The 142,590-nt window shown below is 33.0% G+C and overlaps 13 protein-coding genes, 1 long non-coding RNA gene and 2 other non-coding genes across 23 annotated transcripts in view; 9 read left to right on the top strand and 7 right to left on the bottom strand.

Moving 5' to 3' along the window:
• LOC123892796 (LOB domain-containing protein 18-like) overlaps positions 1-2,766 on the top strand; it is a 3,713-nt gene extending 947 nt beyond the window's left edge. Inside the window, exon 2 of the mRNA XM_045942664.1 lies at positions 2,193-2,766. Coding sequence (XP_045798620.1) covers positions 2,193-2,552 — 360 coding nt within the window. The 3' untranslated portion in view covers positions 2,553-2,766. The remainder of the gene's footprint in view (positions 1-2,192) is intronic.
• Positions 2,767-4,078: 1,312 nt separating this feature from the next.
• On the bottom strand, positions 4,079-7,371 carry LOC123892795 (pentatricopeptide repeat-containing protein At1g01970-like). Its single transcript, XM_045942663.1, has 2 exons — positions 6,505-7,371; positions 4,079-5,308 (listed from the first exon to the last, which is right to left on the bottom strand). Exons 1-2 carry the CDS (start codon positions 7,015-7,017, stop codon positions 4,526-4,528), a joined length of 1,296 nt encoding a protein of 431 aa, XP_045798619.1. The 5' UTR covers positions 7,018-7,371; the 3' UTR covers positions 4,079-4,525.
• A 5,661-nt stretch (positions 7,372-13,032) lies between these two features.
• Positions 13,033-23,770, top strand: LOC123892794 (brefeldin A-inhibited guanine nucleotide-exchange protein 2-like). The gene is made up of 11 exons (XM_045942662.1): positions 13,033-14,575; positions 16,748-17,065; positions 17,267-17,612; positions 17,707-18,129; positions 18,217-18,509; positions 18,865-19,138; positions 19,497-20,002; positions 20,522-20,843; positions 20,973-21,351; positions 21,831-22,507; positions 22,873-23,770. Exons 1-11 carry the CDS (start codon positions 13,362-13,364, stop codon positions 23,482-23,484), a joined length of 5,364 nt encoding a protein of 1,787 aa, XP_045798618.1. The 5' UTR covers positions 13,033-13,361; the 3' UTR covers positions 23,485-23,770.
• Positions 23,771-24,229: 459 nt separating this feature from the next.
• LOC123892793 (neo-calmodulin-like) lies at positions 24,230-25,426 on the top strand. The gene has a single exon (XM_045942661.1). It carries the CDS (start codon positions 24,677-24,679, stop codon positions 25,265-25,267), a length of 591 nt encoding a protein of 196 aa, XP_045798617.1. The 5' UTR covers positions 24,230-24,676; the 3' UTR covers positions 25,268-25,426.
• A 1,530-nt stretch (positions 25,427-26,956) lies between these two features.
• LOC123892792 lies at positions 26,957-32,101 on the top strand. The gene is made up of 8 exons (XM_045942660.1): positions 26,957-27,199; positions 27,269-27,338; positions 27,480-27,570; positions 27,729-27,790; positions 28,746-29,002; positions 29,143-29,182; positions 29,280-29,411; positions 31,559-32,101. Exons 1-8 carry the CDS (start codon positions 27,146-27,148, stop codon positions 31,747-31,749), a joined length of 897 nt encoding a protein of 298 aa, XP_045798616.1. The 5' UTR covers positions 26,957-27,145; the 3' UTR covers positions 31,750-32,101.
• Positions 32,102-33,342: 1,241 nt separating this feature from the next.
• LOC123892791 (kinesin-like protein KIN-UB) lies at positions 33,343-49,643 on the bottom strand. The gene is made up of 19 exons (XM_045942659.1): positions 49,347-49,643; positions 46,916-47,016; positions 46,671-46,793; positions 46,321-46,506; positions 45,705-45,926; positions 45,410-45,566; positions 44,550-44,699; positions 43,907-43,995; positions 43,274-43,477; positions 41,957-42,064; positions 39,016-39,150; positions 38,779-38,910; positions 37,606-37,744; positions 36,507-36,599; positions 35,667-35,792; positions 35,377-35,502; positions 34,646-34,789; positions 33,975-34,103; positions 33,343-33,888 (listed from the first exon to the last, which is right to left on the bottom strand). Exons 1-19 carry the CDS (start codon positions 49,486-49,488, stop codon positions 33,728-33,730), a joined length of 2,667 nt encoding a protein of 888 aa, XP_045798615.1. The 5' UTR covers positions 49,489-49,643; the 3' UTR covers positions 33,343-33,727.
• A 1,044-nt stretch (positions 49,644-50,687) lies between these two features.
• LOC123892790 lies at positions 50,688-53,205 on the top strand. 3 transcript variants are annotated; one of them, XR_006803281.1, is made up of 3 exons: positions 50,688-51,160; positions 52,542-52,976; positions 53,179-53,205. It is a non-coding gene; the product is annotated as an uncharacterized LOC123892790 (long non-coding RNA). The 3 variants fall into 3 exon arrangements; XR_006803280.1 differs by lacking the exon at positions 53,179-53,205 and having other exon boundaries at positions 52,597-52,981; XR_006803279.1 differs by lacking the exon at positions 53,179-53,205 and having other exon boundaries at positions 52,542-52,981.
• A 2,445-nt stretch (positions 53,206-55,650) lies between these two features.
• LOC123892789 (4-hydroxy-tetrahydrodipicolinate synthase, chloroplastic-like) lies at positions 55,651-58,882 on the top strand. Of its 2 annotated transcripts, none has more exons than XM_045942656.1 (3): positions 55,651-55,876; positions 57,293-57,373; positions 57,800-58,882. In XM_045942656.1, the coding sequence occupies exons 1-3, from the start codon at positions 55,806-55,808 to the stop codon at positions 58,725-58,727; spliced, it is 1,080 nt and encodes a 359-aa protein (XP_045798612.1). In that variant the 5' UTR covers positions 55,651-55,805; the 3' UTR covers positions 58,728-58,882. The 2 variants fall into 2 exon arrangements, with proteins under 2 accessions (XP_045798612.1, XP_045798613.1); XM_045942657.1 differs by having other exon boundaries at positions 55,659-55,871; positions 57,291-57,373.
• Positions 58,883-72,044: 13,162 nt separating this feature from the next.
• Positions 72,045-83,277, bottom strand: LOC123892787 (myosin-11-like). 2 transcript variants are annotated; one of them, XM_045942654.1, is made up of 14 exons: positions 83,133-83,219; positions 82,850-83,102; positions 81,953-82,125; positions 81,724-81,827; positions 81,362-81,442; positions 80,765-80,868; positions 80,591-80,677; positions 80,097-80,299; positions 76,183-76,384; positions 76,045-76,095; positions 75,862-75,960; positions 75,714-75,773; positions 75,258-75,382; positions 72,045-73,433 (listed from the first exon to the last, which is right to left on the bottom strand). In XM_045942654.1, the coding sequence occupies exons 2-14, from the start codon at positions 83,078-83,080 to the stop codon at positions 72,236-72,238; spliced, it is 2,718 nt and encodes a 905-aa protein (XP_045798610.1). In that variant the 5' UTR covers positions 83,081-83,102; positions 83,133-83,219; the 3' UTR covers positions 72,045-72,235. The 2 variants fall into 2 exon arrangements, with proteins under 2 accessions (XP_045798610.1, XP_045798611.1); XM_045942655.1 differs by having other exon boundaries at positions 75,258-75,379; positions 82,850-83,277.
• Positions 83,278-86,906: 3,629 nt separating this feature from the next.
• On the bottom strand, positions 86,907-93,903 carry LOC123892786 (ankyrin repeat and zinc finger domain-containing protein 1-like). Of its 2 annotated transcripts, XR_006803278.1 has the most exons (8): positions 93,435-93,772; positions 92,346-92,779; positions 91,073-91,187; positions 89,574-90,245; positions 89,193-89,270; positions 88,601-88,808; positions 87,683-87,769; positions 87,333-87,369 (listed from the first exon to the last, which is right to left on the bottom strand). XR_006803278.1 is itself a non-coding variant. In XM_045942653.1 (7 exons), the coding sequence occupies exons 1-7, from the start codon at positions 93,699-93,701 to the stop codon at positions 87,115-87,117; spliced, it is 1,908 nt and encodes a 635-aa protein (XP_045798609.1). In that variant the 5' UTR covers positions 93,702-93,903; the 3' UTR covers positions 86,907-87,114. The 2 variants fall into 2 exon arrangements, 1 of the variants encoding a protein (XP_045798609.1); XM_045942653.1 differs by lacking the exon at positions 88,601-88,808 and having other exon boundaries at positions 86,907-87,369; positions 93,435-93,903.
• A 4,007-nt stretch (positions 93,904-97,910) lies between these two features.
• On the bottom strand, positions 97,911-99,528 carry LOC123892785 (fasciclin-like arabinogalactan protein 10). Its single transcript, XM_045942652.1, has one exon. It carries the CDS (start codon positions 99,398-99,400, stop codon positions 98,138-98,140), a length of 1,263 nt encoding a protein of 420 aa, XP_045798608.1. The 5' UTR covers positions 99,401-99,528; the 3' UTR covers positions 97,911-98,137.
• Positions 99,529-115,930: 16,402 nt separating this feature from the next.
• On the bottom strand, positions 115,931-116,004 carry TRNAV-AAC. Its single transcript has one exon. It is a non-coding gene; the product is annotated as a tRNA-Val (tRNA).
• Positions 116,005-117,731: 1,727 nt separating this feature from the next.
• On the top strand, positions 117,732-127,214 carry LOC123892769 (DExH-box ATP-dependent RNA helicase DExH17-like). 2 transcript variants are annotated; one of them, XM_045942632.1, is made up of 28 exons: positions 117,732-117,955; positions 118,780-118,858; positions 119,164-119,347; positions 119,654-119,815; positions 120,081-120,318; positions 120,413-120,449; positions 120,542-120,588; positions 120,851-120,888; positions 120,989-121,010; positions 121,128-121,340; positions 121,522-121,678; positions 121,770-121,821; positions 122,339-122,410; positions 122,531-122,580; positions 122,692-122,809; positions 122,914-122,977; positions 123,101-123,184; positions 123,273-123,398; positions 123,485-123,681; positions 123,759-123,947; positions 124,061-124,312; positions 124,393-124,442; positions 124,618-124,635; positions 125,065-125,144; positions 125,233-125,437; positions 125,547-125,584; positions 125,674-126,054; positions 126,140-127,214. In XM_045942632.1, the coding sequence occupies exons 2-28, from the start codon at positions 118,791-118,793 to the stop codon at positions 126,757-126,759; spliced, it is 3,762 nt and encodes a 1,253-aa protein (XP_045798588.1). In that variant the 5' UTR covers positions 117,732-117,955; positions 118,780-118,790; the 3' UTR covers positions 126,760-127,214. The 2 variants fall into 2 exon arrangements, with proteins under 2 accessions (XP_045798588.1, XP_045798587.1); XM_045942631.1 differs by lacking the exon at positions 117,732-117,955 and adding an exon at positions 117,976-118,055.
• A 956-nt stretch (positions 127,215-128,170) lies between these two features.
• Positions 128,171-128,254, top strand: TRNAL-CAA. The gene has a single exon. It is a non-coding gene; the product is annotated as a tRNA-Leu (tRNA).
• Positions 128,255-129,562: 1,308 nt separating this feature from the next.
• Positions 129,563-136,939, bottom strand: LOC123892773 (spastin-like). Of its 2 annotated transcripts, XM_045942639.1 has the most exons (13): positions 136,596-136,939; positions 135,424-135,515; positions 135,299-135,318; positions 133,213-133,432; positions 133,044-133,139; positions 132,823-132,938; positions 132,487-132,567; positions 131,728-131,851; positions 130,896-130,945; positions 130,566-130,656; positions 130,298-130,333; positions 130,077-130,174; positions 129,563-129,972 (listed from the first exon to the last, which is right to left on the bottom strand). In XM_045942639.1, the coding sequence occupies exons 1-13, from the start codon at positions 136,883-136,885 to the stop codon at positions 129,856-129,858; spliced, it is 1,431 nt and encodes a 476-aa protein (XP_045798595.1). In that variant the 5' UTR covers positions 136,886-136,939; the 3' UTR covers positions 129,563-129,855. The 2 variants fall into 2 exon arrangements, with proteins under 2 accessions (XP_045798595.1, XP_045798594.1); XM_045942638.1 differs by having other exon boundaries at positions 130,077-130,333; positions 136,596-136,926.
• A 3,296-nt stretch (positions 136,940-140,235) lies between these two features.
• Positions 140,236-141,693, top strand: LOC123891921. The gene is made up of 3 exons (XM_045941788.1): positions 140,236-140,746; positions 140,877-141,056; positions 141,202-141,693. The coding sequence occupies exons 1-3, from the start codon at positions 140,297-140,299 to the stop codon at positions 141,691-141,693; spliced, it is 1,122 nt and encodes a 373-aa protein (XP_045797744.1). The 5' UTR covers positions 140,236-140,296.
• The last annotated feature ends 897 nt before the right edge of the window (positions 141,694-142,590 follow it).

Below are 142,590 nucleotides of genomic sequence, written 5' to 3'. Positions count from 1 at the left end.
ATTTTAATTACAACCAAAATATTTATTCAAAAAAATCAAAATATATTATTGTTAGTAAATTTATTTTAACAAACACAGCTTATAAATGAAGCCACATAAATATTCACTCAAAAAAAATAAAATGAAGCCATATAGATGTATAAATTTAAGTTTTTTTTTTTTCAAAAAATGAATTCATTTTCTATAAGGAAATATATTATACATATATACACCCTCAAATTCCTTCAACAAGGTCTTTGTATATATATACATTGTATTTGCAGTGCTTTTGTGGCATCCAAAAAAGAAACAAAAAGGAAGGTTTGGGGAAAGATGAAAAGAAAAAGGTTAGGGCTTGGTAAGCCATGGAAGCAACTATAGTAAGAGGGAACAGTTTCTATACATTTTAGTGAAATCCAAAAATCTTTTAATATGTTATGTGGTCGGTTGTTACGTACTCAAATGGGTAGTCTACATAAAGTCATTGGTTCATGCTGGTTTTAGGGATATGGTCGGTAGTTTCCATGGTTTAGTTAAGCAATTTTGATAGGGAAATCAAAATTCACATTAATTAATTTGTCCCTATATATCTTTTTGTTAAATTATAAATAATGATGTTATCAAAAAAAAATTATAAATAATGTTACTAAAAATCTCATCCTTCTACTTTTAGACTTTGAGAATGTGTAATCGTGAGGTGAGTAGTTAATAATCTTTCATAATTATGGGGTAAAAGTCCCTCTATATTTTGTGGTTTTTTTCTTTAATAATATAGCTTCTATAGTTGAGCCTCTGGAGTTCTTTTCAATCTCTACGATTAGCTAATGGATTAATCTAACGACTACGAATATTATCTTAGTTGATAGAGTAATTTGATGACAATGTTATTTTTATTATATATTCATTTGACTGCTTAAAAATAAAATGAGGTGAGTGTAAGAAAAAGGGAGTTAAAACATGAAGAGAAATATTTTTTTTCTTTTACCATATTGACTTATATTGTCCAAATTATTTTATAAATTCTTATTTTAAAAGTCTAATTATAGTAATACTATGAACAATGATGGAAGAATATACTAATTATAACTCTTTTTTTTTTTTTTTTGACAAACTTTATAACTCATTTTTAACACTCTTTTTATGTTGTCATTTATTTCTTGGTACAATGTGTTCTCTTATTATTACTGAGTGAAATTCTACGGTCCATTAAGTAATAACTTGAGTACATGCAAATTTCTTCTATATTGTCATTCTTACGAATATTATAATTAATTGACTTTATGTGCTCTATAATATAAATATAGATTAGTTTATTTTTTTCAATGGAAAGTATAAAGATTACTATAATTTGCTAATCCCCATGGTTAAATAGGTCAATGTCAAATCAGAAATATTAATACTACTAAACAGTGATCTTTAAATTATTTGGTGAAGATTGCTGATCTTAGATATTTTTTCCCTTCAAGTTTAATCATGTTCATTTGTTTATTTTTCCCAAGTGACTTTGTTTGTACAAAACTTTTATTTATATTTTCAAGAAGTTTGTTTAAAGTCACGCGTTCATACTTGTCATTTGTCAATGTTATTTTTGCATCCTAGATCCTTTATTCTCAAATTAGCTTGGGGTTCTCACCTTATTTTATACTACTAATAATATCATTAACTGTTAAGTATTAGTAGAGTATATGATCTGTGTCCATTACAACGTTAAAAAAGTACTAAACATCCATTCAATCATATTTTATCAAGTTGATAATAATTATAGAGATTTTAAAATTAATGTGACAAAAAAGTAACAAAATGGTAAGCTATAATAATTATACGCATAATTTTTTCAAACTTATACAGTACATATGAATTAAATCCATTATATTGTTATTGTTATGATATTATTTCTATTTTCATTATTATCAAAAAAGATATTCAGTGTGTACTTTTATGTTGTAAATTTTTTTTTAAAAAAATTCATCTATTTTTTTTTAATTAGAATCAGAGTATTTTTTAGCTAAATGTCCCACATTACATATATGCATTATTAAAATAAAGAGCAATTTTTTTCAAATTAGTTTCATACATGTCAAAATTATTACAAGAAATTCTATTTAGAAAAACAACAGTGTTGAAATAAAAATACTCTTAAGAGACAACAGTATTTCATAAAAAATATAATTTTTCTTGATCATGATATTTCTTTCTTGCCCTTTGTTCCACAGGTGCTGAGTCTACAAGCTGAACTCTCCTACATGCAAAGCCACATTAATTCATCAGAGTTAACCCAACCACCTCTACCACCACCACAGGCGGCCGTAGCACCAGCCGTCTTCTCCTTTGCCGATCTTCCACCACCCACCGCCACAACTATGCCGGTGACCTATGACATGTCTACACTTTTTGATCCTATGGGCCAACCTTCATTGGCTATGCAACACCAGAGGCCCAATATCGACCCACGTCAATATTTACCTGCTCGTGGCCCAACATCAACCACTAGTTCTCACAGACAAATTGGGTCTTCATCTGCACCATCTCCCAATGCTTCATCTTCTCCTTCATTTTCCAAATTTTCTAAATGAACAGTCATGTCTTGAATTTAATTCATTAATCTCTATTTTTGCCTATCAAAAAATATTATCTTTTCTTCTTTGTTTTATCCTTTGGATGGACATGGGACATATATTAGCAAGGGATTTTAAATTTCCAAACATCTTTCAGTATGGACCAATTAATTGCTATGTATTAATATGCGGCAAAAAGCATTATTATGTATTAATCGTGGTTGAAGTAAAAAAAAATAATTATTAATCGTGGTTATCCTTATATCATTATTTTTCCTCCTTTTTGCTTCATTTTTTCTAAAGTACTAGATAAATTTTCTGTCCTCGTGGTGTAACTCAGATGGTAGGCCATTGCATTATATATGTAGGGGATTGGGGTTCGAACCCTGACACCCTACTTATTCACCTTAAATGATGGAATTTCAAGCCAAAAAATCAATTTTCTTTCGGAATTAATTCATGTTGATAGTATAATATGTGTCTGATATTAATGAGTCATGAATTCTGTAAAGAAAAAGATGCATGTATGTACTACATAATGGTTAATGTATGCTATCTTTGAAAGTGTTATTTCATGGTTGCAAACTTTGCTTTCGTATATTCCATGTTAGTGTGCATATTGAGTTGGCTTTGCATGCATTTCAAAGCTTGATTATGTGAGAAGTGACAATTTGTCGCTTTCGTTCAATAGCGGTTTTGTTCGCCAAATAATGGCAATATATCGGCAGCTAATTAGGTCTATGAGACAAAAATATAATGGAAGGAAGATATATAAGGTGTAACAATTACTTCAAGACAGTTATCTGTTAGTTATAATTGTCAAAGGAAAGCCACAGGTTACTTCCAAAAGTAAGTGATTACTTCTTAACCCCCCAAGTATCTTTTAATCTGTTAACCTTAGTATTTTCGATATAAAGAGGTATTTAAAGGAATTTTTTAATGTGAAATTACACTTTCAAATACTCTGCTTACCAAAATAATTCAGCAAGAGCCAATTGTGTTTTAAATCATCACTTGAAGATACTGTAATAGCTCTGCTGTAGTGATTTTTCGGAAAAATTTCCGTTTTAAACCTCGTTCCTATTCTTCTTTTTTGTGCTATGAAAAAGGGTGCACTCTAAAAACTATCTTCAGAATTTTTAACATCATCTATTAAGAGGGTGAGATATGTTTTTTGGTTTAAGATTTGGGTTGAGTTGAGTATCCCAAATCACATTTGCATACTATAAAATAGGTCACTTTGTATATCAAAAAAAAAAAAAAGGTCACTTTGTGAGGTTATAACACTTTGCCTGCTTACCATTACATGGGACTAAAAGATTTGGGCAATATATTGAAAGCCTAATGCTTTCTTCCATTAGGATCTCACCTTGTAAAGGTACTTAAGAATATTGATTGATAAGAGGATTCAAATATAGATTTATACCATCAAACATCTTTAAGGACACACTTCAATATATTCGGGGGGGTTGTTCACGTTATAATAGAACCAAAGATGATTGCGATTACTCTAAGTCTTGGGCAGTATGTTAGGCACCCAAGAATTGAATTCGAAAGAAATAACAATTTTATTAAGAAATAGGAGAGAAACTCTCCTCAAGGGCTTCCTCTTCACAATTACAATATTCCAAAGATACTCTCTAACCTTTGTGTTTGACTATTTATACACATAGAGACATACTCTTTAACTAATCCAAATACCAAACTAACTAACTTCTCTAACAACTCATAACTAGTTTAACTACTCTAATATCTATTTTTCTATATCCTAACAGAGTAAGAAAGTGAGACAATGTACATGTTACAACTCTCTTCAATAGAAATTTCAGCCACAAGACTAAGAGTGCAGTGAGAAATGAAAGGAAGGAGGTAGTTTTCAATTTTCATTGCATTGCACATTAAAATGGCTATAATACATTGAAAACAAGAGTGATTCCTTAGTGACACGGCTACACAAAGTTTTAAATAAATTATAATACAATACCTCTACATTAGCTTATTTGGTGACTGGTAGTGGTGGCAAAGTCTCTTAAAACAAGCTCCACCTCTTCTACCACCCCGAGTTTCCGGAACCAGCTAGCCAGTATTCTAGAAGTTTCTTCCCCAACCATAATGCCATCCTTCTCCAAATCTATTAGAAACTTCAATGCTGTATTTATCATGTTTTCCTTCTCATAAGCAACAAGTACTAAAGATATGCATTTATCAGTAGGTTTGATGCCTACTCTTTTCATATTTTCAAATGCAATTCGAGCTTTTTCACTCTGACCAGCCATACCATAAGCATAAATAAGAAGACTACACACCTTATCATCTGGGATGATACCGGCCATCTGAATTGCATCAAACACCCTTTGTGCGCCTTCTGCGTTACCAATCTTGGAGTAAGCTCTAAGTAATGCTTTGTAAACCTCACTGCCTGCATATATTTCTTGTGCGTCCATTTCTTCAAGTAAACTCTCTCCCTTTTCAGGCATTCCAGCTCTGATGTAGGTCATGATCATTGACCCATATGATCTTTTATCCAAAGGTTCACCAAGCAATTTGATCTCTTCAAAATATTCCTCGGCCCGGTCAAGATGGCCTGCCTTGCTGTACATGTGAACCATGGTAGTTAGTATTACTTGATCGCAGATGAAGCCCCTTTGCTTCATTGCCGTGAAAATATTTTCAGCAGCATCAAGTTGATTCTCCTTGCTGTAATAATGAATTAATTTTGTATAATCACGAAGATTGGGTTCAAAGGATTCTTCTAGAAGAGCATGCTCTGCCACCTATAAAAGTGAAGAAATCAAATTTTATTTCAGACTGTCGAGAATAAAGTAAATAAAATGTTTTCACTCATGCAGCCAAATCATGTTGAACATAATCAGGTAAGAAGCCGTGATGCTTAAATTTCTATTCTTTAATTATTTCACCAGGATGTTTAGATGGCCAGATTAATAAACTTCACTCCACCTCCCATTACCAATCACAAAGACGTATGATGGACATAATAATATTCATAATGCATATATATTAAACTTCTTTTATTTTTGTTTAGCAATCAGATCACTACATTTTGTGGTATATACCTAAACCTCAAGCTTGCATCTAGCAGATGTAGATAAGATGTTAAAACCATGAGGCAGAACACAGAGAATGATAGTTAATACTGTAACTGTATCCTTTTCAGTCAAAGAGACCCCGGAATGGCCAATTTCAGGAAACAGATCATTGTATGTGTGTATCAATTGGCTCAAAAGAACTTACTCCCTCCGGTCCTTTTTATAAGAAACAATTCACTTTTTAGATTCAATGAATAAATGATGTTTCTGGTCTATATTATAGACTAGATACCTTTTTTTTACGTTAAAAAAGACCGGATAGAGTATTAACTTCTCATCTGACAGCTGAAATCTAGGTAAATAAAGCCATTGAGTTAACTATGTAGTTTAAGACAAAAATATACAGATTTCTAAAGCAACAAGATGTCTACAACTTCTCCAGAATAACATCTAGAAACTACAACGTATCGTTAAACCTCGGTATCCGGCCCTAGGACCGACTAATCCAAGGGGACCAATCCCACCGCCCACTTGTGGGGGCCCAATTTAAAGCCAGAGTATTTTTGCTCTGTATGGACTAACCCACCGAAATTTGCACCAGAGGGAATCAAACCTAAGACCTTAAGAGCATACTACAAGGACCCAAGCGAATACCCCTAGGCCAACCCAAGTGGGTTAGAAACTACAACGTATTAACTCAAAATTAGGTCCTACTTTATGTTAAATAGAATAGTAAATATTTCAAATGCAAAACAGTAAGGTACTAATACTATATTTATAAACGAAATTAAAAGCTCAAAGGTACTACTACCATTGTCATTCGATTAGAGACTAGTATCAAGAGACTTTAGTAGTTTGTATAAGCTAAAAGGTAGGGGAAATTTACAAATCATTGTACAAAAAAGATAGAACATGCGAAATACCTCGATGTAGAGAGGATGATCCATATTTTTCAACTCTTTCAAAACCGAAAGCCAATCTGCTCTTGTAGGCTTCATAATCTTCACCCAAGCCCCCAAAACATCACATAATCTACCCTTTTCTTCAGAAAAACATATAATCTGTCTCATCACGGCCTTACATCGCTTAACCATCTTGAAGGGAAGTTTACCTATAGCCTGTTTTTGTTCTTCCGTTACATCATGTCGTATCTCATTCCACCTAAATCTTTTGTAATTTCCTTCTATCACTTCTTCCACAATTTCCTCAGTACCAACACCAACTATTACTGAATCAAAATAGTATTTATGTGAATCAAAATAAAAAGTTCTTTTCCATAACGAGTTTCGTTTGGTCTGAATTCGATACAATTTGGTAGTATTATTGGTAATTGAGTAATTAGGGTAGTAAAAATTGCATATCAAGAGGTTATTGCAATAGTTTCCCATTATGAAAATAGGATCAACACAAAAACTACTGTTTCCTAAGATATTCATACCTAACGGTAATAGGAATGAAGAAAACTGAAATTTGAAGTACCTAACCTATAAATTACAAGAGTATGAATAATGACAATAAGAAACTACTTTGTTTGAACAAAATGAGTATTTTTTTTTTTCGTTTCTTAGCTTATAGTGTAAAAATGTGAATGCGTTTTATACAGAAGAAGCAAATGTTCCTTGCGAACGCTACAGGGAGAAGATGAAGTTACTCACTCACTGTTTCCGGCGGCCAACGACAAACTCCGTTGCGTTTTCAGGCCAGTTGAGCTTAGTTCAGTTCCACTGGTGCAGTACAGTTACAAGGGTAAAAGGAAGTGGATTGGGTTTGGGATTAGTCCTTTTTCTTCTTTTTTTTTCCCTTCTTTTTTTTTTTAATCTCAAATAAATATTATAAAAATAACGCTTTAATGCATTTTTTATCCGCTATTTTAAAAGACAACTTTTTGATCCTCTATTTTGAAAAATCAGAACTTTTGGTCTCCTATTATTTTTTTGATACATTTTGGTCCCTTATTTTAAAGCAACCTTTTGATCCCATATTTCAAAAAATCTGCACTTTTGATCCCCTATTTTATATTTTTCTGAATTTTAGTCCTCGAACTCAATTTGATCAAATTTTTGTTGATGTGTCAAGCTCGTGAATGACGTGGCAGTGTTCTTGCTGACGAAACGTTTCTATGTCTTTAATATTTTTACATCTAATATTTTAAAAGTATTAAACAATAAAATTACATCAAATATTTTAAATGTATTAAACAATATAATAATTAATAATAATTAAAAAAATAGTAGAATTAACCTCTATACATATATATAATTAAAAAACCTTACCAAAAAAATATATAATTAAAAATCAGTAAATTACCCAAAAAAATTAACAATTGAGAACAAAATCAATGAACGATTGAGAGGAAGCGAACAAAGACGAAAGATGTTAACACGAGCGTTTATGTTTCTAATTTCTTAGGGTTTCATGATTTGGGAACCAGCGTTTGCTCTTCTAACTTCTTTTAGTAATTTACTGATTTTTAGTTGTTATTATTATATAATGTAAAGAGGTTTATTTTATTGTTTTTAATCATCATTAATTATTTTATTGTTTTAATACTTTTAAAATATTTGATTTTTAAAAAGATTAATGACATTGAAATGTTTTGTCAACATGAAAACTGTCACGTCATTAATGAGCTTGACACGTCAACAAAAATTTGACAAAATTGATTCGGGGGACTAAAACTCCGAAAAATCTAAAATATGGAATGAAAAAGTTGGCTTTTAAAATAGGGGAATCAAAAGTTCAGATTTATCAAAATAGGAGATCAAAAAGTTGGCTTTTAAAATAAGGGAATCAAAAGTTCAAGTTTTTCAAAATAAGGGGATCAAAAGTGCATTAAAGAGAAAATAACAATAACAACATGAACAAAAATGAGGGTGAACTAACTAAGTCATTGGGCTCAAGTGGTTAATGAGCTCACACCTTGACATAGTAACACCATACCATTATATGAATATGAACAAAAATAAATATAGAAAATAACAATAAGAACAAAAATAAGCACCATGCATCACTTGTCTCACTCTTTCATTTTAGCCAAAGTTACAAAGCTTGAGTTATGTTGAATACAAGGGAAATGAGCCCTTTATATAGGCCGAAGTTACATAAATTTGTACAGTAAAAAAATAATTACATAAATTTGTGTACACTAAGAGTAAAAACAGTTACAAAAGGTTTAACTGCCATAAAGAGGGCAAATGAAAAGCTATAAATTGAGTTTTGGTTCCCTTTGGTCGTTAGTTCGATCGTGGATTGTGTTTTCGTAGGTGGACTCTCAAAATTTAGCAGATCATTTTCTTCAGTTTACTTATTCATCAGACGGTCTTCGAGCACGGCGTTCTTTTTTACAAGTCATTTGACTTATGTTTTTGGTTGTGTGGAACGAACGAAATCAGAGAGATTTCAGAAGTTCCGAGTTGTCCTTATCTCAACTCTTGGAAAAAGTCAAACTCTATTCATATTGCTGGTTGAAGACAACGAACATTAATCTAGTTTCAAACTACCATAGTTGGTAGTCGAGCTCGTTTACAAGCATCGATTAATTATTTATGTTGTTATTTTGTTTTGACGTTTTGTAATTTTTTGTAGTCTTTTTGGCACATCTTGTACTGAGATTATTCGGTTAATATATATAATTCATTTTTGTAGGTTTAAAAAAAGAATTTTTCCTCTGAAAAATGAAGGAGATTGTATACATTGATGATATAAAATACTAAAACTAAATACTTACCGACATTGTGTAGGGAAAAAAAAATACTTACTAACATATATATGATCCATAAGATTCTTTTGTTAAAAAATTGTACATCAGACAAAAATTTAGACTTAGACTATACAAGATAATGCAAGACACTGTCACTTGCAGTTGCAAATGTGCTGGAACATTTTATTTTATTTTATTTTGGACTTAATGTGATGCAGTGGAACATGCCATGAGTTTGTACTATGTCTATAGACAGAAAATGTGATGTGATGATGTATTATTGTAGCCTAATCATATAGAGAGATAACTTACGACACTTGTAGATTCAAATCTCACCAAAATCAGACTCCTTTTGGTGGACTATGAAAAACTTATAATTTGAGCCTAATTTAAATTCCTAAAAAATATTGAATTCAACTGCTAAAATTTATTTATTTTTTAATGAAATTACTGTCATTTCATCAACCACAAAAAAATAAATTACTCTAAAAGATTCTTTGAGTGATTGTATTCCTCATCATTATCATTTTCGTCACATTGCATTTTCATAAAGCTACAATGCTTTGTTGGAAGTGTCGACTCTATACCTATATATCAAATGCAAGACTTTTGACAATATTCATGCTAGATGAAAAATCTTCGTTTCTATATTTTTCAAAGTACAACATTATACCCTCCATTTTTCCCATTATTATTGTAACTCCAACGCACGTTTAATTTAGATTGTAACTTCTTATAATATATCATTGTAAATATCTATATCTATATATATAATTCCTAAATAGTTCTCCTAACCCTAATCCATTTAGACCAATCAAATTGTTTCATTTAGACACATCATCTATTTAAATCCAATTAAATCACTCTACAATGCCACATCATTTCTACTTATATTATTATTATTATTATTATTATTATTATTATTATTATTATTATTATTATTATTATTATTATTATTATACTTTTCATATTCTACATTTATATACTTATGACTTTTTAATATACACTCACACAAGCCTTTACTTTTTTTTGGTGAATATAATAACTTTTGCTTACTATATTATAATAAGGAGAATACAAAAATACACACTAATTAACTTTGTAACTCCCGGTAATATTTTTTCATCTTTTAAGTCACAATTCAATTTTCATCCCTCGGACTCTTCTACCAATATTTTAATATATAGGTTACAATTGTTTTAATTTGTATCTTATTCATATTTTCCTAACTAACCATTACGAATGTTAGAAGCAAATGTTTTCATCCCCTGATGCTCAATCATGTGTTTAACAATATTACTATTTGTTTTTTCAGTTGAACGTGAGAATAGATTTTTTCATATCTTATATGTGCAATTTCTCTTTCCATTATCTTGCCTCTTCATCTTTTGTGCATAAGGTATAAATACTTAATTATGTTATTTTCTAAAACCATGATTTGTTGTAGTTATTTTATTTTTTGCAAAAATTAACTTTTTGCATAACAAATAAAATTAAGAGAATTTGACATTTTTTGTTTGTTGCAGATCATACATTCAACTTTTGTGTTGCACATCCATTTATAGGTTTAGTTAAGTGTTACTGTATATGTGTATTCATATTCTATTATGATACAGATTAAATAATATATACTTTATTTTTAATTGAATTATGTAATAGTTGTTTTACTTTCCTTTCCTTTACTTTTTTATTTATTCATTTTTTTTATTGATATACTTATTTTTATAATTTTTGATTTTAGGCTTTGGGTCATCATCTCTTGCTCAAAAGAACTGAACTGTGAGGTTGATGCTCTTCGCATATGTCCCTTTGGAATATTTTTAAAAGATATGTACCCTTTAATTTTATTTGTTTTATTTGAGTTTTTCTAATTCTGTCACTATTTATATGCCAATTGTGTGACTTAGATTTTGCCACATATCTTTTCATCCAATCCTTTGTGTGTTTTGAAATAGATTTATATGTTGTGCGGAGATATATCCTATTACTCCTGTATATATAAATTTTAGATAGTTATTTGTTACTCATGTAAAGTAAACCATAATCCTTAAACCAATAATATTTCTTCATTTAACCACTCACTTACAATGCCACATCACTTCTCCTTAGAAAATAAATCTTTTGAATATCAGATTCTCTATTTTATTATTATTATTATTTTGATAATATTTAATATTTCAGTTTTATGCAACTGTAAAATAAAAACAATCGCATCACACCCGTGCATCGCACGGGTAATAAAAATCTTTCATTTAGCCATATCATCCACTTACATCAATTTAATGTGGGGTACTAATTGTAATTATTATTATTATTATTATTATTATTATTATTATTATTATTATTATTATTATTATGGGTTATTGAAAACATGCAGAATGCAGAAATCGCTACAACACACTTTTCTATATATAGACAAACTTCAATATCTGATTAGAAAACAAATTTTTACCTCACTTCTTCTAGTAGTCCCTGCAAAAGCGCAGAAACCTTGATCAATCCACAACGTTTAGGGTTTAGGGTACGAATGAAGAAATAAGACAAAATTTCTAATATATTTATAGGGTTCAGTTAGAATGATTAAAAAAAATTGAATTTGGTTGATTTTGGGTTTGTTTGTTATAGATCTTTTTAAAATCTATATCTATATGTATAAATTCCAGATAGTTCTCAAACTACTTATCTCAACCCTAATCCACGTTAGCCACTCACATCCAATTATATCACTCAATCTTGTCACATCATTTCCTTATATTACTAGAACATCAATCCGTGCGGTGCACCGGTCTGATTAAATAATTATTCCTAAGGATGTATTATTGTAAATATAAATCTAAAATACATTTAAATTTAAAATCTTCAAAATTAGGCATATTATTTTTAACAATTAAAAATTTTGGCATTTAGGGCTGGTTTGAAATAGCTTATTTTTTAGATTATACAAAACAACTTATGCAAATAAATAAGTTTTTATTATGTTAATTTATAAGTTCCAACTAACATAAATTATATTTTTATAAGCTAATTTTTCATAAACTAACTTGACAAATTTATAATAATACATGAAAAATTTATTTATTTGTATAAGTTATTTTACGTAAACTCAAAAATAAATATTTCAAACGAGCTTTTATTTATTTTGGCATATATAATATTAATATACCCCTAAAAATTTATTTTGGGGCCCTAATTTATAGAGGCCTAGAGTCGTTGCCCTATTCGCCCTTCCTCAAATACGGTCCTAACCAAGATATGCAATAAAAAAGAATCTCACCAAAATATGGTTAAGGAAAAATTACAAGACACACAAATTTGACTTTCACTCCGTCGTGTTTGTGACTAGTGCCCAGATCTACGGACTTGGATTAGCTGTAGTTGTGAAACAACACAGTTTCACACTGTTTTGTGTTGTAACCCTTGAATCTATTATTAAATGGTATAGATTGTAAGTGTCAGTCATATGATATAAACTAATCTAATGGCTGATAATGAAAACAGTGTGCTTTTTACAGCACCAAATCCATTTCCAAGATCTACGGACATCTAAATGTGATATGAATTGTGTGCAACAGGAGATGTGTGAGTGTGAAGTCTATTGCATAATTTGCATTCGAATATTTTTCTTTATTAAAATTAAACGGTCCAAATTTTCAGCTTAAATTTTATATTTAAAATAATTAATTTGATTTTTATTAAATTAGTAAGGATAAATTAATTTTAATATATTAATAATAGAAATAATAGATAATGCATTCAAAATTCATAACTGCCACCATTTACGAACACTTATGTTTCACTTCACAACAAAGAAAGTAAAGGGTATTTCAGTCAATACGCTTTCAAACTTCAGTTGCGAAAACGCGATCATCACAAAAGCAATAATCCACTCTCAAACACGCTTCGATCAGATCCCGAAATTAACTCGTTCTCTAACCGAGTCAACTCGTCGCCATTAACGAACCACTATCGAACTCCACCAACTGGTTCCTGCAGCTCATGGTAGTGAGATCCTAGTTCGAGGAAGTACCATCATCATTCTCAAGTGTCCTTACTGACTCGAGACTCGTCTTCAACTCGGGAATGGCTTCTTCGGAAGCCGATTCCCGTCTCAGCCGTGTCATCGTCCCTGCGCTCGAGAAAATCCTTAAGAACGCTTCGTGGAGAAAGCATGCTAAGCTCGCTCATGAGTGTAAATCCGTCATTGAAACCCTCACTTCACCGCAGAAGCTTCAATCGCCGACTTCTGAAGCCGGTGCTTCCGACGCCGGTGAGCCTGAGGTTTCAGTACCTGGACCGCTTCATGACGGAGGCTCCGTTGAGTATTCTTTGGCAGAGTCCGAATCGATCTTATCTCCTCTCATCAACGCTGCTGGCTCTGGCGTATTGAAGATCGCTGATCCCGCCGTTGATGCTATCCAGAAACTCATTGCCCTTGGATATCTCCGTGGTGAGGCTGATGCATCTGGAGAATGTCCTGAATCGAAGTTTCTGGCGAGTTTGATTGACTCGGTGTGCAAGTGTCATGACCTAGGTGACGATGCCATGGAACTTTTGGTGCTGAAGACGCTCTTGTCTGCGGTAACTTCAATTTCGCTTAGAATTCACGGTGATTGTTTGCTTTTAATTGTGAGGACTTGTTACGATATCTATCTCGGTAGTAAGAATGTAGTGAATCAAACTACTGCTAAGGCGTCGTTGATTCAGATGTTGGTGATTGTGTTTAGAAGAATGGAGGCAGATTCGTCCACTGTTCCGATTCAGCCTATTGTCGTGGCTGAATTGATGGATCCAACTGAAAAATCTGATGTTGATAGCTCCATGACAGTGTTTGTGCAGGGTTTTATAACCAAAATAATGCAGGATATAGATGGGGTTTGGAACCCCTCAGGGACGCCGAGTAAGGTTGCGGCCATGGCTCATGATGGTGCGTTTCAGACCACTGCGACGGTGGAGACAACCAACCCGGCAGATTTGTTAGATTCAACTGACAAGGACATGTTGGATGCCAAGTATTGGGAGATCAGTATGTATAAGACAGCTTTGGAGGGGAGGAAAGGGGAGCTGGTCGATGGAGAGGTGGTGGAGGAGAGGGATGATGATTTGGAGATTCAGATTGGGAATAAGCTGAGGAGGGATGCTTTTTTGGTGTTCAGGGCACTTTGTAAATTGTCCATGAAGACACCCCCTAAGGAGGCATCTGCTGATCCACAGTTGATGAAGGGGAAGATTGTGGCTTTGGAGTTGTTGAAAATTTTGTTGGAGAATGCTGGAGCTGTCTTCAGAACTAGTGAAAGGTAGACTTTACTAATTTCTTTTTTTTCTCATTGTTCTCATTTTGCTGTATTTTTATTAGGATGGATTCGGTTCAAACTTTAAAAGAGTTAGCATCTTATATTAGTTAGGGTAGTTGAGATATGTCTTGGGTTAATTGTGAAAACTTCCGAGATGGCAAGACTAATGAAACAAAAGAAACAGTTAGATATATGAAAACTTCAGTCACACTTAAAATATAACTCAGTAGTAAATTTAAAAAGCTAACGAGGAAGCGGCATATAACATTATGTAAGACATTAACCTTGATTTACTTGTTGTGTGACTTAAAATTTAAAAGCAAGTTTAATATATGACTGCTCTTGTGTATATAAGGAAACAGAACATACTTATTAATAAATACATAATACATAATTGCCACTGATATGTGGCAGCCAAGGCTGACTGGCCTTTCCATGCAAAGAAAAGTGAAAATCTTAAAGAGCACTGGAGAGTAATTGTAGAAGAGTAGAGGCAGTTGTTAATAACAAGGCGGTTTTGTAAGGGTCGAGTTAGTCCCAACCCAAATTCTAAGAGCGCTGTATACTTATACTTAGAAGATTGTGTGTGCTTTTACAGATGCAACATGCGATGGAACTGGAATCTTGTTGCTTTGTGTCATGTTGATAATTGTGGCACTGACATCACTTGTGTAGTAGATGTATTAGAGTTGATTTTTTTTTTCTTTTCCAAATGAGTAGATGCAGTAGAGTTACGGACCAAATTATCCAAACATGTGCAAGAAATTTTAGTTGTAAGTTGTAACTTGTAATAGATGTTTTGGTGTTTCTTCAACTATTTAATGATTAGTACTGTACTAAATTTTGTTTTCCAATCCTATTTGATCATAAGTATAGATTGTAGGCATTAACTTGGCTATGAAAGTTAGGTAAACCTCTAGCAAGGTTTTTCTATTTCAAGACAAAAGAAAAAATTCAATCTTGCATTTTATCAACATTGTTATTAAGATCAGACATTGACTAGGTATATGGCCAAAACACTCCCTATAATGACTTTGTTAAACCTCTTCCTTTGAGCTAGGTTTGTGGTTGAGATAGGCCTAGTCAGTTCTTAATTCAAATGTGGATCTGAATTTATCCAACACCTGATGTTGACCCACCTCACCTGCCACTATCCAATCATATAAAACCTATCTGGTCCAAATTTCTAGTCTTAGGCATGAGGGGGATGTGTTAAAATCCCAAATTGGCTAGATAGATGGCCAAAGTACTGTAGCGATTCTGCCAATCCTCTTCCCTGTCCATTCTTAATTCTAATAAGAGTGAATTACTTTTTAGTTGTGACATATGCTAGTTCAAACCCACCCTTTGTAGTTATAACTTATAATAATTGGTGATTCATTAGGACTTAGCAGAGTAATGCTTAGCAGAGTAATGCTTTGTTTGGATGACAAAAGAACATGAAAAGAAAGGAAGAGGAAAGAATGAAAATGAATAGAAAGTGGGTGAAAAGTGGGATATATATATAATAAATGACATAAATATCCCTACATATAAAATGAGATATTAATGTAAAAAAATATTAATATTTATATTAGTATATGTATATATTTATATAATATTTTAAAATAGAGTATTACTACATTATATATATAACAAGTTTACAAAAAAACAATATTTCAAACAAATAAAAGTTGCTAAGTGCAAAAAGGGAAAGACCCAGCAAAATTTGCCAATGAGCTTTCTTGCCACCTTTACAAGGAAAGCATCTTTCTGGGTCCCACATGCTCATGTTTCCTTCCTCCCAGTTCTCTTCTACTTCCAAACAATGGAAGTTCCATGGAAATAGTGCTTTCCCTTCTCCAAGTTTCTTTCATCTTACTTTCACCTAAGATAAACAATATGTAACTGATCAAATCATGTAAACATGCTGTCTGTGAATTGCATTGATTATTACTGTTGTGCTTAAATACTTTTATGTTTGTAATGGATAGATTATATGTTATTATCATGTATTGATTATTATGTTGTGCTTAAATTCTTTTATTATTTTCCCTTTTAATGTCGTTATGGTATCTTTCTTATTTTTTACATTTTCTGCTTTTTAGGCACTACATGACACCTTTGCTTTTATTTTATTGTGTTACTTTTCTGGATGAACATGAACACTAATGTTTGTATTGACCGGTAAAACAGGTTTTTGGGTGCCATCAAGCAGTACTTATGCCTATCATTGTTGAAGAACAGTGCTTCAACTCTTATGATCGTATTTCAGCTATCATGCTCCATCTTCATCAGTCTTGTATCAAGATTTAGAGCTGGATTGAAAGCAGAAATTGGAGTATTTTTCCCCATGATTGTTCTCAGGGTTCTAGAAAATGTTGCTCAACCCAATTTTCAGCAAAAGATGATAGTGCTTCGTTTTCTAGAGAAACTTTGTCTTGATTCACAGATATTGGTGGACATTTTTATAAACTATGACTGTGATGTCAATTCATCAAACATATTTGAGAGGTGTGCTGAGGTTTATTTAATCTGTTCTGCTTTATGGATAATTTGTGCTATTCTACATTTATATATGGATTTCTAATTTATTAGCATTTTCTGTCTTTGAGTTGGTTTTACACTATTCATCTCAGTGTGGGTGTTGTCTTGACTGTCATTGGATTGTTTAATAAACTATACTTACATTTTAATATTTAATCATTATGTTAGGATGGTCAACGGACTTCTGAAAACTGCCCAAGGTGTCCCTCCTGGTGTAACAACCACGGTTTTGCCACCTCAAGAGGCAACTCTTAAACTGGAAGCCATGAAATGCTTGGTTGCTGTTTTAAAATCAATGGGAGACTGGATGAACAAACAAATGCGCATTCCCGATCCTCTTTCAGGCAAAAAAATTGAAGCGGTTGATAACGGCCATGAAGCTGGAGATTTTCCCCTGGCAAATGGGAATGGAGAAGACCCAGTTGAAGGATCAGATACTCATTCTGAACTCTCCAATGAGGCGTCTGATGTTTCTACTATTGAGCAACGCCGGGCTTATAAACTAGAACTTCAGGTAAGCAAATGCATAAGTTTTCGAGTAGCAAGCAGATCTCTTCTACTGCTTCAACCGTTCATCATCTATGAAGCTAATGCAAAGTTTATGGCAGGAAGGTATATCTCTTTTTAATAGAAAGCCAAAGAAGGGAATTGAGTTTCTCATTAGTGCAAACAAAGTGGGTAACTCACCGGAGGAGATATCTGCTTTTCTTAAAGATGCATCTGGGTTGAACAAGACTTTGATTGGTGATTATCTTGGAGAAAGGGAAGAATTATCCTTGAAAGTAATGCATGCCTATGTGGATTCTTTTGACTTTCAAGGGATGGAGTTTGACGAGGCAATCAGGATGTTTCTTCAAGGCTTTAGACTGCCTGGTGAGGCACAGAAGATAGATCGAATCATGGAAAAGTTTGCTGAACGTTATTGCAAATGTAATCAAAAAGTCTTTTCTAGTGCCGATACAGCATATGTCCTTGCTTATTCTGTGATATTGTTGAATACTGATGCTCACAATCCTATGGTGAAGAATAAGGTGTGCTCATTTAATTCTAGAAATTGATGCACACATGATTATGATAGATGTGATGATTTATTTTCTTTTGGTTACTGAACTTTGCAGATGTCTGCTGATGATTTCATAAAAAACAACCGTGGCATAGATGATGGAAAAGATCTACCAGAGGAATACTTGAGGTCATTGTATGAGAGAATATCTAGAAATGAGATCAAAATGAAAGATGTTGATCTGGAACACCAACAAATACAGGCAGTGAATCCTAACAAACTATTAGGCTTGGATAGCATATTGAATATTGTGATCCGTAAGCGTGGGGAAGACAGTCATATGGGGACCAGTGATGATCTAATCCGCCGTATGCAAGAAGAATTCAGAGAAAAAGCTCGCAAAACTGAGTATGTTCTCCGGTATTTTCTGATTATAATATTTTATTTTAATTTTATCCTCGGTTCATAAATTAACCTTATTCTATTTTTGACACAAAGAACCTTCTGTTGCTACCTTTCATTTACCTTCAGGCTGTTTATGGGTCCTACCACTTTACTAGTACTTTCTGTTTCTTTTCACGGTTAATGTCAGTTGGACATGCAGTCTATCAATCAAAAGCATCCACATTGGTTTTCTTTTTATGTTTTTTTTTTTTGTAACTTCAATGCAACAACTGAGGAATATATTCTATGAGAAAAATGTTCCTCTCTTTCATACAGTATACATATACATATAATATTTTTTTTTGCTTAAAATTTGTAGGTCTGTCTACTATGCAGCAACTGATGTAGTAATCCTTAGATTCATGATCGAGGTCTGTTGGGCACCGATGTTAGCTGCTTTTAGTGTTCCTCTTGATCAAAGTGATGATGAAATTGTAACAGCTCTGTGTCTTGAAGGCTTCCGCTATGCTATTCATGTTACATCTGTAATGTCAATGAAGACACATCGAGATGCTTATGTGACTTCATTAGCAAAGTTTACTTCCCTGCATTCTCCTGCTGATATTAAGCAGAAAAATGTAGACGCAATCAAGGTTGGTAAATTATAATTCTTCCTTGCAACTTGTGACATCAAAAACCTAAAGTTGCCATTTAAGTCCTTTTCTTCCAAGTGCTTTGCTCACTACATAGTCATAGATAACAATAAAAAGTGGCCATCCTTTCTGTTAAATTTCGATCAAAACATGGCATTGCCAAATCAGTGGACATGTTTTTGTGAAAGCTTTCTGCCTTCGCTGAAAGTCAATCTGGGAAGGAATTATTTAAAGACACATTATACTTAATTGTCATGCATACTTAGGAATATGATGCATTATACGTTATCTGAAAGCCAATGTTAAACTCTCGTGGTTGTGGATTTGACTTTGGATATTCCTTCTGAATTGTTGATAGGCGATAGTTACTATTGCTGATGAGGATGGGAATTACTTACAAGAAGCTTGGGAGCATATTTTGACCTGTGTTTCCCGATTTGAGCATTTACATCTTCTTGGAGAGGGTGCTCCACCAGATGCCACATTCTTTGCTTTTCCTCAGAATGATTCTGAAAAAGTAAAGCAAACTAAATCGGCTATTCTTCCGGTTTTGAAGAAGAAAGGGCCTGGGAGGATGCAGTATGCAGCTGCCACGTTGATGCGGGGTTCATATGATAGTGCTGGAATTGGCAGTAATGCTGCTGGAGCTATCACATCAGAACAAGTGAACAGTCTAGTTTCTAATTTGAATATGTTGGAACAAGTTGGAAGCTCGGAAATGAGTCGCATATTCACCCGGAGTCAAAAGTTGAATAGTGAGGCCATACTAGACTTCGTTAAGGCTTTATGCAAGGTCTCCATGGAGGAACTGAGATCTCCATCTGATCCACGGGTTTTCAGCCTTACCAAGATAGTGGAGATTGCGTATGTGCTATCTTTCTTACTACTTAATGCATGCTACTTCCTTGCTCTCTCTGAACTTTATTATCTCTTTCTGTAGCTTTAGGTGTTGATGGGTTGGGGAATATGATACATATATACAAAAAAATTGAATATAATTTATTGATACTTGATCTTTTGGGCAGTTACTTTGTCACTCTGTCTGCTTGTTATCATTTAACTCATTTTCAAATCCCCAACTCTAGCAAAATCCTTTGTAGCTTGGAAAAATTGGTCATTTTATTGTCCAATTCTTGTAAATAACATGGGGTTGCATGTGACAAGACCAATGTTTGGATAATAATTTGTAAGGTTTTTAAACTTACAGGTTCCTCCAAAGATGAATTTGAGTAGGTGTGTGCAATCCATCTGAGAGAAAAGTCAGGACAGAGCATTAGACTTTATCTGCTTATGATTTCGTGTTTCATGATTGGTGAATGACTTGATGTTTATTTACTGCTATCTATGTTATATCGTTCCGTTTTGACAATCATTCTGTAACAGGCACTATAATATGAACCGTATCCGGCTTGTGTGGTCAAGCATCTGGCATGTTCTTTCAGATTTCTTTGTAACCATTGGTTGCTCAGGAAATCTTTCAATTGCAATTTTTGCTATGGATTCCTTGCGTCAGTTGTCAATGAAATTTCTTGAGCGGGAAGAGTTGGCTAACTATAATTTCCAAAATGAATTTATGAAGCCTTTCGTGATTGTTATGAGAAAGAGTAGTGCTGTTGAAATTAGAGAACTTATTATCAGATGTGTCTCTCAAATGGTTTTATCTCGTGTCAACAATGTCAAATCAGGATGGAAGAGCATGTTTATGGTACGGCTTCTCAATTTCTGTTTTCTGTAGAGAGCTCCTGTTCTCATAGATGATGTTTTTGTTGAGTTTATCTTGTGAAGAAAATATTTATGTTTTTCTTTTGCCCATTACGCGTGGACTTGATTTCAGGTATTTACAACAGCAGCATATGATGACCACAAAAACATTGTACTCTTGGCTTTTGAAATTATCGAGAAGATTATACGAGATTACTTTCCATACATCACTGAGACTGAAACCACCACCTTTACAGATTGTGTCAATTGTCTAATTGCATTCACCAATAGTAGATTTAACAAAGAGATTAGCCTAAATGCTATCACTTTTCTTCGATTTTGTGCAACAAAACTAGCTGAAGGAGACCTTGGCTCTTCGAGGAATAAAGGCAAGGAAACTTTTGGAAAGATTTCCACACCTTCACCTCGAACTGGAAAAGAGGGGAGACAAGATAATGGAGAGGTGACAGACAAAGATGATCATCTCTATTTCTGGTTTCCTTTATTGGCTGGTAAGGACATTGTTTAAGTTTGTCTATCTATGAATTAGAGCAAAAATAGTTAACCTATGTTTCATAACTTGCTCAAAAGATTAGTACTTATTGGCAAAAAGTTGGACCGGAGATCAAACTGGCAAGACCGGATTATGGTTTAAGTGGTTCGACCGGTTCAACCACGATTGAACCAGATAACTAATAGATAAATAAAAAGTATTACAAAAGTAAAAAACAAAAAGTAAAACAACATAAAAACTGGTTGAACTACAGTTTTACCAATTTAGCCCCGGTTCAATTCGGTTTAATTAGACTGGTTTAAATGAGATTGAGCCAATAGGCAAATTGTCTAGTTCCTGGGTCAACTAGTTGAATGATCTGGTTCAGTCCTGTTTTTGAAACATTGCTTATTTCTATCCAGTATCTGCCACCCCTGTTTCTAGTTGTAAGAAGCTTGGCTGGTTTCGTCTATGCTTATTAATATCTCTTTCGTGCAGGTTTGTCTGAGCTTAGCTTTGACCCGAGGCCGGAGATAAGGCAGAGTGCTTTGCAAATCCTATTTGAAACCTTACGCAACCATGGCCACCTCTTTTCACTGCCTTTATGGGAAAGAGTATTTGAATCAGTCCTATTCCCAATTTTTGATTATGTTCGCCATGCTATTGATCCTTCAGGGAGTAGCTCCCAGGTCAGTGAAGTAGAAACTGATGGTGAGCTTGACCAAGATGCGTGGCTCTACGAAACATGCACATTAGCCCTCCAATTGGTGGTAGATCTTTTTATCAACTTCTATAACACTGTTAACCCACTTTTAAAAAAGGTGCTGATGCTCCTTGTAAGCTTTATAAAGCGCCCTCATCAAAGCCTGGCTGGAATTGGCATTGCGGCATTTGTTCGTTTGATGAGTAATGCTGGGGAGCTGTTTTCTGATGAGAAGTGGTTAGAAGTGGTTTTGTCACTAAAGGATGCAGCAAATGCAACACTCCCTAACTTTTCGTTCCTTGATGGTGGAGACTTTGTGACTGGAAATGAACATGCTTCAAAAGCTGAAGATGACACAGATCCTGCTGAGTCTAGCTCGCATGATAATTTAGAAAGCCCAAGGACGGACCGTCTTTATGCTTATTTATCTGATGCAAAATGTCGAGCAGCTGTTCAGCTTTTATTGATTCAGGTTGATTTTTTCGCTCTGTTCATCCATACATACATTATGAAGATGCCATATAAAAAGAATATACCAGAAAAAGTCTAATATAAATATAAAGGAAGTTATAACAAATGCTTTGCTTAAAATATCTTATTTGTATTCTCATGGAAATTTGATTGCAAATATAGTTTTTATATCACTATTTTAGTTATAGTCTTACTCTTAGGAATGTGCATTAACAGGGATCAAACATATATTTTCCATTCAGTATCTTTTTTTTCATATATAATGTGCGCTGACAACAACAGTTATGTGTGCCATAGAATTAGAAATAGAATCCAGATGTGTTTATTTTTCTAAAAAAATTAACATTAACTCACTGAAATTGACAGGCGGTAACGGAGGTCTATAACATATACCGCACTCAACTTTCTGCAAAAGCCATGCTAGTCCTCTTTGATGCTTTGCATAATGTGGCATCACATGCTCACAAGATTAACAGCAATACTATTTTACGCTCCAAGTTACAAGAGTTTGGGTCTATGACCCAAATGCAAGACCCTCCACTGTTACGCCTTGAGAATGAATCCTACCAAATATGCATCACATTTTTACAGAACCTTGTGGTTGACAAACCACCTAGCTATGAGGAGGCTGAGGTTGAGACAAATCTAGTTCGGCTATGTCAGGAGGTCTTGGGATTTTATATTGAAGTAGCAGGCTCTGGACAAGTATCTGAATCTTCTCATGGTAGGCCCCAACATTGGTTAATTCCTCTAGGCTCTGGGAAGCGAAGAGAGTTAGCTGCACGTGCACCACTTATTGTAACCACTCTTCAGACTATTAGCAGTTTGGGAGAAATTTCTTTTGAGAAGAATCTGGTGAATTTTTTCCCTCTTCTATCAAGCTTGATAAGTTGTGAACATGGATCAACTGAAGTCCAGGTAGCTCTCAGTGACATGCTTAGTTTATCTGTTGGTCCTCTTTTGCTGCGGTCATGTTGATCGCTTTGGTAAGATTCGCCCTGCTTTTTGAGATGCGGGATATTTTTGTCTAGATCATTTTGTTCATATTTTCTTCATCTCCCTCACCCTTGTTTTCTTGACAGAAATAGACTTTCATAGTGTACCCAAAATTAGTAGCGATTTTATGTTTAGATATACCTTCCAAGTTCTGCATTTTAGAAGCCTAGCTTTTCTAATCAGAATTGATATGTATTACCAAGAGGTTAAATGTTGTATGCTTAATTTTTTCCCCCCTCCATTTTAAAAAATAATGAGTTTCCTATCACCTGTAATTCGCGGTTTAGTTTGTTAAGTTTGATAATTTTCTTGTTATATGTTGTTTGTGATTAATTTTCTGGCTCTGGTGGAAAGCACAATTTCTATTGCTGAAGTTGTTATTTTCTTGAGAATTTTGAGATTGTTACTAATGATTATTAAGACAAATACTATACTTAGGGTGCACTTGAATGGTGCTTTTGTTTAATTAATTTCACCACGACAAACCTATTTATGTTACACTTCAATTTGATGGGCAAATATGATTGATTGGTGGACAATCTGGACTCTCGGCTTACTATTTAGTTAGATTGATAGTTTGAATACTCTTGGTGGTTTACAAATGCAACGGTGATTTTTATTGATGTTATCCAATTAAACTACTTTTGCTCAAATTTCAATTCAGTGGTGGTTCAAATATAAATCACTTCTGGAAGCAGTTCTCCAATAAGCCGTCTATTTTTATCAAAACATCCAAATACATTAATCCAGTTGCAGTCCTGGGGAACTGAATTAAATACTATCATGTAGAAAACAATTAAACAAATTAAATAGTTGTCTAAGGTGAAATTAGCCGGCATTTTAATTAGTGTGATTCTTATGACTTTTCAACAACACACCAAACAAGACCTAATCAAACTAAAAAGAGAACAAGTCTAAAACTTTTCCATTTTTCTAGTACATGTGTTTTTGTGAACAGAAATTTCAGGATCCTCTATAAAGCGTATAGAAATATTTCAGGCTGTATAAAAGAAAGGGTGAAATAGTTGGAGTTAGAGTTGCACCAGTTGAAGGCTTCATAAACCTACACATGTCACCCTCAAACTGATATATTTTCTCCATCATCAGGATTTAAACTCTGATTTTTAAATTTCTTCAACTCTTCTTAACCATTAGTTTAAACCAGCTAATAATTATGTTAGGACTTTTCAGAACTTCCTTCACCTTTCTTAACAAAAAGGCCAAATTATTCTTCAACAAGCCAAAAAGCATAGACATTATTAGAGAACCTAACACAAGTTCCTCTTCTTTTGTTGATATGGAAATGTCTAATCAGTTCAAACAAGTTTTCAAGCTAATTGACACTAATGGTGATGGCAAGATATCAACCAGTGAGCTCAGTGAGCTGCTTTCATGTTTGGGATACAAAGATAGTATAGCTGCTAAAGAAGCTGAAGGTATGGTAAATGTGTTGGACTCAAATGGAGATGGGTTTGTAGACTTGGAAGAATTCATGGTTGTTATGGATGACAAAGAAGGCAAGTTTGGTTGTGCTAGTGACATGGAGCAAGATGAGTATCTCAAGGATGCTTTTCTTGTCTTTGACACAGATAAGAATGGTCTAATTTCAGCTAAGGAACTTAAGAGAGTTTTGATAAATTTAGGATTTGATCATTGTAGTATGGGAGAGTGCAAGCTTATGATCAAAAGGGTTGATAAGAATGGAGATGGATTTGTGGATTATGAAGAATTTCAAGCCATGATGAAATCAGGATTAGCCAACTAATTAAAGCTTGTTTGAAAAAATCAAAATAGGATAGGAACTAGGATAGTGTAGTATTTTTGCATTTTTTTTTCCTTCCTTTTATTGCCTATCTTTTTTGTGCTCACTCATGATGGGCATTGTACATATTGAATCGTCTACAATTATAAGATACTAGTACTAAATTATCTTTATTTATACGAGCTTCTTTGAATTTTCAACTACATTAATTATTTTTTTTGCAAACAAACCTTAATTAACTTACAAAGATTAAGCATTCATGAAGCCAATATACTTCATTTATACTTATAATAGTGAAAATATAAGTATCTACAGAAGAGTCGGGTGCTGGACAATATGTTCATACTTCACAAACTGCTTAGTAGAATTTATTCAGAAGGAACCTAACAAAACAAAACAACAATTGATAGAAAGCATTCAGATGAAAATGAGACAAATGAGTTGTGATCAAACACCTCGTCTTTTCTGCACGGAAGATAATGCAAACTTAAATATGTTTGCTCTTGACTTACAAAACTAGTTTGAAATTTTAGTGATTAGGGGCGTTAGTGTTTTTGCTGTTGTTAGTGTGTATTTTTCTTGGCTTTTCCCTTGCTCTCTGCCTTGTTTTCCTTTGTGTTTGTGGTATCTTGTATATGCTACCCCTTTGCTCTTCTTGGGCACATGTGGACTTTATATTAAAATTTCTGCTGCCCCTTCATTGAGACTGTGATTTCATTAAATGTGTAATTTCACTAAAGGTTCTTCTTCATTAGAGAAAATGCAAGACTTAATTTATTAATGCAACAACCGAATCAAGAAAAGTCTAGATTAGAGATGTAAAAATGTCGATATTGCTAGTGTCGGACGCCATTACCGTGGTTCGAACCCCGACTTTTCACTTTGAGTGTGTGAGTTTCCGATGACTTGTCATTTCGTTTATTTAAAAAAAAAAAGCAAAATTACACTACAAGTCCTTTATCTTATTTTTTGGTAACATTTTGGTCCTTTATCTTTTTTGTTAACAATTTGGTCCTTTATCTTTTTTTTTTTGTAACACTTTGGTCCTTATCTTATTTATTTATAAAAAATAAAGGATCAAAGTGTTACAAATAAAAAAAGATAAAGGATCAAACTGTTACAAAAAAGGGGACTAAAGTGTTACAGATAAAAAAAATAAAGGACTAAAGTGTTACAAATAAAAGATAAAGGACCAAAATGTTACAGAAAAAAGATAAAGGACCAAAGTATTACAAAAAAAATAAGATAAAGGACATGTAGTGTAATTTTGCCAAAAAAAAAAAGATGTACCAGTAATTTTCCTTTGGAATTTACTTCCTTTTATTTTTGGTAAATTTTTGAATTTAGTTTTCTTATTTTGTCTTTTTGGTAAGATCTTGTTTGACAAAAATGTATTATTCATTTACATTGTTTTGACCGTATTTTTTAAATAATATATAAATGTAAATATTAACATATAAGATATTGTTCAATTTGTTTTGATGAGTATTTTCAAAATATTAAATTTTTATAATTTTTACTAATAGACAAAAAAAATATTAACAATCAAAATTGTGCATTAATGTACGTGCAGTGATTAAACATGGTTTATAATTAGGAACAGAGGTTGTATGAATTAATACTATATATAAATAAATAAAAAATAGAAGTAGGAATAATTATAGATTCAAATTCAAATACGCACTACAACATCAATATTCCTGCAATATTTAACAAACCATAAAAAAGAAAAAGAAATATATTTTCCATTGTACAAAACGTGATAAACACAAAAACCCCGCGAGCCACAAATCAAATCGAAATTCTTTCAAATTTTGAAATAAAGCTCCTTCCCTCTCTCCCTTCGTAATTGAGAAATTCTGGAAACCCTAATTCCCAAAAATGGAGTTGCCGGCTCTCTACCAAAAACTCTACTCTAAATACGCAACATTAAAGGTATTTCCCTTTCGTTCTTCTTCGATTTCAACTACTTGTTACTCACTTACCTATTTATTATTGTTTCAGACTAACAAACTCTCCCAATTCGAAGAGGTTAATAAGGAACAAGAACACAAATTCCTCGAATTCGTCTCCGGTAATCTACATTCTTCACAACTTTTCATGCTTCTGTTGTTTTTTGTTTTTTTTTTCTTCATTATTTTACCAAATTTAAGCACTAATGGTTACCCAGGAAGTGTGATTGTGCTTGTTTGTTTGAATTAATTTTGCGTTGCAGCTGCCGAAGAGTTGATAGATCACTTGAGGAGTGAAAATGACAAGCTTCTTGGAAAAATCAATGATTTGGGAAATGAATTGACTTCTGTTAGGTATGTAGTATTCTGCAGTCTACCCTTTATTTTTTTATTTTAGGTTTTTGCTGGAAATTTTTAATTTTTTTAGGTTTATTTGTGCTGTTAGATGCGCCGTGTGTGTGGGGGGGGGCGGGGGAATTTCGAAGACTTAAATTTGTTTTTTTGTCATCCAGGCTTGCCAAAGACAATCAGCTTGTTGAACATCAAAGGCTTTTAATGGAGAAAACCAAGAAAAGTGAGAGACACTATCATTTTTATGGTTCTTCAAAATACCTGCTAAATATTGTTTGTGTGACTTGGAAATTGTACTTCTTACAAGATCTTAGTTTATTGTCATGATGATCACCGGATGTCTTCCAACATGTTTCTTAATAATCCAAAGTTTATTATCATGATGATCGCAGTTTTGTTTATTTATTTAATTTTTATGTTTTAGTGATTAGGGATGTTAGGCCAAAATCCCAACTTTTGAGATGGTATTAGAGCTCATTCTATATGTTGTGGGATTACCTGTTATCGAGCAATCTGTAAATGACCAATCCTTCAAACTTTATGCTCTAAATGTCTAATCTTGAGTGTGAAGCGGTGCGGTAGAAATCCCACATTGACCTGTTATATGGCCAAAATAGTAATTATAAATTTGCGAGCAATCCCCATCCCAAAGTTAGCTTTTGATGTTGAGTTAATATACTGCCATGGGCAGTTATTTACCTTGGATGCTATAAGAATGGGCTGGCTACTCACTTGGTAGAGAAAACCTTATTTTTCTATTCAATGAGATATTCATGTTTCTTTGAAGTGACTAAGTGATTTACTTATTCATCCCAGAAAACAGAGATTTAATAGATTGTTATCTTTCAGGCGTTTCCTGACTTGGATGACAATCTAATGTAACTATGGTTTTTTAGTTTGTTGAGTCTGAAATTGTTTTATTTTTAGTTACTTCTCATATTTTTGTTTAACTCCTTATCAAAGTAGTAAGTCAAGGTTCTCCCCATTATGATTGGCATAGCTGCCTAGTTGATCCTTATCATCAGAACTTTTGTGGAAATCTTTATTCTATGTCAGAATTTGATCATGTTTAATTGTGTTATGATTTGTGAATGTAGGTTTGCAGTGTCCTTCCTTGTCCTTAAATTTAGTCCATTTATACATTTTTTATTGATGATTTGGATGTGAACTTTTGGCAGATGAAGCCCTTTTTGAAGAAGTTGAGAAGTTGCATAAGCTTCTTAAGGAAGGAACTTCTGGTGATTTAAATAACCACAGTAAGGTCATGAACAATACCTCCAATAACTCATCTGTAAGAATGACAAGAAAACGTATGAGGCAGGAACAGGATGCACTGGACAAAGAAGCGGAGCTTATACCATGTGAAAATTATGAAGGTAATTCTGTGGAGAGAGAGTCAACACAAAGCTTTCTCAAGGAGAATGCTTCAAATAAGGTGAGCAATTAGAACCTTTAAAACTGAATAAAAATGCATATGTTCATTTATATGAATTATAAGTATGTATGCACATTTCATTTAATTCTTTTGGTGAAAAAATTAAGCACCTTAATCTGCTGGTATTTTGTTGTGAAAAGCCATTGGAGTGCTCTACGTCTAAGGCTAATGATCAATCAGGTTGGTGTGAGTAAATGGTATTCATGCGTCTTTATACATGAATTGTTTCATTGGGGTTTTAGCAATATTTTTATATATCCTTCATTGTGTTTTACAGGTCTTGATTTACAAGAAAGTGGTCGTAATAACTGGCTTGTTCATGCTCTTTTTGAGTATACATTGGATATGAAATTATCGACTGACAATCAAACTGGACGATTATGTCTTTTTGCAATGCATCAATCAAGTGGTAATTCATACTTTTGGCTTGTAAATTTGTGACCAATATCTTTTTCTTAGTATTTCTTAACCTTATTACACATGTTTCTGAGTTAACAATTATTGAGAATATTGCTTTTCTATATTGTTTTAATTTGGTTATGTTGGGAGAATTCTTAAAGATTAGCTATATGTACTTGTTCTAGTTGACCCAGTATTACTTTGTTAATAAATGGAGTTTTTACAAAATGTTTCTATCAAGTTTTGCTTCAATTGAACATTATCCTGGTCAACGGTGCAATTGGATGTCAGTGCACCATATCTTTTTGTACTGTAATGCATATAAATGTAACTATATGAATTTAGACGCTCTAGCAAGGTTACATTAATGGGTAATGGGTTGTTTAAAATTTAAAAAATTCGGAAATGAGGGTATATACTGTGTTTAGAAGACTCAATACTTTAATGAGCTTGATTGCTGCTAGCTTAAGAGTGATTACTATCAAAAATCAAGCTGTGACATTTGTTGAATGATACCTGTTCCCTAACTTTTAATTGCAAAGTTTTGGTCAAATCAATTTTAAGTGCTTGAAATATGGTTCAATCTAGTCTCAAAGTTGTAAAATGTTTTCTTTAAGTAAGGGTTTGAGGGATATTGTGGGTGATATATTGATGCAAGAGAAGTTTCAAGGGTTGCAATGGCTAGCAATAACCAGGTTATATGATTGGACTTTATTTGAAAACATTTAAAATTGACAGGACCAAAACTCTGCAATTGAAAATGGAAAGACAGACACCATGATATGTCAACTGTAATAATTTGGTCATGCATGACTGGTGTGACGTGTGAGAACACATGGTGGTGCCACAAGTTTTCTTACAACTATAAGACTGTTCTAGAATCAACAGACTACATTTCTTTTTAAGGCAGTCTTCATATGCATTAGCCACTGTCATGTTGATGTATGCTCTTTGTAGATTATATGGATTCTTTCTACTAGAGATTAAAGAGGATAAATAAGTTATGAGCTAAAGATTTGGAGACAAGTTTGAGAGCATGTGATTTTTCATTTAATAAGAGTAGAAAGGACTGTATGTATTGTAAGTTTAGTAGGAAGTATACTAATTCTTGCATAGACCATTCCATATAGATCTTGTGGTTTATAAGTATATCAGATCCATCATACAAATTAATGTGGGATGGATGAAATCAGTGAGTGCTTTCACTGCTTTGGATGTTATAGAAAAGTAGCAGTCATATTTAAGGGAAATTTTATTGCGGGACTACAAGACCTGCAATGTTGTATTAGATTGAATGTTGAGTTGTAGAGGGTCAACAGAAAAGAAAGACCAATATTGAAAAGATGAGAAAGCTACAAGCATGAGTCAACGCACAGGACAATATATGATTAGGAATGAAATGCGTTAGAGCATGAGTTGGGTTAAAACCTATTTTGGTAAGTTGGAGTATCCTTTTAGGTGGTATGAGCATGTGCGGAGAAGACTTTTTGAAGCCGCAATGGGAAAATAAATCGGACGGAGGGTAAACTGGTATAGGTAAAAGGAGACAAGTACTACAGGCCAAACCATTAACAAAGGGCTTAGATTTAAATGTTTTCCCTTTAGATATGGTTTTCAATGGCGACCTTCTGGTGTTTGGATGGTTCGGTCTATGTAGCCAACTCCAGCCATTGAGAAATGGAATTTTGTTTTTTTTTTTTGATAAAAAATTGTTTTTTTTCATTATTGGTAGAAATGCAATTGCAAAATCATTATGCCTCTGCGCTAATGATTGCAGCCAGTAGTGTTGAACCTTCAAACAAACCTTATCAAGGATACATTTCTCCTCCTCTTTTTGTCTGCATATATCTTCATTCTTCCTGACACATCTATCAAATTTCTCTTATCCCATCTTCTTATTTTCCCATTTATTTATGTTCGTTTTAGATGTCAATTGTGTGTTTTAGATGCTTTGATTATGTAAAATGCATCAGCCTGTGAATCAGTTTTCTTTAAACTTTGAAAAGTTTGTTCTGTTTATTTTCAGTTCAGTGAGAAAGTCTTGTTTTACTTGGGAGGACCTTCACTGCTACCTTTTTTTATTAAAGTTTAAAATAAAGTTCTAGCTGTTCAGCATTTTATTTAATTGCTTGGTTAAAATGTTTCTCTTATTGACAGGCTACTCCTTCAGTATATCATGGATTAGTAAAGCCCCTGGAGAGGAAGCAGAACTGCTATACCATGTTCAATCTCTAGGCACACTTGAAAGGTTAGCACCAGAATGGATGAGGGAGGATATCATGTTCAGCCCAACCATGTGCCCCATATTCTTCGAAAGGGTATCGCGTGTTGTAAATCTGAAACACTGAAGATGCTTTACGTCCAAATTATTGGGGACAGATTGGGAGGCGCAAGTAAAAATACAAGAAGCATTCATGGACTGCACCTAATCAACAAGAAAACTATTCCATTTTATTATTAATTTCGTACTATTTTTAGGCTCAATTTTTTTATGCCACTGTGTTCTCCTAGCCTTACTTAACGTTGTCAATTAGTGCTTCAAGTCATGTTATAGTGGCTAGTGATATTTATTTCCTAGTTTGTGGTTGCTTTCTAGGTAGATGCACTTATCAATGCTATTGGTAAATACATGGTAGAAAGTTACTTCTACCTTTTAAGCTTAGCCTATAAATATTAATATTAGACTTCACTTTTAATCAATCAAAAAAAGAGTTGTATGCAAATTGCATTTTGCAGAGCTTGATACCTTTTGTATCTTGTTGAAGACCACTGCTCAGATCTTATCAAAGGTATTCAAACCTTGGTGGTGGTTCTACATTTCTCCTAGCTCATTGTGAAATACACGGGTTCTTGAAATCGCAGGATGCAAAGGGAACAATTCCTTCTTGAACCTTAATTTAGTTATCTCCCAATTCTCCCAAATTTGAAATATGATATATTCCTATCGACACTGATGAACCCTCAAATCACACTTTTCTCCCAGATCAACTAGTGAGACCTGTTGTTCTTCTGGAGGTGCAAAGAAATCGACTTAAATCTCCAATATCTTGTTTGATAATTGACTTTACCCATATCTCCCAAATCGACCTGTTGTGCTTCAGCATTGTTATTTCATTTCTCTCAAATCTCTCTTATTGATACAGTTAGAATTTAGAAAAATGGGGATCCAAACTTTCAATTTAAAAAACTAGAGCGACGCGATGCAAAGTAAAAAAAGAAAATGAAGGTTAAAAACCAAACTTTGAATTAGCAGCCCCTTCTTTAAAAAACCAAAATAAAATGTATAAATAAAAAAAAAAAAGAAAAGAAATATTTGTTATTAATATATAAAAAAAAAATGACAAAAAAAATCAGGGACTTGTGCAAATGCAAGAATCTTTTACTAATTTAAAAAAAATAATTTTTAGGAGTTTTAGAAGTTTGTAAAAAAAAAATCACAAGGTTTTCTCAATAACTAATTTTTGGATTACTTTTACTTTGATGCGAAAAATCTTACAAGAAGTCAACTAGCGCACATATTATTAACAATGGAGATTTGAGAGATATGAATTTAAAGCTATATTGGAATTTAAATTCATATCAATCTTCTAACTCCTTAATAACAAATTCATCAATGCCTTAGTAAAAAAAACATCCATGTACACCCAACAAATAATTAAGGAGGTGTACGTATAGAATAGAAAGAGGAGAATATAATTATAGTAAAACATTGAGCCTCAAAATAGTATATAAGTGATATATAGATACTAAGATCCCTTCAAGGCATAGTTCTTAAAATAAAAAAAAGAATTTTATCTCTAATCAAAGGCCAACTCTTTAAACAAATCTAAGTTATCTTGTGCGATAAGTCTCATTAGTTGTACACAGAGAATAACTCGGTCTACAAAATTAACACTCCAATAATTGGAAAAATCAAACGATTACTTTCTTGCACAGGAAGCTAAAAAATAAGATAATTTTCATTACTTACACAAATCAATATTAAAATACAGCAGTAGCCAGTTCCATGTAATTTGAGCTACTCAAAATTTGACTAACCCAATTTTACTTGACATATATTCTCTCACCTTCTTCGCCCCACCCATAAATACCACGTCTCACTTCATCTACTTCCCCCTCTCTGACATAAATACTTACATTCTAAGTTAGTAATGGCTAGATATCACAAACGTGCATGCTAAATCCCTGCTTCTCTTGAGTACAAAAAAAATAGCAAGATTTGCAACAACTGCCCCCAATGCCACTTAAAAGAATATGAAGAACCAGTAGATCGGTCTCACAAGTTGTAGGACGAGAACTAATATGTAGTACTAGGTAGAGTTGTGGTCAATAATCTATACGCAATCGTCGTAATTCAGATTTGAATGCTGTGATAGAACTGAGAGTCTTATGAGCAAGACTCCGTATATCTTCTCGTGAACAATCCGTTGAAATCCTGACAAGTTCCCAAAGAGCACCTCCACTAATCATGTCTTTTGCATTTGCTTCTGCAATGTTTATAACCTCAGTTGCTTTAAGTTTTATAATGATGTACTTGCAAATATTGAAAAAATGTGATAAGAAATCATATTACCATGTTGTGCCAAGTGACAAAGTGCAAGCTCAATGTGACGCCTGATCGGCGCAGCTTCATTATTAGCATTTTGCACTATCCACGGAAGTGCACCATCTTCTATCAGTATAGATCTGCCAGTTTTTATCCCTGAGAGTGCAAATTATATTAGTAAGAGCAACCCCATCGTTTAAAAGAACCATCTTAGTTTTTCTACTTCATAGGAGTAGTGTGACGTGGATGACACTGTAGATAACTGTTTCGAAGTAAGAACATGTTCTTATCTGAAAAGTGGGCCAATTACAAGTTCATATTTGAAATTACCATCGGAATAAATATGGTATGGTATATGTTCTTAATTATTACATGGCTTGGGTTGACACACTTATCTTAATATAAGAACCAAAAATCAGTTCTATGGTGGGAGATGGTCTAACGATCCAAACTAAACCTCCTCATTTCATCACTTTATTTTTAGCATAAATATTTTCAGTTTTTTTTTGGTAAGTGTAGTGGGCAAAAAAGATGGCAGTGGCTTGCCTAGAAACGTGAATTTTACCTTAGTTATCGGATGACTGATATTTTGATGACAGTTAACTAGTAACAATTTTATCCATTTTATATCCAATTTGACATGTACACTTAACATTTTCACCGTTGAAAATCATATAACAATGTGGAAGAAAGTAGACCTTGATTAGAAGCTCGAGACTCGCATTTTGCAAAATTGGCAATTCCTCGTGCAACTTGGGAAAGAACATCTGGATGTCCACATCTTACAATTCCTAGTAAGGCCTTGATACCTCCCTGAGATCTCAGAGTCATCAATATTTTATCTGGATGAAGAAAGACAACATTATGAATAAATTACAAAAGATGTCTTGTGATGGTAATATGAAGATAATGGTGATTTTAAATGTAAAATCTACAGGTAAAAACACCATTTTCAAATACAACTTAATGACAGAAAAACTAAATGAAGAACATTGACAATGAAGCTTGCACAGAAGTTTCATATAATATGGCGAGTTCACCCAACACATTTCATAGAGAAAGTAGAAAAGTAGAAAATTACTCTTGTAATCTCTAAAATAGAAAGTCCCAAAATATCTCAGCTTTAAACGACATTACTTTGTAAAATTAGCGAATTAAATCTCTCTGACAGACTGATTATATGAAGCAGCATCTGGATTAGTTTATTCCATCAGTGTCAATGCAAAGTAGCATGTATATTATTATCACCAAGGACAACCATTCAGGATAAATGTCGTCAATCATGGCATCAAAATCAGACGCGTACATCACCACCAACCTGGTATGCCTTTTAACTAATTTCCCAATTGTTTTTATTTGATAGTTAAAAAATATATTTTCAAAATTAAGATTTTAGCAACATGAATGACAAGGAAGCAAGGAAATATACCATTTCCACATAGGTTAGCAATTGCCCCAGCAACCATTCGAAGAGTTTGGGGATCTTCGGCATCAGATGCAGCCATTGACAGCAGAGTAATTCCTCCTTCAGCCATTATAAGTTCTTGATTCGCTTCTGAATTGCCACAAAAGAAAGCAAGACAATATCAATAATTCAATACTAAAATTAATTAAATGCAAGACCACAAATTAACTGTACTGGTAACAAAGTCTGATGCAAGATCCTTTTATCTAAAATATTTCAAAGAAATAAATAAAAAATACTACAATCAACATCACCATTCATGGCAAGATTGGCAATCGCCCCAGCAGCTACTCTGCGAACAGTTTCATCTTCATATCTTCGAAGAAGCGTCAGCAAGGAAGTAAGACCACCAGCTTCAACAATTCTCTTTTGATTAGCCTCTGCATATTAGATTGAGATAAATTACTAAACATACCGTACAAGTAACAAAAGGCACAAGATCATACACAACGAAAAGATTAAAGTCAAAATTAAGACTTCAGTATGAATGCAATGAAAATTTGGAAAGAAATACGAAAATAGTCAAGGGGGTGGGACCAAAGTGAAAACAAAGATGTGACTGCAAGTTGCTTTCAACAACATTTACCCATAAGAGAGAAGAAACTTTATGGAAAATTATGCAAATTAATTTTTCACGTATATAAAACTTTCCTGATTAACAACATCCTAAATAGTATTGAAGGGAAAGTCGACAGAGAGTATTTAGAATTTCTATTTCTAACAAAAAATTAGAAAAGGGAAAACATAGCTTGCTCTATTTGTAGGTCTATGATTGAAAGAAAAAAAAGACTATGCAGCAAGGTTATATACATGGCAAAAACAAAGCAATAAAAAAAACAAAGAACCACAGAAGCATAATTTTCAGGATCTACAAATTGAGCATCACAATTCACAAATGAAGATACGGGTGAATAATCAAAACATAGGCCAAATATCTGAAAGCTCTGATTTCTGAACAAAACAAATATACAAAAGACGACCATTTTTATTTCACCCGTCCAGAATTCATATAACTTGGAGAAAAGAAAGAGACAAAAAAATGCAACATCTGGTAACACTACAGAGTAGAGGCTTAGGAAAAGTTTAGCTTCTACCTTCGGCTGCTAGGTTGGCCACCACTTTCACAGCATGAATTCGTACATTGGCATCATCTGACTCCAGCAATGACAAGATCTTTTGTAATCCAACTGTTAAAATAATGTTTCATATTAGCATGAATGATCTGATGTTTATTCTAGTGTTGTAAAAAGGGCAGTAAATCGGTGGAGCAGCCCCTGCCACTATAAGATATGCAGTAGAAGAGCAGTTCAGTGTGGCCGCCATAGCGGTCAAAATAACCGATGATGCGGCCGCTAAAGCGCCACTCGCCAGAGTAAGTTAACCAAAAAAAGATCTTAAAATTTATAGGTTTTGGCTTTTTAGCTTGGGGTAATTTAGGAACTTTGAAATTAAAAGACACCAGAACAGTTTTTGGGCTTCTCTCTCAGTAGTGTCTCACTCCTACTGTCATCTTTCGCCCTCTCAGTGGTCAGTCATAGGCTCATAGCTAGCTGTTGAATTTTTATATGTATAGCATAAATTATAGAAACTATATATAAAATTTCAAAATAGCAGTCTTTGCACTATCCACTATCTTAGAAATGGGTGTTGGGCCTAACTCAACCCTACAAAACCGGCTTGTAAGGTGAGGATTGCCTCTAGTATATAAACACTTAGTCAGGTCATCTCTCAACCGATGTGGGACTCTTAACACACCCCCTCACGCCCAGCACTATTGGGCTTGGTGTGTGGATATAAACAGTAGGTGGCCCGATAGTGGAAACCTGATAACAGGTGGCCCAACGGATCGTGGAGAGGCTCTGATACCATCTTAGAATTGAGTATTGGGCTTAACTCATCCTTACAAAACCGGCTTGTAAGGTGAGGACTTGCTTATAAACACTACACAGGCCATATCTCTTAGCAATGTGGGACTAAATCCACCCCTTCACACCCAACACAATGAAGGTGTTGGAGGCTGCAATGAAGGCAACTCAAATGCCGCAATTAGGCAGATGGGGGCGGACCGCAATGAAGGCGGAATATCCAACACACTATCTCGCACTTTTGGGGTTGGCTGCTATTCAGGATTGATGACACAGGATTGATGACATTGGTGTAAGTAATCAATGCATAACTTAAGACAACATGTACCTTGCTCAAAGAGTGTAGCAACAGGTGACTTATGACCATTCGCAGCATCTTTGAATTGGGAATGCCTAACTTGAGTCACAGAGGAATCTGTTGCAGAAAATGTACTCCCTGAGCTTCCACCTTCCAAACATCTTCTCATCTATGATTGTAACATTAAATAAATGATGTTGAAGTTATGCTAAAAATAAAAACATAACATGCAGCTAGAGGCTATGCAGAAACAAAAGAACTTCATCTCATAACAAACCACTACCAATTTCAATGTGCTAGACGAGATTTCCATATTGACGGAACTTTAAAATGTAAATATGTTAAGAACACTGAGAAACTAGCTTCTGGTTCTCCTAAATTTGAATTCAAGTAGTTTCAAAATCCTAATACAACTAGACTATCATATAGTTCATTGTTGTATTTTTGTTTCAGAGGAAAAGCTCATAAGTTAATGAATGTTGTCCTCACATTTGTTTGGAGTAGCATTATGTTTGATACTCTGCTTATATTTATGTTGACGAGTTTCTATAACTAGTACACAATGATATTGAAGAGGGTTCATTTTATAACCACTTTTCAATTACACTGCAAAGCTAATGCATGAAATCCATGCTAAAATTTATTACTGAAGCATATGCTGAATCTTTAGTCAACCTAAAACAAATACCTGCTCAATTTCATAGTTCAATTGCAATAATTTTTTTTTGAACAAGGTTCGATTGCAATAATTGACTTCTTAACTTCATCTCATAACAAACCACTACCAATTTCAATGTGCTAGACGAGATTTCCATATTGACGGAACTTTTTGAAGAACTTTCAAATGTAAATATGTTTAGAACACTGAGAAACTAGCTTCTGGTTCTCCTAAATTGAATTCAAGTAGTTTCAAAATCCTAATACAACTAGACTATCATATAGTTCATTGTTGTATTTTTGTTTCAGAGGAAAAGCTCATAAGTTAATGAATGTTGTCCTCACATTTGTTTGGAGTAGCATTATGTTTGATACTTTGATCTCTATTGGTGATCTGCTTATATTTATGTTGACGAGTTTCTATAACTAGTACACAATCATTTTATAACCACTTTTCAATTACACTGCAAAGCTAATGCATGAAATCCATGCTAAAATTTATTACTGAAGCATATGCTGAATCTTTAGTCAACCTAAAACAAATACCTGCTCAATTTCATAGTTCGATTGCAATAATTGACTTCTTAATATTATTATTTCTTCTTCAAGTTTCTTCTTCTGATGAGCTTCATCCTCCAGGAGGTTGTGAAGCTTTGTAATCTCAAAACACCCTCCTTCCTAGTACACAATAAAAAGTTTCTAATTTACCAGAAATACATGATTGAAAAAAGAAAAGAAAAAAAAACAGAAGCCAGAGAAGTTTTCCATTTAAAAGAAACTCACCTCTGGTTGTGTATATTTCTCCAGTTGCCATTTTAGACGTGCCACCTCTTCTTCAGCTGCCTTTCTTCTATTGCTTTCAGTTTCGAGCAGCATTTTGAGCTCAGCAACTTCGTCTGCAGAAGATTGTGCAGGCCCCTGTGCCAAAAAGACATAAATAGCTAAACAAATAAGCACAAAAAAAAAATATATATTTACCCGAAAGCAGGGAAAAGATGTAAATAGAACTCCACAAGGCAGACCAAGTCACAAGCCAGTTGCAAAGATAAATTTTACTACATCCGTTCCAAAATATCTCTCTTTAGTAAGTTGCACACAAATTAACAAATGTAGTTAATTATGTAAAGGACAGGGAAACTGAGTTACTTTACAAAATTACCCTTCGTTAACGGTATGACAGAAATTTAAAAAATTGGAAAAAGTGAGTAACAAATAGCAAGGGAAATCGGAGGAAAAGTAACATTAATACTTCATTCATATTAAAAAAAACGACATATAGAATGAGAATCGTTTTTACTAGAATGACATATTGTAGGACGGGGGGACAAAAGAACCAGTGAAGATTGAAGTGTTAATCATACAATTGAATTAAGTACAAACAGGCTATAATAAGTTAATAACTTAGTCAAAAACAAGGAAAGGCTACTAAGAAAACCCATATGTAAGCCGAGAAAAACAATTCAAATCTCATTCTCAGCTCTTAGAGAAATTCTTAAATTTTCAAAAGCAAAATTCATGTTAATCTCAGATAGAGGCGCGTAGCGCTGACCCCTAAAAATGCTATAGTGGGTAGCGGCATGAGCACTATTGTGAAGACTAAAAAAGTAAAAACCATGTACAAAAGTAAATATAAATTCCAACATGCATAAATACTAAAAAATAAAAAGGAAAAAACCACAAAATTAAAGGGACATTCATACTCATGGCTACAGTGTGGAACTTCAACTGCAGACATATTACTGAAATTGAAATATGCTTTTTTTTTTTTTTTGGTGATAACAAATTGAAATATGCTTTAATATTAGCATTAAGGATGGAAATGCCCAGGTCAGGCCTGAACAATTTCCCAAATCTAAGGCAGTAATAGTATGGCCTACATACATGACACAGACCCTTTTTGAAGTTTGGCATAGCTTTGTTAAAATTTTGGATTGACCCAAAACCTATTTAAAGACCTACTTTATAATAATCCCTTTAAATAGGCCAACAAGTCTACCTCTAGGCTCTAGATAGGCCAATAGGTTAAAGCCTTCAAATAAAATAACAAATAAATAATTTCAATACATTGAAGTCAGGATCCAATGCGATAAAAATAAAATAAAACAAATGCCTTTTTCCGCTAGGCGAGATATCAACGGCAACAATAATAATATCTTGTTTACATTACTTAAATAGACACACCGTTACATGGGGAAATAAAAATTGATGGACTAAAAAGTCAACTATTTTAGTTAAATTTTTTTTTTTTTTTATTAAAAACCTTAGCCTTACTTAGGGTGTGTTTGGTTTGGAAGAGAAGTTGTGAAGAGAGAAATAGGTAAGAGGGAGTATGAGAAGAGAGAAATAGGTGAGAAATAAAGTAGGTTTGAGGTATTGATTGGTTTAAAAGAAAGATAAGAGAAATAGGAAAGAGAGAAGTGTTGGTTGTTTTAAAAAATAAATAAATACCCTCCAATTTAAATTATCTATATTTTTTTTTAACTCAGTTAATTAATTTATTAAACTACCCCTTTTTTTTTTTACAAAACTACCTCATTTTTTTTAAACTACCCCATATTTTTATTAATTATTAGTTTTAAAAAAGGTGTATTCCCCACTTGGTTCATCATCAAGAAGCGGTAATCCAATTAACTAGCTTTATAAAACAAAAACAAAAACAAAAATTCTCAGTTTACTCATGTTCTTCGACATTAGCAATAAAAACAATATGACTGCAAGTTGTTGCCTTCAAAATTGTGTTCATTCCCAAGTAAGCAAAATGGCTTTAGTTTAGCTTTTTTTTTTTTGATAAGCAGCTTTAGTTTAGCTTTGATTTTGTGTGTTACAAGCCTAAAAGGGAATGGAGGATTGAGATGTGCAAATCATGAAAAGGGGGGAGTGCTATGGCTGTGAATTATGAGTAGGAAGAGATAAGGGTATTAGTGGAATAACAGAAAAAATTGGTCTTTCCTCTTCCTTTCTTCGCTGATCAGCGAAGACTTACAAAAGTGGTGGGCCCCACCATATTTCAGTCTTTCTTTCTTATTTCTTTGATGCACCAAACAAGAGAAAGTGGCACTCTCTCCTCTCTTCCCTTATTCTCTCTTCCCTAATTTCTCTTAAAACAAACACAGGCTTAGTAAATAGTGTAATCATAAAATGCAGTCATAGAAGTGTAGTGAGACTTGCTTAACAAAATTTAGAATTAGAAAGTCAATATGACTGGGTAGAAATAAAAGAATTTTGACTCCAATACTGCCTACAGCCTACCTCAGTCATGAATTACAAAGAGAATGGATGATAAATATCCTTCCTAACAAAGTAACAAAGTAACACCACAGGAAACACCCAAGAGAAGAAAAATAAGACCAAACAAAGCCACCAAACCCCTAAACATATATGATAGAGAAAACATTAATAGCATATCATTTACAATAAATTGGAGCCAAATGCCAAATCTTAACCACATCAAATGTTGTGCTATAAAAACTGCTTGGAAAATAAACAAAATATGTTCTAACCAAATATATGCCAAAGAATAGCATAGATTGCAAATTGTAACAAAAAATGGGTTCTTAACTTGAGTTTGACCAAAAGTTAACAAATAATCGAGAATTGGCCTGGGAACCTAGGACACACCCAGTATCCCCCCGGCAATGCTAAACCAGACTAAACTAACACGTGTTCCATAAAAACTCACAACTAACCAAAAAATATGGAGGTGGCATAGTTTAAAAAGGAATACCTCTCCATTATCAGTATGACAATCGTGTCTATCTTGATTCAACACCAATTTCTGTTCCAGCTCCTTTACAATTCCCATATACTCCATCTGGCATTTCAGTTTCTCTTTCTGCAGGGTATACAATCATACCACTCCATGTAAGACATTGACCAAAGATTAAAGATGTTTTAAAAAAAAAATGTTAAAAGTTAGCATCTTCAGGGATTTATATTTTCAACAGAATATGACATGACGGTTCCATGTCTTATATCTGCTATGTAAGGAATTAGATATAGCCTTAAAAAATATGATAACAAACAATGAAAAATAATTAACAAAATGCAGATAATCCGTAATAGTTGTAAACCGTGTGTGTCCCTCTCATTTTAGATATGTCACTTCTTATCCTCAAAATAAACAAGCTGGGATTTTTTCTTTGCAAAAAAAAAAAAAGAAATAACGCTCATCATATCCTATCCTTGGTTAACAGGTCATGGATTCCGATACCAACTTGAATATGAATATTTCTCATTAACTTGAAAATGGTTGAAACCGCTATTTATATACATAAGAGATGGAGCATATCTAATTAGGAATGCTATCCTATCATAACTCCAAAAGATACTAACAAATCATACTACAATAAATAACAATATCTCAACAGCTAAGTTGTATCTATAAGAGATGCGGATGCCTAGAACTTAATAAAAGTATTCCAGCCGAATAGAAACCCTCTTGTTTTAGATATACCAATTCCCATCCTTAAAAAACACAAGCTGAAATGATTCTTTAGAAAATAACACTCATAAGAGTCTCTCCTTAGTTTACAAGATATGGATTCTGTTTAGCCAAGTCATACCCCATAAATCATAAGTACCATACAATCTGTACATTCTGTTCACAGTACCTGAAATGTTGGAACCACGCATGAACTTATCTATTAAAATAACCATCTATGCAAGCAGTGTGCATACAACAACCAAGCCTTCTAGTTCTACCACTAAGTGGGATTGGGCTACATGGATCAAACGACGCCATAATATTCTATCATATATCATTATCCAACTCATTAATCTCTAGGTCTTAATAGTTTCTCATGTAGTTTTTCTAGATCTTCCTCCGCCTCTAGTGATTTGACTACATCTGATCTACTCTCCTTGCTATATAATCTACAGGTCTTCTCTCTACATGCCCAACCCACCAAAACCAAGCATTGCATTATGCATAACATCCGTGAAATACTTCAAAACTAAAAGAACCTATTCCAAAAACAAACAAAAAAAACATGCAGTCAACACTGTGCTACACTGCTAGTTTCATATAGATAATGCAACAAACCTCAAATTCATTAGCAAATTTTCTCTCAGCCTCCATAATACGACACTGTGCCTCCAAATTTATTTTTTCAATGTCATCCTCAAAAGATTTCTGCTGCCTCTCATTCTCTGCAATGAGCTTATCCAACTGTATTTCAAGTTTTCGTGACAAGCTTTTATAATCAAACTCCTCCTTTATTTTCAGCATATTCTCAACTTTCATAGCCTGAGACATATAATACACATCACTTATGAGTTAAATAGAACATACATAAAAGAGAAAATGTCAGTAACAACTCGGTCTAAATCAAAAAGTTCAAGAAGAATAAGATGCTGGATATGATTAGGAAAATTTTAACTTGGAGGAATGAGCATTGATCTAATTAAGATACCCGTAAGAGTATCTTAATGCATGGCACAGGGAGACAGGTATAGAATCTAGCGTACTCAAATTATAGTATTTAATAACTTCTGACACAAGAGTCCAATATGAATGGCTATTCAAATTCAAAATATTTCCCAACACTGATACCAAAACACTTCAAAATAAAAAAGGAAAACACAAAATGAGACAAATATTAAGAGTTAAGTTGATATATTTGTATTAATTAAAAATTGTATATTACAGTACAGGTACTCAAATATGAAACCTGACCCTTTGGCCAAACAATATGGTACTGGAAGTCTCTCCTCGATGACGTGGAGATGGACCAATAGTCACTATCAATGAAGTCCTAGCTGTGCCTGCAAATTAGTGGAAAACATTAAACATGGAATATAGAATACTAGAACAAGCTCCAGTGGTGAGGGGTTTGGTCTAGTGGTGAGGGGTTTGGGTAGTATGCTAGAGGTCCTGGGTTCGATCCTCAGCTCCATTGTAAACATAAAAAAAAAAAGAATAATAGAACAAAAATTCTCATAGTTACAAAATATAGAATAATATCGAGCAATAATGGCATGCGGTGCAAAGAATAAGAGACTAAATGTGTCAATCCAGGATTTGAGAAACCAGTTAACCCAGACCGTGAATGAGGGATCCTATTGGAATTGGGATCCCAAGGAAACTTGGGCCTTTATTACTTGGACGTTCTTCCGGAACTGGTACAGAAATGGGTGCTTTTTTTTTACGTTGTTTACCATAGCTATTGGGGGGTTTCAGGGAAGACCTATGTGGGGAACCTTTTGGGTGTGGGATGCATTGTTACACTGAAATATTTGAATTTTGATCGCATAATGTGAAGAACCAGAGGCTAAGAATAAGATATGTCTAAGAAAATATATAGATTAAGGCAACTTACCACCAAAAGAATCTCGGAGCATCCTGGTGAGCTTCGAATCACGAAATGGAACGTGAGCATTATTCTCTGCCAGAGCATTAATACATTTTCCCAGTGAACTAAGTGAAAGATTTATAGATTTAGCTTCCTCAAGCATGAGCCCTTCACTTCCTGGTGGGGAAAAAGAAGACAAATATTAAGAACATATCAACTGTCTCCCCTGTTTGGATAACCAACTTAATTAAATGCTTATAGCATAATCACTTATCATATAAGTGTTTATGTATAAGCTCTTTCTATAACAAAAGATAAAATAAAGCAAACTTGTTTTCATATAAGCTACCATGTAGAACTTATGGACATGAGTTGAAAACGGCTTATGAACATGTCATAAGTTGTTTCCATAGGCTCTCTCAAACAGGCTCAAAGGTTCATAAGCTAATATAAGTCAATACAAAATAAACCCTTAATAACAAAAGCTACTAAGCCATTAAAGTTAAGACAAGGACCAACACCGACCAAATGTATGCATTTCAAAACCCACAATAAACAACGAATAATATAGCAGATGATTCGTTTGGACTCGGTTATTTTTTAATTAATGTTCACTAATAATTACAAAAAATGTTTTAGTTTTCAGTTTTTCCTGTTTTCAAGATTTTGTGAAGGATCTGGTGAAATAATTAAACACGGAGAAGCCACTCCCAGAAAATGGTGATTCATTTCAATGCTTCACAGAGAAGCCACTCTCAGCATAATGCATGCATTCATCCATGACGATGCTTCACAGAGAAGCCACTCTCAGAAAATGGTGATTCATTTCATGACATGCATAATGCCATAATAATTAAATACGTAAAAATTTTAAGTTCAGTGCACACCTGATTTATGAACACGCTCTGAACCTGCTAAGTCAACCACAACCAACTTGCTCTTCCGAACAAGTGGTTTTGAAGGTTTAATCAAGTGCGAGACATCACCATTTTGACTAGTAGATACAATATCTTCGCTTTCTACGACAGACCTCTTAATATGTACCTGTTTAATATTAGAAAATATAACTTCATCAAGATTGGATATTAATTTTAAGGAATTGCAAAAAGAAGCTAGCTGCATTTCTTTATTTGCAATGAATAAAAAAAACCAAAAGGAAAACAAAAAGTTTTATTGTTTCACCGTCAGCATAGCGTGACTACGAGAAGACTCGGTGTTCATTTTGGTATTAGCAGCAACACGATTAGCTTCCCCTATTCTTAACAACTCCAAAAAGCTCTGCTGATCCCTGATATCTACAAGAGTTGCCCCAGGCAAAGATACATCACCGGTTCTTGGATCTTCGACTATTGGAATGTTATCATTTGCTGGATTAAGCAAGTCCTGAAGAGTCTCCATGTAAAGCTACACATTTATAGCAAACAAAATATGAGATACAGTTTCTACGAAATTCAAAATACCCTGTAAGAGTTGTGTTATTTGAACGTAAGAATATAGACGCCATATGTGACATCTTATGTGTTTATCTCAATCTCTCTCTTACTTTTTATCTTCTACAACTTACATTTTAAAAACACAAAAAACCAAAGGAGGACACGCCGTATTTAACATCAAAATCTTGATGTCAAATATCATTACTCGAAATAATATGTAAACAAAGAATTATTTAATGATAAAACAAAATGGGGGGGGTGGGGTGGGGGGGGGGTGGGGGTGGGGGGGGGTGGGTGGGGGGGGGGATAGAAGATAAAAGTTGATAGATATGATTCAAAAAGCCTTAATGCACATAAAATTCAACCTGCAGATACGAGACGGTGACAGAATCAGTAGCTGGAGATAAATCGGCAAGAATATCCTCCATGGAACGCACCATGATTCCACGACTTGAGGTGTCTCCTTCACCTAGTTGTCCAAGAGTAAACGTTTTTCCCGTTCCAGTTTGACCATAAGCCATCACAGTCCCATTATAGCCATCAAGGACACTCTGCCAACCACATATCGATCACATGTTAAACTATATAAGTATATAACATAGAAAAAGAGGACAATATCGTGACAAATACAGAGTGCTAAAACCAGAAAAAATATTTATCAAATCAACAACTGGGCAAAGGGTTAAACATTTAGGATGTGCACCATTTTACAGACCTCAACAACTGGCTTAGCCACAACCTCGTAGACACGCTTTTGTGATGCAGATTGAGTAAGCACCTCATCAAATTCAAAGGTATCTGAATCCCAATTATTTCTGCGAAGTTTCAGTCTTTTAAGCTGAAGGAGAGTAAAAATGCAAAAGGACAAACATCAAAAAAAATCCAAAAAGTGTATATATCTATAAATCAAAGCAATGCACAATTTTACAGACAGTTATTAATTAAATAAAATGAATGCACCTCTGGTTGTAATTCAACGCAGTCACCAAAATCGGCATCTGCCATCTCTTCTTCAGCATTCCGAGGTCTCAATCTTACAGCCACCCGAACTCTTCCAGGCACTGTACAGAAAATTATAGGATAACGAGTGAAGTGATACCACCCATTGAGATTCTAAAAGTTTAGACAAATATGGAAATTGAGATTGAGCATTTCAACAAAGATAATGATGTTATGCTAATGCTTAAGTGACCAGCATTTAGCAGACAAGACATTTATATTTATACACACTCGCTATTAATTACATGTAATGTTTACACGAAAATCAATGCAAGTGCAACTTCCTAAGTACACAAATGATTCAAATCATAGTAATTGAATCAACAAATACAATACATGAACCTATGAATTTTCACGCTGCCATTTCCAACTGTCGCCTTTGCTGTTTCCAATACCACCATACCACAAAGCACGATAAAAAAGAGAAAAATTGCAATTGCCATGTTGTTTTCAAGCATTGGCTTTAATTCAAAATAAATTGACAAAAGCATAACGACAACTCACTGAAATCAGACTTTGAACTCTAATATGTCCACAATCTCTAGACATATTGACTAGCTACCATTAAGGACCTTTAAACCCTATGCTATAATGAACTGATCAGTAGCCTTTTCACCATCAATAATACAAAGGATGCTCAAGTCCAACCCAACATTCACCTATCAAAGCCTGGTTGGTCCATTTTCTTCCCAACACAGGGCATTGGTTCCATATCAGATATAACCTATATCACTAGGAATTGGATTTAAAGAATTTTAGTGTCATTGGCATTTTAATACCTAAACTTATGTTAACCATGCATTTAATATGATTCAAAGGTTTCAGCTATTAACTTCACAAATCACTTCCCGTAACAATAATTGAAAGACAAAATGCAGTTGAAATTCAAAAGTTGCATCGCTTCAGAGATATTTTCCCATTAGAATGAAATTCTTCAAAATATCTTTTACAAAATAAGACAACACATTAGAATGCTATGAGGAATAGGAGAATAATACAGTTTCCATTTAAGCAACAAAAATAAACAAGCTAACAAAAACAAAACACACAATACACTTAAGTAAAAATGATGAAAGTAAATATCAAGAACAACCACAGAACTAGGCATGGCAATAAAACCCATACCCGTGGGTACCCGCCCAAACCATACCCACTTTGACGGGGAAAACCCGAGTTGACTGGGTTTGGGTTTGGGTTTGGGTTTTCCCCGATTTCAAAAGATGGGGTTGGGGCGGGTAATGGGTACATTGATACCCACCCCGAACCCATCCCCGAACCCGTCCCATTTATACTAAAAATATATTACACATCTTTTAAATTAGAAACGGTTAAACAATCTCTTAAATTACATTCATATATTTTTTATTTGAGTATTAAACAAACTATTTTCACTATTTTTTTCTTTATTTAAAAAAAATATTGTTGAGAGAAAATAATTTTGGATATTTAACTTTTTTTTTAAAATAAAAAAGCTAAAATACAATCTAAATTCATGTGGAAAGAAGCGTAACGGGGATGCCCGAAACCCGTTGGGGATACCCGATCCCCGTTGGGTATGGGTTTGGGATTGTCCTTTTTATCCCCGCTCGAATTTGGGATGGGTTTGGGGAATACCCGAACTTTATGAGTTTGGGTTTGGGGAGGGCAAAACCCGTCCCCGCCCCGCCCCATTGCCATGCCTACACAGAACAAGCTTACAAGCAGGAACCAATCACATCAAAAGACAAAAGGAGCACCCAGACCAAACCAACAATAGACTGTAGAATCATTGAAAACCTAAGAGAACAAACACTTCAAAAAAAAATTCCACGGAACCTCTGTTATACTTAATAAACGTACTACTAATCAAAACACAATCAAAAGCTTACAGACATTACTTTTCTTTTCAATGAGAAAATTATGCAATCACAATCACATCTTCATCCCCGAGCTCTAACGACACAACATATCAATAATTCCAGATCTAAACTACAATTACAGGAGTTTAAATAAACAACGTTCTCCATGCATCTGATTATTATTATTATTATTCAACAAACGGTTGGTCCAATATCACATGCTAGCTTTCTAATTCAACATTCTAACAGTTAAAATTTACCTAAAATACACACATGTAATTGTAAACCAGAACATAAATGAGCAATCAAAAACAAATCGGTGCAATATAAATTATGAACAAACTGGTCCACTCCGTGAACAACCACTCTAATCATTACTAGGTCAAGCAAAAAGTCATAATCAAAGAGTTAATGAATCATCTACATATAGTGAGCTTCATTATTGCGTTGTAATTGTAATTGAGAGCTACATTTCCGTTACAACATACACACGCACGCAGTTGTTGATTTCATTTTTTAGGTTTTGGTGAAATTGAAAAGGTGGAGGAACTAACCGGCGTCATTTCGTGTGGCGGAGTTAGGGCGGCGAAATCCGGATCCCGGTGAAGGAGAGGAAGCGCGGGGACGAGGCTTGAGAGGACGATCGAATTTGGCGCTTCCTCTTTGAGCGCCATTTCGGTGAAGGTTTGAAGCCATGGGGAGAGAGAAAGAGATAGAAAATGGAAATGGTGTTTAGCGGTTTTTGGAAACTTAAATCGAAGCGGAAGTAGAGAGAATAGAAGAAGAAAATGGGAGAGGTGTTGTGGGGTCCAGTAGTTAGAACTGCACTGTTTTTTTTTTTTTTTTTATATATATAAGTAAGTACTGTGCTTTGAGTTTGAGAGAGAGCCCGTGGACTTTGGAGTGGAGGTAAAATTTAAAACACACGGTTTTTTCAATTTTAACCATCATTTGTTAGGTGAGTAAAAAAAAATCATCATTTGTTAGGAAGGTTTTAAAAATGAGAATTATTTTGGTGCCCTGATTTCTCGTGTGCACGGCTAATTTTTTATTTTATTTTTTTGTCATTTAAATAATAAATATTATAAAAATGATGAAATTTTATAAATATTATCCGTTATATAACTAACGGATCAGTTAGTGGTTGGGTTTTCTGCCTCAATCAAATGTTTGTCAAGTGGACATGTCATACCCCCGTCTCTTTATATGTACTTTCGTTCACTTCACTTCTCCCTCTTCTCATACTAGCGGAAAACGAGGTCGCTACAATATAACTTTACTTCTCTGGAGTCCAAATTTAGGCCACCAAGATAGATACTGGAGCTAGGCAAGTGGGACAATCCCGGACACAAACTTTTCGGTTCAGACTAGTTAAGTGGCTGCATGTAGGACCGAAAATAAAACTTGTAGAGGATGCTGAGCAAGACGGTGATAAACATTGTCGGATAGAACATTCTCATCCTTTTGGTTGTCATTGTTAATTTTATTAATTTTTTTTGTCTAACGTGTAATATTTAATTTCTCTTGGAGGAAGATTTCATTCACTTCGAAGTTGAAACATTTGACAAAGTATATAAGTTGATGTAATTTTTCTATCTAATTTATAAGATTAATTTGCTTTAAGTTGTAACAAATCTATTTTTCTGTCTATCCTGTTATCATTTTTGTTTCATGTCACAGACTTGACGCTACTTAAGTAGAGGACGACGCCAAAACAGAAATAAAAAAATGCAGATTGTTACTATAAAGAAATATTCGATAAAAACAACCACATATTACATTGGGAATGAAGATCGTAAATTAGAAACAGTTGTGAACTCTAGAAGCTAGGGCGTTGTTCACCCTTCTTGTATCGCGCAAGTGGAGACGGCCGTTGAGCTGGCTCAGCTGGCAGGGGCGGATCCAGTGCATGGTGAGGGTGTGCACCTGCACACCCTGAAATTTGAAAATTTCCACCGGTACCCCTCTTTTTTTCTAATTTTGACCACCCTGAATATTTTATTTTGCACCTTGACCCCTTGACACCCAAAGTCTGAAACTCCACTCTCACAATACAATTTCACACTTCTCTCTACACTTCTCTCTAAACTAATATTCTCTCATATCATGTCAAAACTATTCACACAAACCACCGAAAATCTGATCTGAAGATTCTGAACCGGCGGCGGCGACCACTCCAGCCACCACCATTGTCCATGACCGCGCGAGATCTCCTCTCAGTCTCCTATCTCTGCGATTTTTCAGTGCGATTTCTCCATTTTAATTTCTCTGCGATTTTGTTGTGCGAATTTCTCAGATTTCTGTGCGATTTCTCTCCCTATTCATCGCCACAACCCTTCCTCACGAAGATTCAGACAACATTAGCAAGGTAATTGATCTTGATTTTAGGGTTTTGTTAATTTTTTTAATTTAGGGTTTTTTGAAAATTATGAATGAATTGAGATTTTAGTGTTTTAGGGTTTTATGAAATTTTGTTGGAAGTTTGTGATTTATTCTTATCTATAATTTTTATTGTGATTGGAATTTTGTTCATTTATGAAATCAGTTTATTAGTTTGTTACCTTTGTAATTTTTGGGATTCTACTAGTTAGGTGGGTGTGGCCGTGTGGGTGATGTGTTTCTCTGCTAAAATTTTGCAGCTTATTGTGTTTGTGTTGGTTTAGTTTTCTCAACTACATGTATCACATTCTCAATATAATGATTGTGTTTGTGTTGGTTTATTCTTGTCTGCGAGATTTGTTCTTCCCCATCTCTATCTTTGTTGGTCATCACTGCATAGATCTGTCACAAGTTTAGGTACCATTTTGTGTCTATTGTTAGCAAAGCTCCTGTGGCCAACCGTTTTTGAGATATGAATTCCATTTTTTAAATTTTAGAGTTTGGTTCTATTATGTGTTGAAAGTTTTCTGGATCATCTTTTAAATTGGTTTCGAGTTGGATCCTATTTTTTCACTGAAGTTTTTAATCTGGGTATATTGAAGCGGATCATCATTGACCCAAGTTTCAATTTTGGGATTTTATTTTGTGTTGTTTAATCCCATTTTCTGTATTGTTCAGATTATAATTTTTCTTTCTTTCTTATATGACTTTGTAATTTTAGCCAAAATGATTTGTCCTGACCATGTTGAAGGTGCGGAAGAAGAAAAGCAACAACTCCATCAATTTTCCATTTACATTCTATTTAATTTGAGTGAAAAGTAGCAACTTGAATTTTTGCAGATGGGAAACAGGATTAATGGTGGGAAGATGATGTTGAGAGATGAAAAGTTTTGAATACGCTTTCCTTTGTTCTATCAATTTTAGCAATATGTATTCTGATCCCAAGTGGGAATGGGATGGTAAGCAGGTTGGTGTTCTGGTTAATAGCTTTGTTTTTCATGTCATATATGCTTTCTTTGCAATGGATAACCCCGGAAAATGTAGAATCCTCTCTAGTTTGTATACCTGTCCTTTTCATTTTTACTTTAATTCAGACTAGCCAATTCAATGTACCTAATTGGAAGCGCAGTGTTAAGAACCTGAGGATGCAATAGGAGAAACAACAATGAAGGTTGTGGGTCAGAGATAGATTAGTACAATCATTAATGAGATCCGCAACTCAAACAACCACCGGCCAAATTCATTGGTTCTCATTGTTATAGTTTGTTTTGTTTATGTTTATCTTTCTATAGATTTTGTTGATTTGATTGTTTATGTTTGAATCCATGACCTATTTATGTACTATTTTTCCATTGAATTTTTCTTGGTAGGATTTTTAATGGGGGAGGATTCTCACACCCTAAGTTTTAGCTATTCTTTGTGCAGAAGCTGAAGGGTGTGGAAGAAGCACCCTGGTATGCTCTTAATATAGCTGAACTACCACATAGGATTGTATTTGCATCTTTGGAAGGAATTGGTGATCTTTCACAAAAGTTGGTTGAAACTAGAAGACATGTTGTTTATCCATTAGTTTATCAACTATTGAAGTTAGCGATGATTTTACCTGTCGCCACAACAACCGTCGAACGTTCCTTTTCTGCCATGAAGATTGTAAAAACTAGATTACGCAATCGAATGGGGGACAAATAGATGAATGATTGTCTGGTGACTTATATTGAAAGCGATGTGTTGGAGCAAATTGATGATGAGCCGATTATTCAACGATTTCAGAGCATGGATTCGCGTAAAGGACAATTATAAAGAATGTATGTAGTTGTTTTTGATACATTATTATTATTATTATTATTATTATTTATTATTATTATTTTTTTAACAGCATTTTGATACATTATAAATTGAGTACAATGTAATTTTTTGAGTATACGACTTATATATATATATATATATATATATATATATGATTATACTTATTTATTAAAGTTTAATATTTTGCACCCACTGAGCCAGGGTCCTGGATCCGCCACTGGTGCTTCAGATCAGCTAATATAACATCAACGTGAATCCTAAAAAGATTCGGTTTCCCGCATTTGTAGTAAACTGCAACTAGGTGAGTGTTCTTTTGGAATTCTAAAATCTCTATTTTGTTGAGTTGTGAATGAATGAAAAATGTGAAACAAAATATCCACCCCGTATTTATACAGGTTCTTGTGCATTTTTGAGTTTTATAAATATTTTGTATTGATTTCTTCTGCTACTTAAGTAGCAGATTTTTGTACCGGATAGTTCGCTACTTAAGTAATAAATATACAATGGTCAGATTTTTTGGATCTTTGGTAACAGTCAATGGTCAATTATGGTGGCCAGTTTTGATTGGCCACCAGTAGCGGGTATTACTTTACTTCAACCAATAAAATTCAACCTAAAAAACTATAAATTGTATCATTTCTTCTCATTCTCTCATTTCTTCTCTCATATTGTTTTAGTTTAGTGTTTTTTTAGTTTCGTTATTTTAGGTGATAACGGCCTCAAAATTCGTCGCTGATTAGTTATAACGATCTCATCCATGTTTTTTTATGACGACGATTGAGATCATTATGCTACTCGACGAGGAACTTTTTGGGACCTATTGGGATCATTAATTATAACTAATCCAAAGGGATCTGCCTTTTACTCCAAGAAGGCTGATGTTCAAGAAGGAAGAGGGCGAGTTCATAATCTAAATTTATTTTTATGTACTTTTTCTTTCAAATGTAATTTTTTTATTTGTTTCACGTTGTAACTCTTCAATAAATTTATTAGTATTGAAATATTAATGTTTCAATGTAATGTAAATTCCTATTAAATATAATTCTTTTTTGGCAAAAAATTTAAAATTTGTCACAAGGTTTTCTGGAGGCGTGAAATCTTAAATCAATCAAACTTTTGAAAATTTTTACCCATCAGCTACTTGTGTAGCGCAAGGGTAATTTGATAATTTAGCAGGGCGCGTGAGAAAAATCGGTAGGCTGCTAAAAGAAATTCTCTTTAAAAATTGCAACTAGTATGTAAATTTAAATAATGGTTTAAAAATAAATTTATTTTTTTGTAAGAAGAAATATAAATTAAACTTCAAAGTATGAGAAAGAGGTTTTGATTAAATCAACGACACAATTTATAACGATGTTAGAGTACAAAAGTAAGAATTTATTTTATCGTCCCACAAAGACTGATGCGATATTGATGTCGTTCAACAATTAATATAATTTTAAGTAAAGGGTTTTGAAGATGATTGTTGGTGAAAGTTCGAGAAAGTATGATAACGATAAAGAAATGATGAAAATAACAGAGAAACGAGATTGCTGAGATTAGATTTTATTAACTCATTCATTTGTATTTCCCTAATCAGTTATATAGATTTTAGTTATCTACCAATATTATCATTTATCGCTCGTCGTACGTTTCCATGTCCAGATAACGCCGAGATATCTATTATACCTATTAACCTCTGATGTTTCGGATGATCAATCAATACAATAACATTAAGATTTGATACTTTGAGTGAATATTAAACCTAAATCTATCTCTTGAATTTAGAGTTCAGTAGATATCATCATAGTTCTTAGATTCAAAAGGTATATGTCTATAACAATTAAATCCAAGGATAAAACATCAAAATCAAAGATAATATCAACATTAATAGATAATCTAAAATCATACATAACACCTTGATAAAGATAAATACATACCATTAGAGTAAATTAAATCTAATCCCAACAAAAGAGATATTAGCTATTCATTGTTATGAAATCTTTATAAAAGAATAAAGAACACTCAATTTAATTACATCTTTTGGTAATCGAGACTACGAATAGTTTATATACAACACCACACCTTTCAAACCACCTAGGCGCATTTTCTACAAAGGACAGAACCGTGACGAGGAGAAATTATGAAGATGGAGAAAAACACCTTTGATTTATAGGTTGAAAGAGAATTGTAACAGTCTCAATATCAAAACAAGAAGAAATTATCGTTTTAGTACATTCAACACAAATTTTCGGGTTTAAAAAAATATAAGTCAATTTCGAGGTTTAGATAAATAAGAAAAATATGTTTTTGGATTCAATTTTGTTTTTATTTTTTTATTTGGTGTCTCCCTGCAATAAGTGAATGAATTGTGCATCATTCTCGCTTGCTACGTTTGCCATTTTTTTTTAACAGACTTCGACGTCAGGGATCAAAATCAAAAGAATTTGCACAAAATTTTTTTTTTAAATAAAAAAAATACAAGACGAAAACCAAAAATTCCCGAACTTATAAAGACGAATTGGTTATTTAAACCAAAGATAAATAACCTAATTGAAGAAAAAAAAAAGAAGATAAATAAGATAAGATAAAAAATCTTGCATTTATAAAACATGCTTATAAATAAGTTTAATAAATAAATTATAAATTATCTATCTTTTTTTATACATTAAAAATATGTATTAGTATTAAACTAATGAAAAAGGGAGCACGCAATACTCGCCGCAGCCTCACTTGGTCGCAGTCTTCTTTTCCACACTGCCAATTCTACAATTCAAGTATTGAACATCAAGATCACACTCAGTCTCACCTGTTCCGAGTCGATTCAGATTCAGATTTGATTTATTATTATGGCTACATGCTTCAGAGGATCCGTTTTTCCGGTTTCTCCTTCCAATGTTACCACTAACAAAAATACCAGGTCCAAAATTTTCATTATTTTGTTCTCAATTTGGTTCTTCATACGCTGTTTTTTGAAATCTGAACGAATCATTGCAGTGTATTTATGTATGTTTCTTTGTGTACATGCATTTAGATTTTGGCTGAATCTGTGTTTGGTGAGGTTATTTATTGCTAGTTGTTATGCATGAATGATGATTATGTAGTTTTGTTACTCTGTTTCACTGATTAGTTATTAATTTGTTCGTTTTTGAAATCACCTTATTCAACAGTTTGTTTATTTAATAAAATGTTGTCATTATTTTGATTCTTGCGTTTTTGTAACATACATCATAGTGTTATTTTCAATCTAGCCATATTTGCAAGTAATGAATTCGATGAAAATAAACGGAGCGTCAGAGGTATATATATTTGTGGATTTGTTAAGACTTCAAGGTTTATTTGGATTGACTTATTTTTTAGCTTATGCGAAGCAGCTTATGCAAATAAATAAGATTTTATGTATTGTTAGTTTATGAAAAATAGTTTATAAAGAGACAATTTTTGTTAGTAAAAACTTATGAATTATCATAAATGTTTATTTATTTGCATAAGCTATTTTCATAAGCTAAAACATAAGCTAAATCCAAACGGGCCCTGTTGTGAATCCGAAGAATACCACACCAATAAATCCTTTAGTGTGTGGAGCAAACGAACAAGCAACCAAATCAAAATGGAATAAGCAATTAAACACAAAGGCTAAAACAAGTAAAAAACGATGAAGAACACAAAAATTGTTTACCCAGTTCGGTTATAGCAACCTACTCTGGGGGAGAGAGACTCTCCGTTCCACTATCAAACTTCCTTCTTGATTACAATGAGATTCAATACAAAGAGTTGCAATAAATAGATTTTCCCTATTTCTACCCTTTTCCCAAATTTCTTCCCGTGATCAAGAGATTTCAATGATAAGTGTTTCCCGGTGTTACAAAGATTATCCAACCCTAGAGAAACCCAAAAGGAACCCCTTTCAACCCTAGATTGAAGTTGGTGAAGAAACCCTTTGCAAAACCCCTTGTTTCTCTCTCTTGCGGCTGCAGAAAAACAGAACAGCAACATATATAGTTGCACCTGCGCCTAGCACCCACCAGGCTGCGCCTGGCGCAGCTAGACAGTGAGAAACAGGCCAAAAACTCCCGTAATTGCGCCTGGCGCGGAGCATACTGCTCCTAGCGCAGGACTGCTTCAAGAAACTGTTTTTCTGCTTCATTGGTTTCAAGGCAAAACTCTACAGGCCCTAAGTTTATCTACTGGCATAAGTTTGGTGAGACGGTTTGGGAGAACTTATAAACACAGCTTACGATAATTTTCATAAGTTTGTTTCAGCTTATTTTCATAAGTTGTTTCAGCAACATATATTGTTTCAGCTTAATGTTAAACGTTTCTCTGTATTATCCAGGTACTCTTGTTGGAAGCCTACACAAGCAGCTGTGAAATCCACTTTCCATCTCCCAATGCGCAGTTTTGAGATGAAAAATAGGTAACAAATTTACTGTTCCAAATTCATTAATTTTCATACTGAATTCTATATTTTCTATGTGCTTTCATCTTTTCATTTTTCTGGTTGATGTTTTGTGTATTACATGTGGTTATGTGATATGTCTGTATTGTGTAGATTGGAGGGAACTATAGAATGTATGCTTTGATCTGTGATATGTATCTTTGATCTGCAAAAAATTGACAAAAACAAAAGATTTTACTTTCTGATTTATGATATGTATCTTTGATCTGCAAACTTCTTATGCATTGATTTATATTTTCTCCCTAAATTGCAATTGTACTGCTGCATGTTTTAAGGAGTATATTTAAAAGGGTCTCACGTGTTTCTGGTGTCATGGCTGCCTGTTTGAGTTTTTGCTGCTTTTCACATAATCTGTACAAATGAAGCTATATATTGTATTTACAGGACTTGTACTGAGGACATAAAAAGTCTGAGATTGATAACTGCCATAAAAACTCCATACCTACCTGATGGTCGATTTGATCTTGAAGCATACGATGCTTTGGTAAATATGCAGATCGAGAATGGAGTTGAAGGTGTTATTGTTGGTGGCACAACTGGTGAAGGCCAACTAATGAGCTGGGAAGAGCACATAATGCTTATTGCGCACACAGTCAACTGTTTTGGTGGGAATATTAAGGTTATTGGAAATACCGGAAGCAACTCGACCAGGGAAGCAATTCATGCCACAGAGCAGGGTTTTGCAGTTGGAATGCATGCTGCCCTTCATATAAACCCTTACTATGGCAAAACCTCCTTGGATGGTATGGTTGCTCACTTTCAAAGTGTGCTTTCCATGGGGCCCACGATCATATATAATGTGCCTTCACGGACTGGTCAAGACATTCCTCCACATGTGATTCAAAACTTAGCTCAAAGTACTTGGTTGGCTGGTGTCAAAGAATGTGTTGGAAATGACCGGATCAAAGAGTATACTGATAATAGAATTGTTGTGTGGAGTGGGAACGATGATCAATGCCATGATGCTAGATGGGGTTATGGGGCTACTGGAGTTATATCTGTTGCAAGCAACCTAATTCCTGGTTTAATGCAACAACTCATGTTTGTAGGAAAAAATCCTGCTTTGAATTCTAAGCTCTTGCCTTTGATTGACTGGCTTTTCCACATGCCAAATCCCATTGGTTTGAACACGGCTTTAGCTCAACTTGGAGTTGTCAGGCCAGTTTTCAGGCTGCCATTTGTACCTCTCCCTTTGGAGAAAAGGATAGAATTTGTCAATTTGGTGAAGGAAATTGGTCGAGAGCATTTTGTTGGAACCGAAGACGTCCAGGTTCTTGATGACGACGACTTTTTCTTGGTTAGTCGTTATTAATTTAGGTGGTTAGTTGTTATTTACTTAGGTTACCTTGTAGACTTATTGTATCCCTTATGGGGTTTTCTGTGAAACTTAAAAGACAAGATTATGTATGTTGTAGTCCATGATTAGGTAAACTCGACTAATAAGATCTTGTTTCTTTTGACTGATTACTTTGTAGTTGGAAACTGGTTCAAATTTTGTTCGTAATTAAAACTATCTGCATATTGTATGAACCTTGTTTCAAATATGCCAAAACCATTTTACAGAAACAAACCCATTCATGCAATTTTAGAAGTCAGTTTTTGTTTAGAACTTGGATAGGTGGACATCAAACCATTGAAACATTATCATAATGAATAACAAGTTCTTGATTATCTTCCCTTACATTTATGTGTGGCAGTTTGCTTTCCTTCCCCTTAATTTTCTATTTTTAATGAAATTGTGACTTTTCTTTTTGTCTCAAAAAAATGAGTAGGTAAATTGGAGATTTGTGCCATGTTCTATGATCTGTATTTGTCACTTTAGTTGTATTGAAAGAATAGTTATTGTCTTTATTGAAAATTATGTTACAAATTCTTAACGCCCCGAAAAAACATGGTGAAGGCAAAACCAGAATCTACATTTTCCATAATTTTTAAGACAACCATGTTTGTTTTTTGTCTTTTTTTTTTCCACCACCAGTATTCGGTTAACCGAACCGCCTAATCTAGTTCAGGGGTCAGTTCTGGTATCAAGTGCTTCCAGCCCTCTCTCGATTGCAGTTGCGGGGAATCGAACTGTGGTTGTTTTAGTGCATGAGGTTTTACCGTTCTAATTGAATTGAAGAGCACTGCTAGTTATTTATGATATTGGGCATTGTATGTATTTTTGATTAAGCCTACAGCACTAACACTTTTTGTATCCAAATCCTTGTATAAACATCTGAAGCTACTGTTTACCCTACTTTTCTAAAAAACTACACTTTTCTAAAAGTGAATTTTCGGTAGGCATATTTTGTTTGAAAGTATACTTTCGACTCTAATCTCCTAGCCTAATCCAAGACTTGGACAAGAAGCGTCTTTTCAAAGGAATCTACCCCAAGAGAATGGATACAAAAGGGTATTTTGAAGCCTCTACTGAATGAATGTGAAAAGCAACACAAAATCTGTATAGTTTAATGTGTACATTCAAATCATATTGGGGGGAGTAACCAAAAAAAAAAAATCATATTGGGGGAAGGAAATTTCCTCCCTAACATTTATGCTCATTTGGTTTACATAGTTTTTATTGTTGTCCTTTAAATTTCTATAGAAAAACAGGACACATTATCATAAATATAGATGCCAAACGCATATAAAATTAATTTTTTTAAAAAGTCACATAACCAATTTTTAGTCAAAAAATTCAACGGGAGCTAGCAAATGCAAAAGGGGTAAACTTGGGGGCCAAAATCGAACAATTGAAAAATAGAGGGCTAAAATCGAGCAATTGTGAAACTTAGGGGTTAAAATCAAGCAATTGAAATGTGGGGTCCAAAATCAAGCAATTATGAAACTTGGAGGGCCAAAACTGTATTAAAGCCTAACTATATAAAATGATAAATTTTTATAGATATTTGTTAAGCTTAGCCGTTGCGGTCAGATTTTCTTTGGAAGTCGTTCAAGCAATTTCTTTAAAGAAGAGCAAGACAAGATAAGGCTCGAAAGCTGCGAAGAAAGTCGAGCTGCGAAATCGGTGTGGTGAGGTATTAGAAGTGTTCGGCAAATATAAATTAAGATGATCAGAATATGAGTCTCATATTCTTCTAAACTAAGGTTCAATTCATGGACGATGCAAAACTTGACATTTTAAATTAGATGAAATGCATCCAAGAGTCCTTTAAGTTCCGCATTTGTAATAGTTAAGTCTTTTAAGTTTTTTAGGTAACAAATGAGTTTTTAAGGTTTTTAGCTAACAAATCAGTCCTTTAGGTTTCTAACTTGTTGCACCGTTAACCTTCTTCCAACTCTTCTCTGCCAGTCGGGTGAGCCTCGACTATCTAAGGCTCATGGTTCACATCATATTGAGCCTCAAATTCATCTTAGTTAACATCAGAATTAACGGTCACGTCAACGTTTTTGTAAACGTAAAATAACTGAAAGGACAATGGTGCAAAGAGTTAGAAACTTAAATTACTTGTTTGTTACTTTTTTTTTTGACAATACTTGTTTGTTACTTGAAAAACTTAAAAAGACTCAACTATTACAAACGTGAAACTTAAAGGACTTCTGAATACATTTGACCTTTGATTATTTTTATAAGTTTTGTGTTTTTTTAAGGCCTCACTAAATCTTTTTTACTTTAGACCGAGTGTCCGGTCGGCCCCGAAATTTATCAACCATCAACAAAAAATCCAAATAAATTGAAAGCAATATTAAAGGTGGTGAGAAATTACTGATCTATTACTTTTATTTTATTTACTATTTTTAATATTTGTACAAGAAATCATACAAAAACACATTATAACAATTTTTTAAAATTTAATTAAAAGTAAAAAAAGAAGTAAAACAAACAATATTTTCTCAAATCATGAGAAATAAAGAATGCTTAAATTTTAGTGGTTCTTCTTAAAATTAAAGTTGGATAGAAATTGATATGATAACTCCACATCTCACACTTTAGCTTTATATTGGATTGGATAATAATAATTCCTTAAAAACAAGCTTTTATTTGGATAATGGATGATTACCCTTGTATAGCCAATGACAATCTATAATTACTGGTTAAGCAGTCAAATATTGTACTTAACTATTAAGTGTTATTATTATATTACATGATATGCTTATTCTGTTATTCAATTGAAAAAGGTCATGACTGAATTCAATAAAAAACATTTTTCAATTTTATAAAAGTATCCAAATACAAATGAAAATTTCCCTTTCAATTTAATTAACTACTTGCATGACTTTAATACAATTACACTCATATAAGAGGGGAAAACCAAGACATTTTTGGCTATTTTGTTTTCCCTTCTCTAAACATATACCATCATGAAGTCAAACATTTGACCCAATATAGCAATATTGCACAATATTATATTCTATGTAATAATGGTTACAATATAATTGGCACATTACCTATTCATCTTTATTATATCACTCTAAACTTATTGCTAGAAAATTAATTAATTTAAAAAACTAAGAAGCAAATTTGAAGATAAAAGAAAAGTTAAGATTCAAGGCTAACATATCTTAATTAAGGATGATTTGACACAAAATAATCAAACCTATATAAAATATAAGAAATATTAATTAGCCAATAGCTAGTTAATTATTATTGGTATTAATATTTTGTTCTGAAAGCTTCATTTGGAGCTGAGACATAAGGTCTTGATTCTCTTTGTGAAGAAGCATAGCTTGTTTCCTCAACTTCTCATTCTCTTCTATGATGGTTTGATTCTCCATATACAATTTCAAGTTTTTCATCTTAATCTCTTCTTTCACCTCAATCATCTTTTTTCTTTGTTTTGCTTCTTTCAATTGTGTTCTCCTTCTACATCACCAATCATATATACATGTTATCTTAATGTTACAAAAATAAAAAAAAAGTATATATTATAGACGAGTGTTGTAAATTCTGAGATACTGAGTTCGATTTTTTACGATAAAAAGAGTAGAAGTGTACCTTTTGAGGTGGCTCAACCTAAGGTGCCTACAGTGGTGTCTCTTGGAGAGAGGAGCATAAAGAGTGTCATGTTGTGAAGAGAAACAACACATTATGTTTCCCTTTTGAGAGAGAAGGTTTCTCTTGCAAGAAAAAGAAAAATGGGAAGCTAAGAGATATTGATGGTTAGTGAATGAGGTGTAACAATTAGGCAATTACAAGGGGTTTTTATAGGTGAGAAAAATTTGATATAAGAAGGGTGAAAGAAAATTGATCAATATAGCTGTGATTTTGTGTTTGTATGTGTGTGTGAGAGAGAGATGAGAGAGACTTATATGGTAATGATGGCATAAGGACTCATGATTACAAAGGGCAGGAATAGATGAGGAAAAGCAGAAGAGATGAAGAAAAAATGTCTCTCTTATACTTTCTTGGTATTTTTTTTTATTGCATTGTTTCGGAGTCCAAAAGCTCCAAGTAACTTTAGGAATTTATATTGGGGCACATCAAAACACAATTGTGTTATTTAGATATACAAAAATTGACACTATATTTAATAGGTATGTTAACCGGTGTCCCTGGGACACTGATTCATGGGACACTGATTCAGGAAATCAAAAAAGAAAAATTCTAAATTGAAAATAATACTTTTTATAATTTCGATGAGTTGACTTTACAAATTTCAATGTCATATTACTATATTTGTTTCCTTAAACAATATCTCGGGGCACTGTCTAGCATTTTCCAAGTGAGTGAGTGTGAACGTCGAATTTGAAAAGAGGAAAAGAATTTTAAATAGGCAAGTAAATAATCATTTTTAACTACGGTCGGATATGTGAAGTGAATAACTCAACTAATTTGCGTCAAGGGCAAAGAAAATTCGAGATTCAGAATTAAATCCAAAAAAAGGGAGAAAAAATATACTGTATTAATAGAAACTAACACTACTAATATTGAGTGTTTAGAAAAAAATAAAATGTTAAGTACAATCACTATGGTATTATTTTGGGGAGAAAGTGTTGTTACATATAATCTATTTAAATGTGTATTTTGTTAGTCAATTTAATCTATAAAATTATGTATAAAAAATCACAGTACATTCAAAAATATTTTTGTAATAATTTCAATATACTTAGATATGACACCATCTCAGACATTTGGGCAACAACTATGATTTTCTCAAAAGTAAGTACAGTACCCATTCTTTGGAAGTTTCCCATTCGGTTTCAAGACCTTAAAATTGGGACTTGAATTTGAGATCTTCAAAAAGAGAACATAGTTTTAAAGTCATGTCATGAGGTTGTAACAAATTAGTGGTGCTAATTATGCTGATTAGAAGATAAACTTGACATCCATCATATATTTTCAAATTGGGTAATTAACTTGCATTAACTCCAGGTTCATTTAAAATGGGCCACTTTGTTTGTTGCTTCTAGTTTCTATAGTTTTTAATGCTACACCAATGCCTGCCCACTTTTTTCAGGTAGTCCCAAGTAACACAAAGTGAAAGAAATGTCACAGATAGAAATATTGCTAACTTCATGTAACAAAAAAATAAAATAAAAAAATTGTTACTCCCTCCTGACACAATTATAAACAAAAAACACTTTTTAGATTTATTGAAAAAATAATGTATTCAGTCTATATTATTGATCAGATACATTACTTTTTCAATAAACCTAAAAATAATTCTTTTTTTTATAATTGTGTCCGGAGGAAGTAACTTCCAATGTGATTTTTTTCATAAAGGAAAAAACAACCGAATTTATTGTTTCATTTATTGTATATAATAAATCTCCAAATATTGAGGGAAAAAAAACACTAGTGTAAGTATAATTTTATGGAAAATGCTAAACAGCGCCCCCGGGGCACTGGTTAAGGATATCAAAATGGAAATTTTATCTTGGAAATTGTGAATTCAATACTTTAAAGATGTAAAAAGTTATTATCTCTTATCATTAATTTTATTCTTTCTTTTTTTTTTAGTATGCTTAACTAGTGCCCCCGGGGCACTGTTTAGCATGACCCTAATTTTATTTACCAATGGTTTGTTGGTCTAGTAGTTTTTTTTTTTTTTTTTTTTTTACTCAAGGTCTAGTAGTAGTTGATCTTAATTTTTTTTTAATCACACAAAGAACCATATATTAGAAACAGGAATCTAGATTAGCACAAGATGTGCACAAACTGGATGCTAAGAAATTGTTAAGTTGCAAAATAAGCAAAAGTGAAACAAATAAAAAGTTACAAATTGGACAAACCCAAATAAAGTAAAGGGTTAAAAATCCAAAAGCTAAACGAACAAACGAAATCTTTGAACTTCAATTGATCTTAAATTTAATAGGAATGATCATGGTTCGATCTTTTGCAACTATCGGGAGGAGGCTGAACCACAGTAACAATCTTTTATGGAGTTAATATGAAATTCAATATCTTAGAGTTCCATATGCAATGAGATGGATATACCTGATTAGTCTATTTTTGTGATCATTGTAATAAATGTTGAAGTATAAAAAAATTGTCCTAGTTATTGAGTTTAATAATCTTTTGTTGGTATTAAATTTTATAAAATCTTTTAAATGAACATAGATTTTTATTTTCTTTTGGTTTATATTAAAGTTGAGGATCGAACTCATGACTTTTATCATACTACTTAAATCCTCATCACTGAACCAGACATAGTGACTTAAATAAACTTAAATTTCAGTCTCAAGAGTCTGTATAAATTTGGGTTTAGGTTTGGATGGCACCCGAATATATGGGTGTGAGTTTGGGTAGTATCAAACTCACACGTATGGGCACCCATTGTCATCCCTATAGTAAAAATCGTTGCACAAACTCTTAAATTTATCATAGTTACTCATGCAATAAATTTGTTTATATTACTCTCTCTCTATAATCTTAATTAATTATTATAAGAAAAAAAAGTTTAACGTAATTGGTCCAAAGAAGTTTACCCAAGAGTAATTAGATGAGATGGCACAGATCTCTTTTACCTTAAGATTCTGAGTTCGATCTTTATCTTGAGCCTGCATCAGTGTTAAAACTCTTAAGGAGAGTTTAACATTCATTTTGGTCCCATAAGTCTATAGTTGCATGCAGAAGATATCCGATTTACCAAAAAAAAATCTAAAATTTAAACTAAATTCACCAATTTTATCTAACTTACTTTTATTTATAAGTAAGATCGAAGAATTTCACAAAATTATTGTTAATTTCACTTAGGGTCCGTTTGTTATAGATTAAAAAAATAGTGATTTTAATGTAAAATAATTTAGAGATTAATTTTTATAGATTTTTAGAAAATTTGAATTTACTTTGTGTTTGTTTATTATAATAAAAATCAATTTTTTTAAATAAAATAATTTTTAGTTTGTTTGGATACAACTTATAAAAGTGATTTTTTTAATTACAAATAACTTTCTTCTTTTAACATTTCTTTTCTCTCTTCTCTAAAAAAAATCTATTATTTATAAGCTACTCTTAGTAGCTTCTCATTTTTAGCTATTTTCTGATTATTTTCAGCTTTTGATTATTTTAAAAATCTGTAACAAACAGATACAAAACAATTAAAAGTGATTATTTTTATAAAAAAATAATTTTTTTTCTAAAATAAGCTATAACAAACGACCTAGTAATATTTAATAGCGTAAGAAAGGATTTGTTTGAAAAGCAGAACCACCTTTTTTAAATCCTCTCTGTTTCTTTCACATTAGAAAATCCATAACATTGTCATAATGCTTATAATTTTTTAACATTTTCTTGGAAAACATAACCCCCACTTTTTCATTCATTAAACGTCACCTGGTATGACTAGGTAAAATTTAATTAATTAATTCTATAATTAGAAGAGACAAAGATGAGTACTATACGCAAGGCACTTGAGCGCAGTGTGTGCTCCAATGAAGTGTGATGATGGAACAACAAAGTGCTATTGAATTTTACTCACCCCAATCTAGAGTGGGTTTTTGAATAACCCGACTTACTTTAAATGGTGTGAGTTGAACCAACTATACCACTATTTAGGATAGGTTAAAACAAATTTTTATCTCAATATATTATGTGGATGATGTGTATATGTAAACACTCATATAGTCATGTTAGTATAGTATAAGATCGAGGTGAATGTTAGGGTTAGAACGAGATATTCATTGTTAGGGTTAGAATGTAAGGTGAAGTATATATAGACCAATATATATGGTATAATTAGACCGATGAATATGACATTGAGTTTGACATAACACAAAAGATATAGTTAAAACATGATTTTGATCGTGATCTGATCATCATAATTGACAATCAAATCTTTTCTTTCTGACAATAAAATAAAATTTATGATCGAGTTATTGCATGAGTATGTAGATGTAATTAAATAAAATTGGCATAGTAAAAAATGATACACTAAATGATTTTAGACATTGGACCAACTCACGTACTCAGTTATGCATTTCTTTTTCTTCAATAAATTAGGTTAAAAATGCCTTGAAAAAAAAGTTAAAAATGTAAAATTATAACATAATTGTCTAATCTTGATCCGACCGTCTTAATTGATTATCGAGTACAAGTAGATGTAAATAAAATTGATGCAGTAAAAAAAATGTACAAATTGATCTCAATAATTTAAAAAATATAAATTAGATACATTATTTTTTTTTAATAAATTTATTTATTTATTTATACTTATATTATATATATATAAGACCTGAAAAGTAGAAATGAAAAATAAACTTTGTATGGTCAGAACTTACTATACTCACTAATCTCAATATATTTGACAAGATTCTAATGGATTAAAACTATTGACAGGATGATTATAGTGAATCGGGTCCAACGCAAAAAGTTTATTCAAATAAAACTCTTAATAGATGCAATTAATCACTTATAATTAATTTTAGTTTAAGATAAGCAAGCTGCAACTAAATAAAATAATCTGGTCAAAAAGGGCAATTAGAGACAGCTACATTACATGATATAAATTTTACTTTAAAGTAATCCCCCCAAACATCAAAAAGAAAAGTCACGTGGAAGTCACGTGCGGATAAGAAGAAGAAGCAAATGAAAAAAATTATAGAGGTAATGAAGATGAAAGGGGTAAGTAGTCAATGAGGTTAGGTCCCTTATTTTGTCCCTTTTCTTTATGTAATTGAGTACCAAAACCATGCTCATTTATTTGGAAAATGAACCCCATTTTGGCTTCATCTTCTTCCTTATCATCATGACCACCATACCCCTCTTCTCACATTCATTGGAGGGTTTTTGTTTATATCATCATGATACATAGTGGAACAACTTAGTCTCACCTATTTCACATGTTACCCTTAATTTGTTATTTTGCCTTGATATAGCTCACCATATTTGTTTTTATCTTAATTAAATAAATGTTCGGTTTTAATAACAAAGGAATCCTGATAATTTAAAGTTCGATTGATAATTTGAATCTGATCACTTCAGTAACTCGTACTTAAATAATTTGTGACACGAAGGGAATAATATATTTTTATTTGTATATTCTTGCATTGGAAATTTATTAGTCCAATGCTTGATTATATATAGTTTGCCAATAACCAAGATGGTGAAATAAATTGATGGTTGTCTATATTTTTACCAATGCACAATTATTCCCCTACTAGATTTAGGAGAAAAAAGCAACAATGAGACATATAGGTAGAGTAATGTGGAGATGATTGTAGCTAGGAAAGCGAAGTTACATACTAGGGCAAAGCGTGTGGGGTTATTTTGATATTAAAGTGAGTCATTTTCTTTAAGTAGATAATAAAACAAAGCTAGAAATGAAATGCAAAGGGAAAAGAGATAAAAGCAATTTTGCATAAAATTTCATATATATTTTTTGATAGTGATTTGTATCTTTTTTCATGATAGTGTATATTATATAAATTTTTGTAGTTTGATTTTTACCAAAGATGAAATGTGAAGTTGGATATTTTTTGGTTTTTCTTGAATCCCTCATCATATCCTTTTGGAACAAGGAAGGTTGAGCTATTTGATGAGGACAAGGACCACAAGGGCTTCACTCATTTCTTGTATTACTACCTCCAAATTATACTTGGCACTATGGAGGATGGAAGATGTTGGTAGTCAACTATGATATCAAAGTTCCTCTCTATTTTCAAGATGATTTTATTGCCTATGTGTTTTTTATATGGAAGTATAATTTATGAGAGCTAGCAACTTGTGTATCTATTTATATATATTTTTTTATCTAATTTTAGAGAAGATTCTTTTGGGTGCATGTGACATGTGTGGCATTTAAGATTATTTACATTAAAGGGAGGAGATGAACATTTCTTTACTTTAAACAACAGTTCAATTGTACTTGCATTTATATCTTTTACTTGCATCTAGTGCTCTATGCCTAAAATATAAAAAGGCAATGTCACTCAACTGATTTATCTTCCCACTTTTTTATATTATGAACATAGGGTATTCATGAACATAAAGTCATGTCTAAATGTTGTAATTAATCATTTGAGTTATACAATGATCAATATAAAGATATCTCTCGATTGATGTTGTTTTATACACACTAATCTATAAAACATATTAAATCGATCATCAACAACTAACATTAAGAACTAGTAATTTAACTAGTGTTGTCAAATAGCAGCTATCGCGGTGGAATTTGGACAAGCCATTGTTATTCCATGACATATTTAATATACAATATATTTTCAAATAGCGGCTATAACAACACTATAGTCTGCCATCTGCGGTTGACAACATTAAGTTTAACAATATTTTGCAAACCGGTTACAAATTGATTTAGTTACCAATTTCAAAATCCAATCGCTTAATTAGTCGCTATGGTGACTCAATAATTCGCCCACTACATAGATAGCTAAGGAGCGTATACTTTTAGGAAAATTGTCATTAGGCCCTCCACATTACTCTTAGACCCTTAAAAATTCGAAAAGCCCCCTGAATTTGCTCTTTGTTTGGTTTGGATCATACGTTTTGAAAATGCTTAAATTTGAAACTTACTTTTCGAAATGGTGAATTATAGTTGGCGATCAGAATGACATAAAAAAAACTGCAAATTTGCACATATCAATTTAGTTTGAAACCACAAACAAATTAATATAGATGGAGATGGATTGAGATGTATATCAATCAACAATTATAATTAAGTGAAGTGAGAAGGAGAGGCAATAGTTTCACATGCACTATATTTATTATGAAATCAACTGATTTCTCATTCACCACTCACCATCAAGTAACAACTATTGTATATATTATATGTGGTCCACCTCAACATCACCAATATTTCACCTTACCTTACATTCAAATTAGAAATCTATGATTTTCTTCTCTGCCACACAATTATCCACTGCCATTCATTACCTTCAAAATTGGTACACATCCTCATCATAATCATCACTTTGCTTCGTCTTCTATTACCATCATCATAATCATTACATGCATTTTTAAACATGTACAATCATAGCTATATGAATTTATTTTCACCACATTTTTACTGATGCTGGAATCTCATGCAGTGAAAGGGAACAGTAGCTGCCATCTCGTTACAATTAATTAATGTTGTAGTATTTGCATATTCGTCAACTTATTACTCCCTCCCACCCAAAATCACTTATCCATTTGTAGAAAACATTTGTTGCAAAATAGATCATCCTTTTAAATTTTAAATACAACATTATTTTATAAGAAGCCAAATAAATATATACAATAAATTTTAAGTACAAGGTGTGCATAAAAATAAGAAACAGTTATTATATTACAATGGAACCAAATATAAAAAATGCATAAAACTTAAACAAGCAAAGGGATCCGTCATCCATCGATGTAAGTTAAAACAAAAGTCTTTTTTTTTTTTCGAGCTTCAGCTACCACCAAACTTAAACTTTAACGTTGAGAATATCTTATAATCAATAACTCTCTTGCTTCTTTCTTTTCAAATAGAGCAAACTGTAGCTAATTAGATTGTTTAAGAGACAACATGATTTCTTTACGAAACATGTGAGCTCCACAAAATTGTTGAGAAAGAGAGAAAACATTATTTGGGAGAGCGCAGTGCACACCCACCCAACTAATAATATCACCCCAAATTAATCCAAAAGGGTACAATTCAAGAATAGATGATTAAAATCATCTAGAACTCCACACACCAGTTGAGCACATAGCCAAGTCGTTACACAAACAACCATGAAAATCTAAAATGAACTTAGTTGCTAGGTAGCCTATCAGTCTATCACTAAGAAGTCTCTAAGCGAAAGTATTAATTTTCAACGGAACAAACTTGTTCCAAACCAACTCACAATCAAATGACAAGTCCCTCAAAACCATATGACTCAACATATAATACGCCCCTCGAACAAAATAACACGTGTCTCGATCATCTAACCACACCCCGGAATCCGATAGAGTCTTGCAAAACAATATTATCCAAAGCAATGTAACACTCTCCCCATAGCCCTTCCTCCACGCAAATAAACACCACACCCACCCATTTCCACCCAACACCCCAACCCGACCAACACATGTCCTCCATTGAAATATCTTCGTTTAAACTCAAATTAAAAGTGTCTCAAACTGAGGCCTTAGCGATCCCCCATCTAACCATTCATCTTTTCAAAACAAAGTATTTTCGTCATCTTCTGCCTTTCTCTCAACATTAATTATATTATTTTATTTTTTTTACTAATTGTGTCATCTAATTAATACTACTTGCATCACACATAATTTAATATCTTTCGCTTTGCATTTAAGACAAGAACCCTCCAATGCATGATAATGGTATTTTTTTGTAAAAATACTATTCTTTTTTATTCCATTTATACAATTTTTCTTAATCTATGGAATTGGTCATATTTTAGAATGGAGAGAAAATAATAGAGACAATTTTTGGAATTATTATATGTTAAGAAGTCTCACATCGGATGTGAGTTGGTCTGGACAAGAGCTTATAAGTAAGTGGCAATCCTTACCTTACAAGCTGATTTTGTGGGATTGAGTTAGACCCAACTCTCAATTCTAAGATAGTATCGGAGCCTTGTCCACAATCCGTTTGACCATATGCAATCAGGTTTCTAATCGGGTCATCCAACATTTATATCAGGTTTAAGAATCTTTCTATTTAATTTTTTGATTGAGTTTGCTAAACAAGTTCACATAGTTGCTCTGCTCATATTTTGGGCATCAAATAATTGTATTGAAATACTTCAATTTGATTTCTGAAAATAGTACTAGTTATTATTTATTACCTTGGTCCCTATAAAAACAAAAGAATAAAGATTTTATTAATAAAAGAGTTTGAACATCAAATAATTGTGCTCCATAGTTGATCTAAATGATATTGCATTGAGACTATCACGTCAAGCCATGTGAACATTGGATTGTGATTCCCTACTGTAATAAAGCACAGTTTTTATTCACAACCTTTAATTATAGATCGAATGATTTGGACCACTTAATTATAAAATCATGGTAAATGATCTCGGCCACACATTTTGGATTACACGGTCCTGATTCGTGAACTTTAACTACCACATAATGAGGTACACAAAAGTAAATTCATACTAATAACCCAAGTGTTACTCTCCAAAATGAAATTATACCTCATTTTTACTCTAAGCCGAAAATCAATTATACAACCGTAATGACTAATTCCTCAAAATCGAACTGGATAGGATCACATCGGATAAAAATTCCTCAAGTTATAACACCGACACAGCTGGATTCTCATATTCAAATTCAAGCAATTCACTCATTATTTGCATTTGATGAAAATAAAAGCTAAAACCCCCACTTGAACAATAAAAATAATTACAATAACCGGCCCTAAATATTATTACAGAGGGTGAGAAAAGCAAGAGACAAATCAGTAAAAATACAGAGGGATTCCTTCGGTATCTACAACTTAATACCCATTAGTCAAAAAAAAACTTTGCATTAGCTCTATCAACATGGTCCTCCTGCTTTTGATCATCCTCATCCATGGAGTCATCCTGCTTTTGATCCTCCTCAACATGGTCGACGCCCTGAGTTTCTTCATCGGATATTGATTCATACTTTGCATTAGCTCTATCAACATCACCAGTGTCACTACAACTCTCAGTATCCGAATCAGATGAACCACCATGGTCTTCTCCCTTTCGGCCACAATCATAAGCAGCACCTTCAAACTGCTCTTTCAAATCAGGAGCAACAATACCAATCATCTCACTTAGTGCTCGACGTTCATTCTTTCTGGCAGCAGCGGCAGCATCAGAAGGAGTGCTTGGACTCTCCGCCACCACAATATTTGAATCAAGCAATGCCCCTGAACTTTCATTATTGTCTCGGCTTCTTGAAGATTCATTTTCCCCGTGTGCAGAAGGGGCAGTATTGCAAGCCCAGCTACCAGGGACTTCTGAAGTTATAAGGTCTTCGGTTCTGATTAGGAGGCATCCAGCTTCTGTACCCTCAATAGTCTTTTCAGTATCTACATGAATATTTGATTGCGAGTGTTGTGAATGTTCACGACAAGGTGTCTGATGATCATGCTTCTCTGTTTCCATATCATCATCAATCTTCATAGTATCCCCTTCTAAAGGACTCTCCTTGTTCAAATCAAAATTCCGTTCACCAATATTTGATGGACTTTCAGTTTCCAGAACTCGTTCTGTTCCTATAGCATCTCCTTCCATCATAACTGTTGTGCCAACACCATCAACATCAGAACCAATGCAACCTCTAACACCGTGGTCATTATCAGCACTGGTGAATTCTGCCTCTTGTGTATTTTGGCACGCCTCTTGTGTATTTTGGCATCCTTCACTTCTTATATCACAGTCATGCTTCTCAGTGACACTTGCTTCGTTACTCGATGTTTCAACTTGTTCTCTGGTAAGCTTCTGGGCAGAAGTGGTAGATCCTGCTTTGGCAGCATTGTTACTGTGGTGTACGGCACCACCTTTTTCTCTTCCTGACGTTCCACCTACAACTCCATCCATATCTGCAGAAGTATTATCATAATTTTCATCATCTTCTAGAGTTCTTTGCATAGCTTTCAATTGTTCCTGTTGCTTGGCAAACAATGATTGTATCTCCTCAGTAGTGGAATAAAATGACCGCAGCTGTGTTTCCCTGCATAAATCGTTGAGCTTCAGTTGAAATATCTAGGAATTTACAATCAACATGACGATTGAGGCAGGTGTATGTGTTGCATCACAAAACAAAACTGTAAATCAGCATTTCCCATACAAATAGTACAACACAGAAGAACACTATCCATCATTAACTAGTAAATATACATATCTGGAATCAAATAAACATAAATAACATGGCCTATTTAAGGATATCAGGATCACAAATTTCAATTTAAATAATGTGCTGTTGAGTAGTGTATACCCTAATAAAAACAACAGTTAATTACGTTTTTTTGGCTATGGTCATACTCTCAAATTAGTTAGTTTTGAACCCGGCCCATAGAAAAAGCACCATACAACATTGCACTCAATTATCAGCAGCCAATACTATAAAGATCTCATCATCTAAATAAGATTTTTGTTGTACATGTATGTCTCAATTATTTATAGGAGTTTAAAAATTAGTTATGATCCATGAAAGTAATATTAACAAAGCCCTGGTATACATTGAAGGTTTCTATTATTTGTATCATAACGCCAAAAACCAAGGAACTGCACTAAAGTAGCTGGTCCAGTGTCCTCTGATATTCTATGCCAGCATGTCAGGGCAGTCCATAGTCATTAGGTTCAAAATTCGCTTTGGTATGTGATATCATATGAGTTCGGGTAATGTGGTACGCAATTCTTGAAGTATTGGGTATGTGGGGGGGGTATTCATAGTCGGTACGTTATTTGAGTTCACAGTACGTTTTATTACATTTTAATCATCACACTATGAATAACTTTTATCTAGGCTAGAAGTATAACAAGGCTTCCTTTAACATTTATGTACTTTATTTTTAAGGGAAATTACTAATTCTATTTTGGTACATAATACTAATTTTATTAAAAGAAAAACTAACCCAACAATTAACAATGATAGGATAAAAATAGCCCCAAATCAAGTGGTAACAACCTATATCATAGTTTCTCTAGTTCAAGCTTTCAAACCCACATTAGAAATTTTGAAACAACATAGAGGAATATCAGCTATGTGTTTGGATGTTCAAAGAAATAGGAAAGAGAGAAATAGTGAAGAGAGAAATAAGAGAGAAGGAAATACGAGAGAAGTTGGGTGGAAATTCTATATTGTTTGGATGAATAGAAATAGAGAAGAGGATGAGTAGAAAAATGGATAGAGAAAAATTAATAAAAATGATAAAAGACAAATTTATCCTTCATATTTAAAATTCAAATATAGTTGAATATTAAACCAAAAATAAGGAGAAGGACATTGTGGGAAACTACAACTCCCCACTCCCTCAACTCACAAATCTCACCTATTGGGGAGAGATTTCTTTTGACATGGGACCCACCTAAAAAACTTCTCTCTCTCCCCTTATTTCTCTCTTCAACCAAACTGAAGAAATACCTTATTTCTTTGCTATTTCCCTCTTCTTTATTTCTCTCTCTCATAAATCTATCCAAACAAACACAGTGGGTCATATGTGAAGCACACTTTATCAGTGAAGCAATAAGCGTTGCTTTCCTTGTCTGGCTAACTGGCTTTCTGGTTTTAGCCGTTTTGTATCCTGAGTGATTTTTATGCTCTGGAACTCGGATTTCAGTGAATTGCATCCGTATTTGTTCAAACCAATTCGCATAAGAACTGCAAATTGGTACCCGTGAACCAACTCGCGGTTCTCTTGTTGGTCCAACGAATTATGTGACTGGTGCAGTCTATATTAGAAAATAAGATAATAATGTTGATTCATTCAATATATATCTTCCAAATTAGAGACACCCCGCCAATGATTCTAATTTACAATAAATCAAGCCTTACCGAAGCATGAGTCTTTCCCTGGCACCTTTTAACCTCCGCCTCTCAAAATCTAGATCTCGCATTGTAGCATCTATCTCAAGCTCAAGAACTGAAACTTTAGCCCATGCTTCTTCACGAGCTGCCTGCTAACAACAGCAATAAATATCTAAGTTTTAAACAAATAAACTTCACCCAGAAAAATAAGAGCTTAAAAGAAAAAGGATAAGATAGAAAACAAAGTAAGAGAATCAATCAGAAAGCCAATCAACAAGATAATGATAAATGTAAGAATCTTCATTCTTTGGATCGTGAGTACGAGTAAGATAAAATCATTACAATTGATTCAATAAATTTTGCTTCACTCTCACTGAAATATCATTAGCAAAAAACCTGGGTGTAACTAGACTTAATTTCAATAAAAGCACCTTCATATCAAAACATTTTTAGTATTTAATGCAATAAACTTCTCTTAACTACCTTTTCGCTCTCAAGCTCTTTTCTTAATCTTCTTGTTTCTTGTTCAAGTTCTTCTACTTTCTGGTCCAAGAATTAGCATTTAATTTCAGTTAGATATCAACTAAATATGATAAAGTACATGATATTCAATACAAAATAGTCTGATTACCTTCATTCCATTTTCAGCGGCCTGCTTCTCTAGATCTGCTTGGGTCTCCAACTGGCGAACCTTATTATCAGAGACAACCAACTTTTGCCTTGTATCCTCCTGCAACAAAAAAGGATTAAAGAGGAAAATCTCTATATGAAGTACATAAAATATTTGGCCTGACTTGGGCTAACAGAACCATACCAGCTTGGACCTCAAGGTTTCAACCAGCAAACACATTTCTCTCTCTGACTCCTACAACACATAATAAGAAAGATAGCTTGTTAGCTCTTAGCAGGAAGCAAACAGTTTCTTACTAATTTAGCGTCAGGACTTTCAAACCTTTAGCTTATTTATTGCTTCTTGTAGCTCACTTTCTCTTCTTAAGGCAGCATCTGAGACTCGTTTTATTTCCTCTTGAGCCTCAGACTGTGCTCTACGAACAGCAGCTTTTAGATCAGCTGCAGCCTTTTCTCGTTCTTTTTTTCTTTGAGTCCGCTCTTCATCTAATTGTTCCTTGAGTTCAGCTATACTTACCTTTTGACTGCAAGCAGGAGAAAGACACAATTAATTGCTATAGTGCGGAACATAATTATTACTACTAGAATTATCCATCTGAAATAAATTAGGAGAACATGCAACCAAAAAGGTACATCCTCCTATAACAGTTATATAGTACAAAGAAATTCAAAATTAATTTAAGTGTTTCACAACTCTGACATAGAAAGACGAGTGAAAGGTTGTCAGACTCGCGAGTCTACTCAGACTCGTAAAGGTCCATAAACTCGACTCGTGGACTCGATTCGTAAACTCATACGAGTTTATGGAAAATTAAAACTGACTTTTGAAAACCTATAAGTGACACATATTTGACAAACTAAAGTTGTATATGACACAAACACACACACAAAACTTGTTAACAAAAAAACTCCATAATAAAACAAAGAAAATAGTAAAGTATATAGATAAGGTGTCATTTCCTTCTTAATTGGCTACTACATAAAGCAAACAATCATAAAACATATATGCTAATGACTTCAAACATTCAAAGTTTCAACGAAATCACCACCACCAACATCATCGTCACAAACAAATGTTGATGAAGGATGAGAGACGTTCGTGAACACATCAAAAGACAAACGGGACCATGCCGTCAATGAAAGGTAGAAAAAATGTCAACAAATCCTCGCTGAAGGTGGAGACTAGAAGAGTGAGAGTTCTTTAACATTTATAATTTTAAATGTGTACCGTCATACGCAATAATAAAAAGGTTTAAAGCCTTTAAGAAAAATAAGTTTGGGAAATTTGTGCCCATTTTGGTTTTTTTCAAAAAAAACTTATAGACTCGTAAATTCGCCAAAAACTCGCGAGTTTATGCGAGTCTACCCGAGTCTATCCGAGTCTATCAAAAATTGATTCTATACACGAGTCCACTCGTTTTTGCTTCCTAGACTCGTAAACTCGTATGAGTTTAAGAGTCTACTCGCGAGTTTGACAACCAACTAATCCCAATTTTACCCGCATAGGTCACTTGTTACTGCAGACAATCCAGTCCAAGATAAATGCACTTCTAGCTGAGCAAAGAGGGACATGTGTGCGCACACGAATAATTTACCACTGGAGTTGCCATCTAACAATACATGGATTGCACAGAAAACAGCAAAAGCAAAGGACCACCACCGATTTTATTTACTATAGATAAATTGGAAAGCCCAATACATAATTATGAAAACTGCTCTTGAACAGGAAATCCAGATCCACATGAGTGTATTAGTAGGAAAATTAATACACCCAACTATGCCTGTTATACATCAGTTACCTCTAATTGATTGTGCAGATATATTAGAACTTAAGAAGTATTTTTTTTTACCACTTCAATGAAAGGTTAAAGAAAATTTATTTATGTTGAATAATAAGAAAGGTTATCGACAAAAGAGGAAAAATTAATAAAAACATAATTCAGAGCCTATGTATTCCTAATTGCAATGGAGAAATCAAAGCCATGTAGTTTTTTGTAAAATGAGTATGAATCATTAATATAGCAACCAAGTTGAACCAGTAGTTGGGATCTATTACATGCAGGGTAACTGAATCATGAATTGATAGAAACATGGATCAAGAGATGGGCCATAACACTATGGGCCCTGACACTAGGCCCAAACCAAGGATATGGAGGGTTTACAAGAAAAAGAAAGGGAAAGGCATAGAGAATAATGACGTGGCCAAGTGATCATATTGTGCATGGGTTTATAGCTATATAAGTGGTGTCTGAGAGAGAATAATCATCTATGAATTCTGTTATTTGTTGTAGGGTCACTGTCTAGTGATTTGGGGAGCATTGTATGCTCTTGGGCTGTTAGAATACCTCTAACAGTTTGTTATTTCTTTTATCTTTGCATATTTCCTTGTAATTGAACCTTCCATTAATACAATTACAAGCATTTCTCTCTATTTCCATTCATTCAAATACTGCTTCATTACTTTAATTCACATAAAACCCATCATGAATCCAGTCTGTGCAGTTATAAAGTGAATCTTCCTCGAGCTAAGTTATCAAGCTTGCCTAATGACAAACCACCAAGCTTACAATGTCACTTGTTTACAGGTATTGAATCATGGGTTCAATAGGCTCTTATCTCTTTAATAAGGTACAAGGAGTGTGGGATGATTACTGTAAATGTCATTCCTCACCCTTTGTCTCTAGCATGTTAAACCCAAGGACTTTTATCAAAAAACCAATGTGTATTGTTTTCTTATCAATAATAAAAAAAATCATATTTTGTGTTTGTGAAAAGGAGACTTAAAAAAAAAATTACAAGAACATTGGTTTAATTTGCAAGTTTGTAAATTTTATTTCAATCTTGGTTATGCATGACTCAACAATTGGCGAGTCTCAGACTTTCTTCAAGTCATATTATCTCTTCCTCAGGCGTGATTTGGATTCCCGAGTTTGGTACGTGGTGTTTTGCTGGCTGGGGATAGTGCTGGTTCAATCTTGTGATGTCTACGGCCTATATTCCTTCGATCCTTCTTAAGTGGGAGAAAGACGAATGGTAGAATTAGGCATGGCTTGACATTGATTTGTGTTGATATTTCAAGTTTGAGTAAGAGTCCCACATTGGATGGAAAAGTGGATGTTGAACACTACATAAGTGAGAGAACCCATAAACCTAATGTCTTAAGGTTTTGGATAAAGAGGTGGTGTTCAACTCACTTGTGCAATTGCTCTTGGCCCAATATGGATAATCCCCTGGGTTCCCCGCATGACCCAACAGTACATGGTACTAGAGCATGGTTAAACTGACTCCTTGTGTCGAAAGCCTTCCCAACAATGGTAATCAGGTGACTTTGTCTCGTTAATGGATGAAAAAGATGTCTTTTGAGAGGAAGCATGCCCATAAAGAATGGATAGACTCACACTTGAGGGGGAGATTGTTGATATTTCAAGTGAGTCCCACATTTGATGGAAAAATGTGTGTTGATCACTATATAAGTGAGAGGACCCATAAACCTAATGTCTTTATGATTTGGCACTTCGTATCGTGGCCATTTGGGGGTTAAAAAATCGTTATGTTCTCAAAGGAGTTGAACCTCTATGAGTCGGTGGGTCTCATAAAGGAGTCGTCATGGAGAGGGTTCTTGGGTAGGGTGTCTAAATGTCCCTGTCTCTATTATGTCGGGTGTGTGGACCACCTGTCTACCTTGAGTATTTCTCTAGGGCTAGTGGTCCTTCAACCTTTGGTTGTAGCCTATGATCTATTTTGATATGTATGGGCATCTAATACTGGTGTATCTTAGTAGTTGTTTTCGTTCTCTTTTCCTCCTTTTTATTGTTTCTTCTTCTAATTTGAGCTTAGAGTACCCATTGTATTTCCATCTAATATAAGTTTTTGGTTTTCTGTTCAAAAAAGTTAAAGGTAAAACAAGGTTAATTTCTACTACCATACATAGAATGGATTCTTGCACCCCCAAGATCTTTGATGCCACAGAGAAAATGTATGGATCAAAGTCCGAATTCAATGTAGTCTTAATAGACGACTATGATGACAATAACCATGGGGGTCATTTTCATACTTTTTTCTAATCTCTTGGTAATAAAAAAATCAATCAACCAAGGTAACGATGCAACTATATAAATATGAGCAACTTATCTCTACATTACCTAAATCAATAATGAATATATATAATAAAAGAAGAACTAAGTCATACCTACTTATAAGTAAAGAATGAAACCATAAGAATTATATAAATCATACCTACTTATAAGTTCATTTGATTCGGTACATGACTGCATAGAAGAACTAAGTCTTTCATTAAGGTCTTCCAGGGTATGTTTTTGTTCAGCGAATGCTCTGTTGACATCTCCTAGTTCTTTTTGTTTGAGTTCAACCATTTGCTGCAAGTCTTTTACTTGATCAAGATAACATTTTGTGACAGACTCTTTGGCAGATTTTAATTCCTACAGATTGGATCATAACTTAGTTAAAACATTGCATATTACAATTATATGAGTGCTTAAGATGAAATGAATATTTAATATTTCTTTTAGAATGCACAGATAGTTAATAAAAACCACATGTTCCCTTTTTTGTAAAACAAGGAGAGGTTATAAATTCATCATAGGGCTAAGTATCATGAATGCCATTAATTAGGATTTAGATGCAATCATGTGAGTGTTAAGTTAGAAATTTTTTGGCAGAGCCTCAGCTAACACTGGGTGCAGTCCCTGTAAATTCAAATTATTACATACACTTTCATGGCGCTCAATAGCTGCACGGTTGTCACTACGCAATGTATCAATTGTAACGACCTGATTCTCCAATTGCTTTCTCAATTCCTGTCAAGATTCAAGATAATTGGATATAATTAAAGTGAAAAAAAAAATAAGAATAATTAATACTGCAATCCTTCTAAATTAACACACCGAGTTAGATCTTTGAAGGCTTCGAAAATCATCAAGAGATATAGGACCCTCGGGAGCGCCAATGCCCAAACCTTTCAATCTCTTGTTTTCAGACACAAAATCCTCTACACGTTCAAGAAAAGAGAAGCAATGAAAGGAAAAAGCATAATAAAATGAGACAAAAGCAAATATCTTATGTCAGTATCAAAATACTGTATATCATAATTATCATTATCAGTGATATGCTTGTGTAAGCTGTAAGCCTTAACTAATGCTGTTGAGTTAGTTAAGGTGCTGGGTAGGTACTCTGTTATAGACTTATAGTTCAGTAACTATTTTATTCTTTGAAGTTTGTACTCTTTAAGGTTTCGTAAGCTATCTATAAATAGCTAAAGTTATATCAGATTATATTATATTCAATGAGAATAGCGTTTGTTTTTCAGTTTTGTCTCTGTTTTTGCGCTCTCTTCCCAGTATAGTTGATATATATGATGTAAATTGCAGTAATAACTGTCCAGTGTACAAGAAGCTTGAATTTTACTTACAAGTATACATAAGAGTAAAATGCAAGGATGCTTAAATTCAGTACATATTTGTGCTCTTCAACATGACATATACCTGCTTTTCGTTTAGCAACAGCATTCTCTGGCACTGGATTTGAAAAATGTACCTCTCGATATACAAAAGCAAATGCATTTTCTGCAAGATAAGACAAATGATAATTTTAATGTCTTCGCTTCGTTGACCAAAATACGAAGCTTCTCAAATCTTAATGATCTTTTTTTTCTTCATATTTGTAATGCTTTTTACAGTTAAAGGATGTTGAATGAGCACATATAGTGAATGGGGAATTAGTGTTGAGAACTACATCGCTGACGAGTAAAATATAAAAATCCACAAATTCTACAACAAAGGTGAGAAAAAGTCGAATACTATTAGGAATAAAATAAATAGAAGACATCAGAAGGAATTCATATTACCATGCTGAGGAGGAGCAGCAAATGCTATAATGTCACCATGGCAGACTTTGACAGCAGCACCTTTCTTTTTCAACTTCTCCCAATTAAGGTAAGTTCCATTTGTGCTGAACAAGGCTTTACAAAAGTTAGAATATGAGGAGATTATAGAAAGAAAAAAAAAAAAACTTTTCTTCCTCTCTCAAGTAAGAGGAAGGATGCGGGAACCAAAACTCTAAAACGAAGCCACAACCTAGTATCTTTCAAGAATATTGATGTGGTATTCTCCATATTTTCGTTAGTAATCTTTGTCCTGTATATTCTGCAATGATTTGCACTAACAGAATTCGAATCAATCTGGAAACGTACATCCTCTACCAATCGTCCAATGCGGTGTTCATCAGCAGTTAGTAAGATATTAATTCCCTGGTTACAATAATTCAATGATATAAAAACTCAATAAGCAAGGAACACTTAAACCAAAAAATCAAAAATAAAATAAAGCCCCGTCGCTATTAGCTACAGCAAGAACAGCCAGGAAAGACGAGTAGTAAACTCACATGAAGAAGTTAACTCTAGTATAACTTTCTTATATAGAAGTCCATAGATTTGTTTACAACTCAAATAAAAAACGATTTGCAGAGTCGTTTACTTTGTGAAAACACTTCCTAATTTTTTTTTTGGTCAAATAGTGTAGTGGCCAGAGTTTCACCATTTAAGAGGAATCCTGGGTTCAACCCAGACCCTACCTATTGCAATGTCCTTACCAACTGAGTATGCTCACGGGAACAAAACACTTCCTATTCTAATTCCATGTTTTCACTATATAATTACAAAACTGTTATCTTGCTTTCAATCCAATTCCAGTACAAATAATTGAAATCATAAAACAAAGTGTCAATTTTGTAGGTAAAAAGTAAAAACAATAAATATTTTGTCAAAGTAAAAACCCTAAGAAATAAATAAATTTTACAATATTGAACATTGATGTGCCAATTACTTAAAATGAATTACCACGACTAACCCAATGAACATAAACTGTGCCTAATTTGAAAATTTTCCTTGTCATGCAGAACTGAATTAACCTAATTTCGACTTAAATTGAAGAACAGAAGTAAGGAAATGGGAAATTGAGGGAAATGAAGGTTACCTGATGCCTTTTGCGGGCATTATTGGAAATGGCGGTGAGAACACCCCAAACGTTAGGATCAGAATTGTGAAGAGGTTGAGAAGCGAAATTGGAAGCAACAGAGACAATTCGATCTTTGGCTCCTAAATTGGATGATGGGTTCTGCTGCTGTTGCTTATTGGGAGAATTGCCGTTGGATCTAGGGGTTCCTCCGTTTCCACGGGCTTTCTCCTCCTCCACCACCATCGCCATTGCACAGTCACAGTGTAGAGAGAGAGAGAGAGAGAGAGAGAGAGAGAGAGAGTGAGTTAGCGGGAATTGAAAACCCTAATTACCAAATTCGCGGGAGTATCGTTTTATATTGGGTGTGGAGTGTGGAAGTTAGTGAATTCCCAAAGTGTCAATTCTTGTTTTTCGCTTACGTACCTCGGAAGCCTCGCAACCTCCCCACTTTTTTTTTGTCAATAATTTTTTTTATATAGATGAAATGACAAAGTTATTGAGAACTTACGCACATAAAGTGGACTGATCGGGATTTGAACCCTGGTCATGACATATAACACTAGCAATTTCGACTTTTATGTCAATGAAGTTAGGATTTGTGGCATTTTCCTCTTTATTTTGTCCTTAACTAATGGTTGGTTACTGCACTGTTTTTCTTTTTTTACAAAAAGTATTCTCGTAATTTTTTTAAGTAACCTAATAGTTAAAAAATTGAGCCTTAAGATGGATAAGTGAGATGATTGGTGTTCGAACCTCAACCTCTACATATATAATATAATGTTATACCAATTGAGTTAAGCTCGCATGACAGTATTATCGTAATTTAATTCTACATGTCTTTAAATATAAGACTATTTTTAATAGATATAATATTTTATCTGTTTTAAATTATAAATGTTTTTTCTATACAAATTAAGGAATGTAAATATTTTTTTATGAAAAAGAAAAATTATGAATTATTTTAAAGAACTGATATAAGAGAATATTAGGAAAAATAACATTAATGATTTATTGGTATCGCAAAATGAGTTATAATTTGGAACAAATTTTTTTTCTTCTCTAAAGCGGCTTATAATTTGGTGGGAGGGGGGAGGAGAAATTATAAAAATTGATTGCGATATTAAATTTGTTGATAATTGGTATGAATTGTAGAAGTTTATCTTTCAAACGAATCATCTTATGTTAATAGTAATGTATTTACTACATATTGCCAAAAAAATAAAATAATTAGGGGGTATATTTTTCAAGAAATGATTAATTCAATTTATTTTTTTATGAAAAATACTCATTATTTTGTCTTCTTCTTCGTAAATTTGTCCTTGTTCAATGTCTTCCATTCGCGCTCAAAAGTCTTCGTTTTGCTTTAACAGTTCGTCGACCGTAGCCTTGAGGTTGTCGTATGAACTGTTATCATGCAGACCCACCATTGATCCTCTTTTGTGTTGTGTGGCTGGGAATAATTTTGTTGCATCCCCGCAGTGGGCACCAAATATTCTTGCTAAGGTTATTTATGTGAAGGTCTAGTCAACAGGTATGTTGAGTTAGGGTTTAATATAGTAGGGCGACGATCGTGCCTCTTGATAGGAGGAGTGGTCCATGACATGGTTTGTCCATATCTTCTCTGAGGTAGGTAGGCCGATCCTATTGGACCATTCGGCATATCGATCAGGCGAGCCCATCAAGCCCTAGGAACTCACTCAGTACAATATTTATAAATTAAATTATTACCAACTCTAAAAAATATTTTATTCATACACAAATGTATATATGTAGTTGAATTTTTATATTCAAAAAGGGGCTAAATAAATTTTTGTCCTTAAAAACATCTCAAATTCCATTATTAGTCCTTGTAAAACATTTCATTAAATTTTAGCCCCTCAAATATTTTTCACCAGCACTGATCCTTGCTTTTAAGTAGAGGTGGCAAAGTAGGTCGCCCCACCTTGTTTAAGCCCGCCCAAAAGCGGGGCGGGGAGGGCCAACTTAGGTGTATGGGATCAAACCTCAATCCCGCCCCATTTAATGGGGGGTTGGCGGGGCGGCCCACCCTGTTTAAGCCCGCCCAAAAGCGGGGCGGGACGGGCCAACTTAGATGTATGATCTCAAACCCGACCCATTTAATGGCGGGTTGGCAGACCGACCCACCTTCCTCTTTTTAAATTTTTTTTTTTATACTTTGAATTACTACATTAATTACAAAATTATTAATCATTATCAAAGAGGTCGACAAAAAATATTTTTCAAGAGCGCGTGATAGAACTTCAACAATACAAAAAAACAAACACATGTTAAATTAAAGTGTGACGCTATATAGTATGACTCATTTCATGCACGAGAACGCACGGCGCGTTGAAGAGACATGCAATCTACTCCCATGTTCATTATATTGCTCCATCAAACATACTAGTAAGTCGTAACAACATGCACTTTGCAATATATAAAAACTAAATAATATCAAACACTTTAACTGCATCAAGATTGAATCTTTCTTATTTATCCTCAATCAAATATTAAAGTGCTAGTTACTTTGATTTTAAATATAAATAAAAGTTGGTCATCAAATATACATAAACATTGGTTAAAATGAAGTTAATTTATATTTAATATAAAATTTAGATCTAATATATCAATTTTGTTTGATTAAAATTTGTTTATATTTTAGACCGGAGTAGTAATTAGTCGTTAATAAGATAAATAAAGGACAAAACAAAACACGTGTCAAACACTTCATCAATGCATGCTCAATTTTCATTCTAAGTAAAAAAAATTACAAAGCCCGCGGGCAAACTCGCCCCGCCCCTTTTTTATGCGAGCTAGGCGGGGCGGGCCAGCCCAGCGGGTTGAGCCCGTTTTGTCACCCCTACTTTTAAGTCATCTTATGCATATCATTCGAAATTTAATTATTTTTCTTTACAGTCATGTTTAGTACATTATAAAAATTGCTCTTGCAAAAGTTTTTTTTTTTTTTTACAACGGATGAATTAAAAAATGTCAATGATTTTTATTTTTACTTTTTTGAATATTATAGTACTTCCATCTTTAAATATAACACCCTATCGAGAAAATTACGGAGATTAAGAAATGGGGTGACAATTAGTGTTGATTTTACAATTTTATCCTTCAAGAGAGAGTGTATTAATGTTTTTTCTAGAGTATTTATTTCAAATTGTAGAAAAATAAGAATTTTAATTAAAGGTATGTCGGTAAAAAAAATAACTAGTGCTCTTGAAAATTTGAAAGTGATCCTATAAAGAGGGACAACGTAAGAATAGAAAAAAATCTTATATTTTTTTTCTTCTTAAAAACGGTTTTTAGAAACTCAACGACCAAACGTATTTTTTCATCTCTACAAAAAAAAAAATTAAATTTAGATCACCAAAACAGATTTTATTTTTATCCTCTTCTTTAAAAGAGTTTTTAAAACTGATTGATAAAATATTTTATAAACTAAAGTGATTCAAACAGTCCCTAACTCTTGGTTTTTTGTTCTAAAAACAACAAAACTGGAAATAATTTTAAAAAAACAGTATTGCAAAACTCTATATAATCAAACAGGTTTGTTGATTTTTTAAATTTTTAAAAACAGAATCAAACTGACCCTTAGTTTATACATTTTTCTTTCTTTTTTTGACTTAGGGTCTGTTTGGTAAAAATAAGCTATAAACTAGCTGATAGCTGATAAGCTAGCTGATAGCTGAAAAACTAGCTTATAGCTAATAGCTGAAAAGCTAGCTTATTGAAATTAAAGTGTTTGGTAAAATTAGCTTTTAAAGTGGTTATTAAATATAAAATTACATAATTAATAGTGGGTAGTTTATTTTTTAGAGTGGGTAGTTATTAAATTAAAGGGTAAAAATGGAATAAAGTGTAAAAAGCTATAAGCTATAAGCTCAAATGCTACTTGAAATAGCATCTGAAAAAAAGCTATAAGCTAGTACAAAAAGCTTGTTACCAAACAACTATAATTTTTTGAAACAAGCTTATAAGCTCATATAATAAGCTATAAGCTAGCTTATTTGTGTTACCAAACAGAGCCTTAGGCTCTCCCTATTTCCAAAAACAAATTGCTCAAGACTCGAGAGATAGATTGGTTTTTAATTAAAAAAAAAATTAGGCCCTCTCTATTTCCAAAAAAAGAACCATGCAGGAAACATCAATGAACATTTCAGGAGTCTATTTTTTTTTTCTTTGCCTTTTTTCCAAACTAGTATAATAAACAAATGGATATTAGGAGCAATCTCAACTTGCATAAAGAATTACAGAGTAATTATGGGAATACATTGTCATCCATCTTCAAGGATCTCTTTGTGTAGATGCATGCATGAAGTGCTGCAGTATTTGTAATTATACCGGTGGAAAGGAACTTTACCAGCAAGTGATGAATTACAACAGGAACATAATATATCGCCGGCTAATCCACTTTTATTAGCCTCTGAAGTAGTTGAATTATTAGCTTGAATTTTGAGGGCAGCCATTCTTCTCTCTGCTGCAGCTGCTCTCTTTTCTCTTTCTTCATCTTGTGCTCTTTTCATTTCCTCCTGTTTATTTTTAAGATTAAAACAAAATCCATAATTTAAAATACTAAACAGTTCACGTAAATATAATGTAAATTTTTATTAGCAGTTACAGTAAAAAAACTATACTCAGACAGAAAAGTGTGAAAATAGAAAACGTTGAAACCAATGAAGACTCTAAATAGCATGTATTCCGGTTCCACTGAAAAGGGTGAAGTGAAACCAAAGTAAACCGAGTAAAACAAAATGTCTGTTTTGTTCTGTAAGTTTGCCAAAACTACAATAGTATTATTTTTAAAAAATAAAATAAAACCAGCCACCAAAAACCGGTATTTACCTCTTTTGATAATTTGACACCACTTTTTGGTTGAGATTGTCCGGTAGCAGATGTCGAAGCCATCTTTTGCTTTTCAGCAGCTTCGGCCTGAACACCATTCAAGATTTGTCAGAACAACAAACAAAACAACAATAAGCATCACAACCATATATGATTGAAAGACAATATGGCAAATCAAAGTTTCTCAACAAAAACTCTTTCGAGTATCTGTAGCCAGCCTTAAACTAACGCCATAAGCATCAGAACCAAGAATAACAAATTGAATTTGCAAATCGGTGAAGTACGGGAGTGAAGAGTACCTCTCATTTTCATAATTCACAAGAAAGTTTGTTTGTTCATGCACCCTCAAACTACACTCGATAACTAGCTAATTGTGTAATGTTTGGTAGCAAAAGGTGGCAAGAAAAACAGGGAATATTATTTGAAGGAGTAGGTAAGGTACCATTTTCACTCTAGTCAACTATGTCAACACTATTAAGATAACTATCAAACCTTTTAAGATAAAAAATACCTAATACTGTAGCAAAAACATTGTAGCAGTATATACAGATAAAATAACTAATACTGTAACCACAGATGCTGAAAATGAAATAAAATAAAATACTCAACTCATGAAATACTCATAATTAGCAATAAAAAGTCATAGATCTTGAGCAACGCATACAAGTAAATACCAACAACAATCAAGAAAAGTAATTATAATTCAGCAATTCATTTTTATTTTTTTAAAATAAATAGCTTTCAATAACAAGGGAAATTTCAGCAGTTGAAAAAAAAAGTAATTTTGACCAGTTAAAAAGTAATTACAATTACAAGAACTAAAGCTTTAAAGGCAATAATAAGATATGATATATTATAAAAAAAATTGATAAAACTTAATTCTTTCTGAATCCCATAAATAAAAATTTCACAATTTACAGTAAAGTGGCATTCTCTTTCTTTATCTGTGGTTCTGTTTTGCTCTCTCCATGATCCATTTGCCCCAGACACATACAATGACCAAACATATGCCACCGGAAACAGAGCAGAAACAGGCTGCTGGTCGCCAGATGCTGGGTTGCCGGTTGCTGGACGTTGAGTCATCGGCTGCAGGGTCGGCTGAGGTGGGATGTGCAGAGCAGCTTATCTGGGTCAATGTTTGAAGGTGAGATCGTGAGTTTTGTGAGTTCTATTAGAACTCTTGAGCCCTAAAAGAAAGAGAAACGCCCCCAAACAACCCCCACCACACACACACACTCAGTAACATCCCATTTTAAGGACTTTATGGGTTTTGAAGTTCTAGCCCTGTAGCGGTGCCATTGGCCGCAGTTCTAAGGCGCAGTTGCAACCACCAAGGCTTCAGCACCAATCTGTGACACCACAACTGGCTGATACTTGATAGCAGCCACAGGCTGCTCCGACGCGATAGCGGTGCTATTGACAACCTATGCTAATATCCATCATAAACAAGTCCTAGAAAACTAATGTGAGGTCATCATACTACATAGAGACTGAAAGAATAAAGATGTACCTGAGCCTTCTTTTCTTTTGCTTTACGTAATTTCTTTAATTCTTTTGCTCTAGCTTTTTTCTTGGCATCTTTTTCTGCCTGTACAAGCACAAAAGGAGGCAATAATTACTCTTCCACAGAAATTCTTAGATTTGATTAATAAAAGTTAAAACATTGATGCATCACATCTAGTGGGGACAGGTACCCTAATATGAAGGACAAGTGTTTTAACTAGCCATACTTATTCCCTAGTCTCCCTTTTACTGCCAATAACATATATCGGCAAGTTATCAAATATAAAGAGAAATTGAGAAAAGTATTGACAGCAGAAAAAAAAATGTAATCATTTGATTTTAATTAAATCATTAAAAAAAAACGTATTCCTAGAAATATCAGAATCACCTGCTTAGCAGCTTGTGATTCTTCCAATTCTTTGGTCAATGCACTCGGAACTTTTGCAGCATTCCAATCCCATTTGTCAAGATTTGAAGCCATAAACCTTCTGAAAGTGTTCCTGACTTCCTTGTCAGGTGCCAACATATATGGAGTCCGTCCCCTTTCATCTTTAATGCATGGATCCAAGCCCTGTTCCAAGAGTTCCATAACCTTTTCAGAGTCACCAGATTGTGCTGCTTGATGTAAAGGAGTTGATTTAACAGGTAACTCATTCTCACTTCCGTCATTACTCGAAATAAGAGGTTCATCATTTTTGTTACTGGAACAAGCTTCAGCTTTATTGTTTTCATCCATCCCAGCCATGTCCACTTTGCTGACAGGTGGGGTGCCATTTCTTTTAGCAATGCGAGTTGGCACCACATCCTGCTGATTGCTTTGTAAAATTTCCTTCTCATCTGCTTCATAGGATACTAGGGTCAACTGGCTATATATGCGCTTGGCTTCCCTAAGAGTGGGCCTGCGGACAATCATAGCAATATTTCTAACACATTGCGGATTGGTAAAACATGGCTTTTCTCCATCATAAAGAAGTTGACGACTACTTGAAGGTGCGTGAATAAAAATGCAAATAGAAACATCAAAATAAGGTCTCCAAGCAGCAAGCAGTTCGTGAACTTCCTACAATATGAGCATGCCAATAATCAGTCCAGATTTACATATCTTTGCACAAATGTACAAGCACCCAAAACACAAAAACAAAGGTAACAAGTAAAGGGTCATGCTAACTAGTGCCCCCGGGCCGGGGCACTAGTTAAGGAACTAAAAAAAGATAAATTTTGCATTGAAAATAGCATCTTTATATTTTAAAAATGTTGACTACACAAGTTCCAAGACAACTTTCCTATTTTTGGTTTCCTTAACTAGTGTCACGGGCCACGGGGGCACTAGTTAGCATTTCACATAAGTAAAATTAGAAGAGTTATCTAAAACTGGAAGAAAAATACAATTTATAAGTAAACACACATGACATTAGGAGTTCTAAAGTCTTCGCAAACGGAGCTTAGCAGCTGTAATTTTGATAAATAAATAAATAATTGAGAATAAGCAGCCTATACTTTAAGTGCAGAAAATCTTTTAACAAACATTTTAAATAGTACCATCTTCAACATGGGAAATAGCACAACAACAGATTATATAGCTGTTGTGCAATATATTAAGTAAAAAAACCAGCAGAGTTTTCAGAGAAGAAATTACTATACGAATTTCAAGTAATTATATTAACATACAACCTTCCACTACCCACCTCTTGAGAAAAAAAAACATAGTATCACTGTTTATGCCACACATTGTTAACCGCTATACAACTACATCCAATTCCACCATGCACAAAAAATTGGCTGGCTCAATATGTTAATTCTAGAACACGGAAGTGCAAATAAAAAATTTGCTAAACTGGAAATAAAATAAATTTAGCAAGCAAAGCAATATAGTTTAGATTTAAAAACCTTTTTCAATGCAAGTTCGTTGTAACGACGAAGTGAAGCACCAGCAGAATGTACAGTCCTGCCAGAAGCATCTTTAGATGACTGTTTTTTACCAGCCTTGGCCCTCACAACATATCTGCATTCGAATACTAATAGTTCAAAATTACAAACAAATTTTGAAGCTCCATTTACAAATAGAGCTAGTGATAATAAAAAAGAATAAGAAAATACGAAGATAAGTATTTGGTCAACAGTTATGAGGTATATGTATGATATTATATAGGTCACCTTGGGAACAAAACCTGGGGGTAGGAAAGAAAACTGCTGAAAAGCCAAACAACTATCTCGAGAAACTAAGGCATAAATGATACAACATTCCCCTCATTCTAGTTGTAAAATTTAGCTGAATAGAGTCAACAGATTACAAGAAGAATGTATAGGTTATACACCTTCCTTTTCATCTTGTGAGAATATAATTATATGAAAAACATCTCATAAGATCAATACTTGTATCTTAAAATATTTTACAATATCGTCGGTGGTATCTTAGAATTAGTTATCATATTTCCTTATATCTCACGTTTTTTTGTTCTTATTCAATTGAATTTATGAGTCTGCTAGCACAAGTTTAAATAGGATACAGTTTTTTGTCTATTGTAACACCACTGACATACCTCGTATCGCGTAAATATACATTTCAGAGTATCTCGTCTTTTTATTATTATTTTCCTCCCACTATACAAAAGACTAAAACTCTATAATTTCAACATTTTTGATAAAATATAAAATACCTAAATCCTAACCACATATGTTTATTGCTCATAATAGATAACAAAATAAGGATAACTAAAATCAGTAAAATTGATTAAAAGTTATAAGAGATAAATAAATGGCACTACGATTCTACAAATACACCCATAGAGGTACACACAATCTTAACAAGATTGGTGGCTTGCATCATTGCATGCAAAAGCAGAAGTATACAATCTTTCATGCCTGACTCATCCGGTTAAAAGAAAAGGTAACAAGAGCATATGACAGCCAAAATTGAATCCAACACAATACTTCCAAAGGAGACCTCCAACATAACAGGAATTGATAAACAGCATGCTTCATAGATATTTAAATATTGATAGTTTAACACGGTCTATATATCATGCATATATTGCTAATCTCCACCACACACGGTATGCGTAAATGAAACTCCAACGATATTTTATTTCATAAATTCTCATAAAAAGTGCAAAACTATAACTCATTTTAAAATATTTAGTAACAAAGAGCATTTGCTAACCTGTGAAATGTCTTTTGAGCCACAACTGTATCACCATCAAAGACACAGCCCGCAAAGTGCCCACCGGATGCCAGCAGAACAATCCTTAACCGGGTGTTATCCCTGGGCTCAACAGTTAGAGATTTCAACCTCTCAACCAAATTTTTCTGCACTTGTTCATCCTCATACACCACATTTTCGCTCACATTCATAATCAAACTCTTCCATAAAGAAACTCTCTGCCCTGTCTGAAGACAGATGAATAGCTTTTGTTTAAAGCTTTCACCAGATTTACCACGCACTTCAATTTGACCTCGAGACTCATTTTCACTGTCATCATCATCGCTTTCTGATCCAGATATACTTGACACATCACAGTCTTTGACAAAATCAGTTGTCAGGTCCTCAAAATCCTCTTCCTTCACAATATTTTTCCCAGCAATTGTCAGCTTCACCTATCATCAGTACATCCACATATCAGCTAATCAATAACCACTAGCATTCCTTTTTACATCCACAAACCAAAACGGCCATTTTGTTAGCATTTTGAACTCACAAACACGAGCATATCAAGCTTCCAATACACAAAACACAATGGCAATTCTAGAAAGCAGCGTTTTAAAGACCAAACAGGACAGTTCAAGTGATCGAACTGTGAACCAGCATTGTCTAAGGTTCCGTTATTTGCGTGGCTCGACTACAGTTTTGTCCCAATTCGATCCCAAAAGTTTTACCGGTTCAATGCCTAGATTGATTTTTCATGCATTGCTCCAAAAAAAAAAATCAGAAATAGGTTTGAATTTTTCAAATCAAAATGGGTACCCTGAATTTTACTAATAAAAAGGAAACTTGAAAGCATTTCCTTTCTTACACAAAAAAGGGGGATAAAACACAATTGTAAAGGCTTGAATTTTTATCTTTAATACTAAAATGAGTATTCTAAACTAAACTACACCAATAATCACTAAAAAAAACTAGATAAAATGAAAATCCCTAAAAACTGAAAAGAGAAGATTCATGATGAAAGTAAAATTCGAAAATTGAATAAATATATACACAAATAATGAATTAAACGGTGAATATGGAGAGGGGGGGCTAATTGAATCTAACATTGAATCGATGAATATCCGATTTGAAGTGAGAACGTTGGTCTTGAAGAGAATCAAAGTGAGCCTTGCAGGTATTGCAGGTCAACCTAGGACCGGAAACGACGGCGTTTTGAATATCATCGACGTGGTGGTTTGAGGGGGGTTGAAGAGTTTCGTTGCGGTGGTTGGGAAGTGAGGAATGAGGAGAAGGGAGAAGACGAGAAGAGTGGAAGTAGTTAGATGGAAGTTCGAAGATGGAACGGTAGCGTTTTTCCTGAGATGAAGTCATCGTCGTGGGTGGGAGAGGAGAGGAGTCTGCGCATACCACCGTGCCCTAAACTATTGTGATTTGTTGGGTTTTATTTCCCAGTCTAAAATAGTTTTTCAAGATCATTAGATAAGTAAAAAATAATTTCGAAATTTCATGTGATGTCATATCAAGAAAGCCCACTAACGTGTAGAGCTGGGAATGCGGCTGGCACGCTAGATTTAACCCGCTTTATATGAACATGCATATTAAATAGGGCAAACAAAAGGATATCAGCAAAAAAATCAAACAAAAAAAAATAGGGCAAACAAACTTGTCAGAAATGTAAACGAGTCATGATATACTCGTTTGAGTCCGGTCTGCATTAGTACGCGGGTTAAACGGTTGACTTGTGCGCTATTTAAAAAAAAATCACTATTTTCAAAAATAAACTAAAATGTTGATATTATAAAAACTAAAAAAAAAATAAAAAATGTGTCGTCAATAATTTTATGTTATAAACTTATAATATATAAATTGTAAGTAACAAAAAAAAATTGTGACATTTTATAAGTTTATCTATCTTTCTCCAAACACCTCAAATCCATAAAATAAACACAAATGATATTTAATAAGAACTTCAATAGACTTTATCAAAAAAAATAAAATTCAATAGACTTTTTTCTAGAGAAATGTTGGATTTAGACATGGACCACATTATAATTTATAAGTAATAAAATGTGTAATTAATTATAAAAATAAATAAATAAAAGACGGTTTACCTTGACATAGTAACACTATATCAATATATGAATATGAACACAGACAAGAACAATATAAAAAAACACAAATAAAATAGCAAAGGAACTTTTATTTCATAAACTGATTATTACAATGCTTGCTAGATGAAGTTTACAAGAGGAATGAGTTTTATATATAGGCCTAGAAACTCTAATTTTCGTAGCCAATGAGATAAGATTGGAGTTCAGGTACATTATGATCATAAAGGGAGGGAAAACAAAAAGTTGTAACATTCAAAACTGATTGGCAGAGTCTGGCACTACCGTGTGAAGCTTGGCACGGTCGTGCCACATGCTTTAGGACGAGTTCCTCTCAAATTTGGCTTATGGCACGGTCGTGTCAGGCTTCGGAGTTGTGATCTTTGGTTTTTCTTCTCCCAAATGCAAAGTGTAACGGTTGAAAATGCCATAATGCACGAAATTAAGGTATTTTGGCTTCATTTTTAGCTGATCCAACACTTAGAAAGTGTCCCTTAAGAGCTCATATGATGTCATGCTTGGATATTCATCAAATTGATCTAGAATGTGCTCATTTCCACTTATTCATATTTTTGGACCTACAAAATACAAGAGAATTGTAGTAAAGAAGTTCCAACAACTAAAGGAACAAGCATCATTATTGTTGTTCCTTTGAGATTGACCGCATTATAAAGCTAAAACAACATGTGCAAGAACAAGATGTACAGGTGCAACATGTTGAACAAGTCGTGTCAGGCATCTTGATACTGGGTAAAGACATGTACAGGCAAAATGTTGAAATAAGATGTCCAAAACGTTGTGTAGGACATCTTGCCCCAAAATAGCAAGCCAAAGATTTACAATGCGCGAATTTACGATTTGTCAATTGTTTAAAGGTTAGATAACAATGTTTGTTATCAAACCTATGTGTTAGATATGATTGTGAATCACAACTAACTTTGATAAAGGTTTAAATTAAATCTTTTATCTTATGGAGTTAGTTTTAAAATAAAAATCCTATCAGTATGCATCTCAAATACTCTCAAATAAAAAGGAGTTGCATGTCTATATAAAGAGACTCAAGCAAACGTTTCGAAGCACCACAATAATTGAAGATATCTAGATTAAAGCTACAATTGTGAGTCAAATAACTTGTGTCCACCGCACAAGGTTGTACTAGTCTCTGAAACTCAGGTGCTAAGGTTTAGAAGTTAGGATTGTTTGTTGAATGGTTATTCTATGTCATTGATAAACTACCGAAGTTGTTAATCACTTGTGAATAGTGATTTGGGGAAAGTGAGTAGATTCTCATATTTAGGGGAAGTAAGTTACTAGGTAGAAAAACACCATGATTAAAAAGAGGCATACACATCAATAGGTTTTGGTGTGTGTTGTAAGACTAAGTATTAATTCGGAGTAGTGAGTTTCCTTTTATGGATTGGTGTGCGTTGTAAGACTAAGTATTAATTCGTTGTAACACTATTGCTTTCTTTATTTACTTCAGTACTGTTATACTGATCCTACAAACCAATTGTCTTACTAGTTGTCTGAGACATCTTGCAACATACACAGTTGTCCAAGACATCGTGTAAGACAATTGTCCTGCCAATAACAAAATATCAATTATTTAGATTTAGATAAAACTAGAACTTTGACCCATGCGGTGCATGGGTCTAATTAGGTGTAATATGTAACAATAAAAAATAAAATACAAAAATTCTAAGAGCATTTTCAATAAGAGTAGTATAGGAAATTTCATGGACTAATTATTCTATATTTGTTAATGTGCTTATTTTATATTTTATATATTTTTTAAATAATTTTGGAACCCCATCGTTTTGTTTACTTATTAAAAAAAAAATTGCTGATAACTAAAGGTTAAAAAATTGATGATAATTAAAGGTTAAAAAAAATTAAAGACATAATCAAGAACATAAACTTAAGTAGACATCCATAAATAAATAAAAATTGTGATTAATTCCGCCGTTCAAATTTATTGAAAACAGGGTTAACATATTAGGATTCCTAAATTCTTTCATAATTGAAGCACATCTTTTAGCGGTTGAAAGGTTTTATTGTAAGTAAGGGATGCAGGTTCGATGACAAATCTGTATTTTTTTAATATAAAGCTGCAATAAAAAGAAAGAGAAAATGAGAGGGGAAAAAATTTGGTTTAGGGTTAGCTTATGTTAGCAAGCTTATAATATAAGAGATTATCGGTTTTTAATTGTTTAAATTGTGCAATGAAAATTGATGGTGCTTAATTGTCGTATGAAATCTTTCCTATGAAAGTTGATGGAGCTTAACACTTTGTGGACATAATTTAAATCACAATTGGTCTGCTAGTGCATATTGTATCAATTGATCATCGGTTAATATTAAATCTGCAATGTTAAAATCAAAATAATGAATGTGATTAGTGACATGACTATGGTTGTGTTTGGTTGTATTGCAAACAAAAAAAAATTGATTTAGCAGAATTGAGTTTGATAATAACTTTCTAAATTACACGTGATAATAACTTTCCAAATATCACATGATAATTATTCTCTAAATTTATGATCCGGTAGAAAAAAAATCATTGATCAAGAACGACATAAAAATATTTCGTGATGAATAATATAGTCAACAATAATTTTGATATGATATACTTTTAAAATTGATGGTGCTTATCAATTATTGCACATAATTTTAATCACAATTGATATACTTACCATAATGATTGGAAATATTGTCTTGCACTGAAGGGTTGCGGGTTCGAATCATAGTCAAGACAAAATTGTATTATTTTTTAATAAAAATTGTAAAATAAAATGGAGGAAAAACATGGAAAACAAATTAGAGCTTAAAGTTTGCTTATGTATACAAACTTATAATATAAAAGATGACTATTAAATCTATGCATATTTTAGAGGTGTAAACCAACTTCAGAGGAAGGAACATTCATGTGCAACGATGATCCCCCTATTTTTAAGGATAGAAAACTCGAAGGAAGCACTACATTGAATTAGGAATTTGGGTACAACTATAAAAAATACGGGAATATCCATTTAATTTTCGAATATAAAAATATTACCGCTCTATATATCTCCAATTTTGTCTTGTATTATCTTGTTCTATCATGTGTTGTTCCGTTAAGTTCTTGTTGTTTTACGAATGAAATGCACATAGTAAATGGAGGTCAACACTCAACAAAAACATGTGTAAGGAGTAGTTAAAAAATTGTTGGAAATTGGAAAACCATTCTCCGCACAGTCATCAAAGCTAGATCTGAGTTCTTGTTACTTTAAAGTTTAAACACAGCAAAATGTTATGGCCCTCACCATAGGTAACATGCATGACCCCAAGCACACCCCACCACGTGGCTTCCCCCTCACCTGCACCAATCACGCTCATACAACTACAATATATATAGTGTTCACAAACACCACAAAAAATCATCATAAAACGCACCACATCAGATAACACCACCACAAAACCACACTACACCCACTTACAAACCCAAAAATTAAATAAATTAAAACTATAGTACAAAAACAAACAACAGCAAAGCATCATTCACGTACAACGGACAACGGTCCACACCTAAATTAATTTATAACATAAAAAATAAATTAAAAAAAATCTCCAATCCAATCACATGCAAAGATGGAAAAAGGAAAAAAAAAACTCAAATTTTAAAATTACAAAAATAAAACAAGAACAATCTAAAATTACAAATCAGGACATGAAAACAGACGAAATGACAAAAGCAGACAAAGCAGTCACTGTAACAGTAAAAACAGCAGAAGCTTTCACGTGAACACCAGCAGATTTACCGGAACTGCTACGCTCCGCCGCAGTTGACGGTGCATCAGCCGGAGCACCATCGGGACTCTCACCAGCAGGAGCTGGCGGCGAGGCAGGTAATGGAGTAGGAGCATCAGCCGGTGATGGAGCAGAAGCAGGTGTCGGTGAAGGAGCACCAGCAGGTGTCGGTGCCGGAGCAGGCGACGGCGATGTAGCAAAAAGCTCCGGAGGTAGAAGCACGCTATCAACAGAGTAAATAGAAAGCGGTGTAGCATCCAAAATAGTATCAGCAATTCTCGAAGAATCAACGCCAGTATGAAGAGTAACAGAATCGCCGGCAACGGAAACGGTGTAATCAAATTTTCCGGCACCGTTGGTAGCTAAACTACTAATAGGATCCTTACTAGTTTTCAAAGATCCAATAGGAAGATATTTAGCAGCAGCATGATACTGTAAGAGCGACACCGTTTCAGCATTGGTGAGCTTGCTTAAATCTGGAACGCCACGTGCTTTAAAAGCTTCATCGTTCGGTGCAAAAATTGTTAAGCCTTTATCAGCCGCTGATTGAAAAGTTTTAATCAAACCGTTAGATAAGATTAACGACGCAAACGTTTTACATCCAGCTTTTTCAATTAAAGCGGTTATGTTAACGTCGCTAGACGGAGGAGGAGCTGTTAAGATTCCAGGAGCGATAATCGGAGCGTTGATTTCAAGAACAGAGATATTGTAAGGGATTTGTTTGACGGATTTTGTGTAAGATGAATCGAGTTTAGATCCCGGTGCGGCGGAACCGAAACCAACTTTACCGCCTTTTAAGTCGGTGATGTTGACGGATCCGATGTTGCCTTGAGCGTTGCCGGTGGTTTGAAGGAGGGTGGTGGTGAGGGTGGTGCCGTTGGTGATTTGGTGGAGTTTAGTGTTGTCGAAGTAGTCGAGGAGGATTAAGAGGCTGAGGACTTTTTTGACGACGGAGAGAGGGTGGGTGGAGGTGATGGAAGAGAATGCGGCGTTGTTGAGGACTAAGACGGTGATGGTAGTGCGGGAGTTGATTTCGTCGGCGAGTTTGGTTTGGGAGAGGAAGTTGTTGTATTGAGAGTAGTCGGGGTTGTCGGAGAGGATTTCGGTGATGTTGTGGGCGGAGATGGTGGTGACGATGGAGAGGATAAGGAGGAGAATGAGAGAATGGTTACCCATTTTGGGGAAATGGGTAATGGAAGTGAGAGAGAAGAGGAAGAGAGGTGTGGTTTGAGTGAGTGTGGAAGTTAAGTGGAAGTGGAAGAGTAGGAGTTAAAGATGTACAAATGTTTGTTTGTTTGTATGGTACTGTACTGTGTGGAAGTCTTAGGGGTTCGTTTCTTTAACCATGGTTAAGGGTAGGGTAAGAAACTAAGAATATCAATTTTATTTCTTGACCAAGAGGTAAGGAATTGATGTGAATTATAAAATGAAATCTACATTTTTTTCTTACAAAATGATAAATATCAGGTATAATTGTCAAAATCTAAGTTTGATTTTTAATATATACGTTCAATCTATTACTAGTAAGTAGTAACATTACTATTATTATTTCAAACAATAAATATTAATATTATTAAATATCGACATTATCGGTTGAATTAAAAATTATATAAGAGATAGATAAAGTTTCCCAAATCTCCTCAAAAAAAAAAATACAGTTTTTCAAACTTAGTTCAGTTGTCATAAGAGATAGATAAAGTTTCCCAAATCTTCTCAAAAAAAAAAAATACAGTTTTTCAAACTTAGTTCAGTTGTCAGGGACATTACATTCGGACAAATATAAAGTGTCTTTATTTTTTATAGTGTGTAAACAAAAAAAATAGTACTCCCTCCGTCCCAAAATGAGTGAGCTGTTTTGACTATATACTATTCACATATCTTACTTTGACTCTATTTTTCTACTAATAAATAAAAACAAATATTAACATATAAGATGTTGTTGGATTCATCTCGATAATTATTTTCAAAATATCATATTTTTATAATTTTTACTATTATACAATTAAAAATATTAATCGTCGAAATTATACATGGCATGCGTAACACGGTCAACTGACTCACTCAATATAGGACGGAGGGAGTACTAACACTAAAAAAAATCTATTGCATGTGTTCGGTGTTTGGTTATCTAGAGTTTAATATATGAATAAAGTTCCTTCAAACTATTCAAACAATTTAATTTATGTTATGAACTATTTCTAAAGAATAACAATAATAGAGAATGAGAAGAGAAATGAGAGAAGAGAAAGGAATAGACTCTTGTTATTATTCTATTCACAAGTGTGCTTTACATTGTAACAAAGGGGTCTTATTTATAGGACACAATTAGGGAACAAGAAAACCTACACAATAATGGACATTCATTACATATTATTCATAACACTCCCCCTTGAATGTCCATGAAGGATATTCTTTCTCTAAAAAAACCTAGTGAAGGAAAAAGAGTACATCATCATTTGTGTGTGAACTGCCTCATTAAAAACCTTACCAGGAAAACCCAATGGGATAAAACCATGGTGAAGGGAAAAAGAGTGCAATGCATATTTGTGTCTCCCCCTCATAAAGACAATTATATAGAGATGAAAAACCAAATAATCTTCAGTACTAGTTGATCAAAAGTTTTACTTGAAGTTGACTTGTAGAAAGATCTGTCATATCTTCTTTATTATGTTCTTCTCCAAATTAGCAGTGTGTCCGATATTATCTTCATATTGAATTGTTGCATGAACCACCCTTTTGTAATAAAAACAACAAGTTTCTTGTATGTGTTGAATTACAGACCTCGACAAAAATGCCTTCTCAACTTGCTTGATGTAGTACTGAAAACTTCACATGATTGAATAATATTGGTGTTTCTTTAAGGTATAAATATTATGCTTGACTTTGTTCCAATATCTGTGTTAGTTGAATAAAATACCACGACATGTATAACTATATATAGTAAAATATATCAGTGTCCTTAATTGAATTAAGATATGATACTTCAGGACCAATTCAAATTGTTCATCATTTTTCTTAATGCATTACACTATCTTTGCTCAGATCAAATGACATCGCAACCATTTTAGTACACAACAGATTTGTCCATGTCAAACTGTTTCAATACTTTTGCTATATAATTTTATTATAAATTTGCGATTCCAAATAAACTTTGCGCATCCAACATATTTCTTTAATCTACAAATTTCAGAAGCTCTTCAGGAGTTCTGATAATATTTATAGCAAATGATATTTCTCAACAAATATATTAACATTTGATATATGGTACTTCAGGACCAATTAGTAGTTCACTATTGATGAACTTTCAACAATTTCATATAGAATCATGTTTTATATAAGGTTCATGATTCACGAAGCATTCTTCAATTACTTATTTTGTAAGAAAAATAACAATATCTCATAAGCTCTTCAGGAGTCGTAATGATATTTTTATCATCAATATAAGCCTCAGATATAAAAAATTCATTGTCAAATATAACTAAATCCTTCCGGGATCATCATTATCAAGTGAGCCAGTCAAATACGTTACATATTTCACATAAATTGAGTATTTCATATGCTACTCAACTTAATTAATTTTTGAATTCACTTCAAGTGAATATGCTTCTTGAAAATCAATGATAGACATTTATCAATATACTTGAATAAGAACTCAAACTCTAAATATTTTATTTCCATTATTTTTTCTCTTGAAAACTTATTCATATCGATTTATCTCTATCTGCAGATGAAATGGACTACTGGTCCAAAAACATTTCGCTTTGCAAAGCTAGTTTAATTTTGTATCAATTGCGTCTATCTTATTTAGTCAATCATTTCGTCTATAATCCTTAATAGACTTTGATTTATGATCCTCATTGTCATTTATCACATATATAGCGCTTTATTATGTGCAAAAAATATTGTCAACGTTGACTTCATCTCGGTTCCATCGTATTCCATTCATGACATAGTTTATTGAGATCTCTTTATTTTCATAAATTTTAGGTACCTAATAAGTTCTTCTGGAACTGAAAAATCAATTATGTCAAATGCTCTTTTGAGATTTTCATATCCTCACTTGGGTCATCTTTCTTTTTTAGCTCCTTATCTTATTTGAGAAATTTATCCTTGAAACCGATTTGCTTACCATGCTTCAAGCGTGGTTAAGAATCATTTGCAATATTAGATTGTCCGACAGGGACATTCATTTTTATAGGAGCATTAGCAGCTATTGATTGATTTCATAAACTTTGCAAATGAATTATCTTTTGAACATTTGGTTCAAGCTATTTTATATGAGGATCAAGATGAGATAATAATAATAATAATTTATTTCAAGTGATTCATTTGAACTTCTGGTTCATATTTTTAGCTGCTTATTCCCTCCCCCTAATATTGGGAAAATTAATTCATCACTTGAAAATTATCCTTCTGGGCTATAAACAAGTCCCTAATTATTGGCTCAATATAATTTATAAGGGATGAAGAGTCATATCAAATATAGTTTCCCAATATTCTTTAATAATTCATCGTAGTGCATTATATTGGAGCAATCGGAACATACCAACACATCCAAAAATGCTTATATGAAAAATATTAGATTATAAAACTAAACTTAATTGCAAGTTAAGGGGAAGACTTTTGTATAATAACATATTGGCTTGAGCGAATCAATATCTCAACATATATATTTAAATGTTCCCAAAATATAAAATAGAACTTGAAGTATTGATCTCATAAGTATCGATCATGTAATTAACTTTAGACGTCTAGAGAATGGATCGTCAATTCCATTTTTTTCTTCTTGTATTATCATATTCTATAAGATGTTCTATATTATTTTAATTGACATTCGATACTTATCAAATACTTTCTAGAAAATTAAATATTAAATGAGCTCTTAACCAAATTAGTAAAAATAATCTCACAAACTTCTGGTTGTGAGTTGACAACAAACACACATGTGACCATTTCGTTGTTGCATAAATTAAAATTATAAAGTTCTAATTGGTTCACATCATGATCGGTGTATTGATTTATAAATATCACCTTTCGTTTATTCTAAAAATAAAAGATGCTCATTTACTTAATTTATCAACTTCTTTCGGGAAGTAGTAACACATAAAAATTATTAGATTGAAGAAACTTCAGGCCCTTCAATACATATAGAATTATTTTATATTTCGCATCATAATAGATTCGGGATGACCCATCCGATCTTGCCAATTACAAACTTAATATATATGATTTAAATTGTAAACTTCTGGTTTACTTGAACATGTGCTTGAGTTGCACACATATTATAAGTATTTCCCAAACTAGAGACAAAAGGTTGATACTTTCTTTTAAAAAAAAACATGTCTCGTAATATTGAGATACGAGGTCTCCTTCGTTTTAATAAATTTCTTGGAGACTTGAAAAATATAATGTATTCTCAACGCGTTCTTGTTTTTCCTTCATATGTAAAAATATATTAGCAAATTGCAACTTTGTTTCTCGATATAACAATGCATTGACTCTTCTGGAGCCTTCAATAATTTTCGTACTACCAAATATAAAATTTAATTTTTCATGAATAGTAGTATTTATGAATATTTTCAAGCTAAACAAATATGTTTCTACAAAAAAAATCTTTTCGGTGGAACACAATAAAAAAATAGTAATAATTTATTTGTATGAGAATTAAAAGAGTAAAAAATAAAGTATAACAGAATAATGTTTACGTGGATTTCGGTAGAATTAGAAATTAAAATATAGTAACAATTAAAAGATTTTAAAATTAAAATCAATCAATTGATTTAAATATGTAACCGAATAACTAAAATCAGTTTATGTTTGCAAAGAATAATTTGAGTTTAATCATTATTATGAGAGGAAAAAAAAAGGTATGAACCATGCATTCAATCATGAGTTTAATATATCAATAACATCCATCCAATGTATGTACAACAATGGATATACAAAATATTTTTGAACTTATTTTTTTCAAAGTTGCTACTTCAAGACATAAATAATTCTTCAATTGATTTCCTTTAATTTTGGTCCATCTTATACGAAGATCAAATATATCATATAGATTGTAATCATGTTGTAAAATTTTATAAGTTCTTCAACAAATCTCTTTTTAGAATGGCCGGAGAAATTCACAATTTTACAATCCTTCATTTCATTGAGCGATACTACAAGAATGCTTTAATATTGGATTTTATGTTCTTCAAGAACTATACAAATAATTTTTTTCATTAACAATAGCTAAGGAAATCCATATTCTTTGGGTAATTCATCTAAGATGCGCCAATATTAAAGCTTTAGTTCTTCAAGAACTATATCACAAGTGACCTTCGTATAATGATCACAATGATCTTCATAATTTCTTCAAGAAAATTTCATTCTTTGAGCAATCATTCAAAGATGCTTCAATATTAAGGTTTTCCCTTTTTCTTCTTTAATTAGTTCTTTGGGAACTAGCTAATATCACATATATTTTCATTAGTTTTGCTAATTTGTCCACTTTTCCTTTTTTTTTTTCTTTCAATTCTAGCGAGAAACCGAGCTTTTAAAATTAACACGGCCATGACTATTACCTCAACGATGGCCACAATTTTGTCCATGGTAATCGTGTGTTGCTACATTCACTTCCGGGAATAGAGTAACATCAATGGGTTGGACTTCATTCACTTATGGGAATGATTTTTCATTCATTTATCATTGATATATACTATCATCAAATAATAAAATTAAGCAAATACTTAGATAAGCATAATAAACATAGTCAAATAAAAAAAAATTAATTCCAATTATTTTTTATTAATACTAATGTAATGTAACGTACTGAAAATTTATAATGCAAATTAAATAGTAACTTAATAATAATTATAATGTAACCTATGTTATGAATAAGATTAATTAGTAACTTATTGAAAAAATAAAAATAAATTGGCATATAACGTATTGATAACAAAATTGGCATATGATATACATTTTTTATGTTTTGTACAATATAGAAATAAATAAATAAATCCATTGAAAATTGTAAATTGCCAAAATTTTATAAAAATTGGTAAAACTATCCTTTAGGGATGCATATGTATATTGAATTCTTCTGGAATTCTTAAGAAATAATTTGATTTTTCTTTTAAGTTCTTCAGGAACTATATAATATCGTTATAATGTAAGAATAATCCTTTATGCAATCCTCATAAGAATAATCCATATTCTTCGTTATATTATAATATATCTAATTGTACAATTCTTCATAGATGTATCCATAATGAATTCTTCAAGAATTCGTGGAGTATAATTGGTTTTTAAATTGTTCAAGAACTATATAACAGATCAAATCAGTTATTTATCCAATCCTTCAGGGATTGATGTTCATTTTACTTATATCTATGAATCTTCAGGATTCATATTTTAAAAGATATTTTACGGTACTTTTAGAAGCTTATGCTTATGAATCTTCAGGATTCATATTTTAAAAGATATTTTACTGTACTTTTAGAAGCGTATGCTTATGAATCTTCAGAATTCATATTTTAAAATTTCATCATACTATGAATCTTCAGGATTCATATTTCAAAATTTCACCACGATACTTCTGGATCATAGGTTTGTGAATCAATATAAAAAAACGAGAAGAACAAAATGATCTGAAAAAATAGAATAAAAAAAATTCATATATAAAATAAAATTGTCACTTCCCATTATTGTTATACATTTCTTGAAAGAGGAGAGACTATCGTGCTGATAATGTGTTATGAACTAATTCTAAAGAATAGCAATAATAGAGAATGAGAAGAGAAATGAGAGAAGAGAAAGGAATAGACTCTTGTTATTATTCTATTCACAAGTGTGCTTTACATTGTAACAAAGGGGTCTTATTTATAGGACACAATTAGGGAACAAGAAAACCTACACAATAATGGACATTCATTACATATTATTCATAACAATTTAATATTAGTTAAAGTTCATTAACAAAGAATCCCACAACTTGATTAATTATGTATAGTACTGTATATATTTATAGGCAAATGTTAAAATGTGTGTCCTAAGGACACATGATAAACAACTTAATATAGAAATATTATTCTTAAAAGTCGTGCATTAATTTTTCAAAAGTTAAATTGTTGTGTTTTTTCAATATAACTATTCTATTTTTGGTTTTCCTTATCATGTGCCCTTAGGCAGTGGTGGAGCTAGGAAAATATGTTCGGGTGGGCCACTAAAAAATTTATAAAACGAAAATTATATTGTATAAAATAATTTAAGTTATAATAAGCATAAAATTGATCATCAAACAATTTAATTAAATACCTTCAAATACTATAGTACTCTACATGTACCAAATGATTTGAAATCATTAACAATTAACTTTGAACTAATACTTGCAGAAAATTGATGATAAAAAATTATATGATTTATTATATTACGAATATATTAACTTACTTGAAAATGGTTGTGATTTGGGAGTCATAAGGATAACTTGGTGGCTAAGGTAAATGAGAATGAGTGAAGTGATAAGGATGTTCTTATATTAGTACAATGTTTATAAACAATGAAATTGTGTGATTGGTAAATAATTTTTTAATTCATATAAATGATGCTGATTTTTTTTTTAAGATCAAGTGTAATTAAGTGTTCTACTGTTAAAGGTCTCATGATCAAATCCCCTTTTGTGTTTGTTAAATTTGATTTATTTATTTAAAAAAAATTGAATTTTTTATTATAAATAAAACAGAAAAATGCAAAAGATTAGCATGGGTCGAACTCACTACCTCTTGCATCATAGGCATTGCTTTAGCCACTAAGCTACTTCGTCATGTTTGATATTATACGCACCAATATATATATATATATATAGTACAACTAGTAATTTTATTAAAACTCCTATGGTATATAGTAATTTCCTTTTTATTTGGGGTGGACCATGGCCCAACCATGCCACCCCTAGCTCCGCTACTGCCCTTAGGACACACGTTAGCAAGACCCAAAAGAGAAATAAGTATTTCAAAAGTAACAACACACAATTTAGCCTCAAATGGCTTAAAAAAATTATGTTTATCTCCTTCAAGACTATTTTTTTTATGATCAAAATGTATAATATATTTTTTTTGTGAAAACTCGGAATTTGACACGAGGATCAACTAATTTTATAGATACCAAACGCACCATTCACTTAAAATGATTTCAACTAAAGTCATAATTTAAATTTGTATAGATTGATCAGACACATAAAGTGACACTCAGAGAATTTTGATCTCAAGACTTCATCATCAAACCTAGGTTTATATTATATATATTTTATGACGTGGTAAGTATCTTGTAATATCACTTTTAAAATTGTTTTAAATATCAGGTGGATTCAAATTTAAAATTATTCTAGTCTCTTTAGAGTAATTTAATTTAATTGTAGTTCTCTTTTTTATTCAAAAGAATGTAATTCTTTTGGTAATTATTGATTGAACTTAAAGTCATTTTCTCTATCTTTAGGCAATTAAATGTCGACATGAACATTATTTTGGCATTACATATGCCATTATAGTAACCCAATCTATGTACTTTTTAGAAGGGAAAAAAGGAAAAGTGGGTGGTAGTTAAGGAAAGGATAACTAGAGTTATGAAGAGCATGTGAGAGAGAGGGATATAGGAGGAGAAGGGTCAGGCAGGGGAACAAGGATGATTTGGTCACAGCTGGAAATGGAAAGAGAGGTCGTGGCATTTGTTGGCTACATTGCTGATCTTTCTATGAAATGGCTTCATTGCTGATTTTTTTTGTGAAATGGCTTTTGTGTCCTCTTTATGTCCTATTCTCACTTTTAAAATTTTTTGGACCCTTTTGATATGGTGTCTTTGTTGTTCTATTGTGTTGTGTGCAACGGAAGCATATGAAATTTTTGTAATAAATAATCCATTGATATCAAACTAGTGAAATTTTTGTAATAAATAATCCATTGATATCAAACTAGTAAAAGACCCGTGATATCGTACGGGTCGTAACATTACGACGATATTTTTAATAGTTACATTTTGCTAATTAAAATTAAAAAAAATTATTTAATCAGTATTCTGAGTTGGTAGTATAATTTGTCTCATATATGATAGTTATTTTGGATACCAAAAATGTTGAATTTTTTAATAGCAAGAATTTGTCTCATAATGATCATTATTTTGAAATTTTTATCAGTGATAGTTTATCACGTATATGATAGTTAAATTTTTTGTCAATTATAACTTATCCAGTGTGAAATAGTTTTTTTTTTTTTTGAAAATTTCATTAGTTAGAACTTGTCTTACACATGATAATTTTTTTGCTATTTTTATCAGTAATAATTTGTCCCGTATATGATGGTTATTTGAAAATTTTGTCAATTATAACTTATCCAAGTATAGATTTAGGTATAAATTTAAATAAATTTTGATATTTAAAGTAGCATGAATGTTAAATAAAAAAGTTTTTCTTTGGGTACAAAAGAGGGACAAAGTCCCAAAGAAATAAAGAAGTTTTCAATAAATTAAAAAATAATAGTATGTTTAAATATGTAAAAACAAAATAATAAATCGTGTTAATTAAAAAAAGTGAAAAAAATAATAGAAATTTATCCCGTATAAGATAATTTTTTTTTTAAAAAAATAATAAACAAATTATATCGGTTAGAACTTATCCCGTATACGATAGTTTTTTTTTTAAAAAAAATTGTTATTAGTTAGAACTTGCCTCACATTTGATAATCATTTTGAAATTTTTATCAGTTAGAAATTGTCTCGTATATGATAGTTAATTTGAAATTTATATAAGTCAGAACTTATCCCGTATAAGATAGTTTTTGTTTAAAAACAAATTGTAATTGGTTAGAACTTTCTCACGTTTGATAATTATTTTAAAATTTTTATCAATTAGAATTGCCCCATATATCATAGTTAGTTTAAAATTTACATTAGTTAGAACTTAACCCGTATAAAATAGTTTTTTTTATTTTTATTTTAAATTTTTTTTATTAGTAATAACTTGTGTAACATATGATAAGTACTTTGAATTTTTGATCAGTGATAATTTATCTCGTATAGGATAGTTACATTTATATATCAGTTAAAACTTATCTCGTGTCAATTAGTTTTTTTGAAATTTTTATTAGTTATAAGTTGTCTCACAAATGATATTTATTTTGAATTTTTTATCGGTGATAATTTATCCCGTATAAGATAGTAAAAATGTATATATTAGTTAAAATTTAGGGAGCTTCTATGGTGTAGTCCTGTTTTATTTCTCGCCGTTCTTTCTTCAAAACATATTAGTTTTTTCAACTTTACTCTTGTATGCATTCTGAAAAATAAAATAAACAAATAAGATAAGATTGGTAGTATGATTCCCCGTTTCCCGGGAGCTTAAAACATGAAAAAAAAAGAGCAAAACCTAAAGCATTAAGAACAATATATATATATATATATATATATATATATATATATATATATATATATATATATATATATATATATATATATATATATATATATATATATATATATATATATATATATAAATCCTAGATAGTTGTGGAATTGCCTATCTAAACCCTAATCCACAAACCAATGAAAACATTTCATTTAGCCACATCATCCATTTAATGTGGGGTACTATTTGTAATTATTATTATTATTATTATTATTATTATTATTATTATTATTATTATTATTATTATTATTATTATTGTTGTTGTTGTTGTTGTTTTGAGTTATTATTCATTTTAAATTTTTTTGTTCATTTTATTATTTTGTGTATTTTATTGTTTTTTTTTTCCAAAAAAGTTAATGTTTTTGCTAATAATCTTTTGTCCAATCTTTGTAAATATAAGGAGTTGGTCGATTGTCAGGACTACTCTCTAATGTTAGTAAAAAAAATAGATAAAATAAAATTTACTAATGGTTGTTATGCCCTGTATGATTTTTTTCATATTCGATATTTGAGTGTGAGTTAAGTTGGTTTATCTTTACTCCAAATTAATATAAATGTCAAATTCGATAATACAATAGTTTTTTGGTAAGAGATAATGAAGTAGTTTATCCAACTCAGAATCCTCCAATGAAATTTATAATATAAATAAAAACTTATGTTTCAACATCGATTGTTTTCAATGGTCAATGATATATTGTCATTTCCATAGTTATTTTGAAGAATGAGTTAAAAATATTGTTAATCAATGTTAATGAAGAAAATACCAAAATAACTTCAACTGTCATGTATAAATAAGTTTTTTAAATGTATAAACATCTATATATATAATTTCTAGATAGTTGTGCAACCACTAATCTAACCACAATGTATGAGTATGACCGCAAACTGTTTTCATAGTGACATGACAATTTATGGATTACCAACTTATTTTGGTAGATGCAATAGGATCCATTGTAATCTTTTTGAAATGTACAAACACATCTTTAATATCTATCTTATATTTACATCACTTTTTATTATTATTATTATTATTATTATTATTATTATTATTATTTTGTTGTTGTTGATGTTATTATTATAATTTTCATAATACATATTGTTTCAATTTATACGAATGATATGAATGATTTTTCATCATTATAATATAAAATACTGAATAACACACGTGCATCGCACGGGTGTGGGACTAGTTGAATATAATAAGAAGAAAGTAGTAGCATAGAAAAAAAAGTAGAAAATGAGAGAGAGAAAATTGTGAAGAGAATGGGTAGAAAGAGAAAAGAAATGTAAGATTTAACGGGAGAATGTGAGTTTGAGAGGGAAAGTAGAAATTTGAATAAAAGATATTTCAAATTTGATTTGAGACATTGAGAATCCAAAAAAATTTGAAAGTGACTTCTTCACATGGCTTAGATGGTTTAGTTCCACAAACTGAATTTTCACTCAAAAAGTCCAAAATGGCTCAAGTGGCTTAGTTACAATGTAAAAACTGGTTTGATAAAACACTTTTTCACTCACAAACTAATAAAATGGCTCATATGACTTGGTTCCATTAGAAATGGTGTGTACTTTTAGTTCAGATATCAAATTTTGGGACATTAATTACCCTTATTTGGGACACATGACAGCAACTTAAGCAAGAGTAGTTTAGACTTATCCAGAACAACTAACTTTCTTATATAGATTAGATAACAGGTACTATTTCTAGTTTCTTCATGACTTTAAATAAAAATTATTTGTGTAAACCGTGCGTAAAGAGGTGTTCGAGGAATTTCCACCTACTTAAGCAAAACGTTCCATTAATCGCCTCTAATGTGGGCCTTTATATTTTGGAGCAAACTGTCAAATACCGTATGAAAATTTAAAATTCGTCAAATATCCCATGAAATTTGGAAATATTTTAAAAAGTCAATCAAATTGCCTCCTGGCGTGGACTCTGACTGGTAGTGTCAGGGGGTAATTTGATTGACTTTTTTAAAATTTCAGGAGGGTATTTGCCTATTTCCAAATTTTAGGGGGATATTTGACGAATTTTAAAATTTAAGGGGCTGTTTGAGAGTTTACTCTATGTTTTGTTATAAATTGTTTTCTCATGATAATTGTGTATGTGACAGGGTTAGAAATTTAAATACTGTTTGGAATGAAATCTATGATTCTCGAATGAATTTTATTAGAAAGATATATTTGAGTTCATTTTGCTTGCATATCTCATCCAATATTCTCTTATATTTTACTATTTTTATTTCAATCTTTCTTTTTATATTTAGTATTTATTTTGTTTCTTCTTAATCTTGTAGATCAATACTCTTTTAATTACGACGATAAATTCATGCACTTGCGAGTCTATCAAATGTCAATCATCATACATTTGGAAAAGAGTAATCTTCTATGCAACACATTATGCACCAACATAAAATCAAATATAAGTGTCTGCCTTCCAACAACAGTCATACGTTGTACAATTGCAAACGGTTACTGGATAGCGATGAAGAAAAGGCTAAAAGGCAAGGCTATGAGATTTTATTACAATGGTGATCACAAAATAACATATAACATTGTTATAAGTATTTATCCAATAAGTTCTTTCTTTAGACTTAAAAATGTAGTCATATATAATACGGATATTTTTCTTTTTTTGTATAATATAATATGCACACGTTTCTTCAAAATAGTTTATATTCTACCATAGTTGTCTTTCTATCTTCATATATAATAAAGCACTACTTCTCAGTTTCGTTTTTAATATTTTTTTAAAGTAGTCACATAAATTTATATCAAGAGGTGTCTTCATATTTTTCCATTTAAAATTCAAGAGGTGTCTTGACCAAAAAAAAATAAAATTTCAAGAGGTGTAAATGATGAAGAGAAGACCTCTCAACTAGTTAGTACAATACATATAACAGTTAAATTGTAATTTTTTTCTTATAAAATATATATTTTTTAAAATATAAAAGACAACAAATAATTTTTTACTTCATAAAAAATGATAATTAATTTAGCAATACAACTCAATTTATTAATATATACTATAGAAGCACCGAACACACAAATCAAATGAGACACTTATAATAAGCCATATAAACTAATAAAACATCAATTGTTTCGTAGAGAACTAGAGATAGTCTAATTTTTTTTTTTTGGTAAAGATAGTCTAATATTTATTTCAGCAATATACTCCAATGGAGTATGTTGGAAAACATAGCTGGCAAGAACAATAAGTGGCTAATGTTACCAACTGCCAACTTTGGTATTGTAGTGTTAAACGGAGGCCAAAAATATTAATTATTGTGGATTGCCACGTTGATGCTTGACCTATAGTTTTTTTTTTAATGGAAAATACACTATTATAAATAATAAGGTTTTCTCATAAGACGGACATAGACCAATAAAAGAGAGACTACAAAACAAATGCGCCGTTTATAAGCGAAACACCCATGAAAAATACTAAAACAGACTCCACCTAATAGAGATTCACTTATATTCTCATTTTTAGAAGGACACTCTTCAACTTCCAAACCACCAAAAAAGACATCAAACAGACCCATAAAAAAATACCACTAGACACTAACTTTCAATTTTGAATCAAAAGTAATCGGCCAATCAGAATAAAAAGCAACCCGACCCATATGGTGTATTTTTTCTTCTTGTAGAAAGCTTATAGTGTTTGGCATGATCCTTTACGGATAGTGGAAAGTGGACACAGCATATATCATAATATAAGTATATAACCATGATCATTTAGCAGCTGGAATAAACTTTTCCAAATGTGGCCAATGTATAGCCATCACTCCTTCCTATATATAGTAATTATTTTGACTCGTTTTCTTTTGTCTTAACCACACTATGGAACAATATTACAAATCAAGCTCCTTTAGCTTTCTTTGGCTTCACAAAAGCTTCAATCCCTTTGCTTGTAACTAGAGAAAATGTCATAGTTCTCTTGTTACTTCACAACGTTACGAAAGAAAAATTCCGTATAGTCTAGCTATGTTAATAGATCGATCGATTGAATTGATTTTGTGTACATGCTTAATGTCATGTATGGTTTCGAGTCACCATGGCATATATTTAGTTGCTAACTTATTGGTAAGAGTTTAACCTTGTAACTTTAATATTCTATGTTCGAATTTCGTCAAGGGCGATTATAAAATGACCATTAGTATCACTAGAATTTAGGGGAATAAGCGGATCAGATAAAATAGATTAAACCGAAGACCCAAACCAATCCAAACAAAAAAAAATCGATATGTCTTAGCTTGGTTAAAAAAACCAACCCGAACCCATGAAAACCGGCATAGTTTGGTCAAGTTCCCGGTTTTCAGTTTTATAAACCGAAGGCTCAATGAATCGAACCGATATGCACGATAACCTTACTATTATCATTCTTGGCCAAGTTCGGCGTGGAAAGTGAATCAAGGTTCAAATCAAAAGGCCAATATGGAATTCGCTCACATGTATGGATTTATTTAATTTAAGGATGAATGTATTGATGGTGAACTATATCATCATTTTAAGTACTACTAGTATGTTGTAAGAATTCATTTAATTTTGATAATATTGTATGAGTTTATTTAATCTGTAGTTTTTTTTAAAGGTATTTAATCTGTAGAAATATTCAAGAACGTGTCCTTCGAGAACGTGATTTCTTCATTCAGGTATGAAAATTTTACCTCTAATGAGAGAATGAAAAAGAAATAACGAAACATAAAGAGGATTAGAAATGCGATTGAAGAAAATTAGGGATTTGGAAAAAGAAAGAATATGAAATTACCTAAGGATTCCATTGGGAAGATAACCTAATTTGCAAACATAGATAGACAATTAAACATTTCATTTTCACATAAAAAACAAATGATGAAATTAAATCATGAAATAACAGATGAAGAAGCAATTTGAAACCTTTGGAGATTCTGGCTTATGCCATCCAAGATGGTTGATTATGGAGAGAGAAGTTCCAAGGAATCAAGAAAAAATGGGAGTGAGATGAGTAAGAAAGTGAGTTTTGATATTGATAGAGAGAGGGAAAAATTGAATTTTGAAATTCAGTCAACAAAAGAGAACAACAACAGAGTATAGTGCTGCAAAATTTTGCTTTGAGAGTGACAGGTCAAAGTGACGCGTCAAGCATGCTTCTTGGGCAAGAAGTTTTTTTTTTTGTTTGGCATGAAGGAAAGTTAATAAACAGACTGGATCAAGTTGGGCCGAATAGGATTAAACTTGTGTATTTTGGCCCAGCAAGGAAGGATATGAAAGGGGGGAAACAAAATTCAAATATGTGGCCAGAAGAAGTAAAGTTTTTGGCATTTTGTCCAGCTATGATTTGCTTTGCAGCACCGTGGCAAAAATTACCTTATAGCTGTGTTCAATTTATGTAGTTTTAAGGATGGCGGGATACTTAACCTTAATTTTTTTTCTTCCTGATTTTTAATTGTAATTGGAGTGTTAATATTCCACTCTTAAAATTATAATTATTATTTTTTGAATAATTTTAATTGGAAAATGCACTTGATGATTCTATGGATAAATTGAAAGCTCAAAAAGAGTTAGATGATGAAATTGCTCATAGGAGCACGTGGACCACAAGATCTATCTCATAGGAGATCTTCTCCTCGAAGAAAAGAAGAGCTCACTATGATGTTTCATGTTCGTGCATCTGGTCACCCTCTTGTCGATGATCGGGTCTGTCTTAAAATACTTGTAAGCAAAATATTATAGAATGATTATTTTTGCCACTTTCTTAAATTTTAATTTAGACATAGCATAGCATACCATATATATTGTTTCTCAAATTCTAACTATTTATTTTAGCATGCCAAAATGTTTATGTTTTATACATGTTACACTAATAATTTTAACACAATATTTTATGCAGTTTAAAACTTATGAGAGTCATTGTGGTATCTTATCAACCTATGGAAGGAAATACACAAAATCCTTTGCTTACATGTGCAATGTTGGCATTTCGGAGAAGCAAATGATTGCAGCAGTATCTCAAGTTTGTCCAAGATGTCATTTTTCTTAAGTTTTGTCCTTAATTATGGATGTAATAAAAAATACAGTATATCAATAAATCAGTTGTGCTTCTATTCTACAAGATGTATTATACTTCTTTGTATTGGAGTTGCTTCTTAGCTAAAAAGTTGGGATATTGATCGTTACCAAATAAAAGAAAAACTGAAGATTATAAATATACATATATATGTAGATGATAGTAGTCGAATGAAAAACTAGAAATTACGTGCAAGAGGGAAAAAAAGTAAAAAACATTAGTTTGGCTTCGCCCAGGCTCGAACTGGGGACCTTCAGTGTGTTAGACTGACGTGATAACCAACTACACCACGAAACCACTTGTTAAGAAAAGTTAATTACCGTTATATAAACTAGGCGTAGTAAATCAAGCAAGTATCAAAATCCCATAAAACGGTGTCTAAAAGGGTGCGGAACCACATGTTATAGGTGCAAAGAGCCAAAGACAATTTTACAACCTTTATGAAGTAGTATTAAACTAAGGAAATGATAATTCAACACAAAATACCGACAAAAATGTGACAAAAATACTGTTTCCGATTTTTTAAATATTTTTTGGCCTCGATTTACGTGCAACATGTGTAAATAAAAATGTGTCCATCTTTTGTCCATACTTTTTATGTCTAAGTAACAACTCTCATTAAACTATGGGTATATGTAGATCTGATTTTCAAATTTTTCACCTTCTTTTGCTAACAATCATCTTCTTTTTGCCGAAAGGCTCTATTGAGCAAGTCCATTGTATGATACATTGTCCGGATCTTTTTTAGAGCTACTTTTGTCACCCTACTGGTTACTCGCGCGCCCTATTTTTACACATTGTGTGTATAAATAGGGCGTTTTGGGAGAAAAAGTCGTCCTCTATCTAAGTCGCGGACAGTGTTTGAGTAACCAGTAGAGCGACAAAAGTAACTCCTAAAACTTTTGGTCAGAAGATTAACAACCAAAAAATTGAAGTTTTTTTCTTTTCCAAGAATGTGGATCAGCAGCTTAGGGAAGATATTTTAAATCATACTTATTTCACTCGGGTGGTCAATACTTGGGAACATATTTGGACACTAGCATTTTGAAAGAACCATAAGGGAAAAATTTAATCATATTCTATGAAAGGTTTAAAATAGGTTGAGCAGTTGGAAGCAAGAATGTGTTAGTTTTGTTGATATTGCTTACGTTTTCAAAATATATGCTCATGCAATATTGACACACTCGCAAGTGTATGAGTATGTCGACGTAATAAAAAGAGTATTGAATTTACATGAACCTGTGAGATAAAAGGTATATAACACAATAGTTGTAAAGTTAGTAGAAAGTAAGAAGTTATATGATGATGGAGATGATTTTGATTTGGTTTTGCAAAGACAAGAAATAAAAAGAAATCAATAATAAAAACTAAACACCTTAGAATCGCAATTTATAACAATGGTTTTGATTATGTTATCCTCTCATCACTCTAAATACATAAGACTTGTTTAAAGATGAGGTACGTATTTGTATTTACGTACTCTCTCGAGTCAATTAACGAAACGCTCTGCATAGTGTGTTCATCTCTTATCTCAATCCTTCGATTAGAGGGATAATGAACTTTATTTTCAAACAGAGCCAAAGTTAAAAAAAATATCATAAAACATATATGCCAATGACTTCAAACATTCAAAGCTCCAATCAAATTACTAACGAAGAAGGAGACTTAGCGGACTTTATCGTTGCTTTAAGAGGAGAGTGAGAGTTTTCGATGTTTTTAATTCTAAATATATCGTCGCACGGAATAGAAAATGAATTTAAGTGCTTTTAATTTTATTTTAAGAAAAAAATTTGAACCATTTTTTGAGTTTCTTATAGACGCATAAACTCACCATAGACTCGTGAGTATATAGTAATTTGTATGAGTCTACTCAAATTTATCCAAATCTATTAAAAAACAATTTTATATTCGATTATATTCATTTTTACATTCTAGACTCGTAAACTCATATGAATCTACGAGTTACGGGCATATGGCCACTTGTTAGTATTTCCAAATTTTTTAATAAGTAGTAAATAATAAAATTCGAGAAAGTTCGAAGTTGGGCATTGACAACGTGATCCGTGATTTTCCCGGGAAAATGAGTTCATCAAATTATATAAATGCCGCCACCGTATTCAATTTTTGAATTTTCTGTTAGTTACTATAACAGTTACACACTCGATTAAGAATTTTCTCTTTCAATCCCTTTTCCTCTCGCTTTTCTCAACATACTGAAGAATCCTACTGCATCTTCTTCCTCTCTCAGGTTCCTCTCTCCTTCTGCATCTGGATCTACCTCTGAATCTTAGGAATCTGATAGAATTCACCTTTCACTTTTTGTTTAGTGCATATTTTGTTGCTCATGTGTTAGTAATTTTTTCTTCGATGAATCTCAAATTCTCGGTTTCTATGTTCTATTTTCATCTCAAATTTGCCAAATCCAGTCATTGTGTGAAATCTTTTGCATCGAAATGATTTTTTATTTTTCTAACATTTTGCTGAAATTCGCAATTTATCTGGCATTTTGATTTTTCCCCTTTTAGTTTTGTGGTATTTGCTATGAATTTAGTTGTATTTGATTGTTAGTGACCGATTTGTTGAAGATATTTGTTTTTTCATCTTCGAAATATATTTTCTAGCTTGAAATTTGGTGATACTTGTTTTGATTGATAATTCAAGCTAAATTGAAATGTTGAGAAGTTCTAGGTTTCTTACTATTTCCAGCAATATTTGATGGAATAATCTTTTCATTTTTTTTAATTTTATCTTTAGTTTAGTTTTTTTGGCAAAATTGGAAAATGTAATTTGAGGTGTTTACCAACTCGCTTATATGGGATTGCTAATTAATTTAAATTAATGATTTCGTTGATTTTTTAATCATGAAATTGACCTTCGTTTTGTGATTTTTTGTCAAGCTCACTAGCATACTTAACGTTGAAATTTCATGTTGTTACTGTTTAACTCTATTGTATGAAAATTACTTGGGATAAGGAGTGATTGGTTATATGCAATGTTGTATCTTATCTTATTTGCTTTGTTGATCTAGTACTTTAGAACATGATAATCTGTTTTCAACTCGATATTGTGCAGTTATCCCAACTATGGATTCATATTCTTTGAAGTCCGTGTTCGATTTGCCTCAACCTTTTCAATCATGTTTTAGTTTCAGGTACTATATTTTTCTTTTTATATGTGACAGATATAGTAGGTTGCTGCTACAGATAAGTTTAGCTGGCGTGAAGCTTTTAACATGTATCATACTAAGCTTCTATAACTCGTATTTTCGAAATACTTTTAGTTAAGAGATTGCACTTATTTATACTTTGTGGCATAACATAAAATTAATGATTTTTCTGTACAATTTCAAACCTCTGATAGTGTTGAGTTGGAAAAGAATGTGCACCTAAAGTGATCTCACATCACATGGGTTCTTATTAGCATATTAATGATCTCTCTATGTTATGTGGCACACAGATATTTTAATTCACTTCAGAGTGAATGCTTTCCTACCTGTTACCACTCCGATGTAAACATGGTCATCTCTGCTCCGACCGGAAGTGGTAAAACAGTACTCTTTGAGCTTTGCATTTTGAGGCTTCTCTCCAAGTCCATATCATCCGAGGGAAGATTCATACATGTGAAGGGATCTCTTAAAACAGTAAGTAATTTCCCACAAGATTCTAGCACTGAAAACTATTCTCATAGTAATCTTTATGAGTGTATTGGTCTGTGTTCAAGGAAAGGTAAAGCCTGTAGACAGGTTCTCTTTCTTCTAGTGTCAATGGTGTAAACCCAATATTTTTTTTGCCATAAAGAAGACTATTGTATTGGTGCCTAAAAAATAACCCAAGTATTTGTATGGTGAATAACTGAATCATTTGAAGCTTACAATTTGATATATATTTTAATTATCATGTCTCATTGACTTATTATTGGTACGATGATCTTCTCACTTGCTGTTAAGATCTATATTGCCCCATCTAAGGCTTTAGTTCAGGAGAAGGTCCGTGATTGGAATCAGAAATTTGGACCATGGGGGATATATTGCCTGGAGCTGACAGGTGACAATGAATCTTACACTCCAAGAAATATAAATGAAGCAGATATCATTCTAACCACTCCAGAGGTCAGTATTCAAATGAGAGTTATCTATAAATAAGTAGATCAAGACACTTAATCTTTAGTGTACTTTGTTTTTCCTTTTTTCTTTTCTGAAATATTAAATGGATGTATATTTCAATATAATCATGAAGTATAATGTTTATGCACATATTCCCCAATCCAAAGAGACACAAGAAACATTTATTTTTCCTGTCAGACTGACATGCACACGCTATGACTGATTTGTTGATACTATATGAGGTGGCTAAACTTCATTTTTCAATGACTAGAAATTTGATGCAGTGTCACGATATGGTATAGAAAGCGGTGGTTTGAGTTTTTTCAGTGACATAGCACTTCTACTAATTGATGAAGTTCATCTTCTGAATGATCCACGTGGAGCTGCGCTGGAAGCAATTGTTAGCAGAATAAAAATTATTTCTGGCAATCCAAAAATGAAATTAAATCCTTTGGCTCAGGTCCGCTTCCTCGCTTTATCAGCAACAATTCCAAATATTGAGGATCTAGGTATTTTTCTATTTCACTTGATGTTGTCACAAGAGTTAAAATAACATTTAAACAACCATGGGATGATTTTCATGCAATATACGCACTATTGCAGCTAAGTGGCTTCTGGTTCCTGACCAAGGGATCAAAAGGTACTTTTCCACCTCCACGTTCATTATATGGCTTTGTTATATAATGCTGCTAGTCAATATCCAGAAATGTATTTCCTTTTGAATGTTCACAGGTTTGGAGAAGAAATGAGGCCAGTAAAGCTGACAACCAAGGTTTTTGGTAAGCTAGTAAATTTAACATATTCATAATTGAATCAGTTTCTTATCATTTTCATTCATTGGACTAATAGAAATTATAAAGTCTACATAATCAAGTTGTATGAGGTTTTCCAGCAGGAAAAAAAAAAGATGATATCAACGAAACACACCAAATTTGAACTTGTGAATTTTTTATTGTGTTAGTCAATGTCTTGAGCTTTGGCCTGTAATCCTGGCAGTCACTTCAAACCATTTATTGAAGTTTTACTATTAAATTTATGCAGGCTATGCTCCAGCCAAGAATGACTTTCTATTTGAGAAGGTTGGTTTGAAGTTGACTAACTCAGATAGTATCAATAATTTTAAATAATCTATTCTATCATTTAATTTTATCTTACTTTCTGTTTTAAACTACCATGCAGCGCCTTCAAAACTATATTTTTGGTAAGCATTGTAATTCAGCATTCGAGTTAACGGCTTTATTCTTTGTAACTTTTCTCTGCTATTAACATTTCTACATAAGAAGAAAAATCATCCTTCTATGTCTACAACGAATTTCAGATATTCTCATGCAATACTCTAAAGGGAAATCTGCGCTTATATTTTGTTCAACAAGAAAAGGAGCTCAAGAAGCAGCTCAGAGACTTGCTCAAATTGTCATGAATTTTGGTCAATCAAATCCTTTCATTAAGAGCAGAGAGCAGCAAGATCAGCTGAGGGAGGCTTCTCTTTCACTTAGTGACAAACAAATGCAATCATATATTCTATATGGTGGTATGGTTTTTTCTTGACCAGAAATTAGTTATTGTATTTCAATAATAACTACTTAAACAATACAAGGTGAAATATGATCAAAAGCTTTGCAACGAGGCTTAAATATGACCGCTTTAGCTAACAAGGGAACAACCATATTGGCTTGTTGTCTAATAAACTTAACAAAATATTTTGCTTGCAGTTGGTTATCACAATGGCGGGCTTTGCCTCAAAGATCGCAATATTGTGGAAGGTCTTTTTCTCAAAGGTGACATCCAAGTACTATGCACTACAAATACACTAGCCCATGGAATCAACCTCCCAGCGCATACAGTGGTTATTAAATCAACACAACACTAGTATGTTTTATTTTTAAAATAATGTATGCACTTCATTGTAGTATATTAGGAAACAAATTTGATCCCTCCTCTTAATGTTTATTATTTCCAGCAACAAGGAAAAAGGTCTTTACATGGAATATGACCGCTCCACTATATTGCAGGTTTGCTTATTAAGACCTTATGATAGTTTTAGTTTATATATAGACAGTATTGCAAAATGACAAGTGATGAGTAATTATATATTTCATATGTATAGTAATAATCAGATACATGTATCGGTTGTATATAAGTATGGCACAGAAAAAGGTTTTACTTAATTTGAAACTTGTGTCAATACATGTATCAGTTGTATATAAGTATGGCACGGAATGACTATCTCAAAAAGTAATGGCCACGCCCACGACCAACATGTTGGTACCACAATGCACATGCAATTTTCCAAGCGTGTTAAATTCTCCTATTTTATGGAAACTTTAAGAAAAAATTGTTTGGAAGTACATTTTATTTAGAAGTGCACTTCCAGACAATGTTCGAAATTGCATTTCTAAAAATTGGAAGAATTTTTAGTAGCAAAAATGGGATGAAAAGTAGAATTATTTTTCCTTTCTTATTTTAATTGGTGTAGGCCTCACTTTTTATTGTTAATATATCATTTGGGCTAAAGTTTTTATTGTACAGATGTCTGGAAGGGCAGGCCGACCACCATTTGATGATACAGGCATGGTTATAATCATGACAAGGAAAGAAACGGTGAACTGTTCTGCAGAATGCTTTTTAACTTCTACTCTCCCAAAGTTCTTCAATTTTAATCACAAACTCTGTTCTTTCACACATGCTCTTATATTTCTCTCATACATGCTTGTACTCCAGGTTCATTTGTATGAGAATCTCTTAAGCGGGTGTGAAGTAGTGGAATCGCAGTAAGACATCCTCTTTCTATGTTACCAATGGATATAACATAGTATCTTGCTCTTATTCTGTAAACAATGGGATTTTATCCCGCTCAGCTAATCAATTTTTGTTTATCCTAGGTTACTCTCATCTGTGACAGAGCATTTACTTGCGGAAATAGTTCAACTGACAGTATCTGATATTACAAAAGCAATTGAATGGATGAAATGCTCATACTTGTATGTTCGAATGAAAAGGGTAAGTGAGTACAAAAGCAATTGTGGAAATAGTCTTTTAGTTTTGTCTTAGTGTCTATTTCTACCATCCCATCTCATCTCATGAAATTTTTCATCCATGAGAAGAATCCCGAGAACTATGCAATTAAGAAAGGAATTTCTGACAATCGTTTAGAGAAGCATGTGCAAGGTACAATTGTCACCATCTGGTTATCTTTTATAGCTTTCTATTACTTAGTATCTCCATTTCTCTTTCACCTAGATAGTTTCCCCCAATTCCCCGCTATAAGTTACTAAAATCATGTTATCTCAGATATTTGTGTTCAGAAAGTTAACGAGTTATCACAGTATCAAATGGTCTGGGTTGATGAAGATGGTTTCCTCTTGAGACCGTTAGGTATTGATATATTCAACTATAATGATATCCCTTTCATATTTGTGAAAATTCAAACTGGTGGCTGATATTTTTCATTTTCCTACCTTAGATCCTGGAAGGTTAATGACAAAGTACTATTTGAGATTTGACACCATGAAACAGATAATGCGGACTCCTGATAATTGCAGTTTAGAAGATGCTCTTCGTGTTGTATGCTTTGCTGAAGAAATTTCATGTGCGGATCTGTGTTTAAACTTTTTTATATTAGGCCACATTGTTTTGGCATTAAACATTGACACAATTATTTACTTGAAAATGAAGGGATACAGCTCAGACGCAATGAAAAGAAGCTCTTAAATGAGATCAATGCAGACAAAGATGGTCGGCTTCGATTTCATATTCTTGAAAATAAAGGGAAAAAGAAAAAGAGAATTCAAACAAGAGAAGAGAAGATATTTATTTTAGCAAATGACTGCTTAACAGGTGATCCTTCTGCGCATGACCTATCTCTGATTCAGGTAAGCATTGCAACATCAGTATTTATTGCTACAGATCAACATAGTTGTCTTGGTAATTCAATAAACTCTTTTTACAGGACATGAATTCTATATGTTCGAATGGATATAGAATTGCAAAATGCATGAAAGACTATTTTGTTCATAAAAGGAATTTCAAAGGAGCTGTAAATTCAGCCCTTTTAGCAAAATCATTTAACCAGAAACTTTGGGATGATAGTCTATACCTTTTAAAACAGTTGCCTGGAATTGGGATGGTTACAGCAAAGGTGATATTAATCGACTTTATTTTATTTATTTTATTAATGCATACAATATTTGTTAATACTTTATGCATTTATCCTTTAATTGCTTGATATTCTTAATTTGATGTTCTTTTCAGGCACTGCATTCAATGGGAGTTAAATCATTCGAAGCACTTGCTGAAGCTGATCCAAGGAAAATAGAGATAGTGACTGGTCGAAAATACCCATTTGGTAACCATATTAAGGATTCTCTCTTATCGCTACCTCCAAAAGTTGATGTGAAGCTTGCAGAAATCGAAAGCCATACACATGGAAAGTCCAAGCTAGTAGTAACACTGACTAGGATATCACAGTCAGGGCAGTCAGCAAAACGACATTATGCTGATATGGTGTGTTATCTGAATGTTTTCTTAGAAGACTTTTAGACATTTAATAATTTAAGTAAGTTTCCCAAATTTCTTTTTCACAGATCATTGGTTCGGAAGAAGACAACACTATTCTCTTTCATGAAAAAATTAGGTGATGATGACTTACAAGTTCAGATTTTATGACTTGATAGTGTACACCTAAGAGTTTATGTCAAACATGTCTACTTGATGGTATTGACTAATTGGTAGTATTACAGCACTCTATTTGTGCGAGTTGTTGTTTCCTCATCTAATCACATTTTAATATTTCCAAAATGTTGTTGCAGGGTTGATCAGTTCTCCAGGTACATGAATTAACCCTGGCTTTATATTTGCAGTAAAAACAATTTATGTTAGAACATATCTTCTGGACTGGATTAAGGGACATTGAAATGTCTAGTATTTGAACCTTAGAAACTAACATAACTACTAACTTACTAATATTTGTTATAACAAAAATATTTTGACTGAAGCATATTAAAAAAAATTATTTGGAAAGGCACTGCATTATAATATTATGGCCATTGTACTTTCTTGTAAGTAAGCTTGAGAATTTGATTGCATGGAAGTTGTAAAAATTTATGATATCTTTATGGATTGGTGTGGATATTGTAAACAGTTACAATTACTACATGTTACAGTTATGATTCCTAGAGTCAAATGCTTTTCTGCTGCCTATTTTTTAATTTCCAACACATATTTCAGGCTGAGATAATTATGTTTTCATATTACAGCCCATATAGCACAACAGTTCTTGTGCCCACCTCACAAGGGAATCAGACTATCAAAGCCAATTTTATATTTGAGGAATACAGTAAGAAGTGGTTAATAACCTCTCCATAAAAGTTAGTCTACTTTGTGGAATTATGACTCAATTCTTCATTTTTTTTTTCTTCATACAGTTGGTATTGATGTCCACCAAAAGCTTTTCTTTATGAAAGAGAGCAATTCAAATGTGATTTTAAAAAGAAACAGGAAGCAAGCTTCTTTTCCTCCACCTGAAGAGATATTTGTAATAGAAGATGACGACAGAGATCTAACTCATATACCGCAGGAAGAAACAAGCACTTTGAGCAAGGATATGGATAAGGATGAAAGTAATTCCATGTAAGTCGTCTTTACTTGTAATGCCTGACATAAATATTTATCTTCTTGTTGTGAGTTAAAGTATAGCATTTTGAAGACATCAGATATTTACAGTGCTCTTTATTTGCAGTCCTACTTTCGATCTTTTCGGTGAAATGTTTGAGGAAGGTAGCATTCTTACTATGATTTTACTAACTTCTAGGATTTTCAAAAACATTCTTCTCTTCACCAACTAAATCTGTTATTTTGTGTGGAAGATGAGCATGCTCTTGAGGTTGAAGAAGAGAAATTCAAAATCCTTAATGAGAAAACAGTATTTGATCACATACGGGAGAAAGCCAAAAACTTTTCTCTCCTGTCTTCATTTGAAAATATTCGCTGTCCATCAGTGGAGGTCCTTCTTGGAAGAAATCATGCCCGTGAAAAGTGGTCTAACCAAGGTCGTGAGAAGAGGTCTTACGATGGGCATGAGGTAGTTGTCTTGGATGATGATGACAATGGAGTTATAGGACAAACTGATGTCAATTTTCCTGCTGATCTCAGAAATGCAGAACACGAAGATATCAACCTTTGTCTGACTTTAAATGATCATAATATAGCTGAAAGCTCAGATAACAGGAGCAGTGTAGTTGATGCAGGTACACCTTTTCACTAGCAGTGTAGTTGATACAATCATTTTTATTGTCTTTTTAATGTCATTACTGTTTCTTTTTACTGCTGAAGGTGTTTTCTTCCCTGAACCGAAAGCAAGTTATGAAAATGCAACTGAAGAAACAGTATTTGACCATATAAAGAGAAAATCTAAGGATTTTCCCCAGATTAGGAAGCTTGATTGCGCGGACACAGAAATCAAGAAAACTGAATTCTTCTCAAAGAATTATCCCATTTCTTTGAAAGCTGCTTTAGGTATGGTACCAGAGACAAATTTCTCAGACATGGTCTCTGGTAGTATGCTTACTTCAGATATGGGAACTGCTGATGTGCAAAACTACTCATCTGGTTTTCAAGTTGGTACTTCTGTTAAACGCAAGAAATTGGAAGATTCATGTTGCACGGATGGAGTAGTTAATATTTCTAAGGGCATTTCAAGCACCAATTCTGTTCAATCGTCCAATTTTGATCCTATTGTTAGTTTTCCAATGCCTAAAGAGAAAACTTGGTCGTCAGATTCTGGAAGCTTTGAACAGAGCAGTAAGAAGCAGCGTTGCACGGTGGTAGAATCAAAAGAAGAGAAGTTAAATTCATGTGAAATAAGAAGACAGTGCTGTTCTTTGGAAACTAATGGACAAATGAATCAAATAGAGCCATGTCTCGGGTTTAAAAGTGTATTCTCTTTTCTGTGATTTTCTTTTACAAGGGGACAGTTGATAATACCGAGGACTTGTACTGCTTTGGCGAACAGGTAGAACTTGGCAATGCAGGATTGCAGTTATAGACATGCATACCTAGGTAGTTTATTATATCTGAAATAAATTTTGCAACATTAAAAATATGCTTAAAGAGGAAAATACACTCACCTCCCCTTAGATTTGGTTGTATAACACAAACATCCTCTTTGGATTTCAAAATACCGACAACCATCCTTGGCTATCATGATGTTATTGTTAGCGATTCGTTTGGCTTGAATCTCCCTTTGCTTTCATCTGCTTCTTTGGCGCCTTGTTCCCTTTTGTAGATCACTTCACAGATCCACTATTTCTATATATTATTGAAAGTTGTTAATCATACCCCTACAGTCATGTAATCCTACATTTTTGCACGAAAGATGACATACCATCTTTTTTAAACAGAGCTTAAACTGTTTAATATATTGTTCTCACACATGCGTTCCATAATCCATATTTTGCAAGATCAAAAATGAAATCTTTTTAATTACTGGATTATCTCTAAAATTATTATTTGCAAAATATCGAACTTCCAAGGTGCTGAAAAGTACTTTACAATGGGCATCACCACTATTTCTCCACTTCCATGCATGAGGATGAGGTCTGTGGTGGTCTCTAGACAGTAGACACATGCATGAATTTGGACAAACTAAAGAATGAGTATGGAGCAAATTTGGACAGTGGCAAACCATGAATTTGTCGATGTTTAAAGACCAGCACGGTTTCTTTGGTTGTATTGTATGCAATATGGACTGCTCGAAATAAGCTCAAATCGAGCACAAACGAGACTGTGAGATTCTAATCGGATCAAGGTTATGCATGATTTGTTGAGTGAATGTGAAAGAGCATGAATCCATACGGGACATAGGTGAACCTTTGAAAAATGCAAAAGCTTCGGGAGCCAGGAGAAAGGAAAGAATGGTGATTTTCTGGGAGGAGGCGTAGGTGGAAAGGAAGCTAATGGGCAGGCTAAGGATTCGAACAGTCCGTGTGACCTTCAAGGATGAAGTTGGATAAGCTAGGATGCATGAGATAGAATAACCCCTAGCGAGTATAAGTGTGGATCAACGCTTCTTTCTTACCTAAGCAGTGCCCTTAATTTAGGGTTTCAAGGATCGGTATTGAGATAGCAGCTCGACAATGATATATACCTCGTAAGTTTTTATCAAAATGGCCAGATATGCTTGCATGAATGATCTTTGCAAAGAGAGGAGTTGAGCCTCTATCACAATTCACAAGAACAAGCCACAAAGTATGGGAAAAGAATATTTCATCTACAACGTAACATAAAGGATGCGTGTTTTGTTTGTTCAGACTTTAGAGTGCTTGTATTCTATATTTATATGTTGAAGAAAGAAGCGTACAAGTTGTCAGGATGGCCGAGTGGTCTAAGGCGCCAGACTCAAGTTCTGGTCTTCGAGAGAGGGCGTGGGTTCAAATCCCACTTCTGACAAAAAAAAATTTTTTCAACATTATTATTAATTTCGATTTAACTAAGCAGCGCCAGCGTCCGTATATGATGATATCTCACGATTAATAGTTTCCGGGCATTGTATTCTTCACAGTGTATAGTATTTTATTTTATTTTTCTGAAGTTAGATACATTCAATTTGTCTATTTTATGTATTGCTATTTCTCAATTAATGTTCTAAATAGTAGTGTATTGATTGAAGTTTTTTTTTTATAAAAACATTTAATGTATCTAATAACTTGAAAATGAATTTTTAGGTATATTTTTTTCAAACAAATAAGTGTTTTTCTGGTGTTAGATTTTGAAATGGACTACAAAAGTGTGGTTATTAAAATTTATTTTACAAACAAATTAGCACGGATATGAGGCGGATACGAATATTATGTTTATCTAACGAAGCAGGCATAAATATCGTACTATCCATTCCCATGGATATACATTTACATCCCTACTCCATCCTTAAGATGTGACGGGATAAAAATGGAAACCAAGGTGCACACAAGAAGTGTGGGTAACGCGAAAAGAAATTCTCTTAGAATCTTAAGTTGACTTTAACTCAACTTTATAACCTACTTGGAGTTGGTCTAGTGGTGTTGGCTTGAGTCCTTGAAGTATGCTCCTCTCAAGGTCTCATGTTAGATTCCACCTTATGCCAATTTCGGTGAGCTAAGTCCATACGTAGAAAAAAAAAACCCGGCTTTAAATGGAGCCCCACAAGTGGGCGGTGGGATTGATGCCCTTGGATTAGTCAGTCCTAGGACCGGATACCAAGTTTTCAAAAAAAAAAAACTCTATAAAACTGGTATCCACTTATATTTGGCTTGGTGAGTGAAAATAAATGGTGGATGACCTAATAGCGGAAATATAATACCATCTTAGAATTTTAAATTGTAACTAACACAACCTTAGAAAACCGTCTTAATGGTGAAGGTTGACCCCACTTATAAATACAGACCAACTCTCAGCCAATGTGAAACTCTTAATGACGGTTGATCATCTAATTATTTCATGGAGCACAACTCTAAGTTAAAGTTTTGTAAAAACAAGTGGAACATGTCTTTCGCCATGCAGTTTCAAAATTCATATGTTGTTCCGTAAACAATTTCTCTGTTCATATTTTTCTCATTTCTAGTTAAATTTATCAACCATGAATAATCAATCCCCCTTAAGTTTGGATTTTTACAATCATTTGAAAAATACTTAAATATTGCAACCCATACTATTATAAGTTATTAAATCTTATAATATCTTGATATTCTATGAAATTGCATATACTCTAACACATAAAAATAATGGAAGTTTCTAAAATTACTATATATAATAATTAAGTTAATATACACATGTTTGTGCTATAATGGCAGCCATTCCATTCAAGGCTGTATTGTGCAGGTCTCTAAATTAAAAACAAAGCCTTCAAGCCTACAAGATTTCAGGATAACCATCGGTAAAGAGCTTCAACCCGATGCATTTTAGCCACAAACATTGATGCCCTTGTCTTGCTTTATATTTCAGTTTATGTACATTTTTAGTTTGAATTTTAAGCACATGCGAAAATCATAGTAGCAAGTTCTCTGAATAAGACCTCAATTTGAGCCAAATTCTTCATTCCACTTCTCAAGCTCTTTCCATTTACTTTTGTTTAAACTTGGTCTGATCACAGCCATTGCTTTCTTGAAGTCCTCATACCTCAGTCCTCTTACCTGATAAAACCGAAAAATTAACCTTAACAATAAACTAAGGTTTTCGCTTACAAGAATAATAATTATCCATATTGAAAATTAAAGCAATTCTGAAACCAGCATGCCTGATTTGCCTTGACGGTAAGAATGTTAGGACCCAGCTCTCTAATTGGCATCATTGCAGCTTCTTCACACAGCGCTTGCAGATCACTTCCAGAGTATCCTGCAAACCAAGCAAAACAATAGTGATGGTCATATTTGGAGTCCAAAATTTGGTCACAAAAAAACAAAGAATTATATCTCAACATATTAATTTCCTTCCCATCATGACTCGATCTATACTTACCTTCAGTCTCTTTTACAAGCATCTCTAGATCTCTACCTGTAAAATCAAAAGTTTTAGTTGAAAAAAGAGCACCATGAGTAATTTAATATTACAATAATAAATGTTTTATCTTTAATTTTATGAAGAATGTCAACGTAGAAAGTTAAAAGCGTACAAAACAAAGCACAAATTCTCAATTAGTAATTCTTTGCATGTTTGGTTCCTCTGGTAGCCTCAAAAACACGCATATCAGAAGAAGTATCAAGGGACATAATAGCATGTTGCTTACTAGGTAAGGAGAATGCTTGACCCTTGAGTTTGTGTTTTAGCAGAAGTTTCCGAACATTTTCATTTGGTAAAGGTACGTATATTCTCTTAACCTAGCTCAGTAAAACAAGGAGAGAGTTAGTAAGGAATCACACCAAATGAGAAAAACGATTATAAAATGAAGAATGTTAGCAACACACTCTCTAACACATTTTTGTTACAAAATTAGAACTAGAAGATCATTTAATTCAAAGTGCTAAAACATTTTCCACTTAAAGTCACATTGGCAACATGACGTTCTGGAATTATATCATATTTTTAATCCCGTAATGGACAAAGAAGAAATTCTCACCAGTCTCCTGAGAACTGCATCATCCAGTTCCTGTGGCTTATTGGTCGCACCTATATTCAAAAGGATAAGGAAATTTATACAACTTCAATGAGACTAATAGATACACGACTGGAAACTCAATTGTATCACGATATTAACAAACTTAAGGCATTTTATGAAATTAAAAAACAAAAACTGACAAAACAAGCAATTCCAGATTTACAATAGCTGCAATTTAGTTTTTCATACATCGGCATAGAGGCCATATTCTTAGGTCTGGGAGGCAGATTATGATGGAAACCAGACCCAAATAGGAGTTAACATTGTTCTGAATACACCACAAAATGCGAAAGATACAACTGAATTTAAAAGTGGAAACAAGCTAGGATAAAAGAATCATTCTGTAATGATCTTATATAGGTTTGACTCTTCTAAAGTGAATTTTATCTTTATTAAAGTGCACTCCTATCTTCAGAACAGCCAAATTCTTCTAGAACAGTCCCAAGGCCCGTTTAACAATTATAATTGCACTGTACATCTTTAAAAGAAAAATAACATTACATTATTCATACGGATGTTTTCTGAAAATTCAAGTCATCATGCTTATAAAAAAAAGTCATAATGTTTCCATGAGTTTTTCAAATTCCAGCACTCCCAAGAAGAGAAACTGCACTATCCCAAATAGATAAACAAGAGTTCTATTCATGGTAGACAGGCTGCAACTGTTCAATGAATCTAAACCAAAGCCCTCTTCGTGGTAGACATGTTCTTCCAATTACCAGCAGATTGGATCTAACGTCTAAACCATGTTCATTTCAGAAAGGGAATCATTAATATCATATATAATGCTTACCAATTACAATCACGATATCATCAGGATTGGATGTCACCCCATCAAACTGGATAAGGAATTCTGATTTTAATCGTCTGCTGGCCTCATTTTCATTTGTCGTCCTTGTTGACATTATACTATCAATCTGTTGTCAGATAAAAAAGAAAATTAATATCATGTGAATGAAGTGGCGAAACTTTAAACACAAAGCATTCAACATTTTATTTAATTAGTAGTATGATTCCTATTGTCAAAAAAAAAACACTAGTACAGCTCCAGGAAGATAGGAGAACTTTAGAATGGAGCCATCATACATGACTTGAATTTAGGACAAAGAAATAATCTGACATTCAAAAAAAAGACTCTAGAGTAGCTTACCTGCATCATCAGCCTAAATAAATATTTAAGTCATCTACATATTATAAGTAGAAGATGAAAACACCCAAGACAATGTTTATCAAAAGGGATACTTAGCCACCCCATTTTAAATCTGCACTATTAATTATTAAGAATAATCGTCCAATAATAAAATAGAGTTGCACTTTGAACTAAGCATTAAACAATAACAAAAATCATTTAATGCAAGGTTCCTGTTCAAAGAGTTATTGAAGAATGTCCTCAAAGAATTTGTTTTGAAATAGTCAATCAATTGCTCCTCGAGAAAGATAAAATAGTTGCATTGTCCCTAAAGATATCATTTCATGACAATCCATCTTGTTGTCATATTTAGTAGCAGGATAAGGGGGTCGAGGTCAGAGTCTATATAGATGAGAGAGATACCTCGTCAATGAAAATTACAGATGGCTGTCTCGATGTAGCTACCATGAATAGTGTCCGTACAAGCTTTTCAGCTTCGCCAACCTATTGAGTATAAGTTAACCATGGTGAAACTTCTTAAGTCTTAACAATTACTACGTCTGATCCTAAATCTAAGAAAAAGTTGAGTCAATAAAAGTTGGTGGATCTAGTTCAAAATTTAGACCAGATACATCAACTTTTGTTGACCCAACTTTTTCTTATATATATAGGACCAGACGTAGTACCATAAACACGTTAACATAATAAATCAAATGAAACTCAGGAAAAACAAGTAAGGGTGTATAGATAAAGATGTACCCATTTTGACGTCAAGGACGCTGCCGTGACATTAAAAAATGTTGCTTCTGATTCTGAAGCAACTGCTTTGGCAAGCATGGTCTTACCATTACCAGGTGGACCAAAAAGAAGCAAACCTAGAATGAAAAGGTTCAGCAGTTTCATGATTTGGTTATTCCATTCTACAATTTACATCATTATCTATTACACAACCCAAAGTGGTGAGATTCCAAGGCTATTACCTCTAGCTGGCCTTCGAAGACCAGTGAACAAGTCTCTTCTCTTAGTTGGTAAAATAACCATCTCCATTAAAGCTTGCTTTGCCTTTTCAAGGCCACCTGCATTTCGATACTAAGAATCAAACAAACGGTAACACATAAAGGTAAAAAGAAAATGTGTGTGGATTCTTACCAACATCGTCCCACCGGACAGAAGGACTTCTATCTACAATGGCAGTGTTAATCATTTCAACCAGTTTTGTGTCATAATTTTCACCAGATGTTTGACTAGATTTCGGGTTTTGAACTTTATTCACCTCATCTTTTCTTTGAGGATTCTTTTGTAACACTTTTTTTGTAGTATTTGATAGTTTGGTTGGAACTGCAGCAGTTGGTGCAACGTTTGAAGTGCTCTGCAAACATTTTTGGAGAAAGGGAAAGGAATATTAAAGGTTCATAAAATCAGTACCCAATTCCCAATGTTCAACAAACGAGACAGTAAATATATAAGTACTATGGTAACAACAACATATGTTTTAAGAAGCACCGACTGCGTTGAAGCAAAGATGACGAAAAGAAAAAACTCTGTACTGACAGTTTAGAGAGATCATAGCATACCTGATTGGCAACGGAGCTACCTGGAACCGTAAAAGAGTGTTGAAATTTGGGGAATTTAGGTGAAAGAATAGGAGAAAATAATAAGGAACAATAAAATATTATTGATAATGATGTCAATAACCCTAATTACAATATTTACATTACTATTTACATGAATAAAATAGTATGACTACCTTGGTATTTATAACCAAGTGAATAAACTTAAATCTAAACTAAATCCCTTTATTATAGGGCTAAGAATAAACAAACCAAATCATAGAGATATTTTCTCAACAAATAATATAATATTTTCTATATTCTAACACTCCCCCTCAAGCTAAAGCTTACTAAGCTTTAAGCTTGTTACAAAATTAACCCTAAAAATAAATTAAATCCATTGATAGCAAGCCATAAAGAGCAGCAATCAAAGAAGTAGTAAAGCAGCGACCGAAGAGATGAATCCATATCAAATTAAGTAAAAATGTCCGCAGATTAAAGTATCACAAACGGGGTATGCCCGCGGATTAAGGGAAAACAAACGGGGTATGCCCGCGGATTAACGTATCACAAACGGGGTATGCCCGCGGATTAAGGGAAAACAAACGGGGTATGCCCGCGGATTAAGGTATCACAAACGGGGTATGCCCGCGGATTAAGGGATCACAAACGGGGTATGCCCGCGGATTAAGGGATAACAAACGGGGTATGCCCGCAAATTAAGGGATCACAAACGGGGTATGCCCGCGGATTAAGGGATCACAAACGGGGTATGCCCGCGGATTAAGGGATAACAAACGGGGTATGCCCGCAAATTAAGGGATCACAAACGGGGTATGCCCGCGGATTAAGGGATCACAAACGGGTAACGGGATTAAAGGTAACGGGGACCCGCGGATTAAAGAATCACAAACGGGTAACAGGATTAAAGGTAACGGGGACCCGCGGATTAAAGAATCACAAACGGGTAACAAAATAAAAAGAAATTTCAATGACGGCTAGGGTTTATATGAAAAAAAGTTAAGTAAAGCATATATGAACAAAAAGGTAAGTAAAACGAAGAATAATCGAGAGTTAAATCTCGGGGAAAATTGCAACGGAATTATGTTTCAAGGTGGATACCATGGCTCTGATACCATGTTGAAATTTGGGGAATTTAGGTGAAAGAATAGGAGAAAATAATAAGGAACAATAAAATATTATTGATAATGATGTCAATAACCCTAATTACAATATTTACATTACTATTTACATGAATAAAATAGTATGACTACCTTGGTATTTATAACCAAGTGAATAAACTTAAATCTAAACTAAATCCCTTTATTATAGGGCTAAGAATAAACAAACCAAATCATAGAGATATTTTCTCAACAAATAATATAATATTTTCTATATTCTAACACTTTTGTAACACTTTTTTTGTAGTATTTGATAGTTTGGTTGGAACTGCAGCAGTTGGTGCAACGTTTGAAGTGCTCTGCAAACATTTTTGGAGAAAGGGAAAGGAATATTAAAGGTTCATAAAATCAGTACCCAATTCCCAATGTTCAACAAACGAGACAGTAAATATATAAGTACTATGGTAACAACAACATATGTTTTAAGAAGCACCGACTGCGTTGAAGCAAAGATGACGAAAAGAAAAAACTCTGTACTGACAGTTTAGAGAGATCATAGCATACCTGATTGGCAACGGAGCTACCTGGAACCGTAAAAGAGGAGTTAGAAAAAGGAAAAAGCAATAAGAACCCTTGGAAAAGTCATAATGGAAAGGGAAAAGGAGAAAGTTGCTGAAACAGATGCAAACCTGCTCGTCTATTGAGGGCCTGCAATCTCTCAGATACTTGTCCCTGCCATTTTGATATCTTTTGACGATATGATTGTACCTTTTGTTTCTCACTGTCACAGAATCATAAATTCCAGTAAGCAAACAACGAAAATTTAAGATCATAGGAACCATCCTTTGTCATCAAGTTACTAAGGAACAACATAAATGAAGTGGGTAGACTATATCTAAGCTGTTACACAGCCAAAGGCCACCCTTTAAGATTAAATCACTGAATTCTGGTGCAATATGGAAGCAGAAAAGATACCAAATATCCCAAATCTGCTATTATCACTAAGACCAAGATTGGATGAACTTTTATAAGAGCTTCTCAATTATAATAAATCTATGGTCACTTACAAAAATTCTAAACATACATAAGTTTATGGAGAATATACATGAGAAAGCTTCTCGAAATAGAGATTGCTTTAACTTATACAAGAAACTGTTTTTTAAAAACTCATTATTGCACAAATTTTTAATACTTTTTTTAAAAAATAACAAATGTTAGTATTATTATGTTGGAGGCAGGGATCAAACTCTCGACCTCCTTATCGTTGCACTCCTTATCTCCTCTACCCCTAACCACCAGGCCAACGTTATAGCCTCTGCAAGATTTTTTTAATACTTCAGTTTTAATAGGTGCTTATTGAGAAGTTTTACCTAAACTAGCTCCAAATCATCAATAGACAATAGTTAAGTTTTAGCAATGCTGTGATTCAACTACTAAGTACGAAGTGCACATGGGCAATATCCCAGCTAATTCTTTGCATGGAGTAAAGGAAAAAATTGTTTTTTGGGACACTTGTCTGAAATGTCCGTGTTGTACGAGTGTCAGACACCGCGACAGCCTAATCATTGAGGTGTTTGTGCTTCATAGATAGCGCCACTATTTTGTACTAAAATAGTGTATCACATTGCAGATAAGTAACAGTTTGTTCAAATTCTGCTATGCTATAGCAGCGCTATATCGTCACTATAGCTGCTATTTAACAAAAATTGGAGAACCCCGTATACCCTTTTAGTCACCTCAACTAATCAATGAAAAGAAAGAAAGAAAAAAAAAAAAATATTCCACATAAACACAACCTTGATGATATCAAAAATTAAAAGCCCAACATAAAAATAGCAAAAATTGATGATAAAAAGCGAACCTTGAAGTGATGAAGGAAGGAACAATAGTGGAATTAGCTTCGAGAAGGATCCTATGGCCATTCCTGTAGTGAAGAATAGCGTCATCGACCAATCCCCATTCTTCAGCCCTAACAGCTTTATCGATCTCTTGAGTGGCTAAATCGTAGTAGCCTTTGAGCTTGTAAGCGACGCGCTCGTTGGAAACCGAAGAAGGAGAAGCATCCATTGATGAAGAAGAAGAATTTTGATCGATGGATTGTGGAGAGAAGACAGAGTTAAAGGAATCAATGATTCCCTGCAAAAAACTCATTCCTCACAAAAACAATTTTCATCATAAAAGTGATTATGCTATACTGCAAAAGGCAATTTCCACTTTGTAATTGTAATTAAATAATGGGAAAAAATTAGTTTTTTTTTTCCGACCAATAATCTCCCTAAATTTTTTTTTTTTTCACTACCAGTTCTGACATCAAGTGATTCCAACCCCTTCTCGATTGCAGTTGCGGGGATCGAATCGTGGTCTTCCCTACCAACTACAGTGTCAATCACCACTGAGTCAACTAACGGTTGGTTAATAATAATATATATATATCTCTTATGAATTATGTCCGTAAAAACTAAATTTACATATATTTTTAATGATATTTATTTCATGTTCAATTTTTTATTTTTTATATCAAAGAGGGGCTAAGACTCGAGAGAAGAGATTACAACGAAATTAGTTGAGGGGAAGTGATTGCCATTAAAAAAAAGTCTAGGGGAAGTGATCCCCAATAAATATTTATAGATGTATGATACTATGATAGATGATAGATTTTATATGTAAGAGGAATTTGATATAGGGGAGGGATCAAATTACACCGGTGTAATATTTGAGTAATGTTACACTACTCAATAACGTTTTAACGAATACAAATTTTACAAAATCCACCGTTGGATTGAAAACTTATATCGTATAGATCATCCATGTTGAATTTTACAAAAATCTAAAATCGTTTGATATGTTATGGAGACCGATGAAAATTAATGGTTTATGCGTTTTTATTGAATACCGTTAATCTTGATCTATCTCAAGAATATATCAAATGATTTTAGATTTTTATACAATTCAACATGGATGATCTATGTGATATAAGCTTTCAATCCAACGGTGGATTTTGTAAAATTTGTATTCGTTAAAGCGTTATTGAGCGGTGTAACATTACTCAAATGTTACACCGGTGTAATTTGATCCCTCCCCATATATATATATATATATACAATTCAACATGGACGATCTATGCGATATAAGCTTTCAATCCAACGGTGGATTTTGTAAAATTTGTATTCGTTAAAGCGTTATTGAGCGGTGTAACATTACTCAAATGTTACACCGGTGTAATTTGATCCCTCCCCATATATATATATATATATATATATATATATATATATATATATAAGAAGAATTTATGATTTTACCTCGCGGCCGAACTTTATATTACTAGAGTTCCTTCCCTATGAACTATAGGGTTATAAACAAAAACGAAATACATAAGAGCGTTTAGATGATATTACGCAGATCTATTCTTATTTAACCTAAGACTGAGTTGGATCTTTAACTTAGGTATACAAAAAGTTTGACGCTCATTTAGTTACAAGAGTCGAAAGATTCTCCACTTACGAACTTACGCACCGAAGATACCTAATTTATATAAAAAACAAAAAGTGTTAACAAAATAAAAACCCCATAAAAATATGTTTAAACTTCTAAAATCCTCTTACACATATCATCATAACCAACAATATTTGCAGAATCATCACTCTTCAACTTTTTTGTTTTCGGTTTTAGACTTCGCAAATTTTTCACATGACTTTTTGACATTTAACCTGTATGTGATTAAACTCTACATAGTAATGACGCTTGACAGTGGAGGAGACGAAGTTCACATCCCAATCATGATGTCTCATTGATGGTCGACTCTGCAAGTGCACAGAATCGCTATCAAGTAATAAAGTAGTAAGTTTATCATTCTCCACAGGGATTGTGCCAAGGTTACTAGTTTCGCTTAGGAATATAGATAGTTTTCTTCGCTTTGTGTATTTAGGAAGGTATCTTTGCGGGTACTTTAGTAAATGCATAAAATAAATGACAGAAATTAAATGACTGAAAAGTAAAAGGTGTGTGTGTGACCACACAGGGTGGTTAAGTGTAGTCGGATCCCTCACTTATTTCTGCTTGGTGGCTTAATTATTTCCCTCTTTAAGGATTTAGACTCTTGAAAATAGGTTTGAAGCAATATCTGTTCCTATTTCTATTACAAGCTTTTACAGAGCCTAGTTAAATGTTACCCTTGCTTTTATTTAGACACCATGATCCAGAACTCCACTTTCTCGTTTAAATTTTGGTCTCATCGTCCTGGGGACCCCTAAATTATAAGCTGTCACATGTTCCTAAAACTAATGACCAACTTACAGGCAAACTCTGCAAGGTAGAAATTAACGCTCGTTCCAATCATATACTAAGACGGCAAATACTAAATTTAATGGTCTCTTGTAGGCCTTAATATGTCATCCTTCGGTCGGGATTACTAGCTACGTTTCCTATGCGATATCCACTAGGTCCTTAGATTTTATTCTAATGTGATCAATATTAAAATAACTAAAATCAGACGACAAAAGAGTTTGAATGGAAATAACTAAAATTCATAAATATTATAAATATTACAACCAAGCATTCGTAAGGGAGTTTATCGACTCCACCTAACCTATGAAAAATAAATTACAAAGACGGAAAGAAAAAGAACCTTATTGGCCTTGGAGTTCCTTGGTCTCCTTGCCTCCTTCTTAGAGTTCTCCTAACTCTTGAATATATTGGAATATTTTGGAATGAATAATTGTGAAGGAGGAAAACTCATTTATAGTTTTACAACTGGGTTTGGACTTTTTCTGCGCCTCCACCGCACCCATTGTGGCCACGATGACGTGTATTTTTGCCTCATCGTGGCCACGATGGATCCTATCATGGTACGATGGAAGATTTACTCGAGATTTTTTGCTTATTTTTCAAGTCATCATCGTGCCACGATGACAAGCCATCGTGCCACGATGGTAAAGATTTTCAGCAAATTTTTTCTTCAATTTTATCCTTCTTCTCATCGTGCCACGCCCAGGTTCATTGTGGGTACGATGGTGCGCTTTCTTTATTCCATTTTTGCTGTCTTTTCCATTTTTCTTGCTTCCGGTCCTTGTGTTTTCACTTTTCCTGATATTTCTTTACTTTTGGTCTTTATTTACTATAAAAACTATACTAATCTACTACTAAAAACATCATATAATTGATTCTCATCACTCATCTAATAATTTTAGTATTTTTACCTGTTGAACTATAGTTTGTGGACATATTCACTCTTCTTATAATTTTTTTTGTACATCACACAAAGAATAATATTTTAATATCTAAAAAAGTCTACTAATATTTAAATTATGGAGGAAAGACACATCATAAATAGTTACAAATGCAATTTTTTTTTTGGTTGGAATAGGAGTTCTCACAAAAATACCGACAATTTAGACCTTTCTGAACGAAAATCCTATATATTAACAATGCAAACCCATTCGTCGAGAACTATTTCAGCCAAAAATCATCCAGTTTTCAAAATACTGAACTCTCCTTGATTGGGCCACTGTTTGTTTAGAAAAAATAGGGTTTTTACTATTAGATTGTACCTCAAAATTCTCATCAATGGATACATCTCTCTCTTTCTCTAGACTCCTCTCTTCTTCCACCACCACATCACTCTTATCTCCCAAAACCAAAACCCTCTCTTCCAATTTTACCCTCCCCCTCAAACTCAACCGTTTCAACCCAAAACCTCTCCGATTTTCCACTTCATCCAAAATCTCCGCCACCATCTCCGTCGGCGACAAACTTCCCGAATCCACCTTCTCATACCTCGACCCCGCCGGCGAAGTCCAAACCATAACAGTTTCCGACCTAACAAAAGGCAAAAAAGCCGTTCTCTTCGCCATTCCAGGAGCTTTCACACCAACATGCTCACAGAAACACTGCCAGCTTATCATGTGCGATTGTTCCAGCTTAATAGGGTGTTTTAGATTCGTTTTTCAAAAGCTTTGCGCGCGTAAATTGATTCTGATTATGGGAATACTATGCGGCTTTGTTTCTAGCAATTGGGTAAGAATATATTCTGATTCTTCTTTTCTCTATAATCATTTGAATAAGACTATTCTCAACAGTGTGTTATTGTTTGTGATTCTCACTTATAAATATCCATAATTTCTTTTCTTCTTCCATTGCATTTGAGGCTGAATCAGTCATCCAATTCGATTTCGAAATGGCAACCCAATTTGACATGTTGTGCGATGTTCTTCCTGGGCATAATTCATGGAAGTTCAAAGTTCGTGTCCTCCGTATGTGGGCAATTTCTTCTTTTATGAAGCCTAATGAGTTGAACTCTATGGAAATGGTGCTGATAGATGAGAAGGTTTGTTCGTAATATTTGGTTTGTTTGCTAATTCATAGAATTGATTATTGTGTATGATTATTTTTTTTTGGTTTTGTTTTGATATGTTTCTCGTGTTCTTGGTGATGGTTGATCTATAAATAACGAAACTTTGAATAATACACAGGGAGGTAAGATTCATGCCTTGATAAGGAAAGAATTGGATCTATGGAAACTTAAAATTCCTAGCAAAATCTATAACCACACAATTAGTGCAGAAACTACTAAAGTGTCTGCAAATAGTTCCGATGAAAAAGCAATAACAATAGAACTTCATGTACAAGGATTCTATAAGCTTTTTGTTCAGCCTTTGGCTGGACTTCAACCTATACCAACCGAAAGTGATTTTATTGTATCTCCTATCTATAAATACAGTTTCAAGATTCCTCTTTTCTATCTCTCTATTTTATCTTTCATTTTATCTCGAAGGTTGGCCAATTTACCCATTAGCAAGGATTTAGCTAATTATATTGAACCCTATATTGTTGAAAATTGCATTTCAATGGGACAACAATTTGGAGAGAAAGAATTTAAGATTGTTTTTTATATTGAGGTCGTTGAAATAGATCTGGCAGATTGTGAAGATTGCGATGATTATCGTAGACGCGGTATCGTTTGATTGATATTAATGATTAATTGTTGATGGTTTTCTAGGTCTTGGTATTTTTCTTTAATATATGGTATGTAATTTTATTAAGTCGTGGAATGCCCTTATTCCTGATGATGAATATTAATTGGTTTGTAATTTACTTATAGTTAGAATTGAAATTTATCTATTTGGGTTGGTCTGTGCAGATAATAATTGTATCATTACTTTGTGATCAAATATTCAAATGTGCTAAAGTGATTCAAAAAGAAGCTAAAGGATTAAGAATATATTGGTCATCATATCTACGATCATGTGCAAGACCTCCATTCAAAATAAATATATATTATGAAATACTTTGTTTGTGATAAATCTCATGTCTCTGATGTGTTTTATCGACAAAGTTATTGAACCTGATTTATTGTCATTATGTTTGATAACTTATCATTAGCTTCAATGATTTGAAAGTTTATTTATTTATGCTCATGCAACATGTGTCTGTAGTACGGACTTTGAATATAAATATCAATTAGTTTTAATAATCTGGTCTTACCTTTGGGAAATTTTATTTTTAATTTATTTATAAAAAATTTATCCTTTATAATTTTTACTATTTATGGTTGAAAAAAATTGTTAGATTATGTATTAATTAAATATTTTAATTAAACCCGTGCATCCGCACGGGTCTTACACTAGTTAGTATGCAAATCGATTGAAACTTTTTTTTGGTACAAAAATCGATTGAAACACCAATGATTATAAAGAAATGAATAATTTAAATGAAATCAATTAGTATAGTATAATATATTATAGTATTATAGTATTATAGTATATATAAAAAGTAAAGTTTTTTTTACGTCACATGTCAATTTCACGTTTATTCTCAATTTGTTTTTATTAATTTTCAACTTTTTAAAATAATTATTTAAT

Source organism: Trifolium pratense, linkage group LG6 (genome assembly GCF_020283565.1).
Source record: "Trifolium pratense cultivar HEN17-A07 linkage group LG6, ARS_RC_1.1, whole genome shotgun sequence".
Lineage (NCBI taxonomy): Eukaryota > Viridiplantae > Streptophyta > Magnoliopsida > Fabales > Fabaceae > Trifolium > Trifolium pratense.
This window is presented reverse-complemented; position numbering and strand designations above follow the sequence as displayed.

What these genes read in the sequence shown, in the direction of transcription:
- LOC123892795 (XM_045942663.1), bottom strand. Translation starts at nt 7,017, where the DNA reads ATGAATATCTTAGGAAACAGTAGTTTTTGTGTTGATCCTATTTTCATA. An exon ending in ATCATCCTCTCTACATCGAG is followed by an intron (nt 5,309 to 6,504) that starts GTATTTCGCATG and finishes TCACTTTTATAG; the next exon opens with GTGGCAGAGCATGCTCTTCT.
- LOC123892794 (XM_045942662.1), top strand. Translation starts at nt 13,362, where the DNA reads ATGGCTTCTTCGGAAGCCGATTCCCGTCTCAGCCGTGTCATCGTCCCT. An exon ending in AAAATGTAGACGCAATCAAG is followed by an intron (nt 19,139 to 19,496) that starts GTTGGTAAATTA and finishes AATTGTTGATAG; the next exon opens with GCGATAGTTACTATTGCTGA. An exon ending in GATGGAAGAGCATGTTTATG is followed by an intron (nt 20,844 to 20,972) that starts GTACGGCTTCTC and finishes ACTTGATTTCAG; the next exon opens with GTATTTACAACAGCAGCATA.
- LOC123892793 (XM_045942661.1), top strand. Translation starts at nt 24,677, where the DNA reads ATGTTAGGACTTTTCAGAACTTCCTTCACCTTTCTTAACAAAAAGGCC.
- LOC123892792 (XM_045942660.1), top strand. Translation starts at nt 27,146, where the DNA reads ATGGAGTTGCCGGCTCTCTACCAAAAACTCTACTCTAAATACGCAACA. An exon ending in AATGGAGAAAACCAAGAAAA is followed by an intron (nt 27,791 to 28,745) that starts GTGAGAGACACT and finishes AACTTTTGGCAG; the next exon opens with ATGAAGCCCTTTTTGAAGAA. An exon ending in AGGAGAATGCTTCAAATAAG is followed by an intron (nt 29,003 to 29,142) that starts GTGAGCAATTAG and finishes TGTTGTGAAAAG; the next exon opens with CCATTGGAGTGCTCTACGTC.
- LOC123892791 (XM_045942659.1), bottom strand. Translation starts at nt 49,488, where the DNA reads ATGGCTTCAAACCTTCACCGAAATGGCGCTCAAAGAGGAAGCGCCAAA. An exon ending in AGAGCGTGTTCATAAATCAG is followed by an intron (nt 44,700 to 45,409) that starts GTGTGCACTGAA and finishes TTTCCCCACCAG; the next exon opens with GAAGTGAAGGGCTCATGCTT. An exon ending in CCATATTGTTTGGCCAAAGG is followed by an intron (nt 43,478 to 43,906) that starts GTCAGGTTTCAT and finishes TATATGTCTCAG; the next exon opens with GCTATGAAAGTTGAGAATAT.
- LOC123892789 (XM_045942656.1), top strand. Translation starts at nt 55,806, where the DNA reads ATGGCTACATGCTTCAGAGGATCCGTTTTTCCGGTTTCTCCTTCCAAT. An exon ending in ACCACTAACAAAAATACCAG is followed by an intron (nt 55,877 to 57,292) that starts GTCCAAAATTTT and finishes TGTATTATCCAG; the next exon opens with GTACTCTTGTTGGAAGCCTA. An exon ending in AGTTTTGAGATGAAAAATAG is followed by an intron (nt 57,374 to 57,799) that starts GTAACAAATTTA and finishes TTGTATTTACAG; the next exon opens with GACTTGTACTGAGGACATAA.
- LOC123892787 (XM_045942654.1), bottom strand. Translation starts at nt 83,080, where the DNA reads ATGGCGATGGTGGTGGAGGAGGAGAAAGCCCGTGGAAACGGAGGAACC. An exon ending in ATGCCCGCAAAAGGCATCAG is followed by an intron (nt 82,126 to 82,849) that starts GTAACCTTCATT and finishes TATTGTAACCAG; the next exon opens with GGAATTAATATCTTACTAAC. An exon ending in AGGGAAAGACTCATGCTTCG is followed by an intron (nt 73,434 to 75,257) that starts GTAAGGCTTGAT and finishes CGATTTATGCAG; the next exon opens with GGAAACACAGCTGCGGTCAT.
- LOC123892786 (XM_045942653.1), bottom strand. Translation starts at nt 93,701, where the DNA reads ATGACTTCATCTCAGGAAAAACGCTACCGTTCCATCTTCGAACTTCCA. An exon ending in GCTCAAAAGACATTTCACAG is followed by an intron (nt 91,188 to 92,345) that starts GTTAGCAAATGC and finishes ATTCGAATGCAG; the next exon opens with ATATGTTGTGAGGGCCAAGG. An exon ending in AATCACAAGCTGCTAAGCAG is followed by an intron (nt 89,271 to 89,573) that starts GTGATTCTGATA and finishes GTGCTTGTACAG; the next exon opens with GCAGAAAAAGATGCCAAGAA.
- LOC123892785 (XM_045942652.1), bottom strand. Translation starts at nt 99,400, where the DNA reads ATGGGTAACCATTCTCTCATTCTCCTCCTTATCCTCTCCATCGTCACC.
- LOC123892769 (XM_045942631.1), top strand. An exon ending in CAATCATGTTTTAGTTTCAG is followed by an intron (nt 118,859 to 119,163) that starts GTACTATATTTT and finishes TGTGGCACACAG; the next exon opens with ATATTTTAATTCACTTCAGA. An exon ending in CGGTGAAATGTTTGAGGAAG is followed by an intron (nt 125,585 to 125,673) that starts GTAGCATTCTTA and finishes TTTGTGTGGAAG; the next exon opens with ATGAGCATGCTCTTGAGGTT.
- LOC123892773 (XM_045942638.1), bottom strand. Translation starts at nt 136,885, where the DNA reads ATGAGTTTTTTGCAGGGAATCATTGATTCCTTTAACTCTGTCTTCTCT. An exon ending in TGTCCGGTGGGACGATGTTG is followed by an intron (nt 133,140 to 133,212) that starts GTAAGAATCCAC and finishes ATCGAAATGCAG; the next exon opens with GTGGCCTTGAAAAGGCAAAG. An exon ending in ATGCAGTTCTCAGGAGACTG is followed by an intron (nt 130,657 to 130,895) that starts GTGAGAATTTCT and finishes TTACTGAGCTAG; the next exon opens with GTTAAGAGAATATACGTACC.
- LOC123891921 (XM_045941788.1), top strand. Translation starts at nt 140,297, where the DNA reads ATGGATACATCTCTCTCTTTCTCTAGACTCCTCTCTTCTTCCACCACC. An exon ending in GCTTTGTTTCTAGCAATTGG is followed by an intron (nt 140,747 to 140,876) that starts GTAAGAATATAT and finishes ATTGCATTTGAG; the next exon opens with GCTGAATCAGTCATCCAATT. An exon ending in TGGTGCTGATAGATGAGAAG is followed by an intron (nt 141,057 to 141,201) that starts GTTTGTTCGTAA and finishes AATAATACACAG; the next exon opens with GGAGGTAAGATTCATGCCTT.